General features: G+C 44.0%; 6 protein-coding genes, 2 long non-coding RNA genes, 2 other non-coding genes and 1 pseudogene across 14 annotated transcripts in view; 3 read left to right on the forward strand and 8 right to left on the reverse strand.

Moving 5' to 3' along the window:
• The first annotated feature begins 23,039 nt into the window (after nt 1-23,039).
• TRNAR-UCU lies at nt 23,040-23,124 on the forward strand. The gene is given in 2 exon segments: nt 23,040-23,076; nt 23,089-23,124. It is a non-coding gene; the product is annotated as a tRNA-Arg (tRNA).
• A 9,539-nt stretch (nt 23,125-32,663) lies between these two features.
• On the reverse strand, nt 32,664-34,353 carry LOC118677058 (protein farnesyltransferase/geranylgeranyltransferase type-1 subunit alpha-like). Of its 2 annotated transcripts, XM_036351815.1 has the most exons (2): nt 33,457-34,353; nt 33,198-33,284 (listed from the first exon to the last, which is right to left on the reverse strand). In XM_036351815.1, the coding sequence occupies exons 1-2, from the start codon at nt 34,299-34,301 to the stop codon at nt 33,269-33,271; spliced, it is 861 nt and encodes a 286-aa protein (XP_036207708.1). In that variant the 5' UTR covers nt 34,302-34,353; the 3' UTR covers nt 33,198-33,268. The 2 variants fall into 2 exon arrangements, with proteins under 2 accessions (XP_036207707.1, XP_036207708.1); XM_036351814.1 differs by having other exon boundaries at nt 32,664-34,352.
• A 6,318-nt stretch (nt 34,354-40,671) lies between these two features.
• Nucleotides 40,672-60,240, reverse strand: DNTTIP2 (deoxynucleotidyltransferase terminal interacting protein 2). 2 transcript variants are annotated; one of them, XM_036349066.1, is made up of 7 exons: nt 60,087-60,240; nt 57,569-59,181; nt 55,984-56,122; nt 51,322-51,417; nt 49,307-49,471; nt 47,472-47,581; nt 40,672-41,671 (listed from the first exon to the last, which is right to left on the reverse strand). In XM_036349066.1, the coding sequence occupies exons 1-7, from the start codon at nt 60,156-60,158 to the stop codon at nt 41,578-41,580; spliced, it is 2,289 nt and encodes a 762-aa protein (XP_036204959.1). In that variant the 5' UTR covers nt 60,159-60,240; the 3' UTR covers nt 40,672-41,577. The 2 variants fall into 2 exon arrangements, with proteins under 2 accessions (XP_036204959.1, XP_036204960.1); XM_036349067.1 differs by lacking the exon at nt 60,087-60,240 and adding an exon at nt 59,884-59,998.
• A 3,969-nt stretch (nt 60,241-64,209) lies between these two features.
• On the reverse strand, nt 64,210-69,552 carry LOC118677482 (long-chain-fatty-acid--CoA ligase 1-like). The gene has a single exon (XM_036352616.1). The coding sequence runs from the start codon at nt 67,975-67,977 to the stop codon at nt 65,881-65,883; it is 2,097 nt and encodes a 698-aa protein (XP_036208509.1). The 5' UTR covers nt 67,978-69,552; the 3' UTR covers nt 64,210-65,880.
• A 7,362-nt stretch (nt 69,553-76,914) lies between these two features.
• Nucleotides 76,915-95,869, reverse strand: GCLM (glutamate-cysteine ligase modifier subunit). Of its 3 annotated transcripts, none has more exons than XM_036348290.1 (7): nt 95,531-95,869; nt 89,916-89,981; nt 88,682-88,766; nt 86,253-86,312; nt 83,275-83,477; nt 81,661-81,775; nt 76,915-78,072 (listed from the first exon to the last, which is right to left on the reverse strand). In XM_036348290.1, exons 1-7 carry the CDS (start codon nt 95,654-95,656, stop codon nt 77,903-77,905), a joined length of 825 nt encoding a protein of 274 aa, XP_036204183.1. In that variant the 5' UTR covers nt 95,657-95,869; the 3' UTR covers nt 76,915-77,902. The 3 variants fall into 3 exon arrangements, with proteins under 3 accessions (XP_036204183.1, XP_036204184.1, XP_036204186.1); XM_036348291.1 differs by lacking the exon at nt 76,915-78,072 and adding an exon at nt 78,763-78,794 and having other exon boundaries at nt 95,531-95,868; XM_036348293.1 differs by lacking the exon at nt 76,915-78,072 and adding an exon at nt 78,862-78,887 and having other exon boundaries at nt 95,531-95,868.
• On the forward strand, nt 84,790-85,326 carry LOC118677500 (annotated as a pseudogene).
• On the reverse strand, nt 93,959-94,065 carry LOC118677832. The gene has a single exon (XR_004974558.1). It is a non-coding gene; the product is annotated as a U6 spliceosomal RNA (small nuclear RNA).
• A 27,450-nt stretch (nt 95,870-123,319) lies between the features above and the next one.
• Nucleotides 123,320-124,080, reverse strand: LOC118676849 (protein phosphatase 1A-like). Its single transcript, XM_036351382.1, has one exon. It carries the CDS (start codon nt 123,995-123,997, stop codon nt 123,359-123,361), a length of 639 nt encoding a protein of 212 aa, XP_036207275.1. The 5' UTR covers nt 123,998-124,080; the 3' UTR covers nt 123,320-123,358.
• Nucleotides 124,081-124,225: 145 nt separating this feature from the next.
• LOC118676569 lies at nt 124,226-128,934 on the forward strand. The gene is made up of 3 exons (XR_004974156.1): nt 124,226-125,525; nt 125,643-125,819; nt 128,344-128,934. It is a non-coding gene; the product is annotated as an uncharacterized LOC118676569 (long non-coding RNA).
• Nucleotides 128,935-129,160: 226 nt separating this feature from the next.
• On the reverse strand, nt 129,161-133,456 carry LOC118677048. Its single transcript, XR_004974312.1, has 3 exons — nt 132,943-133,456; nt 131,770-131,804; nt 129,161-129,547 (listed from the first exon to the last, which is right to left on the reverse strand). It is a non-coding gene; the product is annotated as an uncharacterized LOC118677048 (long non-coding RNA).
• A 3,331-nt stretch (nt 133,457-136,787) lies between these two features.
• Nucleotides 136,788-142,341, reverse strand: part of LOC118675560 (probable palmitoyltransferase ZDHHC11B) — a 5,949-nt gene continuing 395 nt past the window's right edge. Inside the window, exons 1-7 of the mRNA XM_036348471.1 lie at nt 142,191-142,341; nt 140,290-140,508; nt 139,380-139,558; nt 138,732-138,833; nt 137,731-137,855; nt 136,909-137,064; nt 136,788-136,840 (exon numbers count right to left, since the gene is read on the reverse strand). The exon at nt 142,191-142,341 is cut by the window's right edge and continues 395 nt beyond it. Of these exons, the coding sequence (XP_036204364.1) occupies nt 136,788-136,840; nt 136,909-137,064; nt 137,731-137,855; nt 138,732-138,833; nt 139,380-139,558; nt 140,290-140,508; nt 142,191-142,341 (985 nt within the window). The remainder of the gene's footprint in view (nt 136,841-136,908; nt 137,065-137,730; nt 137,856-138,731; nt 138,834-139,379; nt 139,559-140,289; nt 140,509-142,190) is intronic.

Here is a 142,341-nt window from a genome sequence, read left to right on the forward strand (position 1 = left end):
ATAAGAAATTAGTGGCCCGGTGCACGGATTCATGCACTTTGAACGGAAATTAATTAGAAAAATATTTTAATAACATAACCCCTGGCTGGAAGTGAAATTGCACGGCCCCATGAGGAATAGGGCTCCCTCCTCTTTGGTTCCAGGGTGCATCACCAGAGAACCACCGCTGCCAAGTCACCGCAGCTCGGCAGCACCTACGTTGAGTATCTGCCCCCTGGTGGTCAGTGCGTGTCATATGTACCTGCCGGTTGGACGGTCAGACAGTCGCTTAGCCTTTTATATATATAGATAAGTAGATCAAGAAAGAGAGGAAAGAAACATTTTTCCAATGAGACTAATTAGTTGTCTCTTACTCAGACTTACTGGTCAGAGCAGAAGCATCTGTAGTAGTTAACTTGAGCCCTTACCTGGAGCCTCTCTGGGGTCTTAGGAGTCTTGAGAACAGTGACTTAATGAATGGAGCTCTGAGCCTGCTCAGAGGAAGGAGCATCACACAGGCAGGTGATCAGTACACGCTGACTTACAAGTGCACATCCCTTGTAAAACTGTGGGAGGTCAGGCCAGAAGGCACTGGCAGGGTGGGGGGAAGGCCCTGGTGAATGGCTAGCCCACCCAGTTTCCCCTCATCTGCATGATTGGAGGGAAGTGATTTCTCACCCATGTGAGAGATACCACCGCCTGATTCATCTGCCTCACAGGCTGCTTCTGAGTGAAAAATGAAATAAAACATGGGAAGGACCGTGCACCATTTGTGTAGAGATGCCCTACATACCAACAAATGTATAGGCAACGTGGGTGGACCAGAACCATGAATAAGGCATCCCTTTATAACGCAGTTTTACAGTGTTTGTTAGGGAGCAGCCATGGTTAGGAGATGCTGGAACAGACTGCAGATTGAGCAGCCCCAATCGGGGTCTGTGTCAGGTTTGGGTGGGTGCAATTCATACCTGCCCTGCTTCCTCATTCATGTGTACACTCCACACACACACACACACACACACACACACACACACACACACGCTGGGGGAGAATGTGAGTGGGACACTCACAAATCCATCATTACTTCTCAAGGAACAGTTCGGTGAAGACTTAGGCCATCCTGCTATGCAAAGAGCTGAATGCTATTTGGGAAAATAAAATAGAAAATCCCATGAGAGTAAGGACTGTGCTTTCTCCTTCACCACTTACACCCAGAACCTAGGGCCACAGCTGGCACATAGTGAGCACGTAGAGAAGCCCCATTGGCCTCCAGTATTCTACTGTTTAGGGCGGCTTCTGCTTGGGATCTGACAGGAGAAGAGAGTCTATGCTTTCTTGTGACCATATCCCTGAAGCAATACTTTGAACGTCTGCTGCAATTTCTAGCTTTGCTTTAATTAGGGAATAATTAATAAATCCTTTGGAAACTAAAACTGTTTAAACAAGCAATTGATGGTAATATTGAAGCCATTTAAGCTGTTGTCCATTGAGTACTTCTTTGACAATGTCTAAACAACCATCACAGCTAAGGCCAAAATATCCAGGAATGCAACAAAAATGAAGGCAGAACAAAACAAAATCCCCTAGACCGGTGGTCAGCAAACTGCGGCTCGCGAGCCACATGCGGCTCTTTGGCCCCTTGAGTGTGGCTCTTCCTAAGCCTTAGGAGTACCCTAATTAAGTTAATAACAATGTACCTACCTACATAGTTTAAGTTTAAAAAATTTGGCTCTCAAAAGAAATTTCAATCGTTGTACTGTTGATATTTGGCACTGTTGACTAATGAGTTTGCCGACCACTGCCCTAGACCATCAGCTATAATTATAAAAACAGGTGCCAACTTGTATTTTGCTGAAATCCTGAAACTGCCTTCAGGGGCAAGAGAGCAAACAGTACACTAAGAAAAAAAAGAGAGAAAGAGCCGCTATAATAATAGAACTGCTTTGTCTGTCCCGAGCCCAGGAGGGCAATACCTTCCTGGATTGTTCCACAACATTTACTCTTCAGCCATCTGTTTCCCTGGCCCCTCCACATCCTGTTAAGCCAACACTGTCCCGGGAACAGGAATCCCTGCTGTGACTTTATGGTATTGCTTCAGCTTCCTGTCCTGTTTCTGCAGGAGTTTTATTTAGCCTTATATGTGAGGGTGCACTTGCATACCATGAGAAAAGGGCATCCAAGCAGGGCCTGAAAAAGGTCACCCCCAGGGCAGGCCAGCATGGCCTGGGCTTGCTTTCTGGTTCTTGGGGCCAAGAGCCATGCATTCCCAGAGTGTCTATTTTATGCTTGTTTTTTTCAATTACTGTCTACATACGATATTATATCAGTTACAGGTGTACAACATAGTGAATGATTAGACATTTATAGCACTTATGAAGTGATCACCCCAATAAGGGATTAATATCCAAAATATATAATGAACTCATGCAACTTAACACCAAAGCAAACAAACAAACAATCCGATTAAAAATGGGCAAACAGCCTGAATAGACATTTCTCTGAAGAGGACATACAGATGGCCAATAGACATATGAGAAGATATTCAGTACCACTCATCCTCATGAAATGCAAATTAAAACTGGAACTGGACAACCAAGGGGTCTGGGCTGCCTGTCACTACTCGAGCCAATTAAGCAGAGACAGGGTTGAATCATATATGAACGTTTATTCCAATAATGCGGGCAGTATGGGAGAGCAGCAGGTCATCCACAAAAACCTGCTTTACCCCCCCCCCCCCCAAGCCAGCTGCTTACATTGGGTAGAAGGGCGAATATGACGTGGAAAAGTAAGAATTACAGGCATGCACAAAGTAGGCATGGTGTGATCGTTACAGGTTACAGGCCATGCGGGCTGGGGGCTGCAAAGGGTGTGTGCCTCCGGGCGCCCCCAGGACCAGAAGACAGGCAATAGGGGCTGCAAAGGGCAAGCATCTCCAGGACTTTCAACCACGAGGTTGTAAATCTTTCCATAAAGGTAGGCAGTTCTTGGGAAAGGAGGATGGACTGCATTCCAGTGATAGCTCCCATGTCCCAAGGCATACGGCTCTCAGCCAGGTTAGAATGTGCTTTCTCTAATCAGAACAATCACAGATAACAGAGCATGATTAATATTTCGTATAATTATAGCTAGTCCTCAATATTCTATTTCTGCCCCTAACAAAACCACAGTGAGATACCACCTCACACCTGTCAGAATGGCTGTCGTCAGTAAGTCAACAAACAACAAGTGTGGGCAAGGATTCAGAGAAAGGGAACCCTCATACACTGTTGGTGGAAATGTAAATCGCTGTAGTCACTATGGAAAACAGTATGAAGCTTCCTCAAAAAAATAAAAAATAGAACTACCAGCAATTACATTTCTGGGTATGTAGCTGAAGAAAACAGAAACACTATTTTGAAAAGATATATGTACCCTTCTGTTCATTGCAGCATTATTTACAATAGCCAGCATATAGAAACATCTTAAGTGTCTGTCAATAGACACATGGATAAAGAAAAGGTTTTATATATATATATATGGTGGAATATTACTCAGCCATAAAAAAGAATAAAATCTTGCCATTTGTAACAACATGGATAGACCTAGAGGGTATTATGCTAAGTAAAATAAGTCAGAGAAAGACAAATACCGTATGATTTCACCAATCTGTGGAGTCTAAAACACAAAATAAATAACATATAAAATAGAAACAAACTAATAGATACAAAGAACAAATTAATGGTTGCCAGATGTGAGGGGGTGGGAGGATGGGTGAAAAAGTAAAGGAATTAAGAAAAACATATTGATAGGTAAGGAGAACCAAGATGGCGGCATAGGTTAACGCCGGAGTTTGCTGCTTTGAACAACTACTTCAAAAGTGAAACCAAAAAACGGAAGGGACATCACCCAGAACCACAGGAACGCTGGCTGAGTGGAAGTCCTACAACTAGGAGGAAAGAGAAACGCATACGGACACTCAGAGGAGGCGCAGTGCTGAAGTCAAATTCTGAGGTGCGGAGTGCGCGGAGCGGGCTGGCGGCGGAGGGCGCGCTTGGCGTTTCCAATCGGGAGGGAGTCGCAGACTCTGAGCTCCAGATCCGGGCGAGTCTTTAGGGACCCAGACTCAAACGGGAGAAGCGGGACTGTCTGGCTTCGGTCAGAGCGAGTGCAGCTTTCTCTCCGAGCTTTGCAGTGGGTGCTGGGACTCAGAGAGGCAGAGCCCCTGGGGACAGGACTGAGAGCCACCATAACTGCTCTCTCCGGCCCACCCTGTTGATCCTGTGCGACCCGCCCCGCCCAAGCCCTGCACACAGGCATTTGCCGGATAGCCTCAGGCAAACGCCAGATTAGCACCTCCCTAGAGGACAGAAGTTCTCTCACTTCTGACACAGCTGATTCTCATAGCCACTTGGCCTGGAGGTCAAACCCTCCCTGGAATTAGCTACAACAATCAAGATTTAACTATAAGACTGCGAACAAAGACCACTAGGGGGTGCACCAAGGAAGCATAACAAAATGCGGAGACAAAGAAACAGGACAAAATTGTCAATGGAAGATATAGAGTTCAGAACCACACTTTTAAGGTCTCTCAAGAACTGTTTAGAAGCCGCCGATAAACTTAATGAGATCTACAAGAAAACTAATAAGACCCTCGATCTTATATTGGGGAACCAACTAGAAATTAAGCATACACGGACTGAAATAACGAATATTATACAGACTCCCGACAGCAGACCAGAGGAGCGCAAGAATCAAGTCAATGATTTGAAATGCGAGGAAGCAAAAAACACCCAACCGGAAAAGCAAAATGAAAAAAGAATCCAAAAATGCGAGGATAGTGTAAGGAGCCTCTGGGACAGCTTCAAGCGTACCAACATCAGAATTATAGGGGTGCCAGAAGATGAGAGAGAGCAAGATATTGAAAACCTATTTGAAGAAATAATGACAGAAAACTTCCCCCACCTGGTGAAAGAAATGGACTTACAGGTCCAAGAAGCGCGGAGAACCCCAAACAAAAGGAATCCAAAGAGGACCACACCAAGACACATCATAATTAAAATGCCAAGAGCAAAAGATAAAGAGAGAATCTTAAAAACAGCAAGAGAAAGAAACTCAGTTACCTACAAGGGAATACCCATACGACTGTCAGCTGATTTCTCAACAGAAACTTTGCAGGCCAGAAGGGAGTGGCAAGAAATATTCAAAGTGATGAATACCAAGAACCTACAACCAAGATTACTTTATCCAGCAAAGCTATCATTCAGAATTGAAGGTCAGATAAAGAGCTTCACAGATAAGGAAAAGCTAAAGGAGTTCATCACCACCAAACCAGGATTATATGAAATGCTGAAAGGTATCCTTTAAGAAGAGGAAGAGGAAGAAAAAGGTAAAGATACAAATTATGAACAACAAATATGCATCTATCAACAAGTGAATCTAAGAATCAAGTGAATAAATAATCTGATGAACAGAATGAACTGTTGATTATAATAGAATCAGGGACATAGAAAGGGAATGGACTGACTATTCCTGGGGGGGGAAAGGGGTGTGGGAGATGCGGGAAGAGACTGGACAAAAATCGTGCACCTATGGATGAGGACAGTGGGTGGGGAGTGAGGGCGGAGGGTGGGGCGGGAACTGGGAGGAGGGGAGTTATGGGGGGGAAAAAAGAGGAACAAATGTAATTATCTGAACAATAAAGATTTAATTTAAAAAAAAAAAAGAAAAAAAAGAAAAACATATTGACATGATCTCACTTATTTGTGGAATTTATTGAATAAAATAAACTGACCAACAAAATAGGGTCAGAGGCATGGAGGCATGAAGCAGACTGAAAAATCTCAGGCAGGGGTGGGGTGGGGGAGTAGAGGGGGATACGGGAAGAGATTAACCAAAGAACTTACATACATGCATATATGTATAGCCCATGGACACAGACAATAGTGTGGTAAAGGCCTAGGGTAGAGATGGGGCTGGGTGGAGGGGGGGAAATGGGGGACATCTGTAACTGTCAACAATGAAAAATATATATTAAAACAAACAAAGAAAAACAAATTGCCAGTTATAAAAAGTCATGGGATAAAACGTACAGCATAGGAAATACAATCAATAATATTCCATGGATTTTTAAAAATTTATCTTTATTGTTGAAAGTATTACAGATGTCCCCTTTTTCCCTCCCATTGACCCCCTCCACCCCACTCCTGCCCCCTCCACCTCACTCCCAGCCCCTCCCCAGGCCTTCACCACACTATTGTCTGTGTTGATGGGTTATGCAAATATGCATATACGTTCTTTAGTTAATATTTCATGGATTTTTTTAAGCTACCAATTATTGAGCACTGTGCTAAGTGCTTTACATCTATAATAATAAAAGCGTGGACCCAAATAAACAAAATCAGAAATGAAAGAGGAGAAATAACAACGGACCCCATAGAAATACAAAGGATTGTTAGAAAATACTATGAACAACTCTACTCCAACACACTAGACAACCTGGAGGAAATGGACATATTCCTAGAAAAATACAACCTTCCAAAACTTAACCAGGAAGAATCTGAAAATCTCAATAGGCCAATAACTATGGAGGAAATCGAAGCAGTAATCAAAAAGCTTCCAGCAAACAAAAGCCCAGGGCCAGATGGCTTCACAGGGGAGTTTTACCAAACATTCAAGGAAGACCTAAAACCTATCCTCCTCAGACTATGTCAAAAGATCCAAGAGGAAGGAGCACTTCCCAGCTCATTCTATGAAGCCAACATCACCCTAATCCCAAAACCAGATAAAGACAATACAATGAAAGAGAATTACAGGCCAATATCCCTCATGAACATAGATGCCAAAATCCTCAACAAAATCCTAGCAAATCGGATCCAGCAGTACATCAAAAAGATCATACACCATGACCAAGTAGGATTTATCCCAGGGATGCAAGGATGGTACAATATCCGCAAATCAATAAATGTTATACATCACATAAACAAATTGAGAGAGAAAAACCACATAGTCATATCAATTGATGCGGAAAAAGCATTTGACAAAATCCAACACCCTTTCTTGATAAAAACTCTCAGCAAGATAGGAATTGAGGGATCATACCTCAACATAATAAAAGCCATATATGACAAACCCACAGCCAACATCATAATCAATGGGCAAAAATAATAAAAGCGTAATATGCTAATTAGACCGACAGTTGAACACCTTTCGGAGGAAGGTGAGGCTGCAAGGGCCAAGCCCCTTGCACGAATTTTGTACATCGGGCCTCTAGTATGTTATCATATTATCTCATTAGATTGACCTCACAGCTACCTAGTGAGATGGGGGTGTTTTTGTTTGTTTGTTTGTATTTTTTTTTAATCATTTTACAAATGAGGAAATAAGTCTGAAAGAGAAGTTGAGTGGCTTGGCCTTTTACGTGACTCAGACATGGCAGAGGTGCAATTTGAACTCAGGCTGACTCTTAAAACTCTGCTCCCAGCCAGTAGGTTCTCAGGCTTCCCTGGTCCTACATCCTCGCTCACAGCATTGTCTTCCTTGAGAGTCAAAAGCATCCCAGCCAATTATCAAAACTTTAAAGCCCGAATCATGTGATGAGATTAGCATGTTATAAAGACTCCTCCAGGAGCGCAGGGGCGGAATTAGGGGAAGATGAGGAGGGAAGAAACACCAGGGAGGCGGCCAAAGTGTCTCCATCCGGAGGAGCCCACCCGCAGGGGCCTTCCTTTCCCTCCTGCCCTGAGAGGATTACTGACTATTTTGAAAACAAGAAAAGGAAAATAAAATGCATAAAACGTTGTTCAAAATCAAGTTAGTATTGATGCCCAACAGCCTGGACTGTGCTTCTGCTCTGTATCGTTGTATCAGAGTTGAGAAGACCTGGCCCCAAGCAGCCTCAATCTGGCTGAGCAGTGAAGACCACCAAAACCAAGCCGCACCACACCAAGGAGCTTGCAGAACACCTACAAAGCACTTTGTTGTCCTTCACCCCCGACCAGAATGTAAACTGGAATCCAGGAGACAGAGACTTTGTCTTATTTGCTCTATTCTAGCAGACATTCGACAAGTGCTTGTTGAATGAACAAATGAGCTCTGGGCCGTCAGCCCAGGCCTGGCCCACATGGCCTGGCCACTCCACCCCATTCCTTCCTACAGTGCCCTTGCTCTAGTCTTGAGAGCTGTCCTGCCAGGACATACCCTGCTCCCAAAGGATGAAACGGTATGGACAGAAACGACTTCTCTCCACATTGTTCTTCAGAACGCCCAGTGCTGCTGCCCCTCGGGAAAGTGATGCTTGGCAGTTGTACACACAGGTGAGGGGCCAGGAGGTGGGGCTCATCCACGGCCGCTGGCAGGTGGAGGCCGACTCCAGCGAAGGGAACCAGAAGGGGGCCCATCCTTTCTTCTGTGCAGGACAATGTGTCTGAGAGGGCTGGCCGGACCCTCCAACTTGGGCTGTTACTCTCCAGGCCCCCTGGCAGCTCTGCCTTCCATCCTGGCCACCCACACGCTGAGATGCACCATCCCTGCCCCCCTTTGTCCTTCCACCTCCTCCTGGCAAAGGCCCTCCTCCCTCTCTGTGGCCCTCTCCCTCCCACGCTGTTTCCTGGCTTTATTCCTCCCAGGCTTTCTGTCACACTAACCTCTTTGTCTCCTCTGCCCATTCTTCAAATGACATTTTTTTTGGTGCCCTCTGTAAGCTTAAAGCTGCCGGCCAGAGCCTTTCCTCCTCTTCATCTCTTCTGTCTCATAAAAAAAAAAGCATTTAATCTGGATTTGAAGTTTCCTTCTGGCCTGAGGGGCATCCCTCCCCATGGAGGAAGACCTGAGAGGCGGTTTTGTCAGGGCAGAGAGCTGCAGACCTGGGTTTTGTTTAAGCCATGACCCCGCCCCCGCTCTCCTGCAATTCATCCAAGTGCACATGCGCTGAGCATGACCCCTAAGTGGGCTTAGTCAGCTCTGACATTTTCTCAATCCCCAAGGTCAAATTAGGGAGCCAGTACACACAAAAGTCCACTTAATGATACAAGATAAATATTTGAGTGAGAAACCGATGTGTCCAAAGCAACCTCAGGGCTATAGTCTCCCCTCCAGGCTGCCACCTCTGAGCCCCACCTTAGCCGGTGGCTCCCCCGGCACACACTTCAGCTTGCAGTGCAGCATGTGGGCAGCCTGGCCTGCGGATCTCATCCTCCCCACTGCTTTGTTCTGGGGAGCTGAGGAGCAGCCGCCGTTGGCATGTTCTCCCCCCACCTGCAGTGAAGTAATGCACTTCCAGGTTTAAGCTTCTCCCTGGCAGAGAAAGAGCAGCCAACACATTTAAAAGTTAAGGCCTCTTCAGAGAGAGCGCCAGAGGTCACCCCAGCAAACAAGGTCACACTCCCCGCCTTTCTGCATCTCTGCCTGCCTCTCCAGGTGGGGATTCCAGATGCCCCTCTACCCTCTGAGCTCAGCCTCCTCCTTCCCCAGGGCCAATGCCTCGGGAGTCAGCACCCACCACCCAAGTGTTCACACAGCCCCAGGCCACGGGGAGCAGGGAGAGTATCATTTAAAGGGCATGCAACATGAGGGGGGCTGTTCTGCACTGCCGGGGTCCAACCCCAGCAGGTCCAGGGGTCCCCAAAGGTGTGGACGGAGTTGGCGAAGAAGGAATGACATGGAGGCAGCGTTCAGTTGATCAGCAGCCTAGCCAGGATCTCTAGCCAGGATCTCCAGCCAAGTTCTGGTCTGGATCTCCAGAGAGGTTCTGCTTAGGATCTCCAGCCAGGTTCTGTGTCCATGTTCTCTTGCTAGGTTCTCCAGCCAGGTTCAGTCCAGGTTCTCCAGCCAGGTTCAGTCACCAGGTTCTAGTCAGGTTCTCTTGCCCATTTCTGTAGTCAGGTTCAGTCCAGGATCTTTTGCCATGTTCTCTCCAGCGAAGTTCTTCTGTCTCTAGGTTCTGAGTAGGTTCTGTGTTCTTAGTTCTGTGTTCTATGCTCTGTATTCTAAGTTCTGTGTTCTAAGTTCTGTGTTCTAAGTTCTGTGTTCTAAGTTCTGTGTTCTAAGTTCTTTCTCTTGCTGTCTTATTACATCTGTATTTATACCAGTTGATTCAATCCTATCAATCTCTATTACAAAGGTTAGGGCGTTTCTTATCTCTATTCCAGGGAGTAAAGATTATGTAGCTTAAGCATGATTGTTCATAGTTAAAGTGATTAATTACCTGCCTGGCACTTAGTTAAGAGGTTTTATTCCCTCCCTAACTTCAGGGGAAAATCCCTACCTGGGGAAACACCCTTTCTCAGAGACCTTGGTTAAAACACATAGTGCCAAGAAGGTGAGAAAACATATTAAGAACAGTATGCCATATATGCCAGGTCCCTTGAAACAGCAAGCATGGACCGGCTCCCGGCAAATTCCCCCTTTTTTATTTTTTAAAAGGAGGCATTAAAAAGAAAAAAACAAACAAACAAACAAACAAACAAACAAAAAAACCCAAATGCTCTCTTGTATCCATTTTAAGAGTAGGATTGGTGCTTTCTGCTATTACCTGAGTCCTGATCTATCACTCCAGGGAGAGCTTGCCAATCCTGCACTTTCCCGGGGTGGAAAGGCTGCAGTGGGGTTAAGGATAAGGCTCCTTGGGCCTACCTTCTCCCATGCCTTTACATTTACCTTTCCGGCACCTTTCCTTCCTCAGAAAAGCATGGACATACTTCTTGTATAAAACGTTCTGTCTGACTGGGAGTAACCTTAATTTCTCTGCTAGCAAGCATATGTTAAAAGATCAATACAGAGTCTTATTTCTTTAGACTCAGTATGGCACATCTTCTTAATCTAAAGATCAATACAGAGTCTTCTTTCTTTGGACTCCGTATGGCACATCTTCTCAATCTAAGAATCAATACAGAGTCTTCTTTCTTTGGACTCAGTATAGCACATCTTCTCAATCTATGTTCTGTACTATCCACCTTCTTACCCTACTTATCCTCTATAGGGGGGTCTGTAGCACCCTGGTGGAGTCCTATCCGTCCCGAATGTGGTGGTTCTCAATGGGGGGGCTTACCTAGGGGAATCCTGTTCCAGGGGTTCCCAAAGGTGTGGACGGAGTCGGCGAAGACTATCCACCCTCTTCCTACGGTGGAGTCCTATCCATCCCGAGAGTGGGGCTTACCTAGGGGTCCCTGTTCGGGCGCCAGATGCCGGGGTCCAACCCCAGCAGGTCCAGGGGTCCCCAAAGGTGTGGACGGAGTTGGCGAAGAAGGAATGACATGGAGGCAGCGTTCAGTTGATCAGCAGCCTAGCCAGGATCTCTAGCCAGGATCTCCAGCCAAGTTCTGGTCTGGATCTCCAGAGAGGTTCTGCTTAGGATCTCCAGCCAGGTTCTGTGTCCATGTTCTCTTGCTAGGTTCTCCAGCCAGGTTCAGTCCAGGTTCTCCAGCCAGGTTCAGTCACCAGGTTCTAGTCAGGTTCTCTTGCCCATTTCTGTAGTCAGGTTCAGTCCAGGATCTTTTGCCATGTTCTCTCCAGCGAAGTTCTTCTGTCTCTAGGTTCTGAGTAGGTTCTGTGTTCTTAGTTCTGTGTTCTATGCTCTGTATTCTAAGTTCTGTGTTCTAAGTTCTGTGTTCTAAGTTCTGTGTTCTAAGTTCTGTGTTCTAAGTTCTTTCTCTTGCTGTCTTATTACATCTGTATTTATACCAGTTGATTCAATCCTATCAATCTCTATTACAAAGGTTAGGGCGTTTCTTATCTCTATTCCAGGGAGTAAAGATTATGTAGCTTAAGCATGATTGTTCATAGTTAAAGTGATTAATTACCTGCCTGGCACTTAGTTAAGAGGTTTTATTCCCTCCCTAACTTCAGGGGAAAATCCCTACCTGGGGAAACACCCTTTCTCAGAGACCTTGGTTAAAACACATAGTGCCAAGAAGGTGAGAAAACATATTAAGAACAGTATGCCATATATGCCAGGTCCCTTGAAACAGCAAGCATGGACCGGCTCCCGGCACTGCACTTTCTTTCCTCCGTTTCCGTTCTGGGCAGCCTACTTCAGGGTCCAGCCAGAGCCTGTGTCTGCCCCTCTGCCCACGTGACAGCCCTCTACTACCCCAGCCATCATTCCAGCCCAGTGGTTCCATTTCTGGGTTTTGGCTGGATTCATCTGAGGAGAAACTTTTCTCCAATTCTTGACACAGAGAAGGAGTTCAGGAAATATGGGTTGAATTTGGTAAAGAACGAAAGAAAGGAAGACAGGGAGAGAGGGAGGGAGAATCCTGCTCTCTGGAATGGCCTGCCCCCTCAGGGCTCCAGGCCCAGAGCTTCTGAAAGCTCTTCTGAAAGCAAAGTGTCTGGGTGGTGGAGGATGAGTTGGGGGAGGCAGAGCAGGGGCAGCATGTTGGCAGGTGCTCCAATTCGAAAGCCAGCCACGCGCTGAGAGCTCGCAGCTCCCCCTGCCGGCCCTGACCCTCCAGGTCGGCCCCACTGACCTTCCCAGGCCCTGGCACTGCCACAGGCCCCGCTCCTGTCTTCACTCCTGCCATTTCTTCCCTCTCTGCTACACTTTCCTCTTTCCTACTCCTTTAAGACCAGGTACACATTTCCATCCCTTCCCAGAGGCTGGGGGCTCTTTTTACTCAACCAGCCTTTGCTCACGTTCCTGGTATTGCACGTGACAGCTTCATTCACCCACGTATTGGTTCATGCTTCATTTGTTGAGGGCCTACTGTGTGCCAGGAAGTGATCGGTGGTGATGGGGAGAGACCTGGCTCCTCAGCTCTGCCGAAGAATTCACATCCTGAGGGAGAAGACTTCAGGAGCAGTGACAAGATGGTAAGTGTTCTGGAAAGGAAAATCGGGGTGCTGTTGGAGGCATAGACGAGGGAGGAGCACGTCATCCTGGGGTCAGGGGTGAGACAGAGAACATTTCCCTAAAGATGGAACATTTCAGCTGAAACCTAGAGTGAGGAAGCCACGGCCAAGGAGAGAGGTAGTTGTGTGTGTGTGTGTGTGTGTGTGTGTGTGTGTGTATGAGCGTATGAGTGAGTGAGTGTGTGTGTTGTGCCGGGTGAGAGGAACCCAAGCAGAGCCATGTAGCCAGTGAAGGGAAACAGGCTGGAGAGCCAGGTAGGGAAAGAGCGTGGAAGACCAGGAGGGCCATGTCCAGTGCCAGCTCCAGAAAGGGAGGGTCTGTGACTTGTTTGTTTTGTAGTCCTGGGGCCCCGCAGAGCAACAGGTGCTCAAGAAGTGTTTATTGAACAAATAAAGAAATGAAAACATGTTAGCTTAAAGAAACAGAATTTAAACAGGACCTGGGAATCTGGAAAATGAAACAAAACCTCCTGCCAAGGCCAGCTGTGCCGCCACAGGGCCATTTCAACGTTAGCTGGGAGCCCGGGAAGCACCCCACCCATCTGGCTGGCACAAGGACAGGTTGTAATGAACATACATGGCGTGACTTGCGCTGGTCAGACTTAGCAAGACAAGTGTGCCATTATCCAGAGCAGGCCTATGTGGAGCCAGTGTGGGGAATCTGAGTGACATCTGCCAGGCTGGGATTTTACCCCACAGGGGAGTCCAGAGGCGGAGACCTAGCCAGGGGCTGTCATCATGGAGGGGTGCTCTCTGCTGGTCCCGCAGTCCTGTAGACCTTGGAGAATCAAAGCATCTTAGAGCTACAGAGGACCCTGGGAATCATCTGGCCAGCCCTGATTTTACAAATGAAGACACTGAAGCCAGAGAGGTTGAGTGGCTTACCCTAAGTTAGTGGAAGGACTAGGCCAGGTCTCAGGTCTCCTGAGTCTATATTCCGTCCTCTTATTAGTACATTTAAAGGGAAGACAGGAGGAAGCGAGAGGAGAGAAGAAGAGAAGGGAGGGAGGGAGGGAAGACACTGCACTGCGGCCATTTCACGGGGAATAAAACGAAGAGCAGAAGTCCATAGTCAAGGGCAACTAGGAAATACAGTGCCTGGGACAGACCCCTAACCCGAGTTAAGGCGACATGCTGAACGGCAATGAGCCAGGACACAATGCTCACCCTTCTCCACTAAGGGCCCAGTCTCTGCGAGGGAGTTCCCACCTCATGGATCCAGGATGCCTTTGTCTGCAGTTGTGATCACATATTTTCCTGCTTAAGGCTGTTCCATCCTTAACAAGGAGCCAGGAGCTGGGATCGGGGACAAAATAGCCAAGGTCTTTCTGATTCTCTGCTCTTGCATTATTTCCCAGTATCTCTTCTCACCTTCTTCCTAGTAATAGAAATCCTGACTTTTCAGCTGCCTGGAACAAAGACTACATTTCCCAGCTCCTTGTGACTAAGAGTTGCCTTTGTGACTAAGTTCTGATCAAGGCATGGAAGCAGAGGGACCGGTGCAGATTGGGGAGATCAACTAAAAGCATTGGTTCTCTATCTGGGGAGATTTTGCACACAGACACCCCTCCATCCCACCCCTCCACCCCCAACACAGACATCTGGCAACATTTGGGGAAATTTTTTTGTCATACCTGGGAAGGAGGAAGTAACACTGCCACCTGGTGGGCAGAGGCCAAGGATATTGCTAAACATCCTACAGTGCACAGGACAGCCTCCTCCTCCCCCGCCCCCACCCCCACCCCGGCAAACAATAAATTATCTGCCCCACATGCCAAAGTACCAAGACTGAGAAACCTGCCTTAAAGGTAGAGGCATGCTCACCTTGCTCCTTCCTCCATACAGCTGGCTGGAGTCTGAGCTGCCACCTTTAACCATGAGGTAGAAGCAACATGTTGAGGATGGTGAAGCAGCAAGATAGGCGTCTGGAAGCCAGATGCTCCTGAAGCTGCTGTATCAACTGTGGACAGCTCACTTCCAGAATAGCACTTTTGTTCACGGAAACCTCTATTGCTTTGGTTTTCTGTCCCTTATGGCTGGACTTACTGGATACATCTCCCTCCCTCTTGTTCCTTCTTCATTGCCTTCAACTTCAGCGAGCCCCTGCCCAGCCATCTCTTGCTCCTGGTCTTTGTACCCCTTTGTTGTTCTCAGGTTTCACCTCCAGATTTACTCAAGAGCTCTATTCACCCCTTCTGTTTGATCTACTTTAAGTTCCGATACTTTCTCCAAGATACATCTTATTGCAGCTCTGAGACTATCAGGTCCTGCTCCTTCCAGAGTCCCAGCCAAGCAAGTTCTAACCAGTCCTAAGAATATGTCATATTAATTGAATTCTAAACAGTTCTCTGTAACCCAGTTTGCAATGTGGAGCAGTGTTCTCCCAAACTAGGGGCTATCTCTAATGACTAATGTACAGTGTGGGTGCCAGCCCAGTAGAGTGGAGATTTAACCAATGGGAATGGACCTTGGTCCTTATAGGCACTACCAGCTGGATCACAGCCCTGGTTATATTGTAGCCTAATAATTAACCTATTCACCAGTGCACTCATTCAACACTTGTGTGAGTCATGCTCAAGGTCTACCATAGAATCTGCTATGACAATACCTGGAAGTCTTTCCATTTATCATTGTTGTTTACCACAGGCTTAAAAATGACAAACCCGCTCTCCCTCCAGGGAGCATCCCCCCATACCTTCCCCTTCCTGCTCCCCTGCCCTGCCCCAGGCACGTTACCATTAGCTTCCTCACTCCCCAGCTCCAAGGGCCCTTCCTTTGCCTCTATAACTTGTTTCCTAAGCCCATTTCTTCTAGGAATTACTTTTTCTATCTCTGTAATTTACTCAATAAATGTTTTTAATTAAAAAAAAAAAAAAAAAGGTAAACCCTTGGCTGCCGAGTAGGATTTCCCAGCGAAACAGAAGGGAGCCGCTGGCCCCTCTCCTTGTGCCTCCTCGTTGCTTGTGGTGGAGAACTCAACATTTAGGCCTTTCCTTTCTGGGATTTTTAACTCTGTTACCGGCAAGCTGAGAAAAAAGCCATAGTGACCCCAACACTATACAGATGACTTCACAGTTATGTCATCACACTGTCAGGAATTCAAAAGTAAATCATTTGTAGTCAGGGGTAGATATTCCAGAACAAAAGGGGACTTTCTGCCAGCATGTTTGCTACTGCTTCAGATTGTCTACCTGACACTCAGAAGATATAAAATGCTTGGGGTGGATCATTCCAGGGGAAAGTGGGCAAGAATCAGAGAACAGTAAAGGAAAAACCATCCCGGCCGGCCTCCGTGTCCTTCCCATGGGCTCTTGTAGACACTGTGCATTGGAATGCTCAGCCTCTACTACTTCCTAGCCTGTCCTATCTTCTTCTTCACTCCCCCGAGGCTGTGTGCAGCAGGTTCAATAGCCCTTTCCAAATGCAGCCTTCTCCCTAACTACCCGCCTCAAGATGTGACCTCTCCCTCTCTCCCCGAAAGTCCCATACCACTGCACCTATCTCACTTGGAAACCTTTTTACCTTGCATCACAGTTGTGTGCCTGTCATCATCTCTATTAGGCTGTAAGCCAGGCACATCTTGTTTCTTTGTAGTCCAACTAGACCCTCAATCACTACTTGCTGAAGAGATGAAGTCACAGGAAAACACCAAGTAAAAATGAATCGGGATGTAATATTCTCCCTGACCCTCTGCAGCCATTCAATTCAGCCTGCACACCATTCCCTAAATTAATCACCTTAAAGCACATCCATTCTCATGCCAAACGGAACTCATAGCTCCCCAGTGCCTGTTGCATTAGACCAGGGGTGGGCAAACTCTTTGACTCGAGGGCCACAATGGGTTCTTAAACTGGACCAGAGGGCCGGAACAAAAGCATGGATGGAGTGTTTGTGTGAACTAATATAAATTCAAAGTAAACATCATTACATAAAAGGGTACGGTCTTTTTTTTTTTTTTTTAGTTTTATTCATTTCAAACGGGCGGATCCGGCCCGCGGGCCGTAGTTTGCCCACGGCTGCATTAGATACATTTTCCTGTTGCATTAGATCCACCTTCTTCTCCTTCTACTTCTTCTTTTCTTCTTCTCCTTCTTCTTCTCCTTCTTCTTCTTCTTCTTCTTCTTCTTCTTCTTCTTCTTCTTCTTCTTCTTCTTCTTCTTCTTCTTCTCCTTCTCCTTCTCCTTCTTCTATTTCCTCAGTCCTCACCCAAGGATATTTTTCCATTGATTTTTAGAGAGTGGAAGGGAGGGGAAGAGATAGAAAGAGAAACATCAATGTGAGAGGCACATCAATTGGTTGCCTCTGGGCCGGCCAGGGCCAGGGCCAGGGATGGGATCAGATGGAGCCTGCAACTGAGGTCCATGCTCTTGCTAGAATCGAACCCAGGACCCTTCAGTGAGCCAACACTCTATCCATTGAGCCAAACTGGTTAGGGGCACTTTCCTTTTCCTGAATCAAGCCTGCCCCTATCCCCTTTGCCACTACTGGACTCCACCCTCCCTGCCCAACCTTATCTCTCTTATCCCCAACTAGACTACCATAAAGACCCATTTGTCTCTGTTCTAATTAATGTCCAAATTCCTTCATTCTGGAAAATTTCCTTTCCCTTCCCCTATTCCCATACCGCCACCTAGTATAGTTTGGTTATTGGCTTGGCTGAAACTCAGCACTAAGATATTTATTTATTTATTTACTAGAGGCCCGGTGCACAAAAATTTGTGCACTGGGGGGTGGGGGTCCCTCAGCCCGGCCTGTGCCCTCTCGCAGTCTGGGACCCCTCTGGAGATAACGACCTGCTGGCTTAGGCCTGCTCCCGGGTGGCAGAGGGCAGGCCCAATCCCTAGGTGCAGCCCCTGGTCGGGCTCAGAGCAGGGCCGATTGGGGAGTTGGGGCGCCTTCCCCTGTCATGCACAGAGCAGGGCGGATTGGGAGGTTGTGATGCCACCCTCAGTCACACTCAGGGTAGGGCTGATTGGGGGGTTGGGGCACCGCCCCCTGTCACACTCAAGGCAGAGTCAGTGGGGAGATTGCGGCGCCACCCCTGTCACGCACAGAGCAGGGCCAATCAGGGGGTTGGGGCGCTGCCCCCTGTCACGCACAGAGCAGGGTCCATCAGGGGGCTTGGGGCTCTGTACCCTGTCATGCACAGAGCAGGGCCAATCAGGGGGTTGAGGAGCTCCCCCCTGTCACTCACAGAGTAGGACCGATAGGGGAGTTGGGGCACCAACCCCTGTCACACACAGAGCAGGGCGGATCAGGGGGTTGGGGCGCCACCCTCTATCACCCACAGAGCAGGGCCGATCAGGGGGTTGGGGCGCTGCCACTGTCACACTCAGGGCAGGGCCGATGGGGAGGTTATGGCTCTACCCTGTCACACACAGAGCAGGGCCGATCAGGGGGTTGGGGCACTGCCCCCGTCACACACAGACCAGGGTCCGTGGGGTGGGGATCGAGGCGCCACACCCTGTCACACACAGAGCCGCAGGGCGATCATGGGGTTGGGGAGCTCCCCCCTATCAGGCACAGAGCAGGGCTGATCAGGGGGTTGGGGCGCCTTCCCCTGTCACAAACAGAGCAGGGCAGATAGGGAGGTTGTGGCCCCGCCCCCTGTCACACACAGGGCCGCAGGGCAATCAGGGGTTTGGGGCACTGCCCCCTGTCACACTGATCCAGGTGCCAGGAGGCCTCTCGGCTCCACTGATCCTGGTGCTGGGAGGCATATTACCCTTTTACTATATAGCATAGAGGCCTGGTGCATGGGTGGGGGCTGGCTGGTTTGCCCTGAAGGGTGTCCTGGATCAGGGTGGGGGTCCCCACAGGGGTGCCTGGCCAGCCTGGGTGAGGGGATGATGGCTATTTGCAGCTGGTCACACACCCTTCAAGGTGGGGGTCCCCACTGGGGTGCCTGGTCAGCCTGGGTGAGGGGATGATGGCTGTTTGCAGCTGGTCACACACCCTTCAGGTTGGGGGCCCCCACTGGGGTGCCTGGCCAATCTGGGTGAGGGGCTGAGGGCTGTTTTCAGGCTGGAGGGTGACTGAAGCTCCCAACCGCTCCTTTTTTTCTTTTTTTTAAATTCTGGGCCAGCTTTAGCTTTGAGGCTTGGCTCCAGCTCTTAGGCCTCCCCTGCTGAAAGCAGGTTTCTGGCCTTTGTTTACTTTCTGTATTTGAAACAATGTTGTGATCCTGCTGGCTGAAGCCCGAAGGACTAAAGCAGGTTTCTGGGGTTTTATTTAGCTTCTATATTTGTTACATAGTTGCTTAGAGTTGCAGCTCAGAGGCCTGCAGCGGCAGGCGGGGAACGTTGGAGTCCTCCGTCACTGAAGCAAGCAAGCCTCATGTTAGTTTCAAGCTGCCTGGCTGCCAGCCGCCATCTTGGCTGGCAGTTAATTTGCATATTGTCCTGATTAGCCAATGGGAAGGGTAGCGGTCGTACGCTAATTACCATGTTTCTCTTTTATTAGATAGGAGGATTTATTTATTTATTTATTTATTTATTTATTTATTTATTTATTTTTAGGATGAAAAAGGCCATCATTTAAATGCTGCAAGTAGATCTTGTCTGGCAAGAGACAAGTCTTCGTAAGTCCTTTAGGAGTGAACCATACCTTTGTTTTGGGAAATTAGATGGTCGGAGATGGATAAAAGTAAGAATCCACATAAGGTTCTTGAGGAGAGAACTGTGAGGAAATCATGAAACTGAAGGTAGATGTTTCAGCCTGAGAAGCTGGGTGTTCTGTTTGGTAGCAGACATGGTGTCTACAGTCAAGTAGGAGTGGGGTAGGGAGGTGGAGAATGTTTCTTGGATTGCAACAAAGTTAGCTGATGCTGTATCTGAATTTTGGTTTGTTCCTGCAGGGTGTGAGATTTCTTTATTGAGAGTTGCTTGCTAATAACAGCAATAAGTTGTTACATACTTACCACGTGCCAGGACTGAGATAAAATTTTTCAAGGACTAATTCCTGTAATCCTCACAATTTTAGTATTTTTTGGATGAGGAAAAGAAGGTTCTGAGAAATTAAAAATCATGTCTTGCAAACAGGAGGCAGAGCCCAACATGTGAACAACCTGTGTTCCTGACCCCTACAAGTCTTTGTTTTTTAAACTCTCACACTTTTAAATTTTCTTTTTGGGTTATGTTTTATAATTAGCATAGTAGTAAGTGCTTATTAGTTGGGAGTATAAACTCAAAAATATTTTACTGGTAGGGTTGTCCAATCACATTTGCCTCTTTTTCATATGCTGTCTTGCATTATCTGCCCATTGCTCCGTATTCATAGGTCATGTTTCTCACAAGGAATTTGAAGTCTCCTTGAATTGTATCTTAAACTTCCCCTTTGTGTCCCACAGTAAGCCCAACTCGATCCTCCTTAAATACTCGCTGAATTGAATTAAACTGGTACTCCAACTATCTTCTCCCTCTGGAACAAAGCAATGCTAGTGAAACACAGTATAGTCGATTTCTAGATCTTCTGGGGAAGGCTGCAGCTGCTTCCAAGCATGCAAACAGAAAAACATCTTCACTTAAAAATAATTATGCTGTACAAAAATGAAAAGCGTTATTGCAGGTTCCCAATGGTGTGTAATGGATTTGAACTTTAAGACACCAAAGTGAAGTAGGGTTTAACTTAGGGTTCTGGATGAGGAAAAGAAGAGAACTCAAAATTGCAGAAGGGCAGATATCTGCACGCTCATAGGAGTTATAGTCCATGCTTTGGCTCCCTCTGTTGGCAGGAAAGAAGCGGTAATTCGGTAATTCTTTTACCTGCAGGAATGCTTGATTCGGGGTGTATAATGGCTGCTGTGCAGTGTACGTACTGCCTGTGAAGATTAATCTCTCAGATTTAGCAAAGGGAGAGACAAAACCTACTGTATCTCTCTCCTCAGATGGCAACTAAATACCCATTTTCACTCCTTTTGCACTGCTGCCTCTGAAGCCAGACTCACGATAAACTGCTTATTATCAGAGAACACCTGCAGCCCTCCTTCTGCTGTGGCTTTCCCAATCCTTTAATTGTCGGGCATGAAAAGCTTGCTGACCATGTATCTTGGTGATGTTTTCCATGACATAAGGAGTTTGGAATCAAATATCCAAAATTCTCTGATTCATTAAGTGGAATTAAGGGCACACACACCTTTCCTTAGCACCAGGGTCCTTTCCCAATTCCCCTTGCCTTAACTTTTCTATGAGTCTAAGTTGTTATTTACTCATGTCAATGACTCACCATTGGAGAGTGGCTCCACCATCTCCAAGCCAAATTCCCTGTATGGTATTCCTACAGGGGCACTGAGCATCTCTCTTCCCCCATATTGCCTTGTTCAGTCCCAAGGACCAGTGAAGATTCTGAGATGCCACCAGTGCCAGGCATATTGCACAATTCGATAGAAATTTGTTTAAATAAGTATGATTGAAAGTCATATCCTATTTTATTTTTTAAATATATTTTTATTGATTTAAGAGAGGGAGAGAGCCCTAACCAGTTTGGCTCAGTGCATAGAGCGTCGGCCTGTGGACTGAAGGGTCCCAGGTTCGATTCTCGTCAAGGGCATGTACCTTGGTTGCGGGCACATCCCCAGTAGGGGGTGTGCAGGAGGCAGCTGATGGATGTTTCTCATGGATGTTTCTCTCTATCCTTCTCCCTTCCTCTCTGTAAAAAATCAATAAAGTATATATAAAAAAAGAAACTGCCATTGTTAACATGTTAAGTGTATTTCTCCCCTTCTCATGCAATAAAATGCCATCTATAAAAAAAAAAAAAAGAGGGAGATAGAAACATCAATGAATGATGAGAATCATTGATCTACTGCCTCCTGCGCGCCCCCTACTGGGATGAGCCAGCAACCCGACGCTCAACCATTGAGACACACGGGCCAGGCTAACCTTTTTTTTTTTTTTTTTTTTCAGCTTCCCCTCTTTATAAAGGGGACAATAGGACCTGCTCATAGTATTGTTGTGGCTTAAATAAGAATGTAAGCTACCTAGGGCACTAGGACCTCCCTTTCTCTCTTTAGAACACTGACAGGCTGCTTCGATGCCTGGCGATGCTGGGCAGGGATGCTGGACAGGGAGGCATGGCGCGGACCACGGGTGGCCGAGGCTGATCCTGGGTCGGTGCAGAACTGGGCAGCGGACCAGGCTGCAGAATGCGCACTGCCGCGGCTCCGCAATTTGCACAGAGGCGGGGCTCGGAAAGGGGCAAACTGATTGGACCGGGAGGCGAGGGATTTCGTCCTGCAGCAGTGGTTGCATGGCAACCGCGCAGTTTTTATTTAGATCTTCTATTTCAAGTGGCTTCAAAGTCGTAAACGTGGGGATTACTGGGGCACTGAAGAGTCCCCCAGCCCTCCGAAATCACCCCCCCCCCGATTCGTGGCGAACGCGCCATTCTGAGCAGGCTCGGCTTGGGCGCCCGGCACCCACGAGAACCCCCGCGCCCGCCCGCGCCCTCCCGCCCCCGGCGCCCCCACGCGCGCAGCCCCCCGCAGGGCTGCCGCCCACGCAGCCGCGTGCTCCGGAGGCGCGGGCTTGGGCGGCTGAGCGGCGCCCCCGGGGCAGCTCCCGGCCCAGGGACAGGTCCCGGCGATTGCTGCGATGGGGGCGCGTCGCCTCCCTCAGGCCACCAGAGCCCGGATGCCTCCGAAATTTGGCTCTGGGTCTGTGGGGAGCGAAATGCAACCCACACCCCGTTTCAGCCAGCCCCGCGCAAATAAGCACTCAGCCCGCACACAGACGGCGCCGCGCCCGCGCCCAGAGCGGCGGGTTTGGGCCGCCGGCGGCCAGAGCAGAGCCCGGAACCCGCGCGGAGCGCCGCTCGGAGGTGCGACGTAAGTGCCCGGCGTTACCCGCTCGGCTCAACGGCGCAACGGCCGGCCCGGAGCCCGCATCGCCAGGGCGGGGGACCCGGGGGCGGGGCGCTCGGGCAGGAAGGGAGCCGGGGAGGAAGCCCGCGGCGATTTGTCCTGCGCGGCGGGGTGCGGCGGCTGGGACGGTCCGGAGACCCGGCTGCGGCTGCCCTCGGACCGACCCGCCGGGACTGGCGGCTGGTGGCCCCTCGGATCACGGTGAGCGGCGGCCGCCGGGGGAGGACGAACGGATGCCTGCGGCCCGTGTTTGGAGGCGGCTGCCCCGGCTGGCACGGTCTCGGCGACACAGACGCACGGCCAAAGGGGCATAGGGAACAGCGCCGAGCCCTCGCCTCTGCTTTAACAGAGCAGCTGCGCGGAGGCTCCAACAGGTGGCTCCGTGGCGCAATGGATAGCGCATTGGACTTCTAGAGGTTGAAGGCATTCAAAGGTTCCGGGTTCGAGTCCCGGCGGAGTCGTAACCTTTTCTGCTCGCAATTTATTATAAATCCCTGTCATTTCTCTGCTTCCTCTCCTTTTCCTGAACTGTTTAACGTTTCCCGCTGCCTGATCTCTCCCTCGGCACTCGGCTTCTGCGGCCCCTCTCCCTACAGCCGATCACGCGGATTCCGCCTCACCCCATCCGCCCGGGGTGGTGTCTCAGGGCCTGGGCACAGCCGACCAGGAATCTATCTGATCCAGGAACTGGGAAGAGCGGCCCCGGGCTGCGGCGGAGCGAGGCCTCGCGGTCTGTCCTTAAAGGAGATTGCGGGGAAGGCCGTGTCTCGGGTGCTCTGGGGGAGCTGCCCCCAAGCCCGGGGGTGATCCTCCCTTGTCGGGAACGCGACTGTGACTGCTATGGAGAGGCGAGGAAGCACCAGAAAACGCATTTACTCCCTTCGCTGCGCGGTGCCTGCTGACTGCCCCTCCCACTCAGAAGGCTTCAAAATTGTCGCCGGAAATCCTCGTGGAATCCTGTCAGAAATGCAGATTTCTGGGCGTCATTCCTGGACGGTAATTCAGTCGATCGGAGGCGGGGCCCAGAATCTGTATTTCTGATCAGAATGCCCGCTCCCCTCCACTAGATTCCCGTGCAAAGGTCCCAGGTCCCCTCCGCCTGTCAGCTCCTCCAGGCAGAGATTACCATCTGGCACCTCTTCTGACAGTGCATACCTTTGCACAAGATTAGGATTCCACCGCATTAAATGCAAGCAAATTAATGAATAAGTGGAATTTTAAAAAATCCATTGCAACAAACTTCATTCATGCAAAAATTACAAAATCCGAAATTGTCAAGAAAGGTACAAGGAAAAGTAAACACCCTTATTGTTCCTGTATCCCAGTCTATAAGCCATTGGTGAAAATGATTTCTTGGAAATACTAGTATTTTCAGATTTTATGCACATGTTAGCATTTGTATATCTATTGTCTTGCTCTGTGTTTATTGATGTCAGTCACTTAGGTGATTGGTAGTATATAGCTCTTTTTTTCCTCTTTTCTCTTTATTTTTTTTTCTTTTTAAATATATTTTTTAATGTTGATAGTATTACAGATATCTCCCATCCCCCACCCCCCCTTTCCTCCTCTTCCCAGCCCCTATCCATCCCCTCAGGTCTTCACTACCCTATTGCCTGTGTCCATAGACTATGCACATAAGCATTTAAGTTCTTTGGTTTATCTCTTCTCGTCCCCCCAACTCCACATTGAGGTATACTTGCTCTTTCTATTAAGGCAGGTACTTGTTCCACTGTACATGTGTATCATAGAGATTTAACAGCCCCCAATAGTTTGGCATTTAGGTATCCAATATTTTCCTATTACAAACAATACTTCAGTGAACACCCTTGTTCTTACATTCTTGTACACAAGTGCAAGTATATTCCTAGGAAGTTGAACTGTTGGGTCAAAGGTTTGTTTGTGCATTCTTTGATAAGTATTGCTAAATTGCTCTCATAGAGCCTGTACCATTTTACTCGCACCAGCAATGTGGTTCATTTCCCCACAGCCCACACGTTACCAAAAAAGATTTCTAGTTGTAGTTTCATGTCTTTTATTATGAGTGAAGCTGAGCATCTTTACATACATAGAATAATTTGTATTTCCTTTTTGTGATTTGTCTTGACTTTTGCTATTGCATCGTTGGTCATATTAAGGAAGCCAGTCCTTTGTGATTATGTTACAAACTTTTCCAGGTTATTTGTCTTTTGGTTTTGTTTATGGTATTCTATGTTATTTTTTGCCTTACTGACATTCATATATTTGGATTATCAATCTTTTCTTTTATGGCTTTTAGGTCTGGGATTATACTACCTTCAGATTATTAAATAATTTCATCATATTTTAGTGTTTACAGTTTTATTTTTATATTTAAATCTTTATGTCATCTGGAATGTATTTTTTAATAAGGAGTGAAGTGGGAGTTTTGTCCAAGAATCACTGATAATGAATGCCTCTCCTTTTCTACACTAAGTTGAAATGCCCCCTCTGTCATTTTCTGAATTTCCATATGCATCTGGGTTTCTGGATCCTCTCTTCTCTTTCATTGATCTGCCTGTTTTAATTCTGATTGAGAACTGTGCTATTTTAATATCACAGTAGGGCCAGTCCTCTCTAAAAATGTTTTTTAAAAAATAGGTTTTTATTGATTTTCAGAGGGAAAGGAAAGGAGAGGGATAGAGATAGAAACATTGATGAGAAACATCATGGATTGGCTGCCTCCTGCAAGCCCCCTGCTGGCGATTGAGTCTTAAACCTGGGCACATGTCCTGGGTGGGAATCAAACCGGGAACCTTTTGGTTCCTGGGTCGACATTCAACCACTGAGCCACACCGGCCAGACCCTCATAAGTTTTTTTAAAGATTTTTTTTTTACCACCTATTCTTGAATTGTTATTTTTCCCACCTAATGTTAATAATTAGCACTTATTTAGCACTTGTTATATACCAGGTACTATTCTAAGTGCTTTATGCATTTTAATGCATTTAATCCTCCTGACAACCCTGCCAGCTAGATATTATTATCCCTTTCGTGAAAAGAGGCATCTGAGACACAGAGAGTTGTTAATTTGTGTGCGGATACTCAGTGTACCAGGATGGGAACCCAGGAAGCTTGAGTCTGTGTGTAAAACCATAATTCTGTATTGTCTTTTCATATGAGCTTTAGTTAAAGGTAGTCTGGCTCTAATCTGAGGAGATACTTGTGTTGGAATTATATTATTTATATAGTAATATAGGGAGGAGAATTGAACTAATTATGATGGTGAATCTTCCTATCTAAGGGTAGCAGGGGACCCCTAGCCAGTTTGGTTCAGTGGATAGAGTGTTGGCCTGTGGACTGAAGGCTTCCAGGTTCGATTCTTGTCAAGGCCACGTACCTCGGCTGCAGCCTCCTCCCCAGGGTAGGTCCTGGTCAGGGTCCCTGCAGGAGGCAACCAATCATTGTATTTCTTTCACATTGGTGTTTCTTTCTGTCTTTCTCTCTATCCTTGGGTGAAGATTAAAAAAAAAAAAAAGAGTAGCAGGATGGATTTTTTTCTTTTTTAAGAACACCTATGTTTTTCCATTTGTTCAGCCCTTCTGTGTTCTTAGGAGTGTGTCAGTTTTTTTTTTCTTTTTTTTAAAATGTGTGTGTGTGTGTGTGTGTGTGTGTGTGTATAATTGATTTCAGAGAGGAAGGTAAAGATAGAAACATCAATGATGACAGAATCATTGATTGGCTGCCTCCTGCACGCCCTGTACTGGGGATCAAGCCCGAAACCCAGGCATGTGTCCTTGACCTTAATTGAACCCAGGACCCTTTAGTCCACAGGCCGACCCTCTATCCACTGAGCCAAAGCAGCTTTTAAAACTTTACCCCTGGATAGTTTTGTTGTTGTTGGGATCTTATTTTCCTTTATATTTTCTAATTGGTTATGGTTATGTATATTGAGGCTTTTGATATTTTAAGTAATTTAACATCTAGCCATCTTATTGAATTATCTTATATTTAAAGTAGTTTTCGGTTCAAAACCACAATGAGATCCCACTTCACACACATTAGGTGGCTATGATAAAAAAAAATAAAAAGAAGAAAGACAGTAACAACTGTTGGCAAGGATGTAGGGAAATTGGAACCCCAATGCATTGTCAGTGGGGATGTAAAATAGTGCAGTTGCTTTGGTAAACTGTTTGGCAATTCCTCAAAAAGTTAAAAATAAAGTTACTGTATGACCCAGCAGTTCCATTCCTAGGGATATACTGAAGAGAATTGAAAATATGTCTGCACAAAACTTGTACATCATTGTTCGTGGTAGCATTATTCTTAATAACCCAAAAGCACAAGCAACTCAAATGTCCATCAACTGATGAATGGATAAATAAAATATGGTATACCCATATAATGGAATGTTGTTATGTTACTTGGCAATAAAAACAATGAAGTGGAGAACCAAGATGGCGGCATAGGTTAACGCCGGAGTTTGCTGCTTTGAACAACTACTTCAAAAGTGAAACCAAAAAACGGAAGGGACATCACCCAGAACCACAGGAACGCTGGCTGAGTGGAAGTCCTACAACTAGGAGGAAAGAGAAACGCATATGGACACTCAGAGGAGGCGCAGTGCTGAAGTCAAATTCTGAGGTGCGGAGTGCGCGGAGCGGGCTGGCGGCGGAGGGCGCGCTTGGCGTTTCCAATCAGGAGGGAGTCGCAGACTCTGAGCTCCAGATACGGGCGAGTCTTTAGGGACCCAGACTCAAACGGGAGAAGCGGGACTGTCTGGCTTCGGTCAGAGCGAGTGCAGCTTTCTCTCTGAGCTTTACAGCAGGTGCTGGGACTCAGAGAGGCAGAGCCCCTGGGGACAGGACTGAGAGCCGCCATAACTGCTCTCTCCAGCCCACCCTGTTGATCCTGTTCGACCCGCCCCGCGCAAGCCCTGCACACAGGCATTTGCCGGATAGCCTCAGGCAAAGGCTAGATTAGCACCTCCCTAGAGGACAGAAGTTCTCTCACTGCTGACACAGCTGATTCTCATAGCCACTTGGCCTGGAGGTCAAACCCTCCCTGGAATTAGCTACAACAATCAAGATTTAACTATAAGACTGCGAACAAAGACCACTAGGGGGTGCACCAAGGAAGCATAACAAAATGCGGAGACAAAGAAACAGGACAAAATTGTCAATGGAAGATATAGAGTTCAGAACCACACTTTTAAGGTCTCTCAAGAACTGTTTAGAAGCCGCCGATAAACTTAATGAGATCTACAAGAAAACTAATGAGACCCTCGATGTTATATTGGGGAACCAACTAGAAATTAAGCATACACGGACTGAAATAACGAATATTATACAGACTCCCGACAGCAGACCAGAGGAGCGCAAGAATCAAGTCAATGATTTGAAATGCGAGGAAGCAAAAAACACCCAACCAGAAAAGCAAAATGAAAAAAGAATCCAAAAATGCGAGGATAGTGTAAGGAGCCTCTGGGACAGCTTCAAGCGTACCAACATCAGAATTATAGGGGTGCCAGAAGATGAGAGAGAGCAAGATATTGAAAACCTATTTGAAGAAATAATGACAGAAAACTTCCCCCACCTGGTGAAAGAAATGGACTTACAGGTCCAAGAAGCACGGAGAACCCCAAACAAAAGGAATCCAAAGAGGACCACACCAAGACACATCATAATTCAAATGCCAAGAGCAAAAGATAAAGAGAGAATCTTAAAAACAGCAAGAGAAAGAAACTCAGTTACCTACAAGGGAATACCCATACGACTGTCAGCTGATTTCTCAACAGAAACTTTGCAGGCCAGAAGGGAGTGGCAAGAAATATTCAAAGTGATGAATACCAAGAACCTACAACCAAGATTACTTTATCCAGCAAAGCTATCATTCAGAATTGAAGGTCAGATAAAGAGTTTCACAGATAAGGAAAAGCTAAAGGAGTTCATCACCACCAAACCAGGATTATATGAAATGCTGAAAGGTATCCTTTAAGAAGAGGAAGAGGAAGAAAAAGGTAAAGATACAAATTATGAACAACAAATATGCATCTATCAACAAGTGAATCTAAGAATCAAGTGAATAAATAATCTGATGAACAGAATGAACTGTTGATTATAATAGAATCAGGGACATAGAAAGGGAATGGACTGACTATTCCTGGGGGGGAAAGGGGTGTGGGAGATGCGGGAAGAGACTGGACAAAAATCGTGCACCTATGGATGAGGACAGTGGGTGTGGAGTGAGGGCGGAGGGTGGGGCGGGAACTGGGAGGAGGGGAGTTATGGGGGGAAAAAAAAGAGGAACAAATGTAATAATCTGAACAATAAAGATTTAATTTAAAAAATAAAAAATAAAAAAAAATAAAAACAATGAAGTACTGATTCATGTTGCAACATGGATAAATTTGGAAAACATTATGCAAATGATTTTCTTGTGAAAGGAGACAGTTACAAAAGGCCACATATTGTATGATTCCCTTTACAGTTGACCTTTGAGTAATGCAGAGTTAGGGGTGCCGACTTCCCCACAACTTTTGACTCCCCCAAAACTGAAGCTGTTCCTCAGTATATATGGGGGATCAGTTCCAGGATCCCTGGCAGATACCAAAGTCCATGGATGCTCAAGTCCCCCATATAAAATGACATGGATCGATAGCACTGAAAATAGATAGGTAAAGAATGTAGGTAATATTTTTTATGCTCATAAAACACAGAGCTAATACTACAGGAGATCCCCCCAGTCATCCTTTACCTTATTTCCTCGTCCTAGAGACACATGTGAGAGGGATGGGATGGTAGGCAGTTAGACAGACATGAACAGAGCAAGGACGATGGGCCAGGTATAAAAGGTGTCACTAGGGTGGGAAACAAGTGTAGGGTTGGACCTCATCCCCAGGGTGACCTTTCCTCCCCTAGCATATTATTGGTCTTGCGGTTTGGACCTTCTAACCTTTCCTTCCTAGAGACAACATCTAGCGGGCAGTTGTATTTCAGTTCCAGGCCCAAAAAGCAGGCAAACCAGACCAGTGACCCCCTGGCTGACCTCAGGACCAGCTACATGGAATAATGACCCCCTGCCCTGGCCAGCCAGTTAATCAGTGGAGACCCGACCCTGAAAGGACACACCTGGAAAGCTGCTGAATTTTCTATTGAGATCTTCCGCTGGGACCTCCCCTAAGAACTCCACCCTTAAAACCCTTAGGACAGGCTGGCTGGCATGGCTCAGTGGTTGAGCAATGACCTATGAACCAGGAGGCACATGCCCGGGTTTCTGGCTCGATCCCCAATGTGGGGCACGCAGGAGGCAGCTGATCAATGATTCTCTCTCATCATTGATGTTTCTCTCTCTCTCCCTCTCCCTTCCTCTCTGAAATCAAAAATAAGATTTTTTTAGAAAAACACCTTAGGACAGAAGACCCAGCACCCCCCTCCTCCTCCTCTAGGGAGCACCCTGGGGCCTTTCTCTTCCCCCTCCATCTCTCAGGATCATCACCCCTTAACCTTACCTTCTAAGCTCCAAGGGCCCTTCCTTTGCCTCTGTAACTTGTTTCCTAAGCCCATTTCTTCTATGAATTACTTCTACCTCTGTGATTTTCTAAATTAATGTTCTCTTATAGTTTGAGTATTGGTTCTGAATTCTTTCCTAGGCAAAACTCAAGTACTGAGGTTGCTGAACTAAAATGCTATGGTCTGACTCCCACCAGCCTAACACTTGGTGCCATCCTGCAGCCGCAGATAAAATAATAATAAAATAATAAAATATAATTAAATAAAAATAAAATAAAATAAAATGGCATTGATCAATGTATACAATTGCCCTCCACATCCATAGACTTCTAACCATAGATGAAAACAGTACAGGTATTTATTGGGGAAAAAATGCATATAAGTGGACCTGTGTAGTTCAAATATGAGTTGTTCAAGGGTCAATTATATATTACATATTCCAAGGTAAATCCATAGGCACAGAAAATAAATTAGTGTTTGCCAGGTGCTGGAATGTGAAGTGACTGCTAATGGGTATGGGGTTTTTCTGGGGGATAGGGGAAGTGGGTGAGGGCAATGAAATGTTCTGGAATTAGTGGTGATAATTTCACAACTTTAATATGTAAAAACCCACTGAATTGTACACTTTTTAAAGGGGAGTTTGCTCAGTTGGTTGGATGCCATCCCATGCACCGAAAGGTTGCAGTCAGAGCCCATGTCTGGGTTGCTGGCTTGATCCCTGGTAGGAGGCATGCAGGAAGCAGCTGATAGATGTTTCTCTCTCTCTCTCTCCCATCTTCTTTCTCTAAAAATCAATCAATCAATCAATGGATGATTGTATGGTATGTGAATTATATCTCAATTTTTAAAAAGGAAAAATAGCCTGGCCAGTGTGGTTCAGTGGTTGAGTGTCAACCCATGAACCAAGAGGTCACTGGTTTGATTCCCAGTCAGGACACACGACCAAGTTGTGGGCTTGATCCCCAGTAGGGGGCATGCATTCATGTTTCTACCTCTCTATCCCTTTCCCCCTCTCTCTAAAATCAATAAAAATATATTTTAATTGTTTAATTAATTAAAAAGGAAAAATAGCTTTTTAGTTGACTAAGTTGTATTTTCTGGAAATATATTTTCAAGGGAGCTCAAATGGTATTTTTACCTTCTCCTTTCTGATTTTTATGCCTCATATTGTTGTTCTTGTAATAGCATCAGCTAGTATATCCAGAAAATATCTATCCCTATTTTTCAATAATCTTTGATTTATTAATATTGTGAAATATATTAACAGATTTTCTAATATTTAATCTTTTTTACATTCCTGGAACAAATCCCACTTGGTTGTGATGTATATCTATTTTAATATTCTAATATTTTCAATTTTTGCATATATTATAAAGATTGACATTTAATTCTCTACCATAAAAGCAGCATTGTGTAGAATGGCCCCAAACTGGAAATAGCCCAGATGTCTGTTAATAATTATCTGTTTGGAGAAAGTGTGGTAGAGTCATATAATTGAGTACAATGCAGACCTTTAAAAAATAAGGAAGATCTACATATACTGCTGTGAAAAAATGTCCAAGATTAATGGAAAAGGCTGATATGCAAATCAGTATGTTTAATATTATTCCATTTGTGTTAAATAATGCTAATGTAATAGTTATGACATAAGTGCATTATTATGATGGAGTGTGCATAGAAAATTTCTGGAAGGATATTCAGGTACTGGGGCAAGAGCAGCAGTGGTATGAAGAGTGGGGACTCCTTTTTTTACTGTGTACCTCTTTGTAATGTTTGAGTCTTTTTCATAATAAACCTACCCTGTAATAGAAAAGTTAATTTTTTTAAAGGTAAAGGAAAAACACCCTAATGCTAATGAGGAAGGGGGAAAAGGCATTTCGTGCCTATTCTTAGATCACTTGCACATGGCAGCCCTGTTACTGCATACCCATTAAAGATTTTCCTAACTTGATTTAACATTTATTGACCCCTTACACTCTACTAGATGCTGGATCTCAGCTATAACTACACCCTCCTACTAAGAGTGGAGAAGCATGTGAACAAGATAACTCTTTACAGAATGATTCCAGCAGGCACTGTGTCCTGAAGGTCATGTACACCATGTTACGGGGTGTGGACTTTACCCTAAAACAATGGGAAGTCACTGAGTAGCTTTTATAGGGGGGATGTGTCTTGTATCATCCCACTGGCTGCAGTGTGGATCCCAGGCTGGAATCACACAGACTAGAGGCCGGAATACCAGTCAGGGCAGTTGGAATTATCTAAGCAAGAAAATGGTGAGGGTTGGAATTGAGAAGGTGGTTTGGGGAGACATATAAGTGTACAAATTGAAGATATGTCAAGGGAGGTTGAATTGATGGTATTTATTTGATGAATTAAGGGATATCTAGTGGAGAAGGAGGGAACAGTCAGAAAAGCCTCCCATTTCAAATTAGGGTAGATGGGTGGATATCAAAATATCCACTGGGACAACTAAGGAGAGAGAATGGTTTTGGGGAAAACTACGTACCAGTACAGATTTTTTTGTTTGTTTGTTTGTTTAGAATACATCTATAATTTTATTACAAAACCATTCTTTTGGCATTAGTTGGTTACAGTAATAGCAAGATATTGTGAGTGTGGCATAGCAGCTCTGAGTAACAATTGCATTCCTTGCTTCCTAAACCAAAATTTAAGCTACCTCATATCCATTACATATAAGTTATCATTTATGCTGCAAATCCTGATGCGTATACCATTCAGGGAGGAGTTGACGCTAAAGGATTAAAGAAAATGTTGATAAGACCACAAAAGTTCCTATATGGGACTTTTTTCCTTCTCCCTCCCTCCAATTACTTTGCTATAAAATAATCAAATTACTTAGAGGTAGTCTGCATGGCAGCAGCACCCAAGGAACATCGTACTTAGTTCTTGTTAAAAAGCAGTATCTGTGCAATGCATGTTTTACACCACAGGCACAGGGTAGTTTTAAACTCCTGCATTAGAGTCTCTTAAAAAAATAAAAGCAGTCTATCAAGTTCTTCTACATGGTGTTATTGCTGTACATTTGTTGGTGGATCACTTTCTGTGCTGTGTTTGCTTTGAAGAGATCTTCTAATATATCTCCAATACTCCTTTCTTATAGTGTCCTTTTCTTTAGCTAGGATTTCACATAACTCTAATGCTTTATTAAGAATGTCCTCCTTGTTGTCACATTGGTTTTCTAGCATATCTTCATAGATGTCCACAAGAAAGGCAATTAGGTAGGGGAAACTATGACTTGGTTGCAAATCAAGCAATTGATTTAATGGATTGGGATATTTGGAAAGACCACGATCCTGCAAAATCCCTTTCAAGTAGTTCCATGCACTTTCATTATGTGGTACTAGCTTGATCATTTCCAGAGTGTACTGGACTTCTCTTTCCAATACAGTCCGATCATTGTAGCCAGTGGTGTTAGAAATTACGAAGTATCTTTGGTTCCAGACAGAGTTATTTCTCACACCCTCTTTAAGAAGTTGGTTTACATACTGCAGCTCATTATCCCAAAGTTTAAATTCCTGAATAACCCACTGTCGATGCTGCCAGGCATGATAATTCTTTGCATCCTGATTAAGAATATCAGCAATAAACTCAAGCTCCTGAGATGGATCTTTTAGCCACTCCACTAATACTCGCCTATGATGCCAAACTTGATAGTTTTGGGGCTGTTCTTCAATTATTGCAGTGATGTAGCTCATTTCCTCATGTAGATCCTTTTGAAGCGACTTTAAGAGAACTCTCCGGAAATGCCACACTGTATAATTGGCTGCATTTAACTCTATAGCATCTCTGGTTAATTTAAAAGCTCGCTCACTTCTTTCATCACGCTGCAGAACAGCCCGGAAATCATCATAAACATCTCTAAATTTTTCACTATAAATGATCTGGACCACTGGATTGGGGCCATCGTTCTGCGGCACTGGCTCTATATCAGCCCATTCTGCTCTGTCTCTGTACAGAACATAGGTGGGTGAGTCCAGGCTCAGGAACCCGTCGTCCATAGGAGATGCCACCGCTTTTCCAGCCTCAGCCGCCATCACGTCTTCTTGCTGCTGCTGGGGCGGCGGGGGGCGCGGTAAGGGCGGCGGCGGCTCGGGCTGACCCGGCTCGCCGCCCTGCGTAGCCTCCCCGACCCCCTCGGTCGCCGCCATCACGCCTCGGCCCGCAGCGGAGTTGGCGGCGCAGGCCCCGCCCCTCCAGGCCCCCCCGCCAGGCCCCCCCCCAGTACAGATTTGCCTGTGTTGAGTCTGAGGCCTCTGTGGAACATCCCTGGAGAAGATGTACAGTGGCAGTTGGATGTGCAAATGCCCAGCACTCAGCAAGCTCTCAATAAATGTATTTATTGAATGAAAGAACCAAAGGAAAGTAGGTACGTGGAAAGAGAGCAAAGGAAAAGAAGAGACAGTGTGGAGCCCTGGAGATGGATCTAGGCTTGAGATTTAAAATTCATTGTCCTACAGATGGCATTTAAAACTCTGGACTTAGACAAGATCATTCAGGGAGTGTGGAGTGAGAAGAGATGACAGTTGAGAACAGAAACCCAGAGCACAGACATTTGAAGGATAGGCAAAGGTTAATGAGGTCTTCAAAGAAGCCAAGAAGGTAGGTAGAGAGGGTAGGAAGGGAACCAGGAGAAAGTGTTACCTCCAAGAACTGATGGAAGTTTCCTCTAGAGAAGGGAATGAAGAGGAAAGGGGCCACATCTCATATTTTTCTAAACAATTGCTGTATGGCAGCAACTTTAACACTTACCATTTAATTATCTCCCAAATTTTAAGAAGTATGAATTACCCTCATTTTACAGATGAGAAAATTATAGTGCAAAGATGTTATAAGATGAAAGGATTAGCTTAGGATGATGGAAAAACGCCTCCTTTCCTGAGGCAAGTAGGACGAGGACAGAGATAAAAGCATGAAGGTGGTGAAGGGAAAACTGAAGGTGCTCATGTTTGAGGACCTATTTTGTGTGTGCTCTCTTCTATAGCTATGCCCAGGATTCCAGGAAGGTGTTGACAAAGTGGGAGGTGCCACAAGGGTGGAGACGTTCCCATCTTATTGCCACTTATGGCCAATACAGACTCTAAAGACCAGTGGCCAGGAGTGGTTTCATTTCAACTTCCTGCTGATCAGGGACTTTCTATATCCCATCAGCATTTAAAAAATATAACCTCTCCCAGGCCCCCCTTCATTGTGCCACCGAGCAGCACCTTGGAGATGCTGGTCTTGGTTATTAGCCACTTCATTTACAGCGGCCTGTGCCCATGCGCCCAGTTCTGAGGCCCCTGGGTTAAGCTTTTGCCATCCCTAGCCCCTGCTTTACACCCACTGTCCCCACAGTTCTTTTGTATCAAAGGTCTTTAGTTCTCATGCACTATGCACTCAGAAAAATCCAGGCTTAGTTTTTGTTACTGGTTTTTTATTCTCCAGGTTTCAGTGCCAAAGAGGCTATGCTATTAGATAGGTGGGCACTGCCTAGGAAATATATTTCAATAAAACCTCATCCACTTTCAATTTTGTATCTAATCTATTTTTTGCGTATTGGCTTTGTGCAAGGAACTGTGTTGGAAGGAAATATAAAGAGGAATGAGATCAATCGCATTTTCTTAGAGTTATCCTAGTGAGGGCCAGAGAGCCATGGATTGATTCCATTAATTAATTAGGATTGGTTTTGGCTATGAGTGACAGGAAACTCAAAATAACAGTGGATTTGGCAAAATAGAGGTTTCCACAGAATGATAGCTATTTGATTATAAGAGAACCAGGCTTCTCCTCATTGTTTCTTCCTCAAAATACAACTCTCCGCTCTTGTTCCAAGATGGTTGCTTCTGCCTCTATCATCAGGTCAACACACAGTTCCTCTCTAAACTCACCTTTCTTTGAAGGACATTTTCCATAAGTTGCATATACACTTTCACTCACATCCCATGAAGAGGTGGGACTCATAGCTTCCCTCACCCCCAGGTGGCTATATTTCCAGCTAGAAATCACGTATTCTATAACAGTAAAAGAAAAAGTTCAGCAGTTTCCGCTGGTGATACTGAAGTAGGTATGCAGATAGCTATAGTGCAAGGCCAAAATAAAATAGAAATGTGACAAAAGAGTTATACTTACCTGCTCTGTGACCTCAGGCAGGTTACTTAACCTCTCTGTGCCCATTTCTTCAGTTATAAAATGAGGATAACACCTACCTCATAGGTTTACCTAAATTTTTGTATATGTATATAATATATATGTTCCATATGTACATGCATATGGAACAGTTACATAAAAATAAGTTGTATTTGCTAAGTTCTTAAGTACAAATAAAATAAAAATAAGCACAGTAAAATGGGAAATTCAAGAGTATACACATCAGTGGAGAAAACATGAAAAAGGATTTCACGAAGAAATGTAGACTGTCAGCTCTGTGATGCCTGGGATGACCCTGTTCCTTCCCTGGGCACCCCCAGCACCAAGCACAATGCCTCGCACAGAGTAGATGCTCAAAATATTGGTTTCTGAATAGGCCTGAAAGGTCAGTAGTATTTTATTAGGTGGGATGGAGGTAAGAAAAAGATATTAGGGGAGTTAACCATATGAACAAAGACATAAATGATGAAAACTCACTGTATCTAGCACAGTACCTGGCACGCATAAAACTCGGTGTATGTTGACTGCCTGCAAGCATTCAGTATCAACCAGCTTGGTTTGGCTGAAATGTATTAGGTCCAGGCAGAAATACACATCACTCTAGAGCAGTGATGTGGCCCTTTAAATACAGTTCCTCATGTTGTGACCCAATCATAAAACTATTTTCATTGCTACTTCATAACTGTAATGTTGCTACTGTTATGAATCATAATGTAAATATCGGATATGCAGGATGGTCTTAGGCGACCCCTGTGAAAGGGTCATTCGACCGCCAAAGGGATCGTGACCCACAGGTTGAGAACCGCTGTTCTAGAGAATCCTATCTAATAATAGACAAACATGGTAATTGACCATACCTTCGCTATGCCTCCCATTGGCTAATCAGCACAATATGCAAATTAACCCAACCAAGATGGCGGCCGGCAGCTGAAGCGAACAGGAGGCTTGCTTGCTCCAGTGATGGAGGAAGCCAAGGTTCCCCACCTGCCACGGCCCGGCTCTGAGCCTGAAAGCAACAATGTTTTAATTATAGAAGCTAAACAAACCCCAGATACCTGCTTTCAGCAGGCCGTGGCCTCAGAGCTGAAGCGAGTAGGAGCCGGCTCTCAGCTCCAGTGATGGCAACAAAGTTTCAATTTTAGAAGCTAAACAAACCCCAGATACCTGCTTTCAGCAGGCCGTGGCCTCAGAGCTGGAGCGAGTAGGAGCTGGCTCTCAGCTCCAGTGACGGCAACAAAGTTTCAATTATAGAAGGTAAATAAATCCCAGAATAAGAAAAAAGAAAAAGAAAAAAAGGAGAGGCTGGGAGCTTCAGTTGCCGGCCAGCCTGAAAACGGCCCTCAGTCCCTCACCCAGACTGGCCAGGCACCCCAGTAGGGACCCCCACCCTGAAGGGGGTGTGACCAGCTGCAAACAGCCATCAGCCCCTCACCCAGGCTGGCCAGGCACCCAAGCAGGACCCCCACCCTGATCCGGGACACCCTTCAGGGCAAACCAGCCGGCCCCCACCCGTGCACCAGGCCTCTATCCTATATAGTAAAAGGGTAATATGCAAACTGACCCTAACAGCAGAAAGACTGGGAATGACTGGTCACTATGACACACACTGACCACCAGGGGGCAGACGCTCAATGCAGGAGCTGCCCTCTGGTAGTCAGTGAGCTTCCACATGGGGGAGCTCTGCTCAGCCACAAGCCAGGCTGACGGCTGCCAGTACAGTGGTGGTGGTGGGAGCCTCTCCTGCCTCCTCAGCAGCACTAAGGATGTCCGACTGAAGCTTAGGTCTGCTCCCCGCTGGCAAGTAGACATCCTCCGAGGGCTGCCAGAGGGATGTCTGATTGCCAGCTTAGGCCCAATCCCCCGGGGAGCAGGCCTAAGCCAGCAGGTGGTCATCCCCCGAGGGGTCCCAGACTGCGAGAGGGCACAGGCCAGGTAGAGGGATCCCCCCCACCCCAAGTGCACAAATTTTTTGCACCGGGCCTCTAGTTTAATATAAGGGATTGTTACACAGGTGGTAGAAATGCTGAAAGTGTAGGTCACCCAGAGATGGCAACAGTAGGAAACCTCTATCACCCCTTGTGCTAGAGAGAGAATGGGAGGAGATGGTGTTACCAGAACCCAGAAGCCTGGGCCAATAGGTGGGAGGCTGCCTGGTGAGATCTGGGAAATGGCAGAGCCACAACCCAACTCAGGGTACAGAAGGAGATAAATACCTGACTTCTCCCCTTCTGCTCTCCAGTCTTTAGGGCATTGTCTTACCTGAAAGGTAGTTGGCAAGGGAATTCGAGAAATGTAGTGTAGAAAGTGTCTGGGAAAGACCCCTGAGCTGATTGTCGTCTGAATCCAGTGGCAACTGGCAGAGCCATGCCCTGGAAACATACCTTGCCAGAGGCAGGTGTGTTGTCAGTCTGACTTTTAGCTCAGGCTCCAGGGGGTGGATTTCATTGTCAAAATCCAGCCAGGCACCAGGAACAAACATGATTATCTGGGCCCACCCAGAAGTGATGATGATTACAAAGAAGCCACAAGAATGCACATGTTTTCTTTATCTTAAACTTTAGTAAAACTTCCTGGTATCTTACTGTATAAAATAAACACACTGTATCGCTCTGGGTCAACTGTCTCTCCATCAGAGGACAGCTGTCCCACCCGGTCCCAGCTTTCCCTACTGTCTTTGTGTCTGTCTCTTTCGTTTTCTCAATCCCCCGTCAACCCTACTCAGGACTCCTGTCCGATCTCTAGCTGTGCTGGTCACGGAAAAGAGAGAAATATTTATATCACAGGTTCCTGCAACCCAGAGTAAAGCAGAGAGAAACAGGCAAATGATCAGCACAAATGGAGTTTGGTGCATGGACAGGGGAGTGGTGAATATAAACCTGTGGTGGCATTTTATAGGTCTTGAATGTCAGATCTTGAATGTAAGTTTTTCTGCATGTTTTGTTAAGCAAAGATGGCCCATAGAAGGTAAAATGCAGGAAGGCATTAAAATTGTTTAAGGAAGACTTCCCCAATGGGGAGTGGGGGGAATGATAGAGAACAGAGAAATAGTAGCTTTCCTTTGAGTACCTGTTATGTGCCAGGCACAGTGAGTGCTAAGTGCTTATTTAATCATCTCAGAAAGATGATGTTTCTGGTTCTGGATATGAGATGACATCATGATACCTGGCTGGGCATATCACAGTTATTGGGATTATGTGCATTTGGAGCAAGGCTGTAGAGATAAACAAAGAAACAGAATTTCCGGAGGATGAGGCCCAGAAATCAGGATTTTAAAAAGATTCCCAGGTCATTCTAATGTGTAGCCAAGGTTGAGAACCACTGCCTTAGAGAGTGACTATGAAGGAGGTATGTAGGAAGTAGAACTTCCTAAATACTGCATGCTGAGGCCATTTAACCATGCTAGAGCCTTCAGTGACACACAAAATGTGTGGGTTTTGTTTTGGTTTTATAGCAAATTTTATGCTATAAACTCAAGAAAAATTTCAATTATCATCCTACTTTTAAGAGAACATTACAAGGTGCCAGACATGTTGGGGAAGCATTTCAAACCTTCCAGATTTGCTTAGCTGCCAGCTGAATACTACTAATTCAATAGCATGTAAAAGCACCAAACCGAGCCCCATCAAATCAAGAGATACAATGAAAACAACGGTTATTTTGAGTCACTGATTTTTGGGGTAATTTGTAATGCGGTGATAATCAGAACGAACATGCACTATGAACCACCCGCCACCTGAGGCTAAAATAGTTTTTGTCTTATAGTTAGTGTTTAGTGAGTATTTATTAATAACCTTTTCCATTTCAGAAACTCCCCATACCTAATTTATTTCACGTTTCATTTTAAGATATTTCATTTCTTTGATAAAACACTGATCTGCTTATGACATTTAATTACAGGTCATGCTATTGACCCTGCTTCTTGGAAACTATTAGTACGTGGAAGCATTCCTTCTTTACTTTTAAAATAGGAAACATTTCTTTACTTTTAAATTGTGTAACGAGGAGATGAATTTTACATTTTAATTAGATGCTTAAGGAATTGATTACCTAGAAAGTCTTTTTTTTGTTTTAACCCTAACTGAAAATGGTACTGGTAGTTATTCTGAATAGTTGCCATTGCTTGAGACTGACTTGAAATAGTATTAAAATGTCTTTTTCATATGAGCATGTTTTCTTCTAACTTGCTATTTCTAAGAGTAGGATCCCATGAATTTATTCCAAAACTTTACTCAAGGTTCTATTGAAATTTTCTTTACAGCCTCCCTGCCCCCCACCCCTTTCCATTTTCTTAAAACTCTGCTGTTTATGGTCTCAATAGCCAAGTATTGCCTCTCCTCTCACATTATTATGGGAAGGACTCAAGGACGTTTTCTCAGGCCTTAATAATAGGAATAATGTTTCTTTAAAGTAGTTGTTTTTATCTTATGGCAGAACACTGACACAGAACTGATTTTTGTGTTAGATGCTAGAAAGTTCATGGCTCATATTTATTATCTCTGTCACCCTGGCTTCATCTAATTTATTCCATCCTCAATTTCCTTTCTGTAATTTCCTCACTTAAAAAACTAGCTGTGTTGTATGCATTTTTTAAATAAGCTATCTTAAAAACATTTTGAAACAAGACAGGCTATTTTAGAAATCATTCAAGATCTTAAGGTATTTTGAAAGTCCTTCTTTCATCAGCTTTAACCCAATCTTTCTAGGTAGTCTTCCTTATTTTTTAAGTCCTTTTGTATCCTTCCTTTGGTTTCAACTATGACTTTTATACTGGCTACAAGTAGATCTGTGTATCTCAGTCCAGATATCTGTATTTTTTGGACCTAAATTTACAGCCAACAAAAGAGCATTTCCTGTCTACTATCTCTCTCCTACATATACCCCACCCCCACATCTTTAATTAATATTGTTAATTACAATATTGTTACATATATCCTTGATCACATTAAAGTTTTTTGAATGTTAACAAACTTTCTACTTTCTAAATATCTTTTAATTCAATTTTCTTTAATAACCAAGCATTGAAAACTTTACAAAATGTCCATTAAATTTGTTAAGGTTCTTTTCCTTTTTCCCCTCTATGGGTCTAAGCATGGGTGGGACTTTTGTAGATGCATCTACTTTTACTCCAAGGGGCACATGATCGAATCTCACTCAAATCAACTTTTCCAAACAGGAAAACCCCTATAAATAAATAGGGCCAGTCTATGTTAATTTTTTGTGATGGTGTTAGTTTTGAAAGACATCTTTAGTAAATAAATAAAAGGGCGAGGTAAAATACTGTGGCTTGCTTGGTGAATCTTAATTGCGAAATTTCTTCTTCTTTCGGAACTTCTTTCCTGCTGCATTTGCTGTTTTTTCAGCCATGATCTCTGAGTACTTCCTTCGGTTATATCTAAAAATAAAAACCAAACTTTTAAGTTCTAAAGTATGACAAATCAAACTTTAGAAGTCAATGTAACATTTTTGGGAGGTAGAGCCTGCTTTTAAATCTCAAATATTTTGTGTGTGCATTTTTACCATCTATTCATCACATTTGTACTAAGTTCCACCATGTGTAAGGAGCCATACTAGGAGTTGGGGACAGAGGAGGGAACCAGAGGTCAAAGTCCCTGCCCTCATGGAGCTTATAAGCTAGTGAGAAAAAATGACAACTATAGAGGAAAGTTTTTGAAAACTTTCAGTCACTAGAAACTCGTGCACTACATCCAGCTAATATCAAATGCTTTAAATATTTTTGTGGGATAAAAATATAAATAAAATAGAAGGACTAAGTAAAACAAAAAATTTGCACTTACCTATAAACTCACAAATATACTTCTTAGAACCTTAAGAAATATACCAAAGACCAATGGTTTTCAAAATATGGTCTGGGAATGAGACCCTTCTAGGAGTCCATTAGGTAAACACTATTTTACAAGTATACTAAGACATCGTTGCCTATCGCATGAGTGTACAGGGAAGTTTTCCTGAGGCTACACAATGTGTTGTATCACAACAGACTGACACAGAAGCAGATATGAGGCTCCAACTGTCTTTAAGCCAGACATAAAAGAGATCTAAATTTCATTATTTTTGTTTTGTTCATGAAAATATGTTAATGTGTAATGGGTTTATTACTTTAAAATGAATTGATAAATATTCTTAAAGTTTCTAAATTCTAATTTCCATTATGGTAAATATTGATAAATGTAACCCACAGAACACAAGTTCTCTGGGTCTTCAATAATTCTTCAGAGTGTAAAGGCATCCTCAGACCAGAGAATTGCTACTATAGACTGTATTTCCCCATTGGGCTTTGGAAACACAGAAGCACAATTTATTGCAGAAAAATAATGCTGTGGTAGCTAGAAGTTGTCAGCCCACAGTTAATTATGAAAAGTTAAATTCTCTAAATATACAAAATTCCTTTGTTCTAAAGCACATTCACTGTGTAAATAAATCTGTTATCACATTACTAAACCCAAGGATTAGCTAAAATTCTCTCTAAAACAGAAGCTATTTAAAGCCTTTACAACTTTACAGCCCATCCTATCCCCAAAACACAACTTATACAGACTTTCTAACAAATCTAAGGTTAGATTAAAAATAAAACAAAGCCAGCCCTGGCCAGGTAGCTTAGTTGATTAAAGCATCATTACAACAAGTCAAGGTTGTGGGTTCGATCCCTGGTCAGGGCACATACAGGAATCAACTATTGAATGAATAGATACATGGAACAACAAATTGATGTTTCGCTCTCTCTCTCTCCCTACCTTCCTCTCTCTCTCTCTCTCTCTCAAATCAATAAAAATAATTTGAAAAAAATGAATTAAAACAAAAAACCACATAACAAAGAAAAGCACATTTTTTTTCTGTCCCAGAACATTCCTACTAATGAACATCTGATGCATTAAATATATTCTGTGAAGTTCTCTTTCCCAAAGTGGTCAGAGACAACCTCTTGAGCCAGGGTAGAGGGGATTAAAACTTCCCTCATTCAAAGTGATGAATAGCAAGAACCTAAAACCTAGATTACTTTACCCAGCAAAGCTATCATTCAGAATTGAAGGTCAGATAAAGAGCTTCACTGATAAGAAAAAGCTAAAGGAGTTCATCAGCACCAAACCAGTATTATATGAAATGCTGAAAAGTATCCTTTAAGAAGAAGAAGAAGAAAAAGGTAAAGATACCAATTATGAACAACAAATACATATCTATCAACAAGTGAATCTAAAAATCAAGTGAATAAATAATCTGATGAACAGAATAAACTGGTGAATATAATAGAATCAGGGGCATAGAAAGGGAGTGGACTGACTATTTCCAGGGGGAAAAGGGGTGTGGGGGGTGCGGGAAGAGACTGGACAAAAATCATACATCTATGGATGAGGACAGTGGTGGTGGGGGGGTAAGGGCATAGGGTAGGGTGGGAACCGGGTGGAGGGGAGCTGTGGGGGGAAAAAAGAGGAACAACTGTAATAATCTAAACAATAAAGAATTAAAAAAAAAAAAAAAAACTTCCGTCAGTGTTCCACACATTGTGCCATGTAAGTTTCAGTGATAAAACAGACAATATTCATTTCAAGTAATGTATTTTATCTTAATGTATATAGAAAAATATAATTAGTAAACTCATTTACAGTAGCAATATAAAGTCTCCTTCCTTTTAAAATAAAGTAAGCAGTACACAGATAATTGTGTAACATTGTGAAAATGGTATTCAATGACTGAGGTATGGTAAACAATGAGCTGATATGACAACCTCTAACTTGCAATTTTATACTTCACAAGTGGCCTGGTGCATGAAATTTGTGCACGGGGGGGGGGGGGGGTGTCCTTCAGCCCGGCCTGCACCCTCTCCAATCTGGGACCCCCCGGGAGACATGCCTCTTGCAATCCGGGACCACTGGCTCCTAACTGCTCACCTGCCTGCCTGATCACCCCTAACCACTCTGCCTGTTGGCCTTCTCGTCCCCAACTGCCCTACCCTGCTCGCCGGCCTGCTCACCCCAAACTGCCCCCCCACTGGCCTGATTGCCTCCACCCCGCCAACCTGCTCACCCCCAATTGGCCCCCCCTGCTGCCCTGCTTGCCCCCAACTGCCCCCCGCCCCCCGCCCCCCCGGCCGGCCTAATCACTCCCAACTGCTCTGATCGCCCCTAACTGCCTCTGCCTCTGCTTCGGCCCCGCCACCATGGCTTTGTCCAGAAGGTCTCTCAGTCTAATTAGTATAGTACCCTTTTACATGCTTCATTCTACTACATTTCTAGGTTACTGCCCCAACTTATTTATTCCAAGACTAGAGGCCTGGTGCACAAAATTCATGCACTGGGGGTGGGGGTGGGGTCCTCAGCCTGGACTGCACCCTCTCGTAGTCTGGGAGCCCTCAGGGGATGTTCCTAAGCCATCAGTCGGACATCCTTAGTGCTGCTGCAGAGGCGGGAGAGGCTCCAACCACCGCTGCTGTGCTAGCCAGCCATGAGCCTGGCTTCTGGCTGAGCAGCACTCCCCCTGTGGGAGCACAATGACCACCAGGGGACAGCTCCTGCACTGAGCATCTGCCCCCTGATGATCAGTGCGTGTCATAGCGACCGGTCGTTCTGCTGTTTGGTCTATTTGCATATTAGCCTTTTATTATGATAAAGTGTTATTATGGGCAAGGCCTCTAATTCAATTTTTTTTAGGTAAAGGGAGGGGCAGAATTTTCACTTGAGCCTGAAGCTAAAATTGCCCTTAGCTCAAAAATCTACATACCACTGAGACACATTTTGGTGAGGCTCATTCTGAACCCCCACACTGTTCTATTATGTGTATAAGTATTGGGAACCATCTTATCTCTTTAGTGAAAGAAACCTTTTGTTATGTTACAATGACTAACTTTATCTCATGAGTTGTGTTTTGGCTTCAAGCCGGTATCCAGTATTCATGCAGCAACTTCAGCTCTTCTGTTCAATATTTACCTGGCATATCTTTTATTTTATTTTCTCTAAATCTTTCTAGATTTTTATGTATTAGATAGGAATAGCCCATGGACACAGACAATAGTCTGGCAAAGGCCTGGAAGGGGCGGGTGCAGGGTGGAGATCAATGGGGAGAAGAAAAAAAAACTAAAAGGGACATCTGCAATACTTCCAACAATAAAGATACATTTTAAATAAAGGAAAATATCTTAGCTGAAGAGTTTTATGTAAAATAATATAAGTAATTACTCTACTCTGTACTTTATATTCTCAACTCCTCTCAATGAGATATTGACCCTATGTTCATTGACTGCAGGATTACCGCCAGACCGACCCAGCACTGACTGCTACAGGGGCTGCGATCAGACCCTGCCTTTCTCTCCCAGCCTCTGTCTGGGCCTGAACACAGCCCACTCAGCAGTCAGTGCTGGGTCGCTGAGGAGCCAGCAGCGCGGCAGTCAGTGCTGGGTCTCCATGGTGACTCAGCAATGACTGCAGGAGTGACTTCCACCACGCTGACCCAGCACTGACTGCTACAGGGGCTGCGATCAGACCCTGCCTTTCTCTCCCAGCCTCTGTCTGGGCCTGATCGCAGCCCCCTCGGCAGTCAGTTGCTGAGTAGCCTCAGCTGAAGTGCCCGCAGCGCAGCAGTCAGTGCTGAGTTGCCATGGCGACCCAGCATGCCTGACTTCCGGTGTTTGGTCGAGTCTTCAGTCGATTGGATATTACGGACCCTGGCTATTTATATATATATTATTCTTTAGTGTTCTAATACCTAGGTGTTACCCATATGTTGTGGATAAAATTGAACTGTATTTTGTAATCTTGATGATGGCAATCTCAGAAATCACAGCAATGTTGATAGTGCTTATTTCCAAATTTTTACCATTACCCAGACTCATTAAATAGCTTCCATAACATTTTCCATACCCACAATCTATATTATTTTTAGAACCCTTGATAAATATTTTCACTTTTGCTATTAAACCAATCTGGGACTTTAGCAGATATGCTTTTAAATCTCCTATAATATATACATAGCTGCTTCAAGGAGCTTTAAACATATTCAAATTGTTCCCATCTTTAAAAAAATCCTCTTGCCCTAACCGATTTGGCTCAGTGGATAGAGCATCAGCCTGCGGACTCAAGGGTCCCAGGTTCGATTCCGGTCAAGGGCATGTACCTTGGCTGCGGGCACATCCCCAGTAGGGGGCGTGCAGGAGTCAGCTGATTAATGTTTCTCACTCATCGATGTTTCTAACTCTCTATCCCTCTCCCTTCCTCTCTGTAAAAAAATCAATAAAATATATATTTTTTAAAAAAATCCGCTTAAGTCCATATCTACTAGCCCTGCCTCTCTCTTCCTCTTAACAACAGAACTTCAAAGAGTTGTGTTCATTTCTTCATTTTCTTTTTTTAAATTGTTGAATGTCTTAAATGTCTTTCTTTTTATTAAAGAAAAATATATTTTCTTATTTATTTCAGAGAGGAAGGGAGAGGGAGAGAGAGATAGAAACATCGATGAGAAAGAATCATTGATCGGCTGCCTCCTGCACGCTACTTACTGGGGATCAAGCCTAAAACCCGGGCATGTGCCCTGACCCGAAATCGAACAGTGACCTCTTGTTCAACACTCAACCATTAAGCCACAACGACTATGCCATTTCTTCACTTTCAACTCACTCTCCAGTTTTCTTCCCTATCACTCCCCTAAAGCCCCTGCCAGTTACTGTAACTAAATCCAAAGGAAGTTTTTAGTTCTTATTCAGCAGCATTTCTGTTAATCACTTCCTCTGGCTTATACTTGCTTAAAACATTCTCTTTCCTTGACTTCTATGTCATTGTGTCCTCCTGGTTTTCTTAATGCCCCCTTGGCTATTCTTTCCTAGTCTTCTTAGCAGGCTCATTCATCTCTAGTCAGTCAAATATTTTTATCTTCTCCCTAAGCAGTTCTAAACTGGGAATGCTTATGCCTTGCAGGGGACACTTGGAAATGTCTGACGACATTTTTATTGTTATGAATGGGGTATTGCTACGGGCATATAGTGGGAAGAGGCCAAGGAGGCTGATAAACATCCTACAATGCACATGAAAGTCCCTCCTAATAAAGAATTATCCCATCCAAAATGTAAGTAGTGCTACTGTTGAGAAGGCATGCTAAAATAAAGCATTTAAAAATATCTGAAATTTTAAGTGTATGCATATTGTAAAGGAAAGTATACATGTTATAAAGCGAAACATAAATTCCTTTACCTTCTAAACTCAGAATCAGCCAGCAATTCTTCCACAATAGTTTTCTTCCTTTGTTTCTTGGGAATTCGTGAATGGTAGAAGTCAGCTGGATTGTCAACAATGGTTCCAATCTATGAGCAATTGATAAAATAAGTCATGTGACACCTGAATGCAATGTTGCTTTCTTATTTCAGAGTAGCTCTTACAAAATGTATTTATAGAAATGAAAAACATAAGCATACATTACACCAACATTAAAGTTAATTTTTAAGAGCAAAAATAAATCACCTATTTAATCTCCATTAGGTCCTAATGACATTTCTTCATTAGTTTATAATAAACCCAAAATTCCTTATATAATTTAGACAGTACAGTAAATTCTTGATGAACAGCGTAATTAGAGAAAAAAAGTGGGACAGGTAATACAAACTTTTGTTTTAGCTTCCCAAATTAATGAAATCAACACAGAAATTCTACTTCCCACCTATTTGATCTCCTAGATCAGCGGTTCTCAACCTGTGGGTCGCGACCCCTTTGGGGGTCAAACGACCCTTTCACACGGGTCGCCTAAGACCATCGGAAAACACATATATAATTACATATTGTTTTTGTGATTAATCACTATGCTTTAATTATGTTCAATTTGTAACAATGAAATTGGGGGTCACCACAACATGAGGAACTGTATTAAAGGGTCGCGGCATTAGGAAGGTTGAGAACCACTGTCCTAGATTATCATAAATGCTGCCAGCTTAGAACCTTCTTATTGACCATTCTGCATTAGTTCATAGATTCAAACAAGTAAATTTACCGAGTGTCTACTATGTGCCAGGCACTGTCTTAGGTATAGGGAAACAAAGATAAAGATCATATGGTCCCTGGCAGCAAGTAGCCCAGTCTTAGAAGGAAGATTCATGGACAGGTAACTACAAAATTAAAGCATAACACAGTATTATGCTGAACAAAAGATTACAATGCTCTAAAAACTGAGTGACCAATTGTGTCTGAGAGAGATAAAGGTTTCACAAAGGATGACATTTTAGCTTGGATTTATATGGGTAAAATTTCACCAGCAAACATGGCAAAGTCAAGCACAGGCAAAGTCAAATGCCAAAACCGTCTGCATATTCCAAGAAGACTGAGTAGTTGTGTGTGTTTGCGCATAAGAGGGCTATGTGACAAAGTGAGGACTGGTGAACTGGTTTGGGTGCAGATTGTGAAGGGCCCTATCAAGGTCACAAAGAATCACTGAAGGTATCATTAAGTGATATCTGTGCTATCACTGAACAGATTGCCCCTTTTTTAGAATAACTGGCTACAATATGGAGGATGTACTAGAAGGGAGGGCAGACTATTCTAATAATCCAGATGAGTGACATGAAAGGTAGTCAAGAACAAAATGAATTTGAGAGCTCCAGAGGATGACTCCATTGGACTTTCATCTGAAAATACTTTGAAAACCAATTTTTAACTTATCTTCTATTTGCCTGGGAATATCCCTCTACCTTGAAAAGAAGAGTTGGTACAAATGATTCCCTCCTTCCCCCTCCATTCTGTAAGAATTCTTGCTCATAGGCTAGTAGTATTCATGGATGGAACACCCACCTTTAGGTTCCACAACTTTTAGAGAGCTGATGTAGGAACCTAGTTACCATCTGCAACACTGTTTCTCTCTATGGAAAGCCATTACAAGCTGGTGGCTATCTGAATTGGGTTCTGACCATTATTATATGGCCTGAGCAGATGTGCATTGCAAATATTCATCTATCTTAAGAGTGAACAGAAAGGTCACACTTTAATGCTTTCAAAGCTAAAATCCACAGAATGTCACCACCGTTATTTTGTTTGCTTCATACCTGGAAGTACTTAGGGAAGCCATCCCTATCGTTTTTCTTATAAAACCTTTTTGGGTCCATGCCAGCTCTCATCTTCAGTGCTTTGAGATCATTTTTTAGTTCATCTGTTAATTCTGGAGCTTTCATACCAAACCAGCCATCGCCTGCTGTTTTTTGTCGCTCTTTCTGAAATTCAGATTTCAAAAATAACACTCTAACTTTAATAAAGTGTATAAACTATACCTTATTTCCCCCCAAATTGTACATACAGAAAATTTCATTAATTAAAACAAATAAGGTGTTACTTTACAGAACGTATTAGTCTCCAGATTTATCCTGCAAAAAAGGAATGAAACCACAAAAAGTAATCTCTCTGGTAAATTAGGTAAAGCATTACCGATGTCAAAAATGAGGGCTCCTTTAAATTTAATTTTGCTGACTTACTGGGAGAAAAACCCACAGCTTTAATTTCTATTGTCTAAAATAGTCTACATAAGAGATAATGTATAAAAACATTTTTGCTTCTAAAGTTAATATGTAAACATTAACACTTTTATTCAGCCACTCAGGTATCTCAAAGTCAGTCACTCCAACAGTCCAGAAATTTGTATTACTTCTTAAAAAATAAAAATAACCTGGCCAGCGTGACTCAGTGGTTGAGAGTTGAACTATGCCCCCCTGATCGCCAGGAGGTCACAGTTCCAATTCCCGGTCAAGGCACATGCCAGGGTTTCGGGCTTGATTCCCAGTAGGGGGCATGCAGGAGGTAGCCTATCAATGATTCTCTCTCATCATTGATGTTTCTATCTCTCTCTCTCCCTTCCTCTCTGAAATCAATAAAAATATATTAAAAAAATAAAAATAACAAATTAGCCCCAGCCAGTGTGGCTAAGTTGGTTAAGCATCTTATCCCATGCACCAAAAAGTTGCCAATTAAATTCCTGGTCAGGGCACATACCCAGGTTTTAGGTCCAGTCCTGGTCAGGGTGCATATGTGAGGCAAGTGATTGATATATATCTCTCTCTAAAATCAATTTAAAAAAACATATTTAAAAAATTATTCTTTTAAAAACTCCTAGCAAGTGATTTGCTTTTTTGTTCCATTCATACAACCAATATTATCTAGTATCTACCATGTGCCTAGGTGTTTCACATTAGTGACATTATTGGAGCACCTTCCTTAAATTTCCTCCAAACTCTCTTGATAAGTTTTTTATGCTTATCAGTTGAAATGTCAGATAGAAGCAATGCCCTGCTCCGTATTTTACTAAAGAAACCAGTTCATTTGGTAGACTAAATAAACTAGATTTTTAGCTGGCTACATTAAGTTCCCTACAATAGCCTGCAACAGACAAATAGTTCTTGGCTTTTAGTGAATGGTACCCATAAGCCAAGAGGAATAGATAGTGATCTTACATGGTAATTGTCACTGTTTTTAAGGAAAAAAGTTATATCTATGTGCACCACTTAGTGCACTTTCACTTTGTGAAAATCCATATAAAATATGTTTATGGAACCACATTTTATAAGCCCTTAGGTATCTGTAACAATTTTCTTCCAAAAAAAAAAAAATTTTAGTTGCATAACCATCCTATCTAATATAAAGGGAATATGCTAATTGACTGCCCTGCCCTCAAAGATGGCAGCACCCAGTCCCCTCAGCCCCACTGGGGCAGCAGGCGCGCAGCAAGGTTAGGCCCGCCCCCAGGAGGGCCGGGCTGCTCCGCATGCCTGCCTCCAAAGACCCCAGTCCCCTGAGCCCCCCAGACGCCCATGGCCAGCCGGCCAGCCGGCCAGCCGCCCAGGCCTCAGGTAACCAGGGCCGACCGATGCTTGGGGTGTGATGGGGCATTGCCTTCCCCTGATCGCCAGGTCGCCTCCCACCCTTGAGGGTTCCTGGACTGTGAGAGGGGTCAGGCCGGGCGGGCTGAGGGACCCCCCACCTCCAGTGCATGAATTTTCATGCACCGGGCCTTTAGTGTCATACATGAGCTGAATATATCTAAACATTCTAAATAATGAGCCACTGTACTTACTCTGCGTTGTTTTTGAAGCTGATGTTTTGATTCACGATAAGGTGGGACACAGTAGTTTTTTTCAAAATCAGGAGTAATGATGGCTTTCTGCATAATCTATAAAAATATTAAATTTGTTTTAAAACTTCAAAATGTCATATTGCTTTTTCATCATTTTTTGCCTTATTATGGAAACATCTCTCAAGACTGAAGACTAGATTCTCACAGCCAGTTGGCCTGGAGGTCAAATTCCCCCAGTGTTACCTACAATAATCAAGGCTTAACTAGAACAAGACTGTGCACAAAGACCACTAGGGGGTGCACCAAGAAAGCATAAAAAATGCGGCGACAAAGAAACAGGACACAAATGACAGAAATGGAGGAAAGCAAACTACTGGATATAGAGTTCAAAACCACACTTTTAAGGTCTTTCAAGAACTGTCTAGAAGCCGCCGATAAATTTAGTAAGACCCTCAAAAAGACTGGTGAGACCGCCGATAAATGTAGTGAGATCCTCAAGAAATCTAATGAGACCCTCGATGTTGTGATAAAGGACCAACAAGAAATTAAGAATACACTGACTGAAATAATGAATATTATACAGACTCCCAACAGCAGACCAGAGGAGCGCAAGAATCAAGTCAAAGATTTGAAATGCAAAGAAGCAAAAAATACCCAACTGGAAAAGCAAAATAAAAAAAGAATCCGAAAATACGAAGACAGTGTAAGGAGCCTCTGGGACAGCTTCAAGCGTACCAACATCAGAATTATAGGGGTGCCAGAAGATGAGAGAGAATAAGCTATTGAAAACCTATTTGAAGAAATAATGACAGAAAACCTCCCCTACCTGGTCAAAGAAATAGACTTACAAGTCGAGGAAGCACAGAGAACCCCAAACAAAAGGAATCCAAAGAGGACCACACCAAGACACATCATAATTAAAATGCCAAGAGCAAAAGACAAAGAGAGACTCTTAAGAGCAGCAAGAGAAAGAAACTCAGTTACCTACAAGGGAGTACCCATACAACTGTCAGCTGATTTCTCAACAGAAACTTTGCAGGCCAGAAGGGAATGGCAAGAAATATTCAAAGTGATGAATACCAAGAACCTACAACCAAGATTACTTTACCCAGCAAAGCTATCATTCAGAATTGAAAGTCAGATAAAGAGCTTCACAGATAAGGAAAAGCTAAAGGAGTTCATCACCACCAAACCAGTATTATAAGAAATGCTGAAAGGTATCCTTTAAGAAGAGGAAGAAGAAGAAAAAGGTAAAGATACAAATTATGAACAACAAACATGCATCTATCAACAAGTGAATCTAAGAACCAAGTGAATAAATAATCTGATGAACAGAATGAACTGGTGATTATAATAGAATCAGGGACATAGAAAGGGAATGGACTGACTATTCTTGGGGGGGAAAGGGGTGTGGGGGATGCGGGAAGAGACTGGACAAAAATCGTGCACCTATGGATGAGGACAGTGGGTGGGGAGTGAGGGTGGATGGTGGGGCGGGAACTGGGAGGAGGGGAGTTATGGGGGGAAAAAAGAGGAACAAATGTAATAATCTGAACAATGAAGATTTAATAAAAATAAAAAAAGACTGAAGACTACTCCAAATATATTCACCTTTTAAAAAAAAACTTTTTATTAATTTTAGAGAGAGAGGAAGGGGGGAGAGAGATACAAACATCGAAGGGAGAGAAATATCAACATCGATCAGCTGCCTCTTGCACACACCCCCACTGGGGATAGAGCCTGCAACATAACCATATGCCCTGACCAGGAAACTGAACTGGTGACCTCCTTGTGCATAGGTCGCTCAACCACTGAACCACACTGGCTGGGCTATATTAACCTTCTTTATGCACATACTACTGCAAAGTTGTACCTGTCTTTAAATTTGTAAAATATATTACAACTAGAGGCCCAATGCACGAAATTTGTGCAAAAGTAGGCCTTCCTTCCCCTGGCTGCCGGCACTGGCTTCCCTCTGGAACTCAGGACCCAGGCTTCCCTCAAACTGCTGGCAGGCACCTGGGATCCGGACTTCCCTTGCAGCCCCGGCTTCATCCAGAAGGTCATCTGGAAGGATGTCCAGGATTTTTTTAGGAAATCTATGAAATCGATCAGTTCAACTTTCTTTTACTAATCTGAATTTGCACACATTGGATTTACATTGTGTCTACTTGTACTTACTGGTGTGCAACCAGCCACCTGTACCAAACAACTGGAAAATAAGACAATGGGAACAATGCCACAATGGCTCTTGAAATCCCTGAAGAAAACCTGACAGGTTTTTAGTAAGTTCTTCTGATGTTGGTAAAACAGCTTGTAATCTGAGGAGACAGGCTAGACTATTAAGTACATGATACAGATTTTGATTCAACAACATATACTTTTTATGTTATACTAATGAGATCATCCTATCTAGACAAATCTGCTTTTTGCAACTCAGTGTATCTCGGATCTTTAAATGTCAATTTATACACAGATCAACAATTTTCTTAATAGCTGATATACACCACAGGTTTCCTTCTGACATTTAGTTTTAACAGTTTATATTAAACATTTTTCCATTAATCATTATAAACACCACCTCTGCACACTTGTGATTACTTTTGTAAAACAAATTCCAAAATGTGTTATTTAAAAATTTTATAGGTCATGCTAAATTGCTTGCATTCAAATAATATAAACTCCTACCAACAGTTATCAGGGCCCTTATCTTTATTTTGTCACCAACACTGAGTATTATCTTCTTGTATGTTGTCAGTGGTGTCTCTTGGCTATTTTCATTTGCTGTTGATCATCTTTACACATCAAGTCCTCTTCTGTGGGAATGCCTGTAGTTTTTTGTTTTTGTTTTGTTTGTGGGGTTTTTTTTCATTTTAAATTAGGATTGTGTTATTAATTTGTAGAAATGTACTTTGTATCTTAGTGATATGAATGTAGTCCTTTACTTGTCTTTAAGGTGTTTTTAACTGCTTAAGTTTTAAAATTTTATGTAGTCAGTCAAATCTGTTCATCTTTCCTAAATTACTTCTGCATTTTTTGTCTTTTTGCCTAGGATGATTAAATATTATAATAAATACCATTTATGTGACTAAAAGAAGCCTTAGGGTAATTAGTAATTTCCCCCAGTGCAAGAACTAAAAAAGACTACTCCTTTGTCCTCAAATTAGTTCATAGGAAATACGCATATATTAATTTGGTCAATAACATTTAACATTATCAATTATCAATTCAGACATACCCAATTCAGGTTTAGGCTTAGAAGTTTCTGGGTAGCACAGTAGCAGTCTAGACATTCCTATCACTCAGAAAAGAAAGCAAGCCATTTAACAAATTATTAAGAAGTTGTTGTGTGTCAAGTACCATACTAGGGTTTAAGACAGTGGTTCTCCATTGGGAGCAATTGGCGATGTCTGACGACATTTTTGGTGTTTGTGAATGTGTGTATATGGTGTGGGGTGTGGATGCTATTCGCATCTAGTGGATAGAGGCCAAGTCTGCTGCTAAACATCCTATAATGCGCAGACACTCTCCCACAGCAAAGAATTATCCATTCCAAAATGCAAATATTGCTGAGGTTGAGAAACCCTGTTTTAGGAATATAAATATAAAAGACAATAAAATAACAATCATATAACGATTAAAATAATAAAATAATGATTAATAATGGATCCGATCGATACTGGATGTTGCAGAAGCACAAAGGAGGTTAGGGGAAGCACTAGGATCAAACAATGTTTCTCAAAGACAGTGATCTATCTCTGTATTAGCCTGGGAAAGATCAAGGTATGTTAGATAACTAGCAGTCTTCAATGGCAAGAATGCAGCAAGTGAATAGAGTTGGAGGAATAAAGGCACATTAAAAGCTCTGAGGAACCACTGAAAGACTTCAACAGAGTATAATGCTCAGATTTATGTTTTTAGGAAATCTAGCAAGAGTATGGAGAATAGCTTGAAGAACAATGAGTAAGAAGGCTATTGCGGTAGTCTAAAGGCCTGCATGAGCCAGTGACAGTGGGGTGAAAGGAGGAAACAGAGTAGAAAGTATGTAAGAAGCCTTGTAGCCTAGGCTTTTTGATTGCAAAATGGAAAGATTTTGGCATCATTAACCATGATAGAAAAGAAAGAGCTGGTTCAGGCAGAGAATAGAGAAGTAGGGCAATTAGTGAGGTCAAGTGCCTGAGCACATATAAAGAACAGACTACAGGCACCTGGATTTAAAGTCTTGAAGAAAGACCTGAAGATGCACAAGGCTAGAAAATACAAATGTGAAGCTATGCAAGGGGACAGCTAAAGCTGAGGATTTGGATGAGATTACCTACCCTATAATTTTCTTCTGAAATTAAATGTACAATTTTAAGTCTTTTCCTAGTGAGGGAGGCAGGCACTCACAGCCTTCAGATTCTCATCACAGTCCAGAACAGTTAAGAACTAAAAGTATAGCAAGAAAAGAGAAGAAAATACAACTCCCCCTGGGATCATAACTGGTGGGTGCAAGAGAGTCATCCTTTGCAGCTAGGACTTCATAAAAAAGAGTGACGATTATTCTGGAAAGAAGGAAAAAAGGAGCACAGCAGGCTTGATATGATTTCACTGTAGGAAAATTGGTCTCTTATCAAGGACTAATCATTTCTAGAAGTAATTGGCTAGTTCTATGTAACTTACCTCATTTTTCTTTTTCTCCTTGATCTGTGTTAGGGTTTTCTTGTTTGATGGTAGTTTGTCTGCATTAAAATTTATATACAAACCACCCAATTGCTTGATACTCAGACCAGGGTCTATGGTGCTGCTTGTCAACTTCAGACTGAAAGAGAAATGATCACTTAAAGATCAAGTAATTAAATCAAAATGGAAACAATTGAGACTATTTCAAAATTTCTTTTTTCCCCTTCTCTCCCCCTTTACTGTCAACGACCAAAACAAATCCTTATCTTTGGAATGAAGTTTTGAAAAACTGAACAAATACATAATCTAGTAAAAGACATTAAGGAAAAAATTCGGGGATGAATAATGAATTAAACTAAAGTTTTTCTGGTAGCACATGCAAATTTATTCCTCAGATTTTCTTTAAGAGGGTTAAGGCCATATAATATAACGATTGATTTCTTAACAGGATTTTTATAAAGAAAAGAATTACAGAAAAGAAGATGAGTTGCCTCTGGCAATTTGGCTCAACTTCATATATAGGTAGTGAATCAATAAACGTACAAACTTTCATCTCTAAAACCAATGAGATAATACAGGAAGACAGTAACTCTGATAAAAATTAAAAATAAAACCAATGAGAAAGACAGGTTATTCTACTCTGAATTTCCAAGTTATCCAAACTTAGAATATTCTGGGTAATCAAAGGCATTTGGTAGTGCCACTAAACCAAAGAAATTTTAAACAGATGAGCATCCATATTTCCCACAGGAACTTTTAAAAAACTGTCTTTCCCCAGACCTAACAAATTAGACTCTTCTGCTGTTGGCCTGGGGGTCCTACTATATTAATGTAATGAGAATTTCTACCTTATATTACTGAAAGGTCCTTTTTATAAGCAAGTATATTTGGACTTACAGTCACTTTCTTTCCTAATTATTCATATAAACTGAGCAGCTAAAAGTTTTGATAATCAACCTTTAGTGGAAAGTGAAATCATTCTATTGCAGTGTCTCGAAATTCTCAACCCTGACTGTACATTGTAATTATACTACTACAGAGGACCATGGCTTTTAAAAAATAAAAATGCCTGAGCCTATCCTCAGACTGATTTCACTAGGCATCCATTAATATGTAATTCCTTATAAGGATGCCTGTATTTTGTGGATACATTGCTACCAGGGCCTGTACTTGGGAAAAACAAATTTAAAGCAAAGAAAAAGAAACTAAAGAAGTAGCCCTAAACATTAATGCCTTTCAGTGGTTGATAGATGGCTTTTATTTTTCAACTTCTCTACAATCAACATATAGTAAAAAATAAATTATTTTCTTCCCTTTTATATTGCTATTAACAATCATGCAGGAAAATACTAACAGATGATTTTTAATATATCACCAAAAGAAGCACTTTTAGCTATCATTGTTGGGAAAAATATGATTAACATAGGCATCCAGAGAGATGAAGGAAATGCTGGATAAAAGAGCTCTTCCATATAGAACTCGAGGCAATAATTTCCTCAATTCCCTGGCTTCTTAATATTTTAATGGTAAATTAACCACTTGAAATATGTATCAAAAACTTATTTTAAATAAAGGCAAGACTTACAGTTTAGACTTTGTGCTATTTAGTAAGTCGTCTTCATCACTAAACTCATCTTCATTTTCATCTTGGTCTGATGGCTCTTCACTTTTTTCATCCTCCTCCTCCTCCTCCTCTTTTTCTTCCTCAGTGGCAACCTCACTGAACTTGTCTTCCTCATCCAAGTAAAAATTTTTATCAGCACTTAATCCAGGAGTTGTGTCAATTACAAACAATGCATTGTCAGATAACTTATTTTCTGAATCTCCATGTAATAACCCCTTTTGAACACTATTTTCAACAAAACACATAGTGTCCTCTTCAATCTCACTGTTTTCAGACTGCTGGCTTTCATCACTGCTGAGAAGTAATAAAACAGAATCATCCTGAGATGTGTTGAGCTCAGACTTGTACAGTTTGGTATCACACTCAAAATCTACATCTCTTTCTTCATTCATGTCTTCACTATCAGCTATAATTGTGCACTCTTCTTCATCACTACCACCACCATCACTAGATGTGAAGTCACTTCTTTTTATGGTGCTCTTTCTCTCTTCAGTCCATCTGTCTATTTCCACAACTGCAAATGTTTGAGCTAATGATTTCATTATAGCCTCAGAGTTCAGATTTGAGGGCTTTGATGTAGTTTTGTTATTTTGGGGGGTTGAATGCCTCTCAGAAATTAACTGCTGAAGGCCACTGTCCTGAAGTTCAGGAAAACTCTTCAACTCAGAATTTTTCTCATTAATTTCTTTCTCCTTATCTATCATTCCTTCGGCTTCTTCATCTAAACTCTTACAATTCTGCTTTGTTATTTCTTTGAGAGGTGCAACATTAGCCTTTTTTTCCCTTTTTTTATTAAGACGTTGGCATTTTTGCACTGTTGGTTTTTTTCCAGACTTTCCATGGAAGGAATCATTATCAAAATCATTACAGATTTCATTAGAGATATTTGGCTTATTTATCTGAGAAAGAGATCTGGCTTGTAAACAAGAAGTTTGTCTAGTATCTGAATTCATAGATGAGTTTATCATTTGCTTTTCATTTCCTGGTATAATTTTAGTATCTTTCTTCTCTGTTTGTGCCTGTAATTTCCTCTGCATACTCCTCGTTGTTCTAGTTGCAATTCCAGAAAATGTAGAAATTTCTGAGCATGATGATTCAGCATCAGAAATAGCTTCTGAATGTAATTCTTGGCTTGGATCTGTTAGGGATTTAGCCTTACTTCTGGTTCTTGTAGAAGGCACAATTCTAGAAATACCTGAAACATGCGATTCTGCTTCAGAGACTTCTTCTTCAGTATGAGACTCACTTATTGAAGTTATTTTCAGCCTTTTCCTAACACTGGACACTGGGGTGCATGGAACTAAGATTTGCCTTCTCCTAGTTATTCTTAAAATGGAATCCTGGGGCTCAGATACAGAACAACAATTTGAATCTGCTTCAGAGGTCTCTCCATCAGTAGCTGGTTTGTTCATTTCTGATAATGAGGCTCTAGTTCTGCTCTTTCTTGTCCCAGTTTTAGGAGTTTTAGGGATTGGACTTTGTTTCCTATTGCCCTGTGATCCAGCAGTTCTTGAGTCATCAGATGGAGATTCCTTCCTGCCTTTTGGATTCGCTTGAATTCTTTCAGCAGAATTCTGTAAGCCAGAGAATGCACACTGTTGATTTAGGGAGGGCTAGGACATGGGCAAGGTGAGTGAGGCACTACCCTCAGGAGCAAATTTTAAGACAGCACTAAAAAAAACTCAGTAAACTAGATGAACACAAAACCCAACACCACCATCCATTATTTTAAAAACTTATATACTGTATCTGTCCCTGCATTTGCAGGGCCCTGCTTCATTCGCCTCACCCAAGTCCTTGACTCTGTCTTTAGAGAGCAAAGTAATAATGATAATAATAACTGAAAAGAAAATATTTCTACTTCTAAAAATGTCAAATATTCTAGGCGGACCTATATTCCGAAACATATGGGGGAGAGGGAATAAGGAGACTATTAACTCCGAGCAAAGATAGGTTTAGGAACACACACCAACAGAACTGGTCGCTGCCCTTACCTTTACCTACGTAAGAGAATTAACATTCGTTTTCCTTCCTCCCAGAATCAGAGGGAGCGACAACTAGCGCCACCGAGAGCCGCCAGGCGGCATCACTGCCGACCTCCCCACGCCAAAAGGAGGTGCTGTGGGGTCTCCGCCAGCCTCCCCATGAGAAAAGGCGCCCTTCACTCCACACCCGCTCAATTAGCTCACGCTTGGTGGCCAAAACAAATCCTTAGTACGGTGTTAACAGTAAAGTTAAAAGGTTTGGGCTGAACTACCCGAAACAAGTTAACTAACCTCTCGGTTCCACACTAAGGACCGCCGTAAAGACAGCAGAGGAAGTGACAGGCTCAGCGGCGGCCGGGACGCAGCCCCGCGCGGCAGGCAGGCTCGTCCCGACGCTCCAGCATCAGGGCCGCCGCCCCCCGCCCCCCGCCCCCTCCCCGGGCGCCACTCTGCGAAGCGGCGAGCAGAAAAGAGGGAGCCTCGCTATTCCCTACCTTCTGCCTGGAGCTTTCAGGCGACGTAGCTTGGATGTCGGCCCGAGGCCGCGCCGACCTGGTGACCACCATCTCACCGGCTGGCAACCACCTGGCCCGTCTCGGTTCCCGAGCCACGGAAGTGCGTCAGAGAAGGGCCTCGCTCGCGGTTTCCCGCGAGAATTCCTGATCTCGCGAGAACCTCTTCCCTACCTCCGCCCCCGCCCCCCGGCCGAGTTCCGGCGATTCCCTGGGATCGCGGAGGGCATGGGGTTTAGCGTTCACTCTGGGCACCATCCTTTTGCCCCACGTTGTGGGGCGGTGACACTCGCCGTGACGGAGGTCTGCGTTCCCGCTTCCCCTCCTCCATCCATTCTTTCACTGGTTCGGCAAATTCTAAAGGTTTTAATGTAGCCTCGGATGTGGCCGAAAGAGACGTTTGCATTACGTATACTTTTTTTTAAAATTTTGCTTACGTGGGTTTTTTTTTTTTTTTTTTTATTGTTTAAGGTATTACAAGTAGTAGTGTTAGGTCGGAGAGAGCCCAGGATCGGATACATGCAGACATGACAAGATAATGGACTTCCCCTGGAATTTCTCACAGATCAAGGTGCCAGACACAGATACCAGCTTCTTCCTGAATTCACATACCCCCACACAGATAAGAACTTCGTCCTGAATATTCCGCCCATTCCCTGCAGCAGAGAATTCCTCAGCTCATGTCCCCGCCCCTCACCCAACCGCAGTATAAAAAAAGCGCCCCCCTCCCTGTTGGCGTGAATCCAGTGCCCTGTCCTTGGGGTACGTGGGTCTCCCAGGACGCAGAATAAACCTTTTCCTTTCCTTTCTTTTCTGATTCACTGGACTCTATTTCTTGCGCCGCCTCCTGAGCCACCTAACCTAACAAGTAGTACATATGTCTCTTTACGTATACTTTCTTAAAAAAACAATCACTCTTGTATTATTTGTGAAGTTAAATATAAATAAAATAGCATTTAAAGAATTGGTTGGGGTAACGATGTTTATGTTACATTTCCCAGGAACTCAGACTAGTTAGGCAGGTATATGACGTAAAGGTGAGATGGTGACTAGGGATTGGGAATAAGCAGAAAAGAAGAAATGTTAAAGAAATTGTGAGGAGAGATAAAAAAAATTTCTTGCAGTGAAGGGAAGAGAAAGACAATCAATAGAAGCTTTTGGATTTATTTTAGGATGAAGGGTGGAGAGCTAGAATGTTTGAGGGGAATGGAAGGGATTGAAGAAGAAGATGGACATTGTTGGAAGTGAGAAAGGATGAGTGCCTCACTAAATGTATTCTTTTCTACTTCTTTTATAACAGAAAGGCTTCCCCCTCCCCCTTTACAAAACACAGATTTTTCAGTGGCACACTGCCACTCAGCTAAATAGCTCCTTTCATTGTTTCCCTTGCAGCCAGATGTGGCTAAATTTGGGGCAATTACATATAAATTGAATGTTGTGTAGTTCTTAAGGGACATCTTTTTTTTTAGATTATCTTTTTATTATGTATTTTTTTATTGATTAAGGTATTACAAATGTATCCTTATCTCCCCATTGTCCCCTCATCCCTCCAGTCCTGCCCTCACCCTCACCCCCTGTTGTCTGCATCCATCACTTAAGGGACATCTTAAAAGAGAGGATGTCTTCCCTTCCGCCTTCTTTTCTTTTCTTTTTTCTTTTCTTTCTTGTTTTTTTTTTGTTGTTGTTGGTGTTGTTTTGTTAATCCTCACCTGAGGATATTCTTCCATTGATTTTTAGAGAGAGTGGAAGGGAGAGGGAGAGACAGAAACATCAATGTGAGAGAAACACAAAAACACATCAGCTGGTTGCCTCCTGCATGCACCCTGACCAGGGCAGGAGAACCTGCAACCAAGGTACTTGCCCTTGACCAGAATGGAACCTGGGACCCTACAGTCTGTGGGCTGACGCTCTATCCACTGAGCCAAACCGGCGAGGTCTTCCCTTGCCTTCTTTAACTTCATTTTACACCCTGAAAAGTAGTGTGTGCTATCTGGTTTGCAAGCAGTAGGTTTGTGCCACTTTAGTGATGGCAGAGGCGCGAGAAAGAAAAAAGCATGGGTCCCAGACAATGGGTGGAGCTGCCATATCAGTCTTAAACAGACTACTTCTAGATCTGTTTCACCTGAGAAAAACACTTGTCTTTTTTGAAGCCAGTGTTATTTGGTGATTTTCTGTTATTTGCTGACAAGCCTAATCCCAAATGAAGAATGGAATAAAAAAATAGAGATGGAGAGCGCAGAAGCCACAGAAGAATACTCCTTCCTTTGATGCAGGAGGGGAGAACTAATATTTGAAGCAGAGAGGAGAATGTGAATGCAGGGAAATTAAAGTGTTGAGAAAAAAGAGAAGGGAATTTTGGATTGATAACTCCAATTTTCTATATAAGAACATTCATCTGCTCAAGAATGGGAAAAGTTTAGATTGGTTCTTGTGGGGAATGTGGTAAGGAGCAAAAAGAAGGAATTTTGGTTGAGCCAAGTAGCAGTGAGACTATGTAAGCAGTAAAAACAGAAGAGGAAATAGGCTAGATTGAAGAGAAGGTAGAGGAAGGAAAGTGAACATATTGAAGGTCAAAGCAGCAGAAGACAACAGCATCAATCATAGTAATAGTATTGACCACTTACTATATCCTGGGTATTCAGTGCTTTACGTGTGTTAACTCATTTAATCTTTACAAAAACTTTAACATGAGTGTGGATGAATAAAGGGCCACATGCTAAACTGACAGGCTCAGGGAAGGCCTTCTTGGCGGTCTTGCAAACTCAAAGACCTAAAGTAACCACAAAGGATGGTCTGAAATAAAACTTTAACTAAAAGCAGTTTATAGTTTATGTCCTAGGCCAGTATCTTCCCTGACAAAAGTCAATCTGTACCTTCACTGAGCCTATTGTCTTTTTGTATCTAAGATAACATACCTGTGAAATGTCAGGGTAACTTATAACTTCCCTTTTTCAGGACCCCCTCAGGGCACAACCAAATATGCCTGGGCACCAGGACTTGAGACTATAAATTTCTCCATTATTGTTGTTAATTGTTGACTGTTAACTATCCTATACCCACCTAAGTAAAAGAAGTATGTGTCTATCATTTTACTTTTTATCCAATCCTAGAGGCCCCCCGCCCCCGCCTTTGCTTTTTCCCACCTTCCTAATCTATCACCAAGGGATTTCATGTAATCCACTTACATCTCTTCCTTTGATTGTAATGTATAAAACAAGGTGTAAGACTGCCATTCTCCAGAGCACTTTCCCGATCCATCGAGATTCTGCTTCCTAGCCATTGTCGACAGTTTGGTTTAAAACACTCACAGAAATTCTTTACAAGTTTGAATGTTTTTACGTTAACATCAGCAAATACATAAAAATAGAAATTAAGATCACAGGAGTAGGTTTAGAAAATTAGGAGAGTATTTGAAAATTAATTTGTAATATTCACTTGCAAGCATGGCCCCTTAAAGTAAAACAGACAAAGTCCCAAACATTATAATCTAAAAAGGTCAAAAAACAAATACCAAAATTAAAACGTCAGTATATATTCGTAATCGGAGGAAATTGAGCTAGCCTACCATCAATAGGTTCTGTGTTTGTTTTATGTGTACTTACCAGGTGTGTCCTGTTTCCCTATTTCTACTTTCTCTGCCTACCCTCTTTACCCAAAGTGGATTTGGAGCAAATACAGTTTTCTCACTTTTAGATAAGTGCAGTATAAAAATATAGTAGTTATGCCCTAACGGGTTTGGCTCAGTGGATAGATTGTCGGCCTGCTGACTGAAGGGTCCCAGGTTCGATTCTGGTCAAGGGCATGTACCTTGGTTGTGGGCACGTCCCCAGTAGGGGTGTGCAAGAGGCCGCTGATCGATGTTTCTAACTTTTTTTTTTAAATATATTTTATTGATTTTTTACAGAGAGGAAGGGAGAGAGATAGAGAGCTAGAAACATCGATGAGAGAGAAACATTGATCAGCTGCCTCCTGCACACCCCCTACTGGGGACGTGCCCGAAACCCAGGTACATGCCCTCAACCGGAATTGAACCTGGGACCTTTCAGTCCGCAAGCCGACGCTCTATCCACTGAGCCAAACCGGTTTCGGCCGATGTTTCTAACTTTTTATCCCTTTCCCCTCCTCTCTGTAAAAAAAATCAATAAAATATATTTTTAAAAATATAGTAGTTATTACTCAGTCCCAAAGAGAAACTCTACCTTGATAGTCTGATAGTCTATATTTTACAAATTAAACCCTTAAATCAAGGATTGGCTCTCTGGAATTTTAGGCATTAACCAAAAGATGAGAGTTTTAGTGCATGAGCCGTCTTTCTTTCTTTCTTTTTCAAATGTAGAAATATTTATTTTTGTTTCCTTCATTGTTTTTGGAAATTCTGTTTTGGCTTATAAAACATAGAAATAGCCAACACTTACGTAAAGCAAACACTCAAAAACCCCAATGTGACAAGTGATTGACTTTTTGTGCAGTGAAGAACACACACACAGATTAGGCTATGATGACGACTTGAGTGCAACCCCCTGTGCTGTGCGACATGTGTACTCACACCCATAATGACAACTTACTCCAGTCACACGTGGCAAAGGCTTTCGGTTAGTGAAATTAGCAAATTAAAGAAATCCTGGGAGGAGTGACTCCCAGGAAATGAGTGTTCAGACTTCCATCCCTGAGAATTTGGCTTGCGGAAACATTTCACAGGAGCCAGGAAGCATTATGGTAGGAGAGCAAGTTTATTACCATCCATTGCCATTAGTACCCACGTCTATGCACTTCCTTAAAGCCTCGTAGACACGCCTTGCCTGAGAATTTATTCTGGGGAAAAGCCAGTTAATCACAATGTGAACTTCTGATATGGAAACCACATTAAAAGCCAGCACTGGCCATCACAAACAGAAGGATGTTCAGTGGAGATAAAGTGGACAGTTACTTAGGCTTCACACTTGAGCATGGTCTTGCCAGGTGATTCTTTCTTTCTTGACATGCTTGTCTTCACTGTCAAGTGTAAGGCAGATTTTCTCATAACCCCGGGGACAGAGGGAGGGAGAGTCTGGAGAGGAGGCCCTGAGAGCACTCTGCTTCGTGGGTACCAGAATCCATTCACCCTGAGAGTGGCCCCGTGTCTGGGACTCAGTATCTTTACTGTCCTGAGTCGTTCTGTTCTGCACTCTCCTGGGAAACTTCGGCTCCAAAAGGAACAATAAGGGAATGGGGGGGAAGAGCAGGCGTTTCAGAAGCCTTCATCCAAGGGGACATGAGCATGTGTAAAGGGGTGGGGAAGGGGAGCTGACAGGAATAAAAAAATCTCTAGTCCACTTGTGACATTCTCCAGCGGGGTCGGTTGTTCATAAGGAACAGTTTCCTTCCAGTGCAGGTATTCTTCTGAGCAGCCAATGACTACAGAGTTTGCAGCAAGCAGCAGACATTCAGAAATAGCAAGTCCTAGTCCCTTGGTTAGAAAAACAGGGAGACAGAAGTTCCACATCCGCCTTCTGAATGAAGGAAGTCACGAATAACTTAGCACATGTATAGTTTCCCTTGACTATTGTGAAGGCTCGTTTTGGAAATGGTATATCACCACATGGGTACATGATCTGCCATGCGAGGTGACTGCAAGGCAGAGTCCCACTTCCTCTAATATTCCTATGACAAGAGCCCAATGCCCAAGTCAAACAAGGGGGCCCTTCCCTATGCTCGTGTAGTCAAATCGCCAACGTGAAAGCCACCAGGAGAAGAAGATCGTGGAGGTGTGTGGTTTCTTCTGACCGTTCCTCCTCGCTTAAACTTTGGTGGTGGAATAAAGTTCCTCTATCTGTGACTTGAAATAATTCTGAAGTTGTGGCCTTTTTGCCTTCATTGTCGGGGTCAGAAGGCCGTTTTCGATAGAGAACAGTTCAGGGTGGAGAGCGATGCCTTTGACCTGCTCGAATGGCTTCAGGCCAGAGTCCTTCCCCAGCCTCACCAAATCCTCTAAGATGGCTTTCTTGACATCCTTGCTGCGGCACAGTTCCTCGAAGGATCCCACCAGGCCTCGATTCCCTGCCCAGAGGCCCAGCGTCTCCACGTCAGGGACCACGATCGCTACGAGAAATGCCTTCAAGCTGTCTCCATGGACGAACACCTGAGCAACGGGTTCGCTCTGTACATAGATAGTCTCGATCTTTTCGGGTGCTATGTATTCTCCTTGTGCCAGTTTAAATATATGCTGCTTCTTGTCGATGATCTTCAAGGCCCCATTCGGTAACCATTTCCCGATGTCCCCTGTGTGCAACCAGCCCCCTTTGTCCAGAGCTTCCGCTGTCTTCACCGGGTCCTTCAGGTAGCCTTGAAATACATTTGAGCCTTTCACACACACCTCGCCCTCACCGTTGGCAGCCAGGTAGTTCATCTCTTTCACATCGATGAGTTTTATCAGATTGCAAGGCAGTGGGGCACCGACATGGCCTGCGGTCCACTCTCCGGGAATGGTCATCGAGCAGCAGGCTGTGCCCTCAGTCTGCCCATAGCCTTCGTAGAAATGACAGCCCAGCGCCGCTCGCATAAACATCAGCACCGTGTCTGACACGGGCGCAGCCCCGGTGATCATCAGCCGGACCTTCCCTCCCAGGTTGGACTGTATTTTGCGGAAGATCAGTTTGTCCCACAGGCTGTCGTTTCTAATGACGCCATTGCGAAGCTCGGTTTGTTTCCTCTTGGAGGCGAAGTCCAGTAGCAACCGCTTCAGGGTGGTGTTGGCCTGCCCCCGAATTTTGTCGAACATCTGGTTCAGCAGCCTCGGGACCACCAGAAAGATGGTGGGCTGAAGCACTTTGAGGTCATCCATAAGCAGCTTGAGGTCTCCTTGGAAAAAGCCTATTCTTGCTCCGTGGCACAGGATCGCACTCTGCAAGAGCAGCTCGTACATGTGTGCAAGCGGTAAAAACGAAAAGTGCGTGTCACTGACGTTCAGGTGAATGTCCTCCTCGGTCACTTTCAGAAACGCGGAGAAGTCGCTCACCATGTTGCGATGGGTGATCATGGCCCCCTTGGGGTGGCCGGTGGTCCCACTTGTGAAACAAATGACTGCCAGGTCTTCAGGTGCGGGCGGCTGGGGCGTCTTTCTGTGGGCTCTGCCCAGGTCCCCCAAGGCCTTCATGCTGACGATCTCCACCCCGCACCTCTCGCCGCGTGCCGACAGGTCGCTGCCGTAGGAGTCCATGACCACGACGGTTCTGAGGCCCGGGGTCGACTTGTTTTCTACCCCTTCCAGCAGCAGGCTGGCCTTCTCGGGCTTGTCCACGAACACCAGGGAGAGCTCCGCAGTGTTGACGATGTGAGTGACGGCTTCGATTCCCAGGGTGTCATAGAGGGGGACGGCCACCATGGAGTAAGCAAAGCATCCGAGCTCGATGACTACCCACTCGGGCCTGTTCTGGGAGAAGATGCCGATGTTCTGGTCCGGTGCCGCCCCGAAGCCCATCTGGATCAGGGCCGAGCCCATGCACTCAGACATCTCCGCCACTTGCTGGTAGGAGAGCCATTCATAGGGCCCGTCCGGCTGCCGGGAGCCCAGACAAGGGCCGTTATTGGACAGGCGGACGCCCCTCTGGAAAGCTTGGTACACGGTCCTGACGTCCTCGTACAGGTACACCATGAGCTCGTCGCTGTCCAGGAGCGCGGAGCGCCGCGCGCCGCCGCTGCCCGCCACCTCCACCGACTGCATGGCGAGGGCGCGCGGTGGCGAGGGCGCCCTGGGCCTCATGGCAAACCACAGGATGGTGAAAGCGGTGAACGCGTCCAAGCCCGTGAGCGAGTTGGCTGGGAGCGCGCGGACGTACTGTCGGAATTCGGCCAGCTCCGGTATCCGAAAATACCGGAGCAGCTCGTGGGCTGGCATGGTCCCGAGCCGGGGGTGCCCTACTTACTGAGCCACGGGTTTTGAAATCTTAGACGCTGGAGAGAAGACGGGTGCCTCCAGCCCAATGTCCTCGTGGAGGCAGGGAGCTGAGTCCTCACTCCACCCAAGCCTCCGTCCCCAGAACGTGCCATCCATCCCTCCATGCCAGCAACATCACAGGGAAAGCGCCATCGTACTTCTCCCCTCTCGGCTCCACGAAGGCCACCCCGACCGGGATACCGTGCGTCTCCGACACACTCACAACTTCTCTCGGGGTCAATTCCTTGGGTCTGAAGCTCAAGGAGACACCCGGCCCCGCCACCGCACAAATGAGGAGTGGGACCCGCGGCGCACGTCACTGGACCCCACGGTGGACCAGCGCCCTGGCCGTGCGGGCACCCCCGCCTCGGGCACAGGAGGCGGGCGGCACCGAGGCCTCCGCAGCCGCCGGGCAGAGGCCCGGAGAAGCGGAACGTCCCAACGAGCCGAGCGGCTGCCCACGCGCCTCGGCTGCTGCCGGCCGCCGGCACTGGAGCTCGGGCGGTGGGGCAGCCTGAGCCCGGCACCTCCGCGGAGCCCACGGACGCCGCAGCGGGAACGTCTTCTAATAACAGATACTATACGTGGTCATTCTGTATTATTACATATAAAACATTACTTTTAAATTAAGTTTGACTTGTAAGAATTTCCCGAATAATCCCATCTCCTGGTTTCAAACCCTTGAGTGTGGGCTGGACCTAGTGACTTACTTATTAGTATAATGAAAAGAATGACACAAGTGATGGGTTACCTGACCCACGCGCGGTGGCCTCCGGCTCCCTGCAAACACTCCCCCTCCCCAACTGTGGTGCCAGGAAGCACCTACTCCTTAAGGACAACCGGATGCCTTCAGCTGCTGCACAACCTCCCCAGGCTCAACCTGGGTGGCAACTCGTCCGTCTATCTGGTTTGCTGCTCTACCTGGATTGCAACAGTATCGCCTTCGTGGAGGAGGGCGTCTTCCAGACCTCTTGGGCCCCTCGTTCTGCACCTCAATGGCAACCACCTCACTGTGCTCACCTGGGCCACCGTCCAGCTCCCCGCCCCCGCGCGCTTCTTCCGGGACGCTCTTTCTCATGCTGCCGAGACTGGATGGAGAGCTCTGAGCTTGTTGCCAATGTGCCTCCCTGGGCTCTGTGGCAGGAATCTGCCAGGTGGCCTTTGGGTTCTCACCTCAGAGCCAGCGGTCACCACTGTGAGCGGGTTCCGCTGCCTCTTCTCCAAGCTGCTGGCCCGAGGCGCCGGTGGAGGAGGCGGCCAAGACCACCTCGGGGCCAGTCAATTCCTCCAAGGCCTTCCCTGGGCAACAACACCGTTTCTCCTGTTCAGCGTGGCCCAGCACATGGTGTTTGTCCTGTGACCCTGCCACACCGGGCGCCCAAACTGCCTTGGCCAGCTGGGAAATTTTACTTAATTGGGATTGAAAGTGTTGTGGTCCAGGGAGAGGGGAACAGGATGGGAGCAGGTGGAAGGTGGAAGGAACATTTTGCCTCCAGAGATGGTCCTAGGAAGAGGACAACCCTGGGAAGTGTCATGGAGGTGGGGGTGGGGGTGGGGATGGGTGTGAGGTATGAATTTCTGTTCTTGTCACATGGGCATCAGCTGGAAAAGAAAGGAGAATGAACATGATGGCCCTCTGATAAGAAGGCTGGGAATTCCTAGAGTCTCAGGGCTCCAGCTCCATCCCTCCTCACTCCCCCTCCTCCCATGGACTCATTGCAATGCCTGAATTAGAGTCAGTTCTTGGCTAGGTACTGAGAACTGTGCCAATTCTCCTGGTGGGGCAACCCATTGACCCAGTCCTTTTGTATTCCATCTCAATCCTCTTCTCCCTGGGCCTGAAGACACTAGGGTCCAGACAAGAAAGAAGGGGGATGGGAGAGGGACTTAGACATAAAGGAATGGTGGTGGTTCCTGGAGTCTGAGATGTGTTACTAGGTGGTTCAAACAAAGACCCATTTCATTTACTCCACAATTATTCCCAGGGGTGGCCTTAGGTGTAAAGGAACTTTAGGGGAGGGTAGGGGAAAAACAGGGAGGAAGTGTCTGTGGACAAATAAATTTGTAAAATCCTAAGATTAAAAATAAAAAGGTAACAGGTTTGTCTACTGCAGGACCTTTCAGTCTTTCACAGGCAAACATGCTCCGTGAATCTCTGGGGAGGCCACAAAATACTTTCTTAGTTTTTTGTGGGAAAAGTGTCCAGAAGACACAGGAATGCTTTATTAATGGGACAGGAAGTCTCCAGCCTGGGCTCTATTAGCTGTGAAAATTATGGGATGCACCCTTAGGGGCTAATAGCCAAGAGGAAAGGAAACAACCAGTGGTGGTGGTGGAGGGGGGGGAGTGAGATATTCCCCAGGAAGTTGCCAACTGTAAATCCCCAGATCCGAGTGTCAGAGCAAAGGCTGTATTTCTGCAAAATCCTTGCTTAAGCTGTCCTCCATAACTGCATTTGTCAACACTTTGGAAATCCCTAATCTTAATACCCTGAGTTCTTCACTCTGAAGAGGTAGGTTTTCAAAGTCCACAAATTCAGGGTGCACTGAGCTGTCATTTCTTTATGGTGACAGTACTTCTTTTGTGTTTCTAGGTGATATTAAATACTAGAAATGTTGCAAAAGCACCTCTGAGGGCATGTTCAAATAGGATGTGACCATTAGTGGTCAACACAATTTAATGAGTCATAACTGGCATTTTAAAAAAAACAAGAGCCCTAGCTGGTTTGGCTCAGTGGATAGAGCACTGGCCTGAGGACCGAAAGGTCCCGGGTTGATTCTGGTCAAGGGCACGTACCTTGGTTGCAGGTTCCTCGGTCCTGGTCGGGGTGCAGGCAAGGAGGCAACCAATTGATGTGTCTCTCTCACACAGATTTTTCTGTCTCTCCCGTCCAGTCTCTCTAAAAATCAATGGAAAAATTACCTCGGGTGAGGATTAACCAGTCCCTCCTCAAAAAAACAAAACAAAACAAAACAAAAAACAAGATAGAACACAATCACAGAGCATTACATGTAATACAAAAGTATTGTTTTATGAAACTTGTTATTTAATGTGTATGCATTTATTCAGATTATATATGTATGCATATGTCAGTCTGGATTGTGTCATACTATCTGTATTTTATTGTGGGTTAGCATTTAAAAAGTTTGAAAGTCACTAAGAAAAAAAGATTAGGTTACAAAAATGGCTGACTTCTACCTTGTACTCTCTCACTCGTCCATTCTGTGGGAAGCTAGCTGCATGCTATGAGCTTCCTCATGGAGAGGACCTATATCTATCAAGAAACTGAGCAAAGTTAGAAGCAGACCAACCTCAAGCAAGCATACAGGCCAGACCAATTTCAGCTGACACTTTGCAACTGTTTGAGACATATTTTTTTGTGTTCTAAAATTTTATGTAAAGGAATTAACACAATATGTACTTTTTCATGTCTAGCTTCTTTCACTCAGCATGTTTCTAAGATTCATCTATGTTACTGTGCGTTGTGTACTTCATTCTTTTTAATGGCTGAATAGTATTCCATTGCTTGATTATAATACAACTCATCCATGCAACTGTTGATAGCATTTGGGTTTCCAGTTTTCAGATATTATGAATAAATTACTGTAAACATTTATATATTTTGGAACACATTTTTATTTTTCTTGAGTGAACAGAGTTGCTAGTCATAGGGTAAGTATACATTAATTTTGTAAGAAATAAAAATTTTCCAGAGTGATCATAACATTTTACATTCTTATCAGCAATATGAGAGTTCTGTTTGCTCCATATCCTCACTAACACTTGGTATTCTCGGTCTTTTAAAGTTTTAGTGGTATTTTATTGTAGTTTTAAAGTAATTATTCCTGATGACTAAGATGTTGAGCATCTTTTAATGTTCTTACTAGCTATTCATGTTATCTTTGGAGAAAAATGTTTTAATCTTTTGCTATTTTCATTTTATTTTTAAAAATGTTTTTATTGATTTTAGAGAGGAAGGGAGGATAGAGAGATAGAAACACCAATTAGCTGTTTCCTGCACACCCCTTACTGGGGATGGAGCCCACAACCCGGGTATGTGCCCTGACCAGGAATCAAACAGGTGACCTCTTGTTTCATGGGTTGATGCTCAACCACTGAGCCATACCGGCGGGGCATCTTTTGCTATTTTTGTCTGTGTTTTTTTTTAAAAAAAATATATATATTTTATTGATTTTCTACAGAGAGGAAGGGAGAGGGATAGAGAGCCAGAAACATCGATGAAAGAGAAACATCAATCAGCTGCTTCCTGCACATCCCCCACTGGGGATATGCCTGCAACCAAGGCACATGCCCTTGATTGGAATCGAACCCGGGACCCTTCAGTCCCTAGGCCGATGCTCTATCCACTGTGCCAAAGCGGTCAGGGCTTTAATTGGGTTTTATTACACATTCTAGATACAAGATCCTTATCTGATATATGATTTGTAAATATTTTCTACCATTCTGTGAATAGTCTTTTCACTTTCATGATGGTGTCATTTGAAATACAATTTTTAAAAAATTTGATTTGTCTAATTTATTTTTCATCAGAAATATGTATCGGATATATTCCCCCAGTTGATGCTTCAATTTTCAGTCTTTTTTTCAGGGGGGGAGGGAGGTGAGGTTAATACTCACCTGAGGATATGTTTTTCCATTGATTTTTAGAGAAATTTGAAGGGAGGGAGGGGGTTGCCTCCTGGACACTCCCCAACTGGAGGCCAGGATCAAATCTGCAACCCAGGTACATGCCATTGACCAGGAATTGAACCCAAGATCCTTTGGTGCTTGGGCACACTCCAACCACTGAACCACACCAGCCAGGGCACATTTTCATTTTCTTAACAGTGTCTTTTGAAGAACAGAAGATTCAACTTTTGATTAAATCTAATTATCAATGTCTTATTTTATGATTACGCTTTTTTGTTATAAAAAAACTACAGTTTTAATTATTTTGTTTTATTTTAATTCTATACACATCAAAATAAGTTGAAATTCTCAACTAAAAATAAAAAAAAAGCAACTAGAGAAAAAGACATTATTTCTAGGGAAGGAAATCCAGATTTTCATTAGCAAGAGTATACGTACTGTCAGTGGAATATTTAAGTTGCTGAGGGAAAGTATGTGGAAAATTAGAATTGTCTAGTGTCCAATGACCATTAAGGTTGAGAACAAAATAAAGACATTTTCAGACAAACAGGGTCTAAAAATTTATTGCCCAAAGATGTTTGCTAATTATTAAGGACATACTTAAGCAAGGAAAAAGGGAACATAAATGGAGTAGGATGCAAGAATCAACAGTGAGTAAAGAAACAAGGAAAATAGTGCTCAGTCAAAATAAGTAATGCATATTGTAAAATATGAATCTTCTTAAAATAACGGACCAACAGACAAAAAATCTTATATATGACATTTTGTACATTTATTCATTATTGAGGGACACATATTAAGGTTTTGACTTTGTTGGTAGTGAAACTACATGAGACTATATCCCGATGTGTTCAGGGGATTTGAGCAAGTTTTAGCCTCTCTTTTATATAACTTGACTTTTCCAAACTTACCCACTCTTATCTCATCAGAAGTCACTCCTTTCTCTTTGGTAAGCACAAAAATCTTAGAATGTTTCCACTAAATTTCTAAAGTTTACATTATAAACTGTCATTCAACAAAAGCACATCTATAAACCAGGCAAAAAGGGCCTCTGGGTAGAATGCCCGCCCACACCTCCTCCTCTGATCCTGTCCTAAAGCTAATTTCCTCAGAGGAGTCTTCTAAAGATAATACTTCCAAGCCCCATTTCCTTCCACATATCCCCCAATCCCTTTTCACCATAGCTATCATTAATAGATGCAGGTTTTTATTGGTCTGCTTCATGTACAGATCTCTATATTTCTGTGTCTACCTGCCAAATACCTTGCACAGTGTGTTACATATTAGGCATTTGATATAGCTGCTGAATGAATGCATGAATAGCTTTATGGCTTGGATATTTAAAAAATTATTCATCATTTATTTTCAAATTATAGTCAGTTTGAGTTCAAAATCAGTATAACGTTTCAGGAGGTTTTCAATTATTAAAACAACTCAATTAAAATATACTCACACTTTAAATTCATAAGTAAAATTAAAAACTATTATAAATATTAACTAGGGGACCAGTGCATGAATTCATGCACCTTGAAAGGAACTGTGGGCTGCAAGGCTGTGTTGGGCACAGGGGCGGGTCTTGGCCCATCCTCCATGCCCCTGCCCGGCCCCTCCCACCGCAGCCCCAGTCCCCAGTCTGCTGGCAGTCCCGCTCCCACCACTGCTGTTCCCACGCGCTGATGGCGCATTATATTTTTGTCCCGGCCAGGTGGGTCAGTTGATTGGAGGGTTGTCCTGTACGCCAAAAAGTTGTGGGTTTGATTCCTGGTCAGGGTGCGTACAGGAGGCAACTGATAGATGTTTCTCTCTCTGTCTCTCTCTCTCATCAATGAAAACATATCCTCGAGTGAGGATTAAAAGAAAATAATAATGCTTTATATTTTGTCTGTATTTTATAGTACATCACTATAGACACATAACAGTAGAATTATCTGGTAGGGAAAAGTTGTTACATATTTTCAAAAATAAAACTGACATCCCACTAACATTATGGGAAAACAATAGGTATAAGTTCTGATACATTAGGAAGTTAAGTTTTAAAAAATAGGCTCAGCCCTGGCTGGTGTTTTCAATGGTTAGAGCATTGTCCCATGCACTGAAGGGTACCAGTGCTCTGAGCCAGGGCACATACCCAGGTTTCAGGTTTGATCCTCAGTAGAGGCGTGTGCAGGAGGCAGCCAATTGATGTTTCTCTCTTACATCTATGTTTCTTTCTCTTTCTCCCCTTTCCTTCCTCTATTTCTAGAATCAATGAAAAAATATCAAACATATCCCTGGGTGAGGATAAAAAAACAAAATAAATAAGTTCTCATTAAAACAACTTCAAATTTCTCTAAATGTACAATTGGCAGAAAAATTAACTGTCAGCCAATATACAATAAATATATCAGTCACTTACATTCCCAAATATTGAAAATGATGGGTGGAAACATTAGAATGAAAATCTTTTCTGAAAAGAGATATAATTAAATAAACCTTAGATCTTTTATCACTGAAAATGGAGATTCTATTTTAGTTACTAATTGGCTTTGGTAGAGAAAAGTCTGAACTATTCATTCAAAATGGAATGACTTTATTTTCCATTTCACACATAGCTGTCTAATCTTTTTTGAGAATGGAAATATTATTGGCTGTTATTTGTGATTCAAGTTGTAGCATGGGTTATCCCTAAATGAATACTCTCCCAGCGTACTGGCACAAGTGGTCTTCAGAATTCACACTATGTAGACATATTTTATAAGACACCTTGGTCCTTCTGGTGACTCCAGTTTCTCGGATGGGAATTCAAGATGAACTTATCACAAAACAAACTCCCAAGTTACAGTACATTGTGCTAAAGTAAGGCTCTAGTGTATTTTGGAAATGTAACAAATAAGCTGCAGTGTTGTTGTTCTTTTAATGTTTACTGAAAAAAATTAGATGAATTCTTTCTGTCTTGGTCCCTGGATACTCATCTCCCCAGAAAACATATCTGGTATAGACACTATTGATAACTTAGCTTTCAGCTTTAAGCAATTATTTGGTAGTACCACTTCTTCATTTTATGGCTTTTTAAACATTAAGTTCTTAAATATTTGAAAAGTATTCACTATTTTCTGATAGTTCACACACAAAAAAAGATGTGAACATCAGCTTGAAAAATTATATAGTCTTAAAAAATCAGTTTTTTCTTAAAAAAGTTTATTCAGCCTGGCCGGTGTTGCTCAGTGGTTGAGCATCAACCTATGAGCCCGGAGGTCACAGTTCGATTCACGGTCAGGACACATGCCAGGGTTTTGGGCTCAATCAGTAGGGGGCATGTGCAAGAGGCAGCTGATCAATGATTCTCTCTCATTATTGATGTTTCTAGCTCTCTCTCCCCCTCTTCCTTCCTCTCTGAAATCAAAATAGATTTTTTAAAGTTATTCAATAACTAATTAAAGATAGAGAAATGAAACAAATACTCATTTAAAAATTCCAAACATGATCCCTTTCACAAAAATGAATCTATAATCTTGTCAGGAGTGGGGGGAAAAGAACACAAAAGGGCTTCTCTTAAGTTTGGATACATTAGCAACATACACTTTTTTCCCATTTTCAAAATAACCCTTTAAACAATCCATTATTTGTAAGACTAGGGTTAAAAGAAAACAATAATGTGATATTAAAATTTCCTCTTAAAATATCTTGACCAACTCATTGTATATAGGCTTAAATTAAAACGAGCATTTGTTTAAAGACTTACATTATATGAAAAATGTTGCATATTTCCAAATAAAAAAGTTAACTATATACATTTAATAACATTACATACAATTAATATAAAGGCTATATAAGGCGTTAGGAAGCTCAAAGTCTAAACAAGTCTTATCAGATAAATCAATCGATTTAACATTATAATTTGGATGATCAAATTATCTAACCACTAAACCCAAAACCTTATTTATGATTGGTAAAGAGTCTAGTGTATTTATTTTGAATATGGAACCACAGTTTTTTTCCCTATGTTGAAAAAGGTTAGGCAAATTAGTTTTATATATTAGTTTATATATATATATTTATAAATTATATATTAAAATACATGGTTTAAAAGTACTGATTGAGAAAAAAGAGATTTTTAAAGAACTTCCCAAATTTACAGAATTAAGGAGATCTATAGGTCAAAGATTATTTATTTGCTATTTTCTGGCTCTTTAATGAGGAATTATACTAAGTGATCTAAAGTGTCTTTTAGCTCTAAAGTTTTGTTTATATTGTTTTGCTTTTAAATAATTAAGGCTTTTTATACCCTTCTCCTTGCTTTTAGTCCCTCACAAGTCAGTTATTAGTGAGGAATAAATATCATATTTAGCAACTTACTCTTAATCCCTGTGCCCTCTCCTCTTTCCAGCGCCCACAGTGCCAAGCACATGGTAATTGCTCAATATTTATTAGATATTCTTGAATGAATAGCAAAATATTAAGGATAAATCAAGAATTAAAAAGAGTCTGAAGGTAATAATAGTTGCTTTTATAAAACTCCCAAACAATAATTTCAAAGTTTCTAGTCTCCTTTTTATTTTTTCTGTTGTTTTTTTCTTTAAGTTGAATTTATTGGGATTATTCTAGTCTCCTTTTTAGATTTACTTTGGTTTGTCTTTGTAAATAACAGCAAGAGAAAATATGGCACAGGAATACAAGGTTAAGTCATTATAGGTAAACTACAAGCAAGGCTATTAAGTAAACTTAAATAAAAAATTGTTTCTATCCATATATTGAAGATATGAATTTTATTTACACTACTAGTAGATCCCAGCTACTCCAGTTACTCTGAGATATAATCATCTTATCAACAGGAAAAATATCTTCCAGTATTTAGCAGTTTTAACAATTGTAACCAAATTGCTTAGTTATACTATAGAGTAAGAAGCAATTAATGAGTTTTTTGGAAATAAAAAATATGTATACTAGTATACATTATCCTGATGCCTAGGCCAAAATATATCTAACAACAAACATTCTTGATTTCTATTAGTCATAAAAATAAAGGAAAAATATATTGCAAATATTTTCTTTGTAAATGATTTCAATTAGAAAACAATAGTTTAATGAAAACAATACAGAGGTTCATGTGAGTTCAAAAACTTGACAGATAACATGTCAAATATAACTAAAGAATATTTGCCTCAATGATGCCACAGTAAATAGATTTTTACATATCTCAATTTTATCTTATAGTCAAGGAAAATACAAGTCAGTAGGTTATGATCCTAAGTCATAGTTAAGGGCCCCTTCTTTTAGCTTGTAAGATGTAGCCTTTTGATTTGATAATTCCTCTACTTTTAACAATGACTGAATATCGCAGTAGCCACAGTGGCACCCATTCATGTGCTGGAATGTCAGGGATGCTTTCCCGAAGAGCTTCTTGGAAACTTGCTTCAGAAAGCAGTTCTTAAAACAAACAAACAACAAATAAAAACCCAGAGTTAAATTTGAAAACAAAGGCACTTTACTATATAGGTAAGCATCTCTCTATATATAAAAGCCTAAGCAACCTTTATGACTGACGACCGAAAACAATTGAAACGACCAGTTGCTATGACATGCAATGACAACCAGGGGGCAGATGCTCAATGCAGGAGTGATGGTCAGTGCGCTCCCACATCGCTCAGCTGACCAACCCTTCCTGGTGGCCCACCAGCCGGGTGGCAGCCACTCACTCCCTCAGTAGTCCTGCAGATCCAATCTCTGGAGAACAGGCCTGGCACCAATGGACCAGCACTGCTGGCATGATCCTGACAGTTCCGCTGGCCTCCTGGAAGTCAGCCTCGGGCACCACAGCCACTTCCCCTCCCTAGATGCTCCACCAGGAAGAAAGGATATAAAAGCAGCTGCCAGGTGGCTCCCGACAACCAGTGCTAACGTCAGTAGGATGGATCCGGATCCTGGGTTGGCAAGGTCGTCCCACTGCCCGCTGGGAGGGCCCATCGCATCCCAGTCCCACCCTCCCCCCTTGGGACCCCACCCATTCACAAATTCGTGCACCGGGCCTCTAGTTTAAATATAACACAAGGCACACCTCAAAATTGAATACAAAATATACTTATCCTTAATGGGTGCTATGAAACTGAACCAGGATGTCAGATGGCCAGTTCTTCAGAAAGTATCTATACCTGTAAAGCAGCCTATTTAATTCATAACGTCTAGTGAATGGAGCCTGAATATTGATACTTTTTTGAAGATCTACAGGTGATTCTAATGTACTACTAAGGGAAATACAGGAAAGTAGGGAAAAAATGTTACCATTATCCTATCAACCAGAGACAGACCATTTCCATTGGCATGTATTTTTTCCCCAATGTTTTCCCTATACCTACCTATCTATCTCAATATCTTAAAAACTAGAACTCATACTGTAGTTACAGCCTAAGTTACTTATTTTTTCCACGTATGTGATAATGAATATTTCCCATATAATTAAATGTTCCATGAAAGCATCATTTTTAATAATTTTCCAATATTAGATTATATAGATATCAAAAGTGATATATTTCTTTATTGTTGGCCAAAAATGTAGTTTTTTCCTAATATCTTGCTAATAAAAATGCTATAATAAACACCCTTAAAATGCATGCATGGCTATGGAACGACAAGCTCAAAGTCCAAGTATACTTTGAAGACGAGATATATAACAAATTGCCAACTGCTTTCCAGAAAGGCCATCCAACAGCAGCTGATAATGCTAGAGTGCCAATCTCAACCTAGCCTCAGGAGCACCAGCAGTCATTTAAGGTTATCTTTTAATTTGCATCTTTTTGATGAAATCATTATTTTCTCTTCCACATTCATGTCCAAACCCTCTACTACTGCTCTGATGTACCATTCCCCTCCTTACTTCCTCTTCTCCAGGAACACTGGCCTCATAGCTGTATCCTGGAGTCCTCTAGCACATTCACACTTTAGGGGCTTTTGCATCAGATGTCCCCTCTTTCCTGAACACTATTTTTCCAGATGCCCACATAGCTGACTCCCTTCTTGCAGGTCTCTGATTAATGTTGCCTTAGCAGGGAGGCCCCCCTGACCAATAATACAAAACAGTAATCCCTAACCTGAGCACACTTCTCCCTTAGCCAACTTTTCTCTATACCATATGCCACCATTTATCATTTACATTATTGTTTGTCTCCTCCCATTAGAAAATCAATTCAGTGAGAGCTAAAATTTGTCTGACTTGGTTGTCAGACAAATTTGACTTGATTGAAATTTGTCTATCTAGTACTTAGACACAATGCCTGGAACACAGTAGGTGTCTGCAGCTGAATCAATCAATCAATCAATCAATATGGAAAAATTCCACTGGATCAGAAGCAACCATACAGTTAAATATTAAGTATCATCTATACAGTATGATTTGGGAGCACTAGAGGACCAGTTTGCCCCAATGAACTGCTGTGATATTTGAATAGCATCAATAGTAAACTCCCAGTAAATGTTATCTATTATTATTCGCCAGGCACTTTTCTGAGTATTTTAGATTTATTAACTCATTGAATCCACACGTTAACCCTATGAGATAGGTAATATTACCCCCTTTTACAAGGGGACACTAAAGCAGACAGGTTAGATAACCTGCCCAAGATCATACAGCTAGTAAACACCTAGTTTTCATAAACAGAAAGCAAATATCTCATCGGGAAAAGTAACATTAACATGGATTTGTTTATCAGATAGTCTAAAGGAGAAGAGACTATCTCGAGGGAAGAAGAATAAAATTGGGACGACGCTCCAATCAACCGAGCCACTTGGCCAGGGCTTAGTTACATACTTTTGATTCAACTATGTTAACTCCTTAGAATCAGTAAACATGACAAATCTTTTAAGAGAAGAATTGCTTCATTTATAGATCAAAGTGTATGAAGATTCATTAATGGCATATGCAGAATCAGTCTATATATTCTAATCAAAGTGTTTAGAATTAAAACTAAAAAGACATCTAGGGTGGGGGTGGGCTAGAAGGGGTCAATGGGGGGAAAGGGACATACGTAGTACTTTCAACAGTAAAGATTAAAAAATAAGACATCCAATTGTCAAATTATGTCAGAAAAACACACAAAAAAGGATTACATTTCTCTTCTGAGATACATATGCACTATATTTTGCCATAACAATTATGTATTAGCACATAATCCACATGCCAACATTTAGATAACATGGAAATAAAATACTAGACACCTTAGTCTTTTCCTATTTCCTTTCCTACTAGAAAAAGGATAGCATTTTTTCCAAGTGGAGCTAGATCAGGGTACAGGCTCATCTATGAGCAGCTGGTAACAACTGCTCCTGGTAATAATTACTGTTGAAAGAGCCCCCAACCCAAAGTAAAAACGTAAGTTGATATATTACCAACCTATGAAAAGTTAAAATTTTAATGGTTAATATTACAGAATGAATCAGCAATAGCAATTCTTTGTTAGATTTTCACTAAAATGACTTTAAAAAAAATGAATCTGTACGCCATGCTGTACGCTCCACTGTACTGGCTGATTTGAAACGTTTCAGATCAGAGAAATTGTACAACATGGTGAGGAAAAGCTCCAAATTCAGCCAGGACCTAGGTCCACGTTCAAACTTTACCCTGTGCCAGTGGAGTGACTTTGGCTAGTTTCGTAAACTCGAGGCTTCCGTTCTCATCAACAGAGTGCCTAGTTTCAGTTGTTATGAAGATTACAGATCATCTCTCTGAGGCAGTTAGCAGGGTGTCTGGCATTTGAGGAACAAAGCTATTAAAACTTCTCCTTGCCCGGCTCATTGGTTGAGCATCAATCCCTTCACTTTTTCCTCCATTGGTACAAAGACAAAACTAAAGCTCTCTGAAACAAAAATAAAAGGCATACATGGTTTTGAACTAACCATTACCAATAGTTCTAGGCAATAGCACTGTACCTATCACTGTACACAATTAGAAATTCAATTTTCACAAGTAGTTTCTTGTAAGATCAAAGCTCGTGATCAAAGTCTATAAATGAAAATCTGTCTTACCTTTTGGATCATTATGAGTCAATAGCTGTATGTCAAATTGTTTAGCGAATGCAGTCAAATCAGGTGGCATCACACAGCAGGAGGCAAGATTAACTTGGTTACTATTTGGTTTGACCTAGAAGTGAAAAAAAAATAAAATCATGATATCTCCACTAAATTAAGTACTACTAAAAGCAGATGATGATACAAGGACTCAATTTTAGAAAATATGAAATATCACATTCTATAGCACTTAAAGTTTATAAATTACTTTTACATAAATATATTTATTAATGTATGTTTTCTAACTCACATTAGCAGTAACAGGGAAAGGAAAAATAGCTCTCGGCGGGGGGAAAGCCAATATAATACTACAATATTAAAATGTGTCCTGCTAGAACCTGCAATCTAATACATCTGCCTCAGAAACAGACTTGATTCCAACAACAGAGGGAATATGTCTTTAAGGTAGAGGATCAAACACAAATGATAAGTACATTTAATGTTAAAGTATAAAATGGTTATTAATCAGAGACATTTTGAAAAAGAGAAGAATTAGGTCATTTCTAATAGCTCCTCTGGTTAATTTATAGATACATTCTGGATCACCCAGGCTCTCTAGCAAGGTCTTAGTCACATTCCAGCTACCACCAAGTCAAAGGAAGAAGGGGCAACACTTCCTCTAGAGCAGCGGTTCTCAACCTGTGGGTCGCGACCCCGTTGGGGGTTGAACGACCCTCTCACAGGAGTCTCCTAAGACCATCGGAAAACACATATATAATTACATATTGTTTTTGTGATTAATCACTATGCTTTAATTATGTTCAATTTGTAACAATGAAATTGGGGGTCACCACAACATGAGGAACTGTATTAAAGGTTCGCGGCATTAGGAAGGTTGAGAACCACTGCTCTAGGGTCTTCTTGTCTCTAAGAAACTGAAAGGTCTGAAAAGGACAAGGCTAGGATGAAGTAAAAGGAATAAAGAGAGATACAGAGAGTAAAGGTAAAATTCCAGTAAGCAACTTAACTAATAATTTGTATGTTATTAGGCCAGATAGTTGGGGGGGGGGGGTGTGTGTTAATTTGTGACTCCATTATCAAGTGTATAAACTAAGCCTCATGTAACTTTAAATAATAGTCAGCAAAATATTTGTTATATATAGTAGCCCCTTACTTTTAGGAAATCAGAACCATGTTCTAATAATAGCTAATGAAAAATGTAATGTTTTTATCACATAAGTAAAACGGAAGAAAACTGAATTCATTTGGCTATGAATGCTTCAATACACATTTTCTAGTGTTTTTGTCACTCCTTTTAAATGAGACTAATATTAAGTTCAATTAGACATATAGGGTGTCCCAAAAATATACACACTTTAATTTCAATTTTGAAACTGAAATGTATTTTAATAAACACTGTGTATACATTTTTTTGAGACACCCTACGTATTTGAGGAGAAAAAATCCAATTCTGTATATAAAATCAGCCTCAAGACTTCCACACTTGGAATAGTTACTCCACGGCGAGTGTCCACCATATGCATGATACTCAACAGGAGACCGCAAGGACTGTAAGAGAAAGCCCCTCCGGGACCCCCCTCCCCCAGTGCTCGTGATCTGGCTGTCCTTTACCTTGGCCCACTGATACAGCTGTTCCAACTGTGTTTTGTCCAGATCAGAGGTGCCTATGGCAACAATTTTTTTATTCTGAACTAAGTTTTGTAATTCCTCCCAGTAAGGCTGCAAGTGCTCCAAAGAAAGATTAACTCCATCTTCAGTAGGAGGTGAAGCAATGATCACAGAATCCAGCTGTGCAACTCCGAGGACTGAACAGGCTGATGTGAAGGAAAACACGGAGGATAAATATTTGTTACATAATAAAACAAGTATTTCTAATGCTTCAAACATCCCACTGAATTCTGTCCATATATTCATTAGTTTTCTATATAACAGGTTGCTCCGTTTCACAATTTATCTGTTCCTTAGAATATTTCCATTTTCTAAAAAAGTTTAAGTGCACAGCCCTGGCCAGGTGGCCCAGTTGGTTGGAGCATTGTCCCATACACCAAAAAGTTTTGAGTTCTTTGGGAAGCCGCCTATTGTCTTCTCTAGCAGAGAGGTGTGAACAAGGAGCCCAGAATGCTGGTGACCCTTGAAGCCCTGGCATAGGTCAGGGCTATGCACCCACTGTTAGTCCAGACAATGGTAGCTGAAGCAACTTCCCCACCAGATAGTCATGTAAATCCTTCCTGATAAGATAGTCTGTCTGTTATTGGAACTTGCCTGCCTAAGGGCTATGGTTGTATCCCACACTCAATAAAAAGATGGCAAGGCCTGAGCACAAGCGGAGTCCATCCTCTTGGGATGGGCTCTCACCTGGCCCCCCAATTTCCAAATTATCTCTTGTCTCGTCTCTTTCATTTGTGTGCGGCCCCTCTTCCAGATCCTGAACCCTGAACCACATGGGACGTGGGGGGAACATTAAACAGAGTTCGATTCCCGGACAGGGAACATACCTAGGTTGCAGATTTGATCCCCAGTCGGGACTCAAATGGGAGGCAACCAATTGATGTTTCTCTCTCTCTAAAAATCAATAAAAACATATCCTCAGGTGAGGATTAAAACAGAAAAGTGTAAGTGTTCATTCATCTCCTTGGTCTATGTAGTAGGTGCGTGGATTTCTTTGACCTGTCTCTTCTTGGGGAGCCCACAGCTACTTTAGGCTCCTCTCTCTGGGAGAACAAACCTCCTTGTTTCCTAGGTGCCAGGATTTTTTGGTGCCTTCCTTAGCTTCACAACATTTTCTTCTCTAGTTCTACTAGTATCTCACAGAGATGATCATGAGAATTCTGACCTAATATTCTGCAACTGGTGGTCATAGCAAAAAATAAATTTGAGACCGAAAAACTGAATGTATGGTCTTAATCTATATTTATAGAGGTAAGTACTAGTAATTTCTTAGTTTCTATAAAAATAATTTGAGCTTATTTTTAATGATTATTGTGCACTCCACAGTTATATTAAAGAGTTGATTATTTAAGTGTTCAACATATATAAATACTGGAAGATGTTTTAAAAGAAAAAAATACTAGCAACTACAGTCATGTTCTCAGACTTCCCATGTCTCTGCCAGTGCTGTCTGGATGGATGGCCTCCCAGAACCGCAACCCAGCTGCCACCGGCGTCGCTGCAGCTTATAAAGGAGCCAAGCCCAGTGCGGGCCCTGCCCTGCCCAGACCCAGTGAGCAAGAGCTGATGACCCTCATGATGTGTGGTGACAAAGGAACTTCTGACTTCCCTGAATGAGACAACCTTTTCTAATGGATGGGAACAGCTAGCACAGTTTAGGAAGACTTGAGGCATAAGCTCTCCCTTGAGTTCCTCAGTGACTACCAGTAAAACGTGCGCATGGTGAAATTCCTCATCCCAACGTAGATATCCAGGGTAACATCTGCCTAGACACCCTAAAGGACAAGTGGTCTGCTCTATATTTTATCAGGACCATCCTGCTCTCCATCCAAGCCTGCTAGGAGAACTCAACATTGATAGCCCATTGAACATGCATGCTGTGGAGCTCTGGAAAACCCCACAGCCTTCAAGAAGTACCTACAAGAAACCTACACAAAGCAGGTCTCTGGCCAAGAGCCCTGTCCAGCCTCTCTTCTTTGCTGTCTTTTTCCTTAAATGGTCTGTCCTTGCCTTGATTTCTGTATAGGACCCTGTATCTTTAGCTGTGGTGTCATATTTGTTTTGTGTCTGTTTTTTTAAATTGTCTCTGGTTGAGCCCCTGTGATGAATATATTAAATAAACACATTTGTGTGTGTGTGTGTGTGTGGGGGGGGAATACTGAATAACTGTAATAATACCACAATAACCTAAACCAAGTACTGAAAATAGATAAAAATGCTTTGTTTGTTTGTTGTTGTTTGGTTTCATCTATAGTATTAAAAGGGCAAAGAATATTAAGGAGAATTTCTATCTCCAAACATATAGTTACCAGTTAATTGTTACATCTTTTATATTCCTCTTATATATCAAAATATGACCCTCCATAATTTAATATGATTCTACAGAAGCCTTAGAAAATTAGGTTAGAACTTTCCGGTCAGGGCACATTCCTGGGTTTTGAACTGGTTCCCCAGGAAGGGGCATGCAGGGGGCAGCTGATCCACGTTTCCCTTTCACATTGATGTTTCTCTCTCCCTCTCCCTTCCCCGCTCTCTAAAATTCAATTTAAAAAAAAAATCTTTAAAAAAGGTAAAATTGGAATGGGTTCATGTTCTATTTTATGTGAATCTGAACATGGCAGGGGTATGGGTGTGTGTGTGGGGGGGTGATTAACCGAGGATCTTATATGCACATATGCATAACCCATGAACACAGACAATAGAGTAGCGAAGGCCTGGGAGGGGTGGGACAGGATGGAGGGGGTCAACGGGAACACACACACACACACACACAAAAAGGGGACACCTGTAATACTCTCAACAATAAAGATAAATTTTAAAAAAGATGTAACTAATGTAACACCTACACTAAAAAAAGATGTAACTAATATAACACCGACACTAAGTCCACTATAAAGATAAAACGTTAATATTTTGCTTACCCATGTCAACTGCATTTTTAGTTGATGATGATGAATTTGATCCTACCATGAACAGTTTTGCTGGGTAATAAAGAAAACAAAACTGATTACTACATTTGGATAACATTGTACGATAAAGTATTAACACTGCTAACAGTACTAAGATGACAGATAATCCTGAACGGATTGTTTTTTCTTTTTTAGTAACATTATTTTATAGTTTTCATTTTAAGACATAAAAGTATACTTTCACTGTAATTTTTAAATTATATGCTAGTTGCCAACAAATATCTGTCAAAACAAAAAAGCAAATATTAATTAACCATTGGTTAGAAGGTAGTTCAAATAAACAGAAATTTATTACTCAAAATGTATATTTAATGAATTAAACATTAATGGAGCATATTATTTATGCTCTCCAATAAACTATAATATATAGAAAGACTAAAATTGCTTGGAATGAGAAGAAAATAGAAAACAAACAAACAATCCTCCCTGTGACCTCCTGGTTCATAGGTCTCGATGCTCAACCACTGAGCCACACCGGCTGAGCTCAACTCAACATGTCTATATTTACTTGATGTAAATTCACTGCTCAAAAAAATCTAAATTCACTCAAATAGATAAGTGGATTAGTAGGAGAAAAGGAAAAGGGAAAATCCAAAAGGAGAATGGGTAGAAAACCGGCTAATAAAATACCCTATATAAAATGCCTGGGATTCAACATATACAACAGATTTTCCTTATACATTTCTTTTCCTTCTCCTTTCCTTTTTACCACTAGACAATCTTCCGAAAACACTGCTTTCCTCATGTTCTCTAATTAAAAGCCAGCACAGCTCCTCTGCCAGGTGAGTCAATCTTCACTTTAGTCCAACCTTAGCTCCCACAATCATACTCTAAGCAAACCCTCCCCACCACAGTCCCTCTGACCATGAATGTATGACATTTGAAATGGTCATTTCAAATCAAAGAGACATTTTTAGATGAGTAGAGAGAGGAAAGCTATTCATATGGGGAGAATTTGGGTGCTGAAGCTCTCTGGGAACTGAGGACAACTTGCAAGAGATCCAGGATGAATCTAAACCAGCGATGGCGAACCTTTTGAGCTCGGCGTGTCAGCATTTTGAAAAACCCTAACTTAACTCTGGTGCCGTGTCACGTGTAGACATTTTTTGATATTTGCAACCATAGTAAAACAAAGACTTATATTTTTGATATTTATCTTATATATTTAAATGCCATTTTACAAAGAAAAATCAACCAAAAAAATGAGTTCGCGTGTCACCTCTGACACGTGTGTCGTAGGTTTGCCATCACTGATCTAAACCATAATGAACTGCAATTAACCACAGGGACAATGTTGCTTTCACTTCCTTTTCAAGACAAACAGCAATGTGAAACTAATAGAAAGAAATGGGTTTTGGAGTCTGGATGGATTCCTGGTTCAACCACTTACTGGGTTGGTTGTATGACAACTTTCAAGTTATTTAATGTCACCAGTGCAATGAGGACAATAGCCCTACCTTGTAGACTGTTTTGAGAATTGTAAGAAATACAGTGAAAAAGGACAAGCACAATGCCTGGTACAAAGTACGACTCAACAAATGCTAGTTATTGTTAGTCGAAAGTCAATGCCCTATCTCATTTTATATGTCCACCCCCCGCCCCAAGGAAAAACAACCACAACACAAACACAAATGGTAATAAGTAATAGCTACCTAGCACTTAACTTTATGCCAAGCACCGTGGCAAATGCTTCTTTTGCCTGTGAAGCAGATGCATCCCCATTTTATAGATGAAGAAACTGAGACTCAGAGAGATTAAATAATTTGTTAACCCAAGATGATACGAGTCAGTAATCTGCACCTCCAGAAATTTCAATTTAGTCAAGTTCAAGCTTTTCCTCATTGTGCTATGCTGACTATAAGATGAGTGCAAGAACAGGGCATCTTTTCATTTGTTGAGCTTCACAGAATCTCTGGAAAGTAGTCACTTGATACATTTGTTGAATGGGTATAATGTATATTTTATTTCTCTCCATGCAACTTGTTGCCCAGACTTCTTTCTATACTCCCAGGCCATCTCAGCCACTGTTTGGCAGCGTCCCACCAGGAAGGGAGGGCTTATGCCTGCTTTGGGTAGACAATGTTAAGACTCCCCTTTATTCTTTCCATTTCCTCTAGCTTAATCGTCCCACTGCTCTGAAGTCCAAAATATAAATTAATAAATGACTGTGAAGAACAGCAAGGTAAAGTTATATCGTGATTCCACTGAAGTAGCCAACACTGACCTCCTGTAACTCGGAGAGTTGACATTAAAATTTCTATGTCTCACACTTAATAACCAAGTCACTCATTACCAGAAGCAAAGAAAGGCTTGTTCCCATGCCTAATAAAAACTATCACTTCTGCTGTATGACATAATGAATTGGAAAGGCTAGACTTTACCAGAAACTTTCATTTCGTCTCTTTCATCGGGGCTTATCTTTTCAACTGCATGAGATACAGTACATTCCAAGACATCTGGAAACTCCTATAATAAACACATGATGTTTACGATAAATATAAAATGTTTTAGAACAGCTATATATTTCCTACTATTCATAAAGCTCTTTAGCAGCAGGGAACCCAAAAGATAGCAGGGTTCTCAACCTGAGGTCTGAACCGGCTTCATAATCTTTGTCAAGCCCTGAAATACAGGCGAAATACTGTGTGTGTGTGAGCTCATTTTCTGGGGAAAAGTGTCTCCTTTTGATCAGGTACTCAGATTACAACACACACACAAATAAATGGGGGTGGAGGGCAGGAGGCCTGTAAGGAGTTAGAACCACTAGTACCGTAAATAATTTTACTTAGAAAAGAAATCAATGAAAAATACTATTATCCATTCTGGATAATGACATGCTACAAACTTTCAACATTAATCACAGACATTTTAAACAAAGTAAACAGTGAGGTCTTTCTCACAAGTCTTGAGCGTATTACAATGCCTGGCCAGTAAGTGTTTATTAATCATGCATAAATAAGGTAAATGGTCATTTTAGAGAAACAGAGACTGGTAATAGAAATTAATCAATGCATGTCTAGCAGCTATCAAGTTATAAAACTTGCAGTACACTCAGGGGAACAAGTATATCCAGCATACAACTTGCTCCATTGTTTTAAAGCAGTCTATGTAATTTGTTATATACCTTTGGCTGATTTGGATCCCAAAGAGTGGTTTACAGACAAGTGTTCTGTATACTGTCATATATTGACATTTAATGAAACACAGTTCCTTACTGTTTCAGCAGAAACTGACATTTAAAAAATAATTTCTAGTGACTATATTATTGGGGTGATATTCTACCAAAACAATTTACCAACCAAAACTATTTAATAATAGTTATTCCTTTATCAGGCCAAATACAAATTGGAGCAAAATACATTATGAGAAAACTCTGGTGGGAATTAAGTCCCGAGAATCCTAGTATGTTGTCTAGTTGAAGAGTTGACCATACGGTCTAGATTTTCTGTTTAAGCTTAAGCTTATTGAGTCAGACTGCCATCTCAACATATTAGCCATAGGGAGTTTTATGCTAACTGTCTATTTGTCTTCCCTATCAAAACTAAGGAAATTAATCTCCTGCTTACTTCACTTCCCTTTTGGACTACATGATTTCTTGACCCACATTTTACTCACCCTGACCAAATCAGGGCTGATTTGGGAACTCCACTCATTCAAGGTCTTTTGGATACAATCTCGAAGCTGCGAAAAGAATGCATTTTGAAACTGTTAATCAAACTCTATACACTTTTCTGTACTTATCTGATAAGAATGTATTAGCTTGATAAGTAGAAAAGGACGTCACTAGGAAATACTATACAAACCAAAATTTTAGTTCTACAAGGTTGTTTGTTCTCTACAACAAAGATAAATTTATATCTATTTTATTCTACTCTTAATTCTCAAATGTTGATGACCTAAAGTAGTAACCTAAGTATTATAAAAGTAATTTTTGTACCAATAAAAATTAAAGTAAACTTCTGAGACATAAAAACATAACTAAAGAAACAAACAAACAAAAATCAATAATAACGTTTATAATGGAGAAACATGGGTTTAAGCCCAGGCAGCCTGACTAGAACTAATATTAACTACTATGTTATATTTCTCAAAGACAAACACACGATTCTCTAAATGTGGCCAGGGGAACTCCTACATCAGACTCACCTGTGGTGTTTATTAAAAATTCAAATTCCTAAGCCTCATAATAGACCTGCTTAACCACTTCATAAGGGCAGAACTTTTATTTAACAAGCATCCCAAGCAATCGATATGTCCTCTGAAGTCTGAGAACCACCATAGTCATATCTTACAGAAGTCAATGTGCATGTCAGTGCACATTTCCTAACACTTAGGTACATTGTCTACAGACTGTCCAACCTGTCTTCAGTGTTTTCTTACATAAGCAAATAAAATTCTTACACTAACATTGTAATATGTTATAAATTCATTCAAATGTTTATATTCGTTTATCTCTTATGTCAGTATATTTCAAACTTATTTGATAGTGGTAAAGCAAGACATAATTCACCTAGTGAGGACCTACGTACAAATAATACAACATTTATAAAACAATATTTATGTTCACTACATGCCAGGTGCACTGTTTTTTTTTTCTTAATTAGAAAAAAATATGCTACTCCATAACTCACTAAATTGATCTATGACTACTAATGGACATCACTAGCAGTTTGAAATCACTGCCTTATAATTATCCAAGGGCACAGTGCTTTGCAGAAAAAATAAATGTGTAACTAGAAGCAAGTCCCTGAATTGCAAAAGCACTTTCCTAATAGCATTAAGAGAGACTATCTGATCTATGACTGCCTATGATAAAAACTGATATACACACTTTGTTGCTTATATATTAGTACAGATAATTACAAGGAACAACTAGTTTATCAACTGAAGAGCTCAGAGTCACTTATGTTAAGATTTACAATCCACAACAATACTATAATCCACATAGAATTCAGTTTACAAGGTCTATATCTTTACAGAAAGTATATTTATATACTCAAATTTAAGTCGGTACATAAAAATTAGTTGATAATTATTCCAGATAATTACAAGTCAATATTCTTTTTAAAAATTAGTAAAAGCTGAGGCAGCAGGACAAACTGTAAGCTAACAATTCTATCAGGAGTGCTTTGGCTCAAATCACGGGAGAATTTGATGACATTTTCCTCTGGAAGAATGGCTCATTTGCATACGTAAGGCTTTTTTTACCTTCCTGAATCAGGGAGGTAAATATATTTTTCTGGGTATTCATTCCCTTCTTGAAACCATTTCTTTTTTTTAAAAAAATATGTATTTTTCTTGATTTTAGAGAGACAGGAAGGAAGAGGGATCAAGATAGAAACATCGATTAGCTGTGTCCTGCACGCCCCCTACTGGGAACCAAGCCCACAACCCGGGCATTTGCTCTGATCAGGAATCGAAAGGTTCATGTGTCGACATTCAACCACTGAGCCACAATGGCCAGGCATTGAAACCATTTCTTTAATAAATCTTGGATTCTGAAAAATGTCAGGATAAACCATAGAACAGTCCAGTGTTATAATAGGAGAAATTCATTGACTATATCACAAACCTAGTGATTTTTAATCTTCTACTTGTTATCTGTATCAATTGAACATTAACCTGGTACTGTTTGTTCTTCATTTTCTACATTCTTACCAGCACCCCCCCCCCCCACCAACACACACCCCTACATAGTATCACTGAAGATAAGTATCATTACAATGTAGTGTATCAGTAAATCTGCAGTTGTATAAGAGTTTAAAAAATAGCATATCATTCAACTGGTCAACTACCCTTGAAGTATGGTAGCAACCATCTCAGGTAGAAATTATAGTTTAACTTTAACCCCGCTGTTTGGCTTATGTACCTATTTACTTTGTTTAACAATGGACAGGTTATTTTGATTTTCTGAATTATATAAATCATCCCATTCGATTAAATGCCTTATTGATTGTAATGTGAATATCCCATGGGTTGTGGTCATACTGGTCTTAGAAAGCACATTTTCCTTTACCTGGGAAGGACAGCACAGTTATCCCAAGGTCAGAGGGCTCTAGACCCAAAACTGTAATTTAGATAACATGCTGTTTCTGCTTCTGTAAACTGCTTTTTTTGCGAACCAGGTTCCTCATTCCAAACCCTGGGATGTAATCAATACCTTTGTGATTTTTTGCCTATATAACCTTGGAGCTGTGACCATCTTATTACTCTGAGATTTGGGAAAGCAAAATGGCCCCTCATAGTCCCGGATTGCAATAAATGTGACTCTTTAATTCGACTTCTTGAGGCGTCCTTCTGTGATTCGCGGGGTACATTAAAACACCCTTACAACAAATAACTGGGCAAAACAGTCCTATAACGGTCCATTTAAAACACAAGATCTGCCCGGCCAGTGTGGTTCATTTGACTGAGTGTTGTCCTGTGCACTAAGAGGTCACCGGTTTGATTCTTGGTCAGGACACATGCCCAGGTTGCCGGCTCAATCCCCAAGAGGGGGTGTGCAGGAGGGGGCTAATGCTTCTCTCTATAAATTGATATTTATATATTTCTCTCTCTAAAATCAATACAAATATATCAATAAAGATCTAATTTCTCTCTGGTCGGCATCTCAGCGGTTAGAGCCCACACTGAAGGGTCGCAGGACACGGACCCCTATAGGGCGCATTCGGGAGGCTACCAATTGATGTCTCTCTCTCACATTCGTGTTTCTCTCCCTCTCTCTCTCTCTCCCCGCCCCACCCCCCCACTCTCCCTTTCCATTCTCTCTAAAAATCAATGGAAAAAATATCCTCTGGTGAGGATTAACAACAAAAAATCTGCTTTCATAAAATTCTAGTGTAACAAAACATCTGGGCAGAGATCACAGAATAAAAACAAAGCAAGTATCAACACTAGAAGAGAACTTTTAGAAATTTTAATTAAACTCTCTATTCAATGTGTAAGTGTTCTCAGTCATGAGTGATTTATTTAGTTTCTTTATTCAATGAGGTTAAACTGCTTAAGTAATATATCCCAATTTGAAGCCCTAGTTATCATGAAGTTATTTTTCACATGGAAACAAAACATGTATATTTTCCCTACAATATGCTGCCATATCTCAAGTGTTCCTCAAATATTTTCTAGTTTCTTTACTTTTTCCCTCTTATGCTGCACCCAAAATAAAACACATGAACCATAATTAATCTTTTGAACGATGTTTTTAAAACTGTGGGGTGTGACTCATAACTGCATTAAGAAAGTAAGTTTTAAAAAACAAATTAGGATAGGAAAAAAATCAGAATACACAGTATATAATAAAGGTTAGTATCTTCATGAAACCATATATACATACACTATAAACTAGTATTTTTAACTGTGTTGCAAGAAAAATGCATTTCTTACTGCGTTCACAGTAAAAGACTTTGAAAGCCACTACTCTAGAGTGTGTTGTAGTGAGATAAGAGAAAATTTCACTTAATATTATCAATAGACATGCAAAATGGTATACTGAACCAGCAGCAATGGAGGAAATTAAAGGTCTAGAACTAAATATAGAAATATTTACCTTTGGGAGAAATAGTCCAATTGGGGAGGTTTGAACAAAACAAGACATGCAAACAGCTGGAACCTGGACACAATATGGTACAGGATTCTGATTCCTTTTTTTTTTTTTTTTTTAAAATATGGAACGCTTCACGAATTTGCGTGTCATCCTTGCACAGAAGCCATGCTAATCTTCTCTGTACCGTTCCAATTTTAGTATACGTGCAGCCTAAGCGAGCACCCTGATTCCTTTTAAAGTTACAATCAAGGGCTCTCATCTCCAGATGAGCACTCACTCCGAATACCAGACCTGTGCACAGGTCCAGCACATACTGAGATGGCTGTCATGTGCTGCTGTAGAGTATATCACCAACATCTTATATTAAAGAGCAGAAACTGCCTAGGAACACAGCTGATAACGTCACATTCTGATACAGTTTAGGGCATTTTTTTTCTTTTAATCAAGATTTGTTTTATCGGTGTCAGATGGGCACCAGACTGATCCGCGTGATCACTTCCTAAGTGACATAATGTCTAAACACTATCTGGTACACCTGAACCTAATATAATATTGTGTGTCAATTGTAACTGAAAAATAAACAATTATTTTTTTTATATATTATATTGATTTTTACAGAGAGGAAGGGAGAGGGATAGAGAGTTAGAAATCTAGATGAGAGAGAAACATCGATCGGCTGCCTCCTGCACACCTCCTACTGGGGATGTGCCCGCAAGCAAGGTGCATGCCCTTGGCTGGAATCGAACCCGGGACCGTTCAGTCCGCAGGCCGACGCTCTATCCACTGAGCCAAACCGGTTAGGGCGAAAAATAAACAATTATTAAAAAAATATTTATCTTTCCGATTGAACCAGAAAATAAGGGAGATAAAATGCCTATATGGTGAGCGTTTTCACATATATTTTCATCCTCACAGCAGCCTGCTGAAGAAGCTATTATCCAACTTTAAGGCTACAGAGAGAGTAACTTTCTCAAAGTTATAAGAGCTCCTAAATCGAAGTTTTATTTTGTTTGTTTGTTTGAAAACTGTCCCAGGCCACCAAGGTGCCTCCGCAATTATTCGTGCAGAGTCAATGATTTACTGTCCGCTCTGAAATGTAAGGAGTGGAGGATTCCACATTGACCTCCGCCACTTCAAACCAGTGATTAGTCTCTGGGCAAAGAAACTCAGATTACTCCTCGGCAAGAAAAACATACACTTTGTTTCAAAGCCGAATTTGAGTGTGTACTCACTTGTCTCACAGCAACAGACAAACTATTGTCAACATCCTACAAGCTCAGCGGATTGCTACTACTTCATCTGATTCCTCCAAAAACGAATCTCTGGACTATTTTTCACCTGAACGCGCCGTGGGAAGAGAGCGGGGCAGAGCGACGGACTGGCCTCCCCTGGCCCCACAGCCGGGAGAGGGATCCGACACCTTGGAGGGCTGGGAGTGCAGCCAGAAGCGCGCATGGAGGCACCCCTCGCCGTAAAGTTGCACCTGCCAAGTTTTTAAAGACCCGCTGCCCCCAACAGCAGCTTTGGGCACGAAGTCGCGGGCACCGCGGCCTCAGCCTCCTCCCGCGGGCGGAGCCCAGGTGCGCACCGCGCCCGACCGCCCTCGGAGCCCCGCGCCCGCCCGCCCGCCCGCCCGCGGCCCGCCCCGAGCCCCGCGTCTCCGCTGGCAACGCTCGCCCGCCCTCACCTCCTCGCTGTGCGTGGACGGGCACTTCTTCCGCAGGCGACCCCAGTTCAGCAGGTTTCCCGTCTGCAGGTGCAGGGTGCGGGCCCGCGCCAGGAGCGCCCCGGCCGCGCGGCTGTCGGTGCCCATGGCAGCGGCCGCAGGCGGGGAAGGAGGCCGCCCCGCAGACACAGAGCCCGAGGCCGGAGAGCCGGGCGCGCGGCTGCCTGCCCCGCGCGGCGGGACCTCGGCCTGCGCTCGGGCCCGGGGAGGCCGGCGGCGGAGCGGCGGCCCGGGGAGGACGCGCTGGTGCTGCGGCTCCTGCTGCTGCGGCCGCCGCAGGAGAGTTGACTCCCAACTGAGGAAGCGTTTCCTGGAAGACAATGACTAAGCAGAAATCGCGGCGCGAAAGTGCTTCGTAACCGTTACCCGTCCCGCCGCGGAGCCAGGCGGGGCGGGGCGGGGCTGGGCGGGGCGGCCAGCGCGCTGCGGGTCGCCGGCCCGCGAGGCACTGGCCTGGGGCCGGGGGCTGGCGTGGCGCCGGGAGGCGGGGGGCGGGGAGGGGAGGGCGCGGGGCGCGCAGGGCGGGGCGGGGCGGGCCGGGGCGGAGCCGGCGCGCGCAGGGCTCCCCCTGTCGGTCAGAGGCCGGCTCGCAGGCCAGCGCTCCTCCGTCCGGGCCCCGAGGGCACTGCGGTCTGGCCTCGCAGCCAATGGGCGGCCGCGCTGGCGATTTCCTCCCGCCCCTCTTAGAAAAACAGCGGCGGGGTGTACCCCGACTGAACGGTAGCAGCTCTTAGCTCCCAGAAACAGGTGTTCACGCACCAGCGCCCCTTCTCCTTGGCTGTGCTCCTCTCTTGCTTCATTTTCTTCCTCAAGGACTTTCCTCCAAACTGCTCCTTTTCCATGCCATTAATGAAAGGTCTGTTGACTTTAAGCCATTTGCCGGGCAGTGTGTGAAGTCAAATAAGCATCTTTGCCGTTGAGAAGCTTAAACTGTAGTTCCGGAGACAAGGCCTCTAGCATATCGTATGAAACTGTAAGTAATAATATAAGGCAGTTTCCAGATGAGTTCAGATGAAAGAGAACATTTAACCCGGTGAGACCAGGGAAGAATTTATCATCCATTTCCTTAGATTATTTATTCCTATTACATTTCATATGCGGTAGACTTAGTATGCACCTCAAATTGAACATTTATTGAGCTTTCTTCAAGAAACTTTTACTTTTGTTGAGAGTAATCAGATATATTAAAAGTCAAACTGCTATTAAAAAGAAAGATGAGCCCAGCCCTCGTGGCTCAGCTACTGATGAACCAGGAGGTCAGGGCTCCATTCTGGTCAGGGCACATTTCCGGGGTTGCGGACTCGGTCCCCCGGTAGGGGGAGTGCAGAAGGCAGCCGACCAGTGATTCCCTCTCCTCATTGATGTTTCTCTCTCCCCCTCCCTTTCCCTCTCCCTCTCTCTCTCCCTTCCTCTCTGAAATCAACAAAAAAAATTCTTTAAAAAAAAGTTGAATTCCAGTTGGTAAGAATGAGGGGAGGGGTAGAAAAGAAGCTCCTCCATCCAGGTGGACATTAGAAATTGAGTCAGACCTTGAATAAATATTTATTGAATAAGAATTCATTGAGGAGAAGGGTAATCCCAGAAGCAGAAATAAACATGAGCTATTTTAATTGATATAAGCATTTATTTTTTTTTTTGCTGAATTTGCTTTGGCATCATTTCTTGACTTTGTATATTCTCTAATACCATGCAAATCATTCTTGATTGAAGCTTAGAGGTTACACCTCCTTACTCTTAGACCAGCCATCTAGCTGGGAATTTATAGCATGTTAGTCACTGACATAAACTTGTATGGCTTGTAAACCTGCCTTTACTAGGCTATTTTAACTTAGGTCACTTAGTCTCTCTGTGTTTTACACTCTCCAATCTGGGCAGATGATAGTTTAAGCCATATGAAATTGCTGATAAGTGATCATTTTTGATGCACAGAAATGGTTACTTCCCATGGTTTCATCTAATATAGCTTTGACCACATTGGGTAGGTATGAGGAATTAATGAGAGAACTTAAGAAAAGCCCTTAGTACAGTGCTTGGCTGATTGTAAACGCTCAGTAACTGAGAACTCCTATTATTATTTTAAAATGTATTTTTATTGATTTCAAAGAGGAAAGGAGAGGGAGAGAGAGATCAGCCACCTCCTGCACGCCTCACACTAGGGATTGAGCCTGCAACCCAGGCATGTACCTTGACTGGGAATTGAACTGTGACCTCCTGGTTCATAGGTTCATAGGTCAACACTCAACCAGTGAGCCACCGCAGCTGGGCAAGAACGCCTATTACTAATGCCCCTGCTCTTTCCCCCTTACAGTCCAGTTTTCACAACATTGATAAATTTATGACATGAATTTACAGCAACACTGTTATTTTTTAAAAAATATTACATATGTAAAATCATTTACTCTTCACAGCAACTCAGATAGATAAATTTTCAAATTTTGTTAAAAATCTCACTATTAACTGTTGGGACCCCAATCAAAACCTAGATTATTCACCTTCAAACTCCTGACTCTTCCCTACTGCAATTTACTCTTTGACACAAAAGTGCGTTTGTTGTGGTGATGTTAATTTTTGAATGTGTGTGTACATGATTTGTATGCTTTTTATGCCTGCATAGCTTTTTTTTTCTATATATTATATTTAATATTACCCTTGTCATGGCACCATAGTTTTGGGAGAGGGAAACTTAATCTCGTGTTTTCCATGCTCCCCTTTAAAACCATTCTCCTCCCTTGGCTTGTAAGACACTACATTAATTTTCTCAAAATAGTTGTTCCCAGAACATTAAAAAAAAAAAAATTACAGTGTACTCTTGGAAGCCCAACAGGGGCTAATGAGCTGTAAGTGTTTCTATTACAGCAGACAGTGAAAAGGTCTTACGGTCTAATTGTCATAGGAAGGTCTCGTTGTTGCAGGAAGTGATCACATTTTCATTCATTGTTTTACTTTATACCAGAGCCAACAACATTTGAGAATAAATAGTCATTTCACCTTATTAAGGGACCACCTGGTATATTTTATTCTTAAGGTAAAATGGATTTAAATTCTCAAATTTTCCTGAAATTAGTGTAATTGCTATGTTTGTGTTACCATATTCAGGAACCACTAATTGGGTCATGGCCACTCTAGAAATGAGGGTTTTTAAAAGAACTTCTTTAGGATTTTTCTAAAAACTCAAGTTCTTTGGAAATAGGTTAATTGCCACTGTATTTGTCATAAGATTTGGAGAAACAGAACTTGGTTTGGCATATATCATGAACAAGTGCTGAGAAGTGGAAATAACCACAGTGTTTTCTGAAGACAAGAAAGGGAGTTGCCTACCTTGAGCAGGGATACCCCCTGAAGGTGAAGGGGATGTGGATGTGATTAAGGGAGGACCATTATCATCTAGCTGAGGCTTTTGGGCTTGATTTAAGAAACCTCTTGACCTTGACTAGAGCAAAGTCTTGACCCCCAAGGAAAACACAAGAAAAAATATATACTTAAAAATAATATTTATTTATTCAATAGAAATTTCTCAAGTGCCCAATACTTGTCAGGTGCTGGATGAGGCACCACAAATTCTCAGAGACCAAAGTGAGACTTTATCCCTGTTTTCATGTAACTTATAGTTGAGTGAAGGCAGCTACTTTTGATACTAAATTACAAGTAAATGTAAAATTATATTGTGGTTGATATCATGAAAAAAGGGTACAAATGTAATATGTCTATAAGTGGTATGTAAAACTATAGTGGGGAATGACTCAATACTGAGACCAGTGAGAAGACTCTGATAGCCCTACATGTAGATGAGTGAGAACCTGGCCCACGGTGAATGAAGGCTGTAAAGATGCATTAGAACAGGATACATGTGCCTTCATTTTGCCCTAGAGAAATCAGGTTTCTGGTTGGAGCATTACCCCATGCACCAGAAGGTCTCAGGTTCTATCTCTGGTTAGGGCTACTGTAAATTTTTTTTTTAAATTATTTCAATGATTATTTAAGTCTATGAAGGAAAGACAAGAATATTGTGATGACATGTACGGGAGAGTGGCAATCTTGATAACACTGATAATCTGTTCATTGCTATGCCCAGGCATTGTGCACTTGAGTTGCACCGTTAATAGCCTCAACTGTTATGATTTTCTATTACTGGGAAGAGAAGAGGTAGGATTGAGTTACTTCTACCAAGGAAAGTGAGCATACTTTTAATGAGACTGTGTGGAGTTCTTTTTCAGAAGGCGGCACTTCTCTGAGAGTCCCTCTGGTTCTCAGATAGGCCTGGCTCACAATCACAAAGCAGATCGGATCCATTCTCATAACACCAGAAGACTTGACAAAAATTCTGGGCCTCAGGATCCTGAAATTCCAATATTTCACCCTGAGTAGGACATGGTACCCACAGACCACCCAGGTAAAATGACCATCTGCTAGACACTCCAACCATGATGTTATGTGAAAATGAGAATAAAATGAAATTCTGGGCTTTGGAGTTATTCAAAACTTGGTTTGATTTCCAGCTCTGTCTCTTCCCTGGGAGCCAGATTGCTGAGAATTAAATGAGTTAGAAATCATAAATCTTTTAGAACAATGCCTGGGACATAGCAAATGTCCCACAAGTGTTATGTATGCATTGTGTGTGTGTGTTTTACATAAATGCGAATATGCTGTTATTTCATGCAATTTAATAGTTATTATTTTCCCATAACCATATATAGTACATAGATGTCTATCTCATCCATATTTCAAAAAACCTAGTATTTTATTATATGAATATATTTTATTTATTCTCTGTATTGATGGCCAGGTAGTTTGTTTGCAGGTTTTTGCTAGAATAAACAATCGGCCATAAATATTTTAGTACTTGCCTCTTTGTACATGGGGGAGCATATTTTCCTAATTGATAACTAAATGTGGGTGTCACTGTCTTGGTGTGCACGTTTTCTATTTTAATAGCTACCTCTGAATCAATTTACACTCAAACCTAAATTGCATTTCCTCCCATAGTCACCAACACTAGGTATTATCTGTCTTTTCAGTTTTTGCCAATCTGATGGCCAGTAAGTGGTATTTCATTATTGCTGGATTATTAATAAGATTTATTGTTTTATGATATATTGCAATCATATTCCATATAATTTTGCATCCATTTAAAATTAATATTGTACAAATGCACTTTTCTCATGTTATTAGACAAAATTATTTTCTAGTCTCTATAAACACAGACAAGGACATTGCTAATTCTTGTCATATTCTTTGGGCCTTAAAACATGTTTAATAAGGGGAGCTATCACATATCTATTGACAGCATGTAACCCCTGAAGACAAATGAGCTTTAGCAAAGTAATTTGACACATTTTACAAAATTCACAGGTCAAGTTTTTTCTCCCTTGGTTACTGTTTTAGTAGCAATGTCAATGAAACATGTTAGACAACATTGCATGAAGCACTGGAGACTGCTGTCCAATTGAGGTGTTGGTTAGCAGTGGGACACAGACCGCAGTGTCTCACAGCCATAGGAATTCCATGCTAAATTACTTAATAATGTGCTTTGTGGTGGAAATCGTAATTGGCACTCAATCCCCAAATTCATTCTAAGAGTGCCTTTCCTGTATGACGGAACCTGAAGCTAAACACTGTAACTCTCAGAATCCCTTGCAGCTCTCATTCTAGTACACATTAGATTATATCAATTCCAGTGACTAGTTTTAAACTTCAAAGGTGAGAATGCAATGAAAAGCATCTTCCTGGGTCTTCAGCTGTTGAGTTTTGTTGCAGCCATGTTCCAATGTCCTATCCCCAGTTTTGCAGGTATCAGGGAGCAGTTATGGCCACTTTCTGATCCCTGGATCACAGTGACAGCAATAAGCTCTGAAACTCAGCAGGTTCAATGGCAACCTCCTGATTGCCCACCCTTCTTATTGTGGCACAAGAGCAGCTCTCCTGGAAGGACAGTTGAGCAGTGTCATTCTGGGAGTTATTTCTGGAGGCTCAGTCCAGAGCTTGTTTTTCCAACCTTCAATTTTGTGAGCACTTAACTCCCTATATTAAATATCCTCTGCTTAAAATAGAGTGGTGGCTGTTTTCTGCAGTTGAACCCAGATGAATGCCATTTCTGTTCTTATAACCACACTAGAGGCCAGGTGCACAAAAATTTGTGCACTCGGGGGGAGGGGGTTCCCTCAGCCCGGCCTGTGCCCTCTTGCAGTCTGGGACCCCTCTGGAGATAACGACCTGCTGGCTTAGGCCTGCTCCCGGGTGGCAGAGGGCAGGCCCAATCCCTAGGTGCAGCCCCTGGTCGGGCTTAGAGCAGGACTGATTGGGGAGTTGGGGCGCTGCCCCCGTCCTGCACAGAGCAGGGTGGATCGGGAGGTTGAGATGCCACCCTCAGTCACGCTCAGGGTAGAGCCGATTGGGGGGTTGGGGCACCGCCCCCTGTCACACTCAAGGCAGGGTCGATGGGGAGGTTGTGTCGCCACCCCCTGTCACGCACAGAGCAGGGTGGATCAGGGGGTTGGGGCGCCGCACCCTGTCACACTCAGGGCAGGGCCGATGGGGAGGTTATGGTTCTACCCCGTCACACACAGAGCAGGGCCCGTGGGGGGCGGTTGGGGCGCCGCCCTCTATCACCCACAGACCAGGGCCGATCAGGGGGTTGGGGCGCCGCCACTGTCACACTCAGGGCAGGGCCGATCAGGGGGTTGGGGGCGCCTTCCCCTGTCACAAACAGAGCAGGGCCGATCAGGGGGTTGGGGAGCTCCCTCCTATCAGGCCCAGAACAGGGCTGATCAGGGGGTTGGGGCACCTTTCCCTGTCATGAACAGAGCTGCAGGGTGATCGGGGGTTTGGGCGCTGCCCCCTGTCATGCTGCTCCAGGGGCCAGGAGGCCTCGCGGCTCCTCTGATCCCGGTGCTAGGAGGCATATTACCCTTTTACTATATAGGATAGAGGCCTGGTGCACAGGTGGGGGCTGGCTGGCTTGCCCTGAAGGGTGTCCTGGATCAGGGTGGGGGTCCCGCTTGGGTGCCTAGCCAGCCTGGATGTGGCGATGATGGCTGTTTGCATCTGGTCACACCCCCTTCAGGGTGGGGGTCCCCACTGGGGTGCCTGGCCAGTCTGGGTGAGGGGCTGAGGGCTGTTTTCAGGATGGTGGGTGACTGAAGCTCCCAACCGCTCCTTTTTTCCTTTTTTTTTTTTTTTTTTATTCTTGGATTTATGGCTGTCACTGGAGCTGAGAGCCCGCTTTAGCTGTGAGACCTCGCTGCTAAAGCAGGTTTCTGGCTTTGTTTACTTTCTGTATTTGAAACTTTGTTGCGACTCCAGCTCTGAGATCCTGGCTGACTGAAAACAGGTTTCTGAGGTTTTGTTTAGCTTCTATATTTGTAAAAATGTTTCTTAGCAGCTCAGAGCCCAGCAGCGGCAGGCGGGGAACGTTGGAGTCCTCCGTCACTGAATCAAGCAAGCCTCCTGTTCGTGTCAGTAGCCTGGCTGCCGGCCGCCATCTTGGCTGGCAGTTAATTTGCATATCGCCCTGATTAGCCAATGGGAAGGGTAGCGGACGTACGGCTAATTACCATGTTTCTCTTTTATTAGATAGGATTTGAAAGGTACTACTATACTGAAAATGTGATATAATTTTTTTCATCTCTGACAAACATCACTCTATAATTTTTAAATATACATGGATACAAGTGTTCATACATTTGGGCAAAGTGTTAATTAAGGTTTGCAATTACATACATAAAAGAGTACCCATAATTATGATACACATTTAAAACTGATTTTTATATAAAAAATATTAAGTTCTAGGAAGATTAAAAATAGGGGAAAACTCATAATTCTGATATGCATTTTTGAGAATCATAGTCATAAATAGATAGATAAATGATAGGTGACAGCTAGCCACAGAAGCATTGTAGTAGAATGGTTGGGAAAGCAAGACCATTGCATCAGACAACTTTAGTTCAAATTCTGGCTCCAACACTTGACAGCAGCATGTTTTTGGGTAATTTTTTATTCTTTCTAAACCTGGGTTTTCTTATCTATTAAATGAGGGCAATCCTAGCACTCAACTCATAGTTATTAGGTAAACAAGATAACATATGTAAAATTCTTAGCATAATATATGACACATATAGCTCAATAAATGTTAGCTGTCATAGGAACAGATATATACAGATATATTACAATTTTTTTTTCATGATTTACTCTAAAAGTACAAGACTTTTAGGACTATTAAAACTTTCTGGCAAAGAGACTATACTTACTGGTTTCTAGTTTTAGCTAGTTCTGTATATTATCCTATATAATAAAAGGCTAATATGCAAAGCTACCAAATGGCAGAATGACCAGTCGCTATGACGTGCACTGACCACCAGGGGGCAGACGCTCAACGCAGGAACTGCCCCCTGGTGGTCAGTGTACTCCCACAGGGGGACCACCGCTCAGCCAGAAGTGAGCGCAGTGGTGGTGGCAGGAGCCTCTCTCACCTTCATGGCAGTCAGACATCCCCTGAGGGTTCCTGGATTGCAAGAGGGTGCAGGGTAGGCTGAGGGACCCCACCCTCCAGTGCACAAATTTCATGCACCGAGCCTCTAGTTTTATATAATTTATGGTATGTTGGCTGCTTTCTTCAGAGATTCATCCAAAATCCCTGAGGAAATACTCGATGATGAAAGAAATTACCTTCAAATGTATTCCGAGCTTGCTAATACTTGCTATTCTGTACAAGTTGTGTTGTGTTTTTTTAAAATATATTTTATTGATTTTTTACAGAGAGGAAGGGAGAGAGATAGAGAGTTAGAAACATCGATGAGAGAGAAACATCGATCAGCCGCCTCCTGCACATCTCCTACTGGGGATATGCCCGCAACCCAGGTACATGCCCTTGACCGGAATCGAACCTGGGACCCTTCAGTCCGCAGGCCGACACTCTATCCACTGAGCCAAACCGGTTTCGGCTACAAGTTGTGTTTTAAATCTGACTAGTTGAGCCAACTTTGGGTTTTCATGAACTTGTTGGATGTGGTTTGGGTACTCATGGACTTTAGGACCAAGTCTAAACTTCAGTGCACAGTGGAACGTGGTAACCTAGATTCTGTCTTAACTGTCCCTGATGATGACCCCATCCCAAGATGAACACGGACTAAAGTCAGGATACTGTGTTTGCTGTTAAATGAAGAATTACCATTAAAAAAACAGAAGGGGTTGGAAATCCCTCACCCTCACTGCTGAGAAATCAGGAGCCCAGGGGCAGGGGCTCAAGTGATAAGCAATGAAGGGAACTCAGGCGAGCTGGTAACTTTCTCTCGTGTCAGAATTTCATTTGTGAAGTGAAGGAACTGAATTGGATGATGTTATTTCCCAATGACTGACCCATTTGCCAAAAAAAGATGGCTTTTCTGAATAACTGGCAACTGAGAAAGCAAAGGGTTATTATCATAAAGATTGAGATTCAGAGACAAACAAAGGAACAGCATTATAATATTTAAAGATATAATGAGAAATGTGTTCTTATTAGAAGATATTGAGTTGATGGAGGAGTGATTGATGTTGGTTTTCTGCCATCACTGTGAGATATACATGCCCTGGCATCCTGCTGGCTTAAAGGAAGAGAAACATGAAACAGACCTGGACCCAACTTCCAGCTTGTGACAAGCCCAGCTGAGCCCAATCCCCAAAATACCTTATTTCCTTAGGTGATCTGCATGTCATAAGTGAGCATTAATGTTGCTTTACACTATTAAATTCTGGGGCTGTTTATTATTAATCATTTGTGAAAATAGCAAACTGATATAATCCCCTAGCCACTTTTCTACTTCAGTGTTTTGTTCTTTTCCTTGCTAATTTGTAAGAACTAAAGATATAATTGCCTTGTTAGTCTTTTTTATCTTTTTCAATTTTCCCTCGAGGACATATGCTTTTTGTTGTTGTTTGTGGGTTTTTTTTGTTTGTTTTTTGAGAGAGAGATCTATTGGTTACCTCCCACACATGCCTAGACCGGGAATTGAATCTGCAACCCAGGTATGTGCCCTGATCAGGAACTAAACCTTCTGGTGTATGGGACAATGCTCAAACCAACGGAGCTGCCTGTTGGTCTTATGTCACATATAACTTCTCCAGTTTAGCATTTTATTTTTGGTTACTGTGTTTATTGATTTACAGAAGCTTTTTCTTTCTTTATGGACAAATCTGACACTTGTCCTCATGGCTTCAGCCTTTGGTGTTATGCTTAGAAATGCCTGTCTACCTAATGATAACATATGTCTATTTCTTTTAGTACTTTTTTTAAAAAATATATTTTATTGATTTTTTACAGAGAGAAAGGGAGAGAGACAGACAGTCAGAAACATCGATGAGAGAGAGACACCGATCAGCTGCCTCTTGCACATCTCCTACTGGGGATGTGCCCGCAACCCAGGTACATGCCCTTGACCGGAATCGAACCTGGGACCTTTCAGTCCGCAGGCCGACGCTCCATCCACTGAGCCAAACCGGTTTCGGCTCTTTTAGTACTTTTATTATTTCAAGTTTTTCACTAAAATGACTCCATTTGGAATTTATTTTTATAAAGGATATGAAATAGGTATCTAATTTGTATGAATACTTGGGTCTGTTTCTAGTCTTTCAATTCTCTTACATTGTTCTGTCTTCTATCCAGTTGCACACTATCGTGCTGTTTTATTTCATTTATTTTAATCTCATAGTATGATTTTATTTGCATTGATAAAATGATGCTGTACCATTTGAGGATGCATATGCAGTAGTATTAAAAGTAGAAAGTAAAGGAAGAAAATGGTAGTCACAAAATTCAGGGGAGTGGTCACTCCTGAGAGTGAGGGTGGGGTTGTGAGTTGGGAGGTGCACACAGTTGGCTTCCGGGGTGCTGCCAACATTTTTTTTCCTGACCTGAGGGAGGTCACACAGGACTTCACCTTTATAATAATTCTTTTACCAGCACCAATATGTTTTACTTACTTTTGCTATAAAGACAATTTCTCACTGTTTAAGACTGTTTTTAGAAGTTCTTACTTACTAGGAGTCTGTAAAGAGGATTTTAAAAATAGCCAGAGGGGTGGATCCTTACACTTGGAAAGGTTCCGTGCTGTCAATATAGACGTTACACTGGAATGGTTCACAGTTCATGAAAGTGGAAGATCTCTGCGGGTGGCTGCTCACAACCTCCACACCTCCTCTTCCATTAGACTTTCAGACTTCCAAGTCAGGCCCCTTCCTTCCCACTCCTTCTTGCCGCTGTGCTAAATGCCCACGTCCAATTTAGGTAGGCAGTGTCTGTGCCTGGCCCCTTCCCCCGCTTTGCCCAGCCTTCTCTGGTCTTTCTCGACCATCCTTACTACCTGTTTGAATCGCTGTGAAGATCACCAAGTCTCGACAGTGGAGCTATCATTGCCAAGTGTTCCTCACACACTTCTGATCTGTGAGTCCTCTTATCACCACTTTCAGGGCGTCCCACGGCCTGTTGGGTAAAGTCCAAATTCTCTGCAGGCCAGCACTCCTGGCTCCAGTCTGCCTTTGGCCTCATGCCTTTGACTTTGTACACAACCCCTACATTCAGGGCAGCTGAACTTTGTGCCTTTCCTCTCTGAACAACCTTCCAGCCTTCCTTTGTGCTCCCACCTCAACATCCCAAACAGCCCTCTCTTCAAGGCCTCACATGCTCTCTTCACGGAGCTACCTTCGCCTTGGTTCTGTCCCGCTCCTCACATGCCCCCATTCTTTTCTCCCGTGGATATGACCAGTTAGCAGACTTGTCTGGTTATCTTCCCCACCCCTCCCTCTGCTCCCACCCCTCCAGTGCCCTGTGTCCTTTTTTGCTCGGAGCCCCTTCTGGGATTGCCCTTGACCTCCATGATGAGGCCCGGCAGGGGTTAAGGCCAGCAGACCCCCTTCAGTCCTGTTTCAGGTCACTCCCGCGTGTGAACCCTCTGCTCCAAGCAGAATCTCCTTTTCTCTGTGTCTGAAACACTCGGTGGTGCCCAGGCCACGCCTCCCGTCCATTCTCTCCCTCCACCCTACCTGCCCTCTCCTTTTATTTGCGTATTGAAACCCAGCTCCTCCTTTTGCACTGTGTTTAGATAGCACCTCCTCTCCATGGAACCTTTCCTCATTACTCTGGTTAAACTTTCTATTTCCTACCTCTGAGCTTTTGTGACATTTAATTTCTACTGACATTGGTTATAAATGTCCTTAAATTCTCCGTTTTGTATTTAGTGCTCTAGCCAATTGAATGACCAGCTCTTGGAGCTAGTGTGTTGTTTCTTAGACTTCTATTTTACTATCTCCCAGGGCTTTGAGTGTTGTGTCTCAGTGCCATAGGCTACTTAGTGAAGACATGTTGACTGAATGACTACCCGTGTATCTAATTCAATTCTGAGTAAGTACGGGTTCCCCTGGCTTAGGCAACTGCTCCTTTACCTTCTTCATCTCTTACTTTTCTCAGTTGCAGGATGGTGATGATTTCATTCCATAAAAGAATGGGACAAAGCTAAATTGGACATATGCTCTATACTTTTTAATGTCATATATTTTTAAAAATATATATTTTATTGATGTTTTACAGAGAGGAAGGGAGAGAGAAACATTGGTCAGCTGCCTCCTGCACACACCCTACTGGGTATGTGCCTGCAACCAAGGTACATGCCCTTGACAGGAATGGAACCTGGGACCCTTGAGTCCACAGGCCAAGGCTCTATCCACTGAGCCAAACCAGTTAAGGCTCAATGTCATATATTTTTATTATCACTTAAAATAAATTTGCTTCTTAATTGAGAGGAAGCCAGTTTCTCTGGGGTGTGGCTGCATTCCCCAGCTAACTTGTGGTAAAAGTTGATAGGGTTTGGATTCTATTAGACAACTTAGGGAAAAGAAGACATCCAATGCACAATTTCAGTAAACTCTACTTATTAAAGGCCCTCAAGCTCTGTACCCACAGGGGAAACAGGCGGTGCCTTTCCCCTTAGGTAAGCTGAGGCCTGACCCAGCCCTGTGCTGTGTACACCATCAGACCCCTACTCCCAGCTCCCTGCTGGACATCTGCATTTGGAGGACCCACCAGTACCTTGAACTCTTGACAGCTAATGCTGGCTCCTTGTTTCCCCTCCTCACATGTTCTTTATCTCACTCGGCAGCACCACCTCCAGCAGTTCCCCAGGAGCCGCGGGAGCCAGCAGAGCCCTCCTGCCCTCCTTCATGGCTTCCACTCCCCACACCGGTTTTCCTAATGAAAACCACCATGGCTTTCATCCCTACATTTAGCCCCCTCTGTTCAACCATTGTGGAATGCTCTTCCTTCTGTGGATTTTCATAGTGCCATTCCGGTGGTCTTTCTAAACTGCAAATGGGCACCTTTGCCAAGGAAACCATACTCCTCTCCTGTTTGCCTGGTGACAGACTCATCCTTGGAAACCCTGCGTGGGTGTCAGTACTGGCCTGTGAGCACCGTGGCTCACTCACTTTTGCTGGACCCAGCACGCTGCCCAGCACCGAATAGCAGATGCTCCGTTCATGTCTGTTGACTTGACTGTGCAAATCAGCCATCGCAGGCTGGTGATCCAGCAGAGAGATGAAATACTCTCTCCTTTTTTTTTTTTTTTTTTACTTTTTTTATTTTTATTTTATTTTATTATTAGTTAAGGTATTACAAATGTGTCCTCATCCCCCCCATTAACCCCCAACCTCCCCCCCACACACAAACTCATGCTCCCATCCCCCCGTTGTCCATGTCCATTGGTTTGGCTTATATACATGTATACAAGTCCTTCGGTTGATCTCTTCCCCTTACCCCCACCCTCCCCTACTTTCCTTCTGGGGATTGATAGCCTGATCGCTGTTTCTCAATCTTTGGGTCTGTCCCTTTTCATCAGTCTATGTTGTTCTCTATAATCCACAAATGAGTGAGACACTCTCTCCTTTTTTAAGTAGGCATCTTTAAGCTCCCCAGCAGCTAGTAGCCGCCGCGTGACGTTGTCCTGCCCTGTCCCTCTGTGCGTTTGACAGGACGATCCTCCCCCTCTTGAGCGGCATCTGCTTCTCGTCAGCCACAGTGTTCGGGTTGGTGTGACCTTTGTGGGTCACTGAGTTTGGAGTGAGTAGACCTAGGAACTCATTTACCTCTGCTACCAACTAGCTGTGTGGCCCTGGACAAGATAAGTATTTTTTTTTTTCCTTCTCAACCTCAGGTTTTCCTTTTGTAACATGGCAGTGGCAGAGGGTTAGGGTAAAAGGAGTGGTTTTAGAAATTCTCAGAGGTAGAGGTGCAACAGCTGTCAGTGGGGCCCGGACCTGGCCTCAGCCAGAGCAGCTCTGTCTTGGTGCATTTTGTGTACACACCTTGGTAATATTTCATTGAGCAAAGGTTCCTCAGTTAAAACCCGTTTGAAAATCCCCGGCTAGATGAATTTTAAAATCCCTCCTCCCCTTTTATTATCTCAGGAACCACAATTAACAATCTTATTCATCAGAATAGGCTTAGCTGGTCTTCTGAAAAGGATTTTTTTGCCCTTTTTAACTCCTGGGGCAATGTCTCCCTTTAGTCTTCTTAAAACTGAAATCTAATCATAGGTTCACTGGTTCTCTGGACTGACTTGCACAATCTTGGCCTGCTTGTATTTTTATTGTCTTTCCAACTTTTGCTCTTAGTTCATGCTGAGGTTTGCTGGCTGATTATAAAACAGCTCTGCAGTGAGGTCATCCTGGAGATTAGCTTGTCACTCGAAGAGCTCACAGGCAGGCTCAGACTTGCTTTCTATAAGCTGAGTGAATAGAGAAGCAGTGGGCATTGCAGCTTTCATTTTAACACTCACCATTGAAAAAAGCATTTGTTAAAAAAAATTAAGATGCAAACTAAAATTCAGTGTATTTGAATAAAAAAGGAAAAAAAAACAACAATACAGGCCTTTGTTGGGTACCTACCACGTGCAAGATTCTGTGCTGGGTGTGTGTGTGTGTGTGTTGGGGCGGGGGTGGGGGTGGGGTGGGTAGTAAAAGCCAAGACTGCACCATGTTATGTCTTAGGGCTTCTAGAGATCAGAAATCTTCCAAGAATGATTCCATTAACCTAAAATTTGAGGTTCATAAATGTTTGTTTCCTATTGAAAGTAAAAAGAGTCCTTGTGAGCCATTTTGACTTTGTTGGTCTAACCTTTACAGATGAATTTAGTTCAGACTTGCTCTTTGCGATCTGACTCTGAATTCTTTGCAGTTTGGACATGAATGGTTCAATGGACAGAAAGCACACTACAAATTCTGTAATAACTGTTACTTAGTGACTGAGTTACTGTTTTTTAGAATAAAGCAAACTTGCCAAAGCAAGCATGGACTTTTGCCTCCATGCCCTTTCACGTGCTGTTTCGTCACCCTGGAACATTCTTCTTCCTGTCCTTCCATCTTATTACTATGACTCACTGATACTGTAAGTCTCTGTTTAGAGCATGATGTCCTTTGGGAAGCTCTCCTCAGGCTGGGTTATGCGCCCATCTGTGTCCTCCTAAAACATCTTGTGCTTATGCTTGCTACAGAGAGCACTTGTGTTTTATTGTCTGTTTCATCATAACTCATACATAGGACTTACTGGGCACTAACCATAAACATACAACATACATATGAATTCACTTAATCTTCTCCATGCTATGAAGTAGATACTGTTATCTTCACCAGTGTATACATGGAGAAACTAAGATGTACAAGGTCAAGTGACTTGCCTGGGTCACATAGCTAACTGAGATTCTAACCCAGGCAGTCTAGCTCCAGAGTCTATACTCTTAAGCATGATGCTTTCCACTACCAGGACATTGTGGAACCCCAGGTGTATCTTTCTCCCAGGTGGATCTCAGGAGCCAGCAACTTGCTTGGCCGTTAGAAGGTATTAAGGCATACTTGTTGGAAGAGTGGATGAAGCATCATCCTCACTTCCAGGAATTTCCTGCCTGGGGCCTAGTCACAGAGCTATATAATATGAGGTCAGACCCAGGGCTGAGGGCCTGAGGGGGAGGGAGAGACTCATGCTATCTGGAAGGTGGGGGCCGACGTGGGGGCTCAACATTCTCCCACAGGAACTTGGGTCTCAGCCAGAGAATGACGGGCCTCTCTGGTTGTGTCAGGACAACCTGAAATGTGTCTTGTGAATCTTGAACTGGTTACCCAGATGACCTTAATTTTAAGAGAAATATTATGTGTTTGCTTTGTGGAAGTCTATTGAAAACTAAAACAAAAATTTCAATGCCAAAGAGTGAAGAAATTAAACTTGCACAGAACCATCTGTACAGTGGAATTTCCAAAGCTCAAAGAAAGAGCAGTTTTCTTTTTAAAAGGATTTTGAGTCTAAAGGGCTCGTGTAGAAGAAGCTGTCATGAGCCAGCCCAGCTTGCAACGCCCCAGGTATGGGCAGAGGTGGGCTGAGGACAATTGTGAGGGAGGACACATCCTGCCTGCCCTGCAGCTCATTCATCCCGAGAGTTAGGGGCGAGGCATTTACAAGAGCTGCTAAAATTAACAGGTGTTTTTACAGCACTCATTCATGCATGGTCAGGTAGCCTTTAATTTACAGAGTTGATACATTTCAGCAGGAATGTGAGAAAATTTTTTGGTAACAAAGTCTGTGCTTGGTCTTGTCCCTGCCTACGAACATGCCAGATTCTTTCCAAGCATGTGGATTTCTTGCCCCTTCCGTTCCTCTGGGCCCCTCCAAATCCTTCTTCCCCTTTTCCACTGAGCCCTTCCAAAGAACTCCACTGCTCACTCATACCCCCATTTTGGGGAATACGACAACATTTGTAATTTGTAGGTAAAGGCAGTATAATATGATTCTCTCCCACATCAAGTTGTGGGGTTTAAGACCTGCTCTTGCCAATTTCTTTGGCATGCCACTTAACCTCTCTGAGCCTTCACAATAATAACAGTTCCTGTGAGGGAATTATTATGGGGATTAACTGAGAAGATTCATGTAAAGTGGCTGGCACAGTGCCAAGCACGGACCACATCCTCATAGGCCAGTGATGGCGAACCTATGACACGCGTGTCAGAGGTGACACGAGAACTCATTTTTTTGGTTGATTTTTCTTTGTAAATGGCATTTAAATATACAAAATAAATATCAAAAATATAAGTCTTTGTTTTACTATGGTTGCAAATATCAAAAAATTTCTATATGTGACACGGCACCAGAGTTAAGTTAGGGTTTTTCAAAATGCTGACACGCCGAGCTCAAAAGGTTTGCCATCACTGTCATAGGCCAATCCCCTACAACAGGGCCCCAGGTGCCTCCTTTTGTCTCTGGGTCCTCTCTGATGGTGTCCCAGAAGTGACTTTGGGGTTGGAGATGGTCTTGTCACCCACCACATACAGTGGACACAGACACCGGGGAGTGGGACAGGGACTAAAACTACTCATCCAGTGTCTGTGTCCCTCGTGATGGGAAGGAATCCTTCTCGGCTACAGAATAGGATGTGTTAGAGCAGCTTAATTGCTGGCTTATTTGTTAATGCTCCCAATGTTAGCTAGGATCTTCAGCCAAACTCTCCCTGGGGACCCACCCCTCTAACGCATCCTACCAGGTCTCCAACTTCCTGGTACTTACTGCCCCACAGAGCAGGCTGCGGGGATTTTTCATGGGATTAAAGAATAACTATTCTGAAGGTCTCACTATGAGTAAGCAAAAGCTCACTGGGGCAGAGGCGCTCCAGGCTCAAAGTCGGTAGCTTGAATTTGGGCGGCCTGATCTCACAGTGTGCTGCCGGGGCAGAGAGAAGCCCAGAGCTGAGTCCTGGATCCCTGGGTTTGGGGTCTGCCACTGTGGACAGGAATAGGCCAGTCTCTGCATGGGGTTTTTCATTTTTGAAATTCTGAGTTCTCAGTTGTTTAATCCAAATTAGCTGGAACTATGGGGTGGTGAGTGGGTGGCCTGGAAAGACCTGAATTCTGGGCTGTGGGTTCAGCATTTGGCCCTGACCATGATTCACGGAGAAATTCTTTTAAAAACATAAACCCTATTGCTCTGTGCCAGACATTTCCAGGCTGTTGACAGTTGCTAACATTTGCTAAGCATTACTGCTTTGCTTAGGCAGGCCCTGTGCTGTGTGTTTGACAGGTGTTGTTTCATGTCACCCTCATTAACAGCCCTTCAAGGTAGGCATTATATCCCCACTCTGCAGATTCAAAACTGAGATGCAGAGGTTGGAAAAATGGCATAAAGTCAAATAATTAGAACATGGGAGAATTGAGACTTGAACCCAAGTCTGGTCGATGCCCAAGCCTGTGCATTTAGTAGAACAGAGGAAAAACATCAGCAAATTCTCTGCTTTCCCCAAACTCAGTGAAATCAGTGGGAATAGAAGTGCTTCCCTTTCCCAGGTAACATAGTCACCTAACTCCAACACCTTGGAAAAGGGGTGTGAATTTGCCTCCAGAGTTGCCTCAGAGAGGGAGGCTTATGCTGGTGACACAGCCAGCACCATGGGGCTGGTACTGCCTGGTGTTGGCAGAAATAAAGTCCCAGCAAAACTTGTTCTGTGGGAAATGGGGTGTGAGGACTCTCAAAGGAAAGTCTAGATTCACTTGTTTGTATAAAGCGCCAATTGCAACGGCCTTGGTGAGATTTTTGCCCTGTGACCCAGACTGTGAATGTTTGCTGCAGAGTTTGCTTTAGGCAGGAGGACTTGGGTTGGGCCTTATCCAGGACTGAGGTCAAGGTTGGGTAGAGCCCAACAGATGTGCTTTCCAGATTGGTCAGCTTCTCTCCTATCTGCCGTCCCAGGATCTTAGCCAGCACCTGACCCAGCTCTTTACTTCACAGGCCCCAGGACAGACAGGCCTGAGAGCTGAAGGGATTTGCCCAAAGTCAGAGCTCCTCTTTGTCCCTGGTAAATGGACACATTGAGAACGTTGTGGGGGAGGTCTGCCCTCCCAGTTACTTCTGTTGGCACTTAACTCTCCTCTTGTGTTAAAGTTTCTCTTCCAGAAACAGACACTTTAGTAAGTGCAGTTATTTGTTGGAGTTTTGCCCCTCTTTTCTTCCCCCGGGGACTGTGATGAGCTTCCAAGTGAGTCAGTGCAGCCTGACTTGAGAATGCCTGAAGGGTCAGGCCAGGCCAACAGGTTATTTATTCAGAAAATGTTTGTGGAGCTCCACTCCCAGACCTGGAGGCTACTGTGGTAACACCACCACTCCTGCTGGCAAAAGAGCTACCACTTTGGTGGAGGCCACCTACTGATCAGGCGGCCTGAGGTACTGTTTCAGAGGATGACTGGGGCATTCCTGGAGCAGGACTGGTGTTAACTCACCCAGGGAGGACTCTGCAGGGGCAATGAGCAAGCTGGGAATGGAAGAATGAGCTAAGGAGCCGGTGAGGGGCTAGTCCAGTGCCTGGAGCAAGAGCTGGAAGAGGGGAGAGATGAGGCTGGAGGGGAAGGCCGGGCCAGGCCCTGTAAATCTTGATGAAAACACTGGAACATTTTCATGAGAGTAACAGGGTGTGAGGCCTCAGGTCCATCTCTCTCTCTTGCTTAAAACTGATCTCAGAGAGGAAAGGAAGAAGGGAAAGGGGAGAGAGAAAGAGAAAGAAACATCAGTGTCAGAGAGACATCGATGGGTTGCCTCCCATACATGCCTTGACCTGGAATTGAACCCGCAACCTAGGTATGTACCCTGACCAGGAAATCGAACCCGTCACCTTTTTGGTGTGCAGGATGATGCTCCAACCAACTGAGTCACACCGGCCAGGGCGCAGGTCCACACCTTGTTTGCAATCTAAGCATGTGTGACTGTCCACAAAAGTGCATTGTTCTAAGAACTCTGGAGGCAGAATAAGTCAGGGCCTCTAGGCCAGGGGTCGTAACTAGCCCTGGTGCTTCACACTGGCCAACACACCGGCCTTTGCCCTTGGACATCGTTTGGTACCAGACACTGGGGCCAGGACAGCTGCTGTGCATCCCACTGCTCTGTGCTTTATTTCCTGCCACCAGTCACAGCACACACTAGATGACATTACTGTGGGCTCAGGCTCTTACCAGCACTGCAGGGAAGGGCTCAGTCCTTAAATGTCAAATATCATATATTTTGTATATATTTTTTCCTAAATGGGACTACCTTCTTGCATGTTGTTATTATGAAAGTAATATGTTTCTTAGTGAAAAAATAAAAATCCCAGAAGTGTATACAATAGAAAGTGGAATTTCCTGCCTCACTCATGATCCCATTTCCCCAAGAAAACCATTATTCTTCCAGACTTTGAAAGAAGTGCATATATATGTGTGCCCAGGCAGTATCCCAAGTCAAAGCAGGCTCTCAAGCCCCTCAAAATGCCCTTCAGCTCTTTCTGGAAGACCCTAAAAGGGTACCCCGCCTGTGTCCGTAAACCTGTCTGTTGGATGCGGCTCCACAGGACAACTTCTCTATCCTGCTTCTCGAAGGCTTCTTTTGTAGCCACTGCTCACAGAAGCATGGAGAATATCGCAGAAGCCAGACACCAAAGTCCATGCCATTGGTGCTGTCTCCAGATGTCACCAAAGTTTCCAGTTCTTGGCTGGCAGAGTTGGGACGTGGGGAAACGGCCATCTGCTCACAATGTGTCCACCACCCTGTGTCATCCGGGGCTCCAGGCCTGCTCTGCTTAGATCCCAAGCGTTGTGCAGCAAACCCAGGCGCTGCATCGGGCTCCCCACTGTGGTCTGTGGGGCTCATGCAGACTCTCCTCTGAGCTCCCAAGGTGGTGTGCAGGGCTTTTCCAAACACTGCTGGGGCTCTATTGGATGTCGGGTGGGGCTATCCTTAGGTGTTGTGCGAAGCTTTCCTGGTGCTGCTCCGGGCTCCCCGTGGTGTTTCTTTGGTGCTGGCAGGCGCTGCGCATGCTCCCTAGGTGTGAGGTGGGCCTCCCGGGCTCTTCCCACGGCTCTCCCACACGCTGTGCTGGGCTGGCCTGGCACTGCATCTGCTTCCCAAGGTGTCGCGCTGCGCTCTTCCAGCACTGCTCAGGGCTCTCCTAGGCGTTGTGCGGGGCCTCACGTTCACTGCCCCGGGCTCCCTAACACATTGTGTTGGGCTATGGTAGGCACTGACCTGGGCTTCACAAGGTTTTGCATGGGATTCTGGCAGGCGCGGCAGTGGGGGCTTTTCATGGTGTTGGGCTGGGCTCTTCCATGCATTGCGGCAGGCTCTCCCAGCAGCTCCACAGGCTCCCAAAATGTCGCATGGGGCCCTGGCAGTTGATGCGCGAGGCTTCCCAACATTTGACACAGGGCTCTCCCAGGCATTGTGCCAGGCTCCCCCCAGCTCCCCAGGGCTCTCCGAGCTGTTGCGAGGGGTTCTAGCAGGCACTACATGGGTCTCCCCAAGTTGTTGTGCAGGGCTCCTCCAGGCACTCCTCGGGGCTCTCCCTGGCAGTTGCGCGATGCTGTCTCCGGGCTGCGCTGGGCTCCCCAGTTGTTGTCTGGGGCGCAGGCAGGTGCTGCTCCGGGCTTACCAAGGTGCTGCGAAGCGCTCTTGCAGGCGCTGCTGGCGCTCTTTCAGGCTTGTGCGAACCTGTTTCAGGCGCTGCGCTGGGCTCCCCAGGGTGGTGTGCTGGGCTCTGGCCGGTGTTGCTAAGGCTTCCGAAAGTCTCACACAGGGCCAACAGGCACTGCTCCGGACTCTCCCAGATGCTGTGTGGGTCTCTCTTGGGTGCCGTACTGGGCTCCCCAAGGTTTTTGCGGGGATCCCCAGGAGCTGCTCGTTTTACTGTTGGAGAAGTAAAAAGTTGACTGAAAATAAATAATATCTGGAAAATGTGAAAAATAGTATAACCCAGAAATGGACTAATTTATAGTCATATAAATCATGTTTTTCTTTTAACAATGTTCACAAATAGTGTTTAGAAAGACTTCTAAAGAGTTGTGTAAATGATTATAATTTTATGTTTTAATTATACATTAAAACATTACTCATGCCCTAGCAGGTTTGACTCAGTGGATAGAGTGTCGGCCTGCGGACTGATGAGTCTCGCGTTCAATTCCGGTCAAGGGCACATGCCTGGGTTGTGGGCTCGATCCCCCATGGGGGTGTGCAGGAGGCAGCCTATGAGTGATTCTTCTCATCATTGATGTTTCTATCCCTCTCCCTTTCCCTTCCGCTCTGAAATCAATAAAAATATATTAAAAAATTATTTATGTAATGTTTAGACAAAAATACTGAAAAGGAAGACTTGAAAGACATAAAATGCCAGCAGTGGCTGCTGGTGGGTGATGCCCATTTAGTCAATGGGAAATTTTGCAGTATCCCAATTTTCTACAAGGAATATGCACTACTTAGGCAAATTGGAAAAAAAAAATAGGTTTTTGTTTGATTTTAAGAGTGTCATTTGACCATCCTGGTGCAGTTAGGCTTTCATCATTCCTGCCAGAAAAGGATAAAAGAATAAAATGTTCCTAGATTTTTTTAAAGTGCCATAATTAGACAATACTTCAAAAACAATTTAAAAATGACTTAGAGTTTTCTAATAGTATTGCTAACAAGGTTTTTAAGGAATTAAAATTATAAAAAAAAGTTGTGGGTTATTTGAAAGGGAACAATCTTTCCACACTAAACTATGATCCCTGATTATTACACTAAGAGAAAACCTGAAGCAGTCTTCAGCCTTTGAGATATTGACTAATGTTGCACTTCTCAAGCTTCCCTGTTCAGACTCATGGAGTCTCTTTGCCAGTTGGGCTGCAGGATGGGGAGACATGAAGTCCCGCACCCAAGAACCCTGGCTTAATAGCCCATGCCTGGGAATGTGGGAGCTAGCCACGGCAGGGTCTCCACGGAGGGTGAGAGGAACTCCCAGCGCACACCTCTGAAGGGTGTGGCTGACACCGCTGGCCCCTGGATCAGCTGGGGCAGATGGACCTTCTGGGTCATTACTGTGCATAGATGTGAAGCTGTAAGGGTCCCCCCATCTAAAGGTGAAAACAAATATATCTTGGAGATACTCTAGTTCTACTCCAAGGCATCACATTAAAGCAAACATTGCAATCAAGCGAGGCACATATTTTTTTTTTTTTTTTGGTTTCCCAGTGCATATAGAACTTATATTTGAAATATACTGTAGTCTGTTATGTGTACATTAACATTATGCCTAAAAAATGATGCAGCCCTAGCCTATTTGGCTCAGTGGCTAGAGCATCAACCTATGGACTGAAGGGTCCCAGGTTTTCGATTCCGGTCAAGGGCACATGCCCGGGTTTCAGGCTCAATCCCCAGTGTGGGGCGTGCAGGAGGCAGCCAATCAATGATTCTCTCTCATCACTGATGTTTCCATCTCTCTCTCCCTCTCCCTTCTTCTCTGAAATCAATTAAAAAAATGTTTAAAAATGATGCATACACCTTAATTTAAATACACTTTATTGCTAAAAATACTAACCATCATCTGAGCCTTCAGCAAGTTATAATCTTTTTGCTGACAGAGGGTCTTTCTTCGATGTTGATGGCTGCTGACTGATCAGGGTGGTGAATGCTGAAGGCTTGAGTGGCTGTGGCAATTTCTTAAAAAACCACAGTAAAGTTTTCTGCATCCACTGACTCTTCCTTTCAGGAACAATTGTTCTATAGACTGTGATTCTGTTTCATAGCATTTTACTCACAGTAGAACTTTTTTCAGTATTAGTCAATCCTTTCAAACCTGGTGCTGCTTTATTAACTAAGTTTATGTAAATTCTAACTTCCTTGCTGTAATTTCACGAATCTTTACAACATCTTCACCAGGAGTAGATTCCATTTAAAAAATAGAATCCCTCTATCCTCGTCTATAAAAAATACCTCCTCACCCATTAAAGTTTTATCATAAAATTACAACAATTCAGTCACATTTTCAGGCTCTGCTTCTAGTTCTACTTCGCTTGCTATTTCCACCACATCTGCAGTTACTTCTACCACTGAAGTATTAAACCACTCAAAGTCATTCATGAGGGCTGGAATGAACTTCTTCCAAACACTTGTTAATGTTGATATTTTGACTTCTTCCCATGAACCATAAATGCTCTTAATGGCATCTAGAATGGTGAATCCTTCCCAGAGGTTTTCAATTTACTTTGCCTAGATCCATCAGAGGAATCTCTATGGCAGCCAGAGCTTTATAAAAAGTATTTATTAAATAAAAAGACTTTAAAATTGAAATTACTCCTTGATCCATGAGTCCAGAATGGATGTTGTGTACAGGCATGAAAACAACATTAATCAGAACTCTTGGCTGACCAGGTGCATTGTCAGTGAGCAGCAATATTTTCAAAGAAATCTTTCTTCTGAGAAGTGGGCTAAAGTATTCAGTAAACCATGTTGCCAACAGATGTGCTGTGACTCAGGCTTTGTTGTCCAGGAAAAGTAGATTTAGCATATTCTTAAGGGCTCTAGGATTTTCAAAAAAGTAAATGAGCAATGGCTTCAACTTAAACTCACTGGCTGCATTAGCCCCTAAGAAGAGAGTCAACCTGTCCTTTGATGCTTTGAAGCCAGGCATTGACTTCTCTCCAGCTATATTGCATTTTCTTCCAATATAGAGCCCCTTTTGCCACATTAAAAATCTGCTGTTTAGTGTAGCCACCTTCATTCATTGTCATAGCTAGATCTTCTGGATAACTTACTACAGCTTCTAGCTCAGCACTTGCTGCTTCCCCTTGCCCTTTTATGGTATGGAGATGGCTTCTGTTCTTAGACCTCATGAACCAGCCTCTGCTGGCTTCTGCTTTTCTTCTGAAGCTTCCTCACCTCTCTCAGTCTTCACAGAACTGAAGTTAGGGCTTTGCTCTGGATTCAGCTTTGGCTTGAGAGAATGCTGTGGCTGTGTTGATGCTGTATCCAGACCACTAAAGCTTTCTCCGTATCAGCGATAAGGCTGTTTTGCTTTCTTCTTTTTTTTTTTAAATTAAATTTTTATTGTTCAGATTATTACAGTTGTTCCTCTTTTTTCCCCCCATAGCTTCCCTCCACTCGGTTCCCACCCCACCCTCTGCCCTTACCCCCACCCCCCCACTGTCCTGATCCATAGGTATATAATTGTTGTCCAGTCTCTTCCCCCACTCCCCACACCCCTTTCCCCCCAAAAATAGTCAGTCCACTCCTTTTCTATGCCCCTGATTCTATTATATTCACCAGTTTATTCTGTTCATTAGATTATTTATTCACTTGATTTTTAGATTCACTTGTTGATAGATGTGTATTTGTTGTTCATAATTTGTATCTTTACCTTTTTCTTCTTCTTCCTCTTCTTAAAGGATACCTTTCAGCATTTCATATAATACTGGTTTGGTGGTGATGAACTCCTTTAGCTTTTTCTTATCTGTGAAGCTCTTTATCTGACCTATCATTCAATTCTGAATGATAGCTTTGCTGGGTAAAGTAATCTTGGTTGTAGGTTCTTGCTATTCATCACTTTGAATATTTCTTGCCACTCCCTTCTGGCCTGCAAAGTTTCTGTTGAGAAATCAGCTGACAGTTGTATGGGTACTCCCTTGTAGGTAATTGACTTTTTTTCTCTTGCTGCTTTTAAGATTCTCTCTTTGTCTTTTGCTCTTGGCATTTTAATGATGATGTGTCTTGGTGTGGTCCTCTTTGGATTCCTTTTGTTTGGGGTTCTCTGCGCTTCCTGGACTTGTAAGTCTATTTCTTTCACCAGGTAGGGGAAGTTTTCTGTCATGATTTCTTCAAATAGGTTTTCAATATCTTGCTCTCTCTCTTCTTCTGGCACCCCCATAATTCAGATATTGGTACGCTTCAAGTTGACCCAGAGGCTCCTTACACTATCTTCATATTTTTGGATTCTTTTTTCATTTTGCTTTTCCGGTTGGGTGTTTTTTGCTTCTTCGTATTTCAAATCTTTGACTTGATTCTTGGGATCCTCTTGTCTGCTGTTGGATCTCTGTATATTATTCTTTATTTCAGTCAGTGTATGCTTAATTTCTAGTTGGTCCTTTTTCATATCCTCCAGGGTCTCACTAAATTTATTGGCGGTTTCTAGAAAATTCTTGAAAAAACCTTATAACCGTGGTTTTGAACTCTATATCCAGTCATTTGCTTTCCTCCATTTCTGTCATTTGTGATCTGTTTCTTTGTCTCCACATTTTGGCTGCTTCCCAGTGTTAATAGAGTGGCTTTCTGTGCTAAGTGTCCTATAGGGCCCAGTGGCTCAGCCTCCCCAATTACTGAGGTGGACACTCTTGGTGCACCCCTTTGTGGGCTTTGTGCACAGTCTTGTTGTAGTTAAGCCTTGATTGTTGTAGGTATCACTGGGAGTAATTGACCTCCAGGCCCATTGGCTGTGAGAATCAGCTGTGTCTACAGTGGGAGAACTTCTGTGCTGGAGACACCCTTCTGGGGCAAGACTTGCTTCAGTGGGGCTTTGGTGCTCACTGAGTCTGCCCCCTGAGTATGTCCCTTATGGATCTGAGGAGTTGTAATCTGAATGGTCCCAATCTGACCACTGGGTACACAGGCTTTTGGATCTCTGAGGAGGTGCTAATTTAGCCTCTGCCTGAGACTACCCAGCAGGAGCTATGGAGAGATCTGCAGTTTCCTCTTTCTTGTTTGGGGTTTGGAGGTGCCCAGATGAGGCCCAGCTGTGAAGCAATGAAAGCTGCTGTAGGGCCTTGAGCCTTCTTTTGAATGTTCTGGGTCTCTCTGACCCAGCTGCAGTTTGTTAGGTAATTTTAGATTTCAAAGGGCCAGGCCTTTCATATGCAAAAGCCTCTACACACAGCTTGGATGGGGTGGGGTCTCAGGGGATCAACAGGACAGAGCAAGCAGCTATGGCTGCTCCTCAGTCCTACCCTAATAGGCCCCGCGTCTCAGTGTACTAGTAATCGCTGCAAGCACTTCTGAGAGAAAGCCGCCCTCAAGTTCCACCCGCTGCCAGACAGTCCAGTCTCTCCTCGTATGAGTCTGGGTCCCCAGAGACTCGCCTGGAACTGGAGTTCAGAGCAATTGGGAGCTTGAGACTCCCTCCCAATTGAAAAAGTCAACCGTGTCCTCAGTTGCCAGCCCTTTCCCACGTGCGCCTCCGTACCTCTGCACTTTACTTCTGCACCTCCTCTGAGTCTCAGTGTGATTTTCTCTTTCCTTCTAGTTGTAGAATTTCCACTCAGCTAGCCTTCCTGTGGTTCTGGATGATGTCCGTTTTGTCTTTTAGTTGTATTTTTTAAAAATATATAATATATATGTAATATATATATATATATATATTGCAACACAGTATGATTTTTTAATTTTTTTATTTTTTATTTTTTTAAAATATATTTCATTGATTTTCCACAGAGAGGAAGGGAGAGGGACAGAGAGTTAGAAACATCAATGAGAAAGAAACATCGATCAGCTGCCTCCTGTACACCCCCCACTGGGGATGTGCCCGCAACCCAGGTACATGCCCTTGACTGGAATTGAACCCAGGACCCTTCAGTCCGCAGGCCGATGCTCTATCCACTGAGCCAAACCGGTCAGGGCTAATTTATTTTTTAATTTTTTAATTGTTTTATTGGTTAAAGTGTTACAAAGATTATTACATATGTCTCCCTTCCCCCCCCCCACCCTTGACAATAAAAATATATTTTTATTGATTTTTTTCAGAGAGGAAGGGAGAGGGATAGAGAGTTAGAAACATCGATGAGAGAGAAACAAGGATCAGCTGCCTCCTGCACACCCCCACTGGGGATGTGCCCGCAACCAAGGTACATGCCCTTGACCGGAATCGAACCTTGCGACCCTTCAGTCAGCAGGCCGATGCTCTATCCACTGAGCCAAACTGGTTAGGGCTTTGTTGTATTTTTGAAGTGGTTGTGCGAGGCAGCAATTTCAGGTGTTTACCTATGCCACCATCTTGGTTTCTCCTGATCATCTTCTTCAGATCTTTCAGTATCATGGACTTCAGGCTCTGGTGAGACAAGCTGCTCTGTACGACCTTTTCCACGGACACATTTGTAATCAAAGTCCCTAAGTGCCCTCGATACAGCCAGAGAGCCATTCACACGCTGAGTCATTACAGAACCACCTGCACTCTGAATCTGTTCTTTTCCCAGCGGATTACTTGACTTGTGATATTGTATGAAGAAATGAATTTTCCTGTTCCTACAAAGGAAACCACTCGAGTCTCCACAGTTAGTGAAATAAGTCTGGTGAGGAGAAATGAAGACACCCACAGCTGTTGACCCATTCCTATTTGTACCATGTTTCTTCTCTGACATAGCTCTCATGTGTTCATCAATCTCCAGAAAACCTGTTCTGATTCCATTCTTTACATTTTCAACAGAAGGTGCTCCTGTAGACCCTTTAAAATCCTGGTTATTGGTGATGTGATCTAACAAATGCTCACAGCAGTATTTGGCAACCTGAGAACCAGCATGCCCATCATACAGAGCAAAGAATGACCATGTTTCAAGTCCGCTTGGCAAACCAATCACAGCTGTAGGTGCATCCTCCATTTCAACTCGCCAGCCTCGCATGCTGCTTAGCGCATATTGCAACCCATTACCCTACCCATGGGCATTATGTTTTCCATCTTTGGCTTGTCTAACATGCTCTCATTATGTCTTGATCCTTTAGGTCCGGAGCAGCCCCGGGCCAGCAGGTCCCTGGTCGGCTGGCCAAGGCGGCCACGGCCTGAGAGGGGGTGGGATGGGGGTCACCAAGGGGGCTGCAGACCAGGTCAGGCAGGGGATGGGGCAGAAGAGGGGAGGAGCCAGGCTGCCTCGAGGGCCCTGGCTTTCGGCGCCCTCAAGGCTCAGATCATCCGGGCATTGGAGCAGCGGGCAGAGACCTGGTTCCTCACCCACTGGCTCAGCCACCACGGCAGAGCAGCTGGAAGGAGAGCTGTCACTGATATTTTCAAGCATGGCTCCGCTGTTGCTCCACTTGCCCTTTGCCACTGTCTTTAGGTTTTTGAAGGCAACGTTTTCTTGGACCTGCTTTTTTTTCTGTATATTTTTTACTGGGTTTTCATAGTATTGAGTTTGGCAAGTATTGTTGAGTTTTCTGCATGACAAAAGCTGGGGAAAATGAGGAAAAAAGAAAAAGACACCGACTTTTCTATTTGTGAGCTCAGGTGGAGTGGAGACAGAAAGCTAAACTGAACTTTCCTCACGAAGGGTGAGGTACTACCTATGCCTGAGCCTTTCCAGTCCATGAAGCTGCTCTATAACACTCACAACTCCCACACCAGGCATGATAGCTCGCCCCACTCCTTGCTCTGCCCATGTCCCTGTGATGTTGCAGTTGCTAATTTACTTCCCAAACCAGCCAGGATGCCATAGTGTGATGCTGAGTATTCACAGCGCACTCCTGGGCTTTCCTAAACTCTATTCTAACCCCAGTTACATGGTTCATGGTTGTGGCCATTGGTAGATTTTTTTTTTTAAAGTCAAAACCAGATTAAGCTCTGAGGCTATCAGTGTTGTAAAGTCTATAATTATTTGGAAAGTGGCCAGCTGGGAGCTGTGAAGGGTTAAAGTTGTATCTGCCTCTGGAGAAACACAGGGCTCTGCGTCCTCAGGAAACTGTCAGCAGATGGTGTTCACTGTCCTCCATGTCCCAGCATCCTTCTCGTCCACTTCCGTCTCCTACCTTCAGCCCTGCCCCAGATTCTGGAGTGTGGCCATGGATAATGTGCTTTGAGAGGCACTGCTCCATACATGTTAGAACTAGTAGCCCCTCTGAGGGCGTGCAAAGGAGCCTGCCTTGGCAAGAAGTCCATTTGTTCTTGCCCACAAGTCATTTGAAATGGTTTCGTTCAAAACTATTATTTCTGAATCTTGGCCGGTTTTTACAGGAACAATTAGGTGTCCTGTGACCACTGCCTCCTATCGTCACTGCAGAAGACGCACTCGTGAGCTCTGTGGAAATGGCCGGGCACTGTGCGAATGAGGCCTTGCCATCTTAAACAGCTACAAAGACATGTGGGATCTCACATCCAACCCAAGATCCACTCTCACCTGCCCTTGTCTCATCTACTCCTGTCTGAATTGCACCTATGAGGTAGGCTCTCAAATGAGCTGAGCAAACAGATGTGAAACTGAGATTCAAATAATACCCAGGTAACAATGGGTAATGCTCACATGCATTGACAGTGGGTGTTTCCTTCAAACCCTACAGAGAAGACTTGGCATGAACATCAAGATGAGTCCGTTCACTTCCCCCCAGTTTGAGAATCCTGCCATGACTGGCACTCCTGTGGCAATGACTCTCACAGAAGCTCACGCAACGACAAGAAGCTGCTCGGCCAGAAATTATGCCTAAAACTATACCAGATGGTGCACACCAAGGCTCAGTGTACGTAGAGAGTATATGTAAATATGTTTGCATTTATTTTCTCCTTAAAAATAAAACAGACGCACATACACATACAGAAAAGCAGATCCACTTGACGTGAGAGTGATGTCGAGATCAAAGCTACTAGCAGGATGCAGTGGGCTTCTGCCTCTGTGGTCTGGTGACAAGGGTCACTTTCACCATCAGGTGTCCCAGTTTGGCTTCCTTCTGAGAAGCCCTTTGGGGATCTGTGTATGCCCACGTGTTTGTTTCTGCTGCCGAGGCCTTACTGATGCTGGCTGGTCGGCTCGGACGGCCACGTGGCAGAGGCTCCTGCCCTTCCCGCTGCCCAGAGCTCCTGTCCTGCCGCAGAGAATGGCCGTGTGGGAGGAGGTCAGAACTGCGGACAGAGACCAGATAGGCTTTTGTCATCTCGCTTTTCTGAAGAGATGGTACAACAGCTTTTAGATTTTAAAAGTTAAATAGCCATCGATTAGTCGTTGGAGGAAGCTCAGCCAAGGGCACTGTGATTCTGACAGATGCCCAAGGTTATGGGCTATGCTGTTTCCATGTCTGTGAACAGTGTGGGCCAGGTGACCCCTCAGGTCTGTCTGTCTCTAAGGTGCAGACGTCATGAGGCTCACACCCTCTCGGTGGTACATGCTCACATCTCAGAGGAAGTTCCACCTCTGGGTGGTTTCCAAAGGCTGCCATGGTGTCTTAAGATTTGCTTTTTAGTCCAAGAAAGTTACCAGGTTCTTCCTGTCTCAAAAGCCAAGAAGGCAGGTTTGAAATGCTATAGGTGACATAGACCATCAGCCCCCCTCACCTGGCCCAGAGAAGGTTTGGTAGTAGCCCTTTAAGAGAGAATATGCCTGGTGGGGGCTGGGAAGACATTGATAGTTGTAGGCAACACTTTTGCTACCTAATAATATATTCTGAGCCATAAAATAGATTCATAACTGCAAATGGCTTTCAAAGAATAATTTTTTACAGGTGTAAACAGCAGGTTAAAGACTTTTCTATGAGAAAGAGTGGCTGGAAAATCTTAGCCAAACTTACTTTCCCTGGACAGGTACCTTTGCTCAGACATTTCTGGGCCCTCTGGGGAGATGGAGGCAAAATCAACCTGGCAAGTAGCCATTAGGTCTCTACTAGGCAAAAGGAAGGGGAAAATTCATCCTAACCATGGTCTTGGAAGGGAGTATGTCCTATATTAGCAGTATTTGGTTTTTCATACAACTAGAAACTGGTGAGAGGAATGAGAATTTTATGGGCAATTAGGTTTTGCATATCTTTGCTGGTTGAAAAAGTGCTTCGATTTTATTTGATTTACTCTCCAGGTAAGTCTAGAGAGAATGACTGAGATAATTTGTCCTCTTATCATCCCAGGTTTAAACTAAGGCACCAGGGTCTAGGTGCCTTCTCTCTCTTCTCTCTCTCTCTCTCTCTCTCTCTCTCTCTCTCTCTCTCTCACTGGAAAGGGGTGGAAGTGCTCCCTACATGGGCCTGGGGTGTGATGCCAGGGCAGGAACCTGGACGCACCTATCCCATGAGTTATCACTGGCCAGAGTACATACCTTCTATTGCTTCTTCCTCTTTCGTCATTTCTTAAATAATTTTATAAAGAAAAAAGAGCCCTCTTCCTAAAACAGACCATACTTGCTTTAACCAAAGGTGTTTACCATTGAAATCAAGTGCCACTTAACTCTTTTCCTTTGAAATTCAAACACATAACTAGACATAGATGTCAACTATCCCAACAACCAAGACAATTTATTATTCCTCCTATTTTCCCTGCTTCTAATTTCCAAAAATCTAAATTCTTTTTGCTGTAAGAAAACACATGTGGGAAAATTCTTTTTAAAAATGCTCTCCCACACCATCCAAAGTGTTTCCCGACTATAAAAGGAACCCCCACCACTACCAGTTGAGTCCTTTGGCACAGAACTGGGGGAGAGAGGTAGTGGGGAACACGCAGTGTGTGTGGTTTGCGGGCTCTCTGCAGGAGGCATATCTGAGCCTTGGAGGCCCTCAGGCCCAGTGGACCAACCAGTGGGCTGGGAAAGAGTGGTGGGTACCTTGGCTTGTCCGCTGGCTCCAGCAGCTCGGGGGTACAAAGGGAGGTCGTGAGTTTCAGTGTGCTGCTTAGCAAAGTTCACAAATACCTGAAAGCAAGAAAAGAGCAAGAATAGGTATATGCTTCCAGAAGAATGGCACCCTCCACCCACCCCTCCACCCCCCACCCACCCCCCACTGGGCTTTCTCTTTTCCACAGCTCATAGACAGCCCTGCTGGAGCAGCTGTGTGCTGCAGGAGGGGAGGCTGGCCCACCTGAGGGGCCTGGCCACCAGGGCCCTGCACAGGGCTTGTTTCTTAGAATTCCGAGCTGAGCCATAGGCGTGCCTCTGGGAGGATTCAAAGGATGTGGGGTATACAAGGCAAGGCAGATCCCAAGTAGCAGCAGCCTTCTAAACCTCTAAAGAAGAAACTAAAAGCAAAAATACAAAACTGGATCTGATCTCATCTCTCCTCTGTCCTTTAGTCAATGTGCAGTGTGGTCGTGACTCCTGCTCATGCATTCCTCTGCCTGTGGCTGAGAAGGTGCTGGTGACTCAGCTTCTCAAAGGCTATTGGAGACTTGCCTATGCACTGCTTGATTGCACAGTCTCTAAGGATGTCTACTTAAAATAAACACACAGCAACAACAAAATACCCCAGAAAAAACTCAAATATCCGAATGGATAAAACAGAATATAGACATACAATGGAATATTACTCAGTCTTTAAAAGAGGGATATTCTGACACATGCTACAACATAGATGAACTTTGAGGACATTATGTCAAATGAAATAAGCTAAACAAAAGGGACAGAATACTGCATAATTCCACTTATATGAGGTACGTTGTGTAGTCTGCATTCAGTGGTTATGGTGGCTGTGGGTTGGAGGTTATTGTCTAATGAATTGAGAGTTTTAATTTGGGAAGGTGAACAATTTCTGGAGGAAGATAGTAGTGATGATTACACAACAATGTGAATGTACTTAATGCCACTGAATTGTACATTTAAGACAGGTGATAATGTTATACATATTTTACCACAGTAAAAAGTGATCACATTTAGAAACCCTGACATATGGCATAAATATGTATTAAAACTCACCAAATTGTACAGCTTAAAGGGGTGCATTTTATTGTACGTAAGTTAAGCCACAATAAAGTTGATTTGAAAAGAAAAAAAAAAAGCCATCACCACAAACCAGGAAGGTTGAAATAAAGTCATAGTGTGGTGGGGAAGGATAATGCAAACTCAATGAGATTTGCTGATGACTAAAATAGTGTTAGACAACAATTTCTGACAGGCTGAGTTTCAGCCTAATGGACAGATGCTCAGGCATGTCCTGCCTCCCTGTGGTGGGGATTCCAGCCCTGGTTGGGCTGTCCGGTCGGGACTTTGCAGAGCCCCGCTCTGCACCCGGCTCCCCTCGGGGGACTTGCCTGGTCCAGAGTGGTCTGTGTGACCGAGTACTCCTTGATGAGCAGGCTGTCCTTGTGGGAGATGAGCAGCCGGAAGATCCTGGCCAGGGAGAAGGAGGGCACCTGGAACTGGAGCATGTTGTGGTGCCTCTCCCTCTGCACGCTGCCCGGGAAGTTCCCCTGGAAGAACTGCTCCACGGGGTTCAGGTCGGGAAGCAAGTCGTCCTTTGGAGATTTGATCTTCATTGTGACGATGTAGCCATCTCCGAACCTATGGACGCCCACCACAGCGTGGTACAGGCCTGTTAGTAGTTGGGTCTAAGGCAGTCTCAAAATCAGGAATAGACTCATCAAAAGTATTGGGGATTAAAGGCCACCCTATAAGCCATTTGTGCGTGTTTAAAACTAGAAGGTCATCACACCTATGTCAAGCTTCCTGTGTCCCACTCCTGGAGGCATGAATGTTCCCTGTTCCTTTCCTTCTCACATACTTGCTGAAGTCAAAGGTGTTTTAGCCCCCTGTGGAGATCACAGACCTGCCCAGATGTATATTCTCCAATTTAGTTATATTTCCAGTCTGGCCCTTGCATGAGGTACAAGACTGGCTGCTCTTCAGCCACCATTTTTCCCTCCTTGATTTAGCATATTCTTAAGGGCCCTAGGATTTTCAGAATAGTCAATGAGCAATGGCTTCAACTTAAACTCACTGGCTGCATTATTATTCTGTTTTATAATAAGAAGAGAGTCAGCCTGTCCTTTGAAGTTTTCAAGCCAGGCATTAACTTCTCCTCTCCAGCTATATTGCATTTTCTTCCAATATAGAGCCCCTTTTGCCACATTGAAAATGTGCTGTTTAGTGTAGCCACCTTCATTCATTGTCATAGCTAGATCTTCTGGATAACTTACTACAGTTTCTAGCTCAGCACTTGCTGCTTCCCCTTGCCCTTTTATGGTATGGAGATGGCTTTTGTTCTTAGACCTCATGAACCAGCCTCTGCTGGCTTCTGCTTTTCTTCTGAAGCTTCCTCACCTCTCTCAGTCTTCACAGAACTGAAGTTAGGGCTTTGCTCTGGATTCAGCTTTGGCTTGAGAGAATGCTGTGGCTGTGTTGATGCTGTATCCAGACCACTAAAGCTTTCTCCGTATCATCAATAAAGCTGTTTTGCTTTCTTATCATTTGTGTGTTCCCTGGGGGAGCACTTTGCATTTCCCTCAAGAACTTTTCCTTTGCATTCACACCTTGGCTACCTGTGTGGTGCAAGAGGCTTAGCTTTCAGGCTATCTTAGCTTCTTGCTCAGCCTAATTGCTTCTAGCTTTCTATTTAAAGTGAGAGGGCTGTGACTCTTTCACTTAAACACTTAGAAGCCATTGTCAGGGCATCAATAGGCCTACTTTCAACATTGTTGTGTCTTGGGAAATAGGGAGGCTTGAGGAGAGGGGGAAAGATGGTGAATGGACAGTTGGCGGAACAGTAAGAACACACAACACTTATGGATTGTGTCATCTTACACCAGTGGTGCCCTGAGCCAGATCACACATAAAAATAAAACAGTATCATAATCATGAAAACATTTGAAATGTTATGTGAATTACCAAAATGTGACACAGAGACAAAGTGAGCAAACCCTGTTGGAAAAGCAGTTGCTGATAGACTTGTGAGATGCAAGTTTGCAAAAAAACTTCAGTTTTTTTTAAAGCGCATTATCTGTGAAGCATAATAAAGTGAAGTGCAATAAAATCGGTGTCTGTATTTAATGTCAGTCCAGTTAAAATTCCAGGTTTCTGGAAACTGCACAAAATGATTTTAAAGTCTATGTGGAAAATAAATATGGGAAGGAATTGTCAAAGTAATAAAAATTAAAAAAATCTCAAGAGGGGATTCACCTACCAGATATTACAAGGTAGCTGAATAACGCGCTGCCATGGAAACAGCTATGGGACATGGAGCCACAAGCCAGACACAGTGTCTGGAGGCAGATCTGAGCCTGGTGTCCCCAGGAACTGGGGGGTCAGAAAAGGGGCCTTTCATTTTGATGAGGAAAGGCCACATGGTGACACAGAGTTATGTTGTGACAAAGTAAGCTTAGCTTCTATATCAGTGAATGAAACATAAACTCAAAATCACTTGGAGCTTGGCCAGCATGGCTCAGTGGTTAAGTGTTCACCTACAAGACACAAGTTCCAGTTGCGGGCTTTATCTCCAGTATGGGATGTGTAGGAGGCAGCCAATCAATGATTCTCTCTCATCATTGATGTTTCTATCTCCCTCTCCCTCTCCCTTCCTCTCTGAAATCAATAAAAATATATTTTAAAAAAAAGATTACTTGGAAAATAAAATATAAAGAAAGCAAATTAAAATTATCCAATTAGCCAAGAATATGGAGGGTGTTTGTTTAAACTTGCAGTAAAGAAGACTCTTTAAAGCAAGACAGTGTACAAAGGGAAAACAGCTAATTTTCAGGAAAAATCATCCTAGTAAGATTACAACTTACCTCCGTGCAGATGAACCCGGGTTGTGATCTGGTTACTGTGGAGATAAATGAAAATACATAAACTAAAAAAGTGTTGCTGACACTGAGCTTATCTTACACTAAATTCAAGTCAATTTTTAGTCAATTTTGAGTACTGGCACCTCAGAGGCTCCTGGTCCAAGGAAAGGGGACAGCACGTGTGCGTCCTCCCAACTCTGGTGACCTGAGTACCTGTGTTTTTCACTTTCCTTTTGTAAATAACCGGGAATGGGATTGCTGCTTCATGTGATAAATACTTATTTCAGTTTTCAAGAGAATGGCAAACTGCTTTCCAAAGTGGTGAAGCTTTCCTTTCCCACTAGCAATGTGGAGACTTCCAATTTCCCTTCAGCGTCACCAACACTTGGTACTGCTGGCCTTTTGGTTTTAGCCTCATAGTCTGCAGTGGTACTTTCTGCTATTCATTTGTACCCCCTAGTGCCAAATGAGGCCAACCATCTTTTTTTTTTATCCTCACCTAAGGATACATTCTTACTGATTTTTGAGAGAGGGAGGGAGGGAGAGAGAGAGAGAGAGAGAGAGAGAGAGAGAGAGGGAGAGAGAGAGAAATGTGGGAAAAATGGATCCGTTACCTCCCTTACATGCCCCAACTGGAGATGAAACCCACAACCTTTTCATGCACAGGCTGATGCTCCAACCAAATGAGACACCCAGCGGGGCAGGTTGGGCATGTTCACGTGAGTCCACCTGAGCAAACAGTTGTTTTTCCCATTTAAAAAGCTTGGTCATTATTCTCATCATTGAGTTTTGAAAGTTCCTTATGTATTCTGGATACAAGTATATCATTTGTAAGTATTTTGTTTGTGTCTGTGGCTTCTATTTTCATTTTCTGAATGGTGACTTTTGAGGGGCAAGGGTTTTAGTGTGTGATGAGCAGCAGCTCAAGACATGGACCTACCAGAGTCAGCCCTGCTGGCGGGATCCCATGCAGAGTGAGTATAGAAATGATGTAACACAAACATGTTACCACACACACTCACACTCACATGCACATCACACACACTTACGCACACATAGGACAATGCCCACACAGAAGCAAAGAACTGTGACTAAGTGGTGCTAGCCACAGGGTGATCTTGGGCCTTGTCCCAGCCCTGACTAAACAGGAATGATGAAACAAGGGCACATCCATACCTCTGGCAAGATTTGTTTACGAAATGATGGAATTTTGTTCCTTGATGAGGCACCTGCGCTATGTCTGCGGCTTTGATTCAAATAATTGTAAGTGCTCATCCCATTTGACACTAAAAAGTAGAAAAGAGGAAAAGGTCAGTTAGGAACCATCATCATCCACTGTAGGCACCTACCCAGCTCCCCTGAGCTGCACCCTGGGGTGTCAGGTCCTCATCAAGTTACTGGGGAGCTGCTGGACAGATGGCTACTGCACAGCCCGCCTGGCCTTAAGGCAGCAGCCAGCAGCTCCTCACACTCCCTGAGCCGCTGTCCCCCTCCCCTGGTCCCGGGAGGGGCTGCCCTGCCTGCCTCACAGCCCATAAAGTAAATATGGCCCTGTGAGTAGTGCCTGCCCAGCACACTAGTTATTAAGCCGATGCTCTGGCTCCAGCTGTGGCAGGAGCAGGCCCCCTAGGGTTGCTCGCCCAGGTGCAGGGAGCTCCATGGAGCAGAGCCTCATGCCCTGCCCTGAGCAGTCTCGACAAGTGCTGTTGTTTTTGTTGTGTTTGGACCTGACTTATCTGTCCTGATTCACTCCACCTGGCTCCTCCCCCATTCTTCCTCCTTCCCTCCCAACCTGGGAAACAGCTGGAGGATAGAAACTTGCACTTGGGTATATTCTGGTGGGTTTGCACAAATACCATCAAAATCAGCTTGTGCGCATGTCCTCTGTGTCTCCCAGAGCTCACACTTACTCTGAGTACATTTTATGTAACACATTGAACCCTGACAGAACAATAAAGTAGGGGAGGCACAGCACAGAACTTGAAACCTCATAGGCGAGGAACTTTGAGGCCTGAGTGCAAAGTACATGCTTTAAAAGGACGTCCACCAGTTTTTCCTCCAACATCAGCTTGGGGCGATTTCTAGAATCCTGCTCTTCCTTAATTTCACCCAGGATGCTCTCTGCTCCATGTCCCATGACTGTGGCTTTTCTCCTCCGTCCTCAGTGGGCACTTTCCACGTCCTGTGTCTACCCAGCAGATCTCACCCTCACAGTGTCTCTCCCACTCACGTTCTGAGGACTCATCAGGATGCCCCTGTCCCAAGCTTCAAATGGCAGCATCCAGCTGCCAAGCTTCCCGTGTGGCCCCCTGCAGTGCCCCCTGCAGCGTGTTGGTGCCTTGTGGACTCCCTCCTCTGGAGTGCGGAGTGCTTCCAGTGACTTGCAGAAAGGCAGTGGGACCACCTGCACGCCTGGGTGAGAGAGGCTGGCTTCTGCCTTGCTGCCCCCCTCGTCCTCTCATTTGCTCAGCAGCTGAGTTATGATTTGCTGGTCATGGTGAAGATGCATGTGGCAAAGAATGGGAGGGGCCACCTGCCCAAGACTCCTGAGGACTGACCCTCCAACAGCCTGGTGATGAGCCCGGAGTGGGCCTCCCCGGTGAGGTGAGACCACAGGCCCAGCCAAGGCCTTGACTGAAGCCTCACGAAAGACTCCGGGCCAGAGGACCAGCTGAGCTGTGCTGGACTCCTGACCCACAGGCACTGTGAGGTAATACACGTGTGCTTTTAAGAGGCTGCATTTCAGGCTAGTTTTCCTATAAAGAATATCCCAACTTTACCTGGAAATTTATTCTTTGGTGTCCAAATGCCCCAAAGTAGACATGTTCAATCTTGAACTCACTATGCGTCTCCCCTCTCAGGGGTGTCTTCCTGTCTGTCACCACCCTTCCCCTCCCTTCCCGCCCTCCCCTCTCGCGCACCCCACCCCCCACCCCCCCACCCCCCCGCCCCGCTCCCGGTTGCCTGAGTTAGAACCCTTTAGGTCCCAGTCCTCAAATCTCCACTTAGTCATTATGCCCTGTGGATTTGAGTTCTCTAGTGCCTCCCTATCTTGTGCCTGGAAACTCATCATGCATGTCCTGAATGTCTTACTGGCTCCCAGCCTGGTCTGCCTATCCAGCTGGCGCCTCCATGCTACTGTGCACCCTCGCTGGAGAGGCGCTCTTTCCCCAGTGTGTCCCTGACCCCATCACCCACTGCTCGATCACCCCCCACCAGAAGCTTTAGGAAGAGCCAGGGCCTTGGGCACTGTTCCTGTGCACTTCCATGGCTCAGCTGGGCTGTCCCCGCACTAGGCCAGCTTCTCTCAGAGGCTACAGGGAGGAACCATCCTGACTTGCCAAGAAAGGCTTCACGGGCAGGGGCAGCCCCGCCCGCCCCTATTCAAGGACATTGATGCAGCTGCCAGGGGCCCTGTGCCGCCACCTTGTGGACAGGAGGAAACCACCAGTCCTCCTGCAGCTTGTCTGGCTAGTGGGCACCCTGTCACTGAGTGGGATGTTTTCCTTGTTAGGATTTTATTTTTTTATTTTTTTTAATTAAATCTTTATTGTTCAGATTATTACATTTGTTCCTCTTTTTTCCCCCCATAACTCCCCTCCTCCCAGTTCCCGCCCCATCCTCTGCCCCCACTCCCCACCCACTGTCCTCATCCATAGGTGCACGATTTTTGTCCAGTCTCTTCCGGCATCTCCCACACCCCTTTCCCCCCAAGAATAGTCAGTCCATTCCCTTTCTATGTCCCTGATTCTATTATAATCACCAGTTCATTCTGTTCATCAGATTATTTATTCACTTGATTCTTAGATTCACTTGTTGATAGATGCATATTTGTTGTTCATAATTTGTATCTTTACCTTTTTCTTCCTCTTCTTCTTCTTAAAGGATACCTTTCAGCATTTCATATAATCCTGGTTTGGTGGTGATGAACTCCTTTAGCTTTTCCTTATCTGTGAAGCTCTTTATCTGACCTTCAATTCTGAATGATAGCTTTGCTGGATAAAGTAATCTTGGTTGTAGGTTCTTGGTATTCATCACTTTGAATATTTCTTGCCACTCCCTTCTGGCCTGCAAAGTTTCTGTTGAGAAATCAGCTGACAGTCGTATGGGTATTCCCTTGTAGGTAACTGAGTTTCTTTCTCTTGCTGTTTTTAAGATTCTCTCTTTATCTTTTGCTCTTGGCATTTGAATTATGATGTGTTTTGGTGTGGTCCTCTTTGGATTCCTTTTGTTTGGGGTTCTCCGCGCTTCTTGGACCTGTAAGTCCATTTCTTTCACCAGGTGGGGGAAGTTTTCTGTCATTATTTCTTCAAATAGGTTTTCAATATCTTGCTCGCTCTCATCTTCTGGCACCCCTATAATTCTGATGTTGGTACGCTTGAAGCTGTCCCAGAGGCTCCTTACACTATCCTCGCATTTTTGGATTCTTTTTTCATTTTGCTTTTCCGGTTGGGTGTTTTTTGCTTCCTCGCATTTCAAATCATTGACTTGATTCTTGCGCTCCTCTGGTCTGCTGTCAGGAGTATGTATAATATTCGTTATTTCAGTCCGTGTATGCTTAATTTCTAGTTGGTTCCCCAATATAACATCGAGGGTCTCATTAGTTTTCTTGTAGATCTCATTAAGTTTATCGGCGGATTCTAAACAGTTCTTGAGAGACCTTAAAAGTGTGGTTCTGAACTCTATATCTTCCATTGACAATTTTGTCCTGTTTCTTTGTCTCCGCATTTTGTTATGCTTCCTTGGTGCACCCCCTAGTGGTCTTTGTGTGCAGTCTTATAGTTAAACCTTGATTGTTGTAGCTAATACCAGGGAGGGTTTGACCTCCAGGCCAAGTGGCTATGAGAATCTTCCTTGTTAGGATTTTAATGAGCGCTTTCCTCAGTCCCCCGTTCTATTTCCATGGGGTCCTGGTCCTGACTTAGACCCTACTTATCTCTCTGAACACGTTAATCTATACTTTTTAATCTTTCGTGTTTTCTGCAGTTCTTGGAACAGGATTGGCCCTGCTGCCTCTCAGTTCAGGGTTTGCCTTTTGGGCATGAAGCTTGTTTCTGGCCAGTGGAGCGGCCACCTGCCGCATATGAACATGAGGGGAAAGGACTGGCCAACCTGGACCGGGGCTGGGGGGAGGGGGCATACTTAGGTAAAGATGGAAGATGAACAGTTGCCCGATCATCAGGAGGCTGATGAGGTTCAACACCAGCACCAACACTGCGATTGTCACAAACACTGGGGTCTTTGCCTTTAGGTGGAAATATGGTAGGAAAAGAAGCCATGTGTTCTGACTGTTGATGTCTGTGGAGAGAAGACAGACAAAGGCATTCAGCGCCTACTGACATGGTAGCACCTCTCCTCAGGGGAGCACCATGGACAGAGCTTGGCGTGGGATAGGGAGGGTGGGGGGAGGAATACCAGCCTAAAGCAGGTGACCACCTTCCTGTCCAGGTGAATATCTCCCAGCCCAGGAGAACTCTTCCTCCCCAACCAAGTGAGCACCTGCCTAGCCAGGTGAGCCCTTGCTCCTTACTCAGGTGTGTGTCCTGCCTTTACCTAAGTGCCCTTGTAGCCCCCGCTGTCTGCAGTGGCTGTTATGATTCCTCCTGATGGGTCCAGAAGGTGAGGCTGAGGGAGGGTAACTATGTCTAGGTCACAGAGCCTGACCCCTGTGCCTGACCCCCACACCCACCCTGTCCTGCAGGCCTGCAGCCTGGCCAGGCCCTGGCCATTCTGCACCAACCACTCTCACACAGCCCTGGCAGGCTGCAGCCGCTCGGGGTGGGGGCATTTCTAGGGCATGGTCCCCAGAGCCGCTCACAGCCACACTGCTCCCAAACATGAAGTGCAAGAAAAGTCTTGAAGGCTTGCGTGGGCGGAGCAGCGAAGATGGGACTCATTCCAGACGGGAGGGTGGGCTAAGACAGAGGAAACTTGAGGGGAAGCTACCAGAGCAGCAGCATGTACTTTGGTAGTGGGGATCCGTGCGGAGCACACGTGGGTTGACATGATGCTGGATAACAATATATAACAAGATGGAAACAACACAGAGCAGCCAGGCCAATGCGGATGCTAAGGAGCTGAAGAACCACCTGTGGGAAAAGCAGACACGGCTCAGAGCTGGGACAGCTGCCCTGAAGCACAGTGACCAGCATCAGCCCATCCCCGTGTGAGGGAGACTTAGGTGCCCAGGCAGCATAGGGCATGTGCCTGATCTTGGCACGACCAACCCTGACCCTGAATGCTGCTCTGATTGCCTGGTAGAGCTCAACCGTTTGTTCTCATGCTGTCTTGAGCATTTACAGTGCTAGGTGACGTCAGTGATTCGTGAACACTGATCACACTTACAGTTTTATGTTGCTTCACAACATACAGGTGATGATCTCATTTAATCTCCATCAGAGATTGCAAAACGGGGGACCACCCTCAGCTCACCAAGGTAAACTGACTCACCGAAATGGGGTGTTACCTTCCCAAGCTGCCTGGCCCACCTAGAACTTCCGGGCAAGATTCCATGGTGTCGCCAGCCCATGGGCCAGCCTGCTTTTCCCTGCTCCCCCTTATTCAGGACAGGGCTTCCTCCCAGCCAGGACGCCTTGCATACATCCTCTGTGCTTAGGGCCTGACAGCTCAGTGGACAGAAAGCGAAGGGACCCAGACCAGCAGATCAAAACTCTCCAGCCTAGTCCATGCCCTGTGGAAGGGGCTGCTCCTCTCCAATGCTAACAAGGGTCTCCAGTGATATATGCTGTGAGGATGGACTTCACATGGCATGTTCAGGGTCGGCTCCATCCAAACACATTTCAGAACGAGACAGGGAGACAGGAGGGACCCTGAGCTCCATTGTACCGAACAATGGCACACAGCCCCCTCTGCCCATGACCCCCCACTCTAACCACGAGGCCTCCAGCCCGCAAACCCTACTTCAGGGCCCCCCATTACCCTCCCCTACCTGCCAGCTCCCTTACCAGTAATTCCTGCTCCCAATACAGTTGTTGAGCCATTTGCAGTGATGGTCAAAGCCAGCGATGCATTTGTTGCAGGCCCGGCAATGTTTGGCTTTCTCGCTCCTGAAAGGAAAGGTTTGGGAGAACCAGCTTGTCAGCAACCTGTGCAGGTGAAGAATGGGGTCAGAGGCCCCTCAGCCAACAGGGAGGGAGGGATTAGGCAGCAGCAGCCCCAGTCAGCGTGAACCTGTGTCCAAGTGGTGGGGCGGCTCCCCTCGGCCACACCTGCCACATGGTGCCAGGGTTTGAGGCCTGGGGTCCGGGCTAGGATCTGCCCTGAGCCCTGGGCCCCACTACCAGGCTGGCCACTTAAGTTCCCAGGCCACGGGAGACCCAGGCACCTGACCAGCCCTGTGAACCACTGGGGCGGGGTGCTCATCTGAGAAAGCCCAAGAAAGACAGTGCTTTCTGGCTCCTAGATCAGCAAGGGGCCGGGGAGGCGGTGTGTGTCTGAGGTCACAGCACCAGCCTGCTGCATGTAAACAGCCCCTGCTTCTTTGGGGAAGCAGCATGGCACTGCCCTTCATGAGGGGCTACAGCGTTAAACCTGGCAGTCCACCCCGTGGGTGCCGGCCATGGTGCAGCCTGGCCTTACGCCCCAGCACTCACACGGTGACCCCACATAGGCAGCAATACAGATCTTCTATAACATGGAGGTGTTTGGATCTGTCGAACGTGGGCACTGGTTCACTGTAAATCTTCTTCCTTCTCACATTATCCTCGCCCGGGTCGATGGAGACACACACGAGGTACACTATAACATGGAACAACATCATCCCGCCACTCACCTGTGGGAAGCGTGTCAAGGAGTAACTGAGCCCAGGCCCCGCACAGCACAGCACGAGGTGTCCAGGCCCTGGCGCCTGACCAGAGCTGTGGGCACAGCTAGTGGCAGGGACCGAGGATAGCCTCTCCCGCCCCTCATTTCTCCCTCCAGGAAGGACAAAGCAGACCTGCTGGAAGGAGGCTTTCAAATTGGGGCCACGGTCCTGCAAGAGGCGAACAGGTGCATTTCTAAGGGTGTGGGTCCCATGAGCTTCACCAAGGGAAAGGCCTGTGTGCCCAGATGGGCACCAAGCTGCACTCTGAAGGTCGTGGGCGAGGGCAGCCAACCTTATTGGGGAACGGACAGGAGGTTGGCCAGGTGGCTGTGGGGCATCTTCTCTGGGAGCAGGTGAGGCTGGGACTGAGCTGTGTGGCCCAAGGCCTTTGGTCCTATGACTATGCTCCGCTCACACACCAGACCACTGCCAGGGAGTGTGAGGGCAGCATCCCCTCCACTTGGACTCTCAGCCTGAAAGTGGAGGTGCCAGGGGCACCGGTCCTGGGCTACCCAGTCAGTTCTACAGTGCTGCCAGTGACCAACTTCCTAAGCCTTTCTCAAACTGCTATGGACAGGCAGTCTCCCGGAACCTGTCCCTTGGGAACAAACAGGTGAGTCCTCCAGGGGAAAGGACCTGTGATTTCTAACCCCTCTCCACTCTACACAACAGGCAGGTGATGCCCAGTAAAAGGATACTCCATAGGCAATGTACTTCCACATGCCAGGCAGCATGGGAATAAAAATGCCAAACATGGCTAAGGCCAAGGTCACAAACATGGCCCAGGATACTGCCTGGTATCCGTGGAGGGGCTTCGACCAGCCATTCATTCTTGACAGGCGAGGCGGCAATGTCTGCTGTGCCCTGCTTGCGGGTTCTGGGAGGACCCTTCTCTGGCTCCTGCCACAGCAGTCCATCTGCAAGAGGAAAAAGGGGAGCCTGGCAGGCCACGGGCTTCCTTCCCACAGCCAGGCGTGGCCAGGGACACCCCAGGGGCGGGAACCCCCCTCCCTGCCTCTCCTGGGACCACTGGTGGTAGCAGGGGCGGGGCAGGACTGGAGCTGGGCTGGAGCTGGCAGAGGACCCTGGACAGGGGAATCCAAGGCGGAGCCATCCAGGCAGCCACGACGCAGCTGTGGCCAACAGCTCTTAGAGGGAATGTGGCCCACAGGGCTCAGGAAACGAAGGGGCACCCACCCACCAGCACTCCGGTGTGGGCCCTCCCAGGCCCTCGTGGCCAGGGAACAGCCTACAGTGATGCAGATAGCTTGGGTCAGGTCAGGAGCATGGCCCAAGCCATCATATAGGAGTGGCTTTAGAAACAAGTCCGGGTCTTGTTCATAGAGGTGCCTGGACTCATCAGGAGACCCATCAGTGTGAGATGAAAACCTGTGTCAACACCAGGCCCTCATCCCCGGGGGCAATGAGGCAATGCAGGAACAGATAACTGCTGGTGTGATGAGGTGATCTTTTATTCTATAGAAATCCTCCCTCAGAATTCTTCCTGCAAGTTCCCCTCTAAAACAGAACCAGACACCGGTTTTGCAGAGAGTTCTGTGTTATTTCTTGTGCAGGGACAGGGAGGGCCTGTGACCTCTGGGCATCCAGTATCGCCCAGGTAGAGAGCGGGCCAGGAGCCCTGGGAAAGGAAAGGACTGGGAGTCAGAGGGACCGTGGATCATTTGAGATGTGGGGCGGAGGTGAGTGTTATTTCACAGCTGCTGCAAGCGGACTTTCAGAAAACTCTGCCACATTATGCCCTGTGCAGACGTCATTGTCTGTTCTGAATAATACGTATAGACTATATAGTTGATATTAAGAAATATTCTCAGCGTTTTTCTTATTACTTATGAATTCCCTTGGGAATTTTCCCCAGAACACATTTTGGCTGCTGTCCACTGCTTTTGGTCATCCACTGTGGTTCTCTGAGTGTGACAGCAGGTGGACATGGGGTCGAAGTGGCCGCAAGCTTACTTGGGTTTCATGACAATCTCAGGGTGACCTGAGAGGAAATCACTTATAAAACCAGAGCAAGGTACCTATGAGGGGGTGGAGGGTTGGGGAGAACACAGAAGGTAATATTAGTATAAAAACATCATGCTGATATAAGAACCAACTAACTGAATAAAAAAACAAAAAAACCCACAAAAAACCCAACATAGCCAAAAATCAAAGTCCAGAGAGGAATAAGAAAAGAAAAAAGATTACCTACAATAGATGGATACCTCAAAGTTGTAACTGGATTCAGATTTTGTACAATTTAATACAGAGCGAGTCTACAAGTTCTAAGAATCTCTGGAACTTAAAATAGACGCAGCCAAAGTATCACAAAAGTGTGAGAGCAAACTGGAAGCTCCTAACGTGTGAGAGTGAAAGCACACGGAAAAGGTTCTCACCATGAAATCGGAAAATTACCCACAGTGGTGAGCAAATGAATCTGCAATTACGTCTGAATCAAATCTACAAGGGAATCAAGTTGGAAGAAAGCCTGATGGCAGAGTTATCAGTCTTTGCAACTGTCACAGGCACCCTTGGTCAGAAGGCAGAAGGAGAGCAAGATGGCATCTGCCAAAACTATGAGCACCAGGCATATACTTACCCCCAGCTTCTTAGGACACATAAATGAAAGCAGTGACTGAAGCCCAGAGCGCTCCCAGGCAGTGCTTGGGGCTTTCTCAGGAGCTCCAGGCTCCCCAAGGTGTTGGGTGGAGCTCTGGCTGCCAATGATGGTGGTTTCCCAGGATGTGGTG

This window comes from Myotis myotis, unplaced genomic scaffold, assembly GCF_014108235.1.
Source record: "Myotis myotis isolate mMyoMyo1 unplaced genomic scaffold, mMyoMyo1.p scaffold_m19_p_2, whole genome shotgun sequence".
Taxonomy (NCBI): domain Eukaryota; kingdom Metazoa; phylum Chordata; class Mammalia; order Chiroptera; family Vespertilionidae; genus Myotis; species Myotis myotis.

Excerpts from the sequence above, each read along its gene's own strand:
- LOC118677058 (XM_036351814.1), bottom strand. The coding sequence starts at position 34,301 with ATGGCGGCGACCGAGGGGGTCGGGGAGGCTACGCAGGGCGGCGAGCCG.
- DNTTIP2 (XM_036349066.1), bottom strand. The coding sequence starts at position 60,158 with ATGGTGGTCACCAGGTCGGCGCGGCCTCGGGCCGACATCCAAGCTACG. Across the intron at positions 51,418-55,983 it reads AGGAGAAAAAGAAAAATGAG|ATTATGCAGAAAGCCATCAT; the intron begins GTAAGTTACATA and ends ATATTTTTATAG. Across the intron at positions 41,672-47,471 it reads GCTGATTCTGAGTTTAGAAG|ATATAACCGAAGGAAGTACT; the intron begins GTAAAGGAATTT and ends TTTTATTTTTAG.
- LOC118677482 (XM_036352616.1), bottom strand. The coding sequence starts at position 67,977 with ATGCCAGCCCACGAGCTGCTCCGGTATTTTCGGATACCGGAGCTGGCC.
- GCLM (XM_036348290.1), bottom strand. The coding sequence starts at position 95,656 with ATGGGCACCGACAGCCGCGCGGCCGGGGCGCTCCTGGCGCGGGCCCGC. Across the intron at positions 88,767-89,915 it reads TCAGCCCTGATTTGGTCAGG|GAGTTTCCAGATGTCTTGGA; the intron begins GTGAGTAAAATG and ends TGTTTATTATAG. Across the intron at positions 78,073-81,660 it reads GACTCATAATGATCCAAAAG|AACTGCTTTCTGAAGCAAGT; the intron begins GTAAGACAGATT and ends GTTTGTTTTAAG.
- LOC118676849 (XM_036351382.1), bottom strand. The coding sequence starts at position 123,997 with ATGCGAGGCTGGCGAGTTGAAATGGAGGATGCACCTACAGCTGTGATT.